The 139,207-nt window shown below is 48.1% G+C and overlaps 7 protein-coding genes and 2 non-coding genes across 15 annotated transcripts in view; 5 read left to right on the forward strand and 4 right to left on the reverse strand.

Annotated features, from left to right (window-relative positions):
- Positions 1-16,157: 16,157 nt before the first annotated feature.
- Positions 16,158-41,282, forward strand: CHD3 (chromodomain helicase DNA binding protein 3). The gene is made up of 40 exons (XM_065897162.1): positions 16,158-16,434; positions 20,965-21,077; positions 21,565-21,735; positions 21,975-22,099; positions 23,370-23,653; positions 23,887-24,017; positions 24,178-24,328; positions 24,506-24,699; positions 25,019-25,252; positions 25,451-25,654; positions 26,195-26,406; positions 27,152-27,283; positions 27,676-27,775; positions 28,189-28,380; positions 28,554-28,754; positions 29,132-29,269; positions 29,550-29,671; positions 29,827-30,000; positions 30,134-30,275; positions 30,502-30,633; positions 31,273-31,390; positions 31,603-31,727; positions 31,906-32,137; positions 32,426-32,592; positions 33,066-33,243; positions 33,646-33,711; positions 34,183-34,268; positions 34,386-34,519; positions 35,077-35,221; positions 35,396-35,558; positions 35,673-35,794; positions 35,901-36,036; positions 36,151-36,252; positions 36,443-36,571; positions 36,950-37,058; positions 37,232-37,364; positions 37,667-37,862; positions 38,971-39,134; positions 39,379-39,505; positions 39,994-41,282. Exons 1-40 carry the CDS (start codon positions 16,158-16,160, stop codon positions 40,113-40,115), a joined length of 6,183 nt encoding a protein of 2,060 aa, XP_065753234.1. The 3' UTR covers positions 40,116-41,282.
- LOC136139602 (small Cajal body-specific RNA 21) lies at positions 34,652-34,791 on the forward strand. The gene has a single exon (XR_010657122.1). It is a non-coding gene; the product is annotated as a small Cajal body-specific RNA 21 (non-coding RNA).
- Positions 41,283-43,260: 1,978 nt separating the features above from the next.
- On the reverse strand, positions 43,261-43,929 carry RNF227 (ring finger protein 227). Its single transcript, XM_065898116.1, is given in 3 exon segments — positions 43,261-43,316; positions 43,415-43,529; positions 43,531-43,929. Coding segments are annotated over 3 exon segments (570 nt in total).
- A 3,051-nt stretch (positions 43,930-46,980) lies between these two features.
- On the reverse strand, positions 46,981-53,880 carry KCNAB3 (potassium voltage-gated channel subfamily A regulatory beta subunit 3). Of its 3 annotated transcripts, XM_065896394.1 has the most exons (15): positions 53,572-53,676; positions 53,435-53,520; positions 52,051-52,094; positions 51,924-51,961; positions 51,605-51,684; positions 50,250-50,294; positions 50,104-50,148; positions 49,852-49,895; positions 49,567-49,653; positions 49,207-49,292; positions 48,939-49,059; positions 48,760-48,854; positions 48,562-48,682; positions 48,302-48,390; positions 47,911-47,988 (listed from the first exon to the last, which is right to left on the reverse strand). In XM_065896394.1, the coding sequence occupies exons 1-15, from the start codon at positions 53,674-53,676 to the stop codon at positions 47,911-47,913; spliced, it is 1,164 nt and encodes a 387-aa protein (XP_065752466.1). The 3 variants fall into 3 exon arrangements, with proteins under 3 accessions (XP_065752465.1, XP_065752466.1, XP_065752467.1); XM_065896393.1 differs by having other exon boundaries at positions 46,981-47,988; positions 53,435-53,880; XM_065896395.1 differs by lacking the exon at positions 49,567-49,653.
- Positions 53,881-54,655: 775 nt separating this feature from the next.
- On the reverse strand, positions 54,656-56,303 carry TRAPPC1 (trafficking protein particle complex subunit 1). The gene is made up of 4 exons (XM_065897681.1): positions 56,076-56,303; positions 55,853-55,923; positions 55,365-55,503; positions 54,656-55,068 (listed from the first exon to the last, which is right to left on the reverse strand). The coding sequence occupies exons 1-4, from the start codon at positions 56,172-56,174 to the stop codon at positions 54,940-54,942; spliced, it is 438 nt and encodes a 145-aa protein (XP_065753753.1). The 5' UTR covers positions 56,175-56,303; the 3' UTR covers positions 54,656-54,939.
- A 1,095-nt stretch (positions 56,304-57,398) lies between these two features.
- Positions 57,399-77,653, forward strand: CNTROB (centrobin, centriole duplication and spindle assembly protein). 3 transcript variants are annotated; one of them, XM_065896861.1, is made up of 19 exons: positions 57,399-57,671; positions 58,461-58,545; positions 58,796-58,877; positions 59,359-59,515; positions 60,409-60,525; positions 60,739-60,855; positions 61,191-61,289; positions 62,660-62,902; positions 63,240-63,374; positions 72,640-72,773; positions 73,350-73,475; positions 73,677-73,839; positions 74,464-74,725; positions 75,649-75,803; positions 76,067-76,130; positions 76,305-76,475; positions 76,626-76,779; positions 77,151-77,268; positions 77,528-77,653. In XM_065896861.1, the coding sequence occupies exons 1-19, from the start codon at positions 57,399-57,401 to the stop codon at positions 77,651-77,653; spliced, it is 2,781 nt and encodes a 926-aa protein (XP_065752933.1). The 3 variants fall into 3 exon arrangements, with proteins under 3 accessions (XP_065752933.1, XP_065752934.1, XP_065752935.1); XM_065896862.1 differs by having other exon boundaries at positions 76,626-76,758; positions 77,196-77,268; XM_065896863.1 differs by lacking the exon at positions 57,399-57,671 and having other exon boundaries at positions 58,462-58,549; positions 76,626-76,758; positions 77,196-77,268.
- Positions 77,654-89,055: 11,402 nt separating this feature from the next.
- TRNAE-UUC (transfer RNA glutamic acid (anticodon UUC)) lies at positions 89,056-89,128 on the reverse strand. Its single transcript has one exon. It is a non-coding gene; the product is annotated as a tRNA-Glu (tRNA).
- Positions 89,129-116,319: 27,191 nt separating this feature from the next.
- On the forward strand, positions 116,320-128,537 carry GUCY2D (guanylate cyclase 2D, retinal). The gene is made up of 18 exons (XM_065897115.1): positions 116,320-117,058; positions 117,141-117,445; positions 119,355-119,706; positions 120,287-120,371; positions 120,636-120,738; positions 121,141-121,242; positions 122,792-122,872; positions 124,245-124,451; positions 124,550-124,706; positions 125,244-125,393; positions 125,999-126,147; positions 126,658-126,821; positions 126,917-127,109; positions 127,345-127,519; positions 127,820-127,918; positions 128,017-128,111; positions 128,225-128,310; positions 128,444-128,537. The coding sequence occupies exons 1-18, from the start codon at positions 116,320-116,322 to the stop codon at positions 128,535-128,537; spliced, it is 3,336 nt and encodes a 1,111-aa protein (XP_065753187.1).
- An 8,989-nt stretch (positions 128,538-137,526) lies between these two features.
- Positions 137,527-139,207, forward strand: part of LOC136139207 (polyunsaturated fatty acid lipoxygenase ALOX15B-like) — a 9,813-nt gene continuing 8,132 nt past the window's right edge. For all 3 annotated transcript variants that reach the window (XM_065898087.1, XM_065898088.1, XM_065898089.1), the window contains exons 1-3: positions 137,527-137,673; positions 137,754-137,976; positions 138,235-138,316. In XM_065898087.1, coding sequence (XP_065754159.1) covers positions 137,527-137,673; positions 137,754-137,976; positions 138,235-138,316 — 452 coding nt within the window. The remainder of the gene's footprint in view (positions 137,674-137,753; positions 137,977-138,234; positions 138,317-139,207) is intronic.

Here is a 139,207-nt window from a genome sequence, read left to right on the forward strand (position 1 = left end):
CTAGATAGTTCATCAACATCACAGGTTGCTCCTGTTTTTGTCTTCATGATTATCTCCTTTTTGGTGGTTCTACTTCCTGTCCGTATTGTGGTCAGGAAGGAGGAAGAGGGGAAGGATGAAAGGGCAGTGCCTAAATCAAAGCAAAAAGTTTTCCCAGACATCCTTAGCAGAACTTTGACTATGTCTCATTGATAGGACATGTATTACACAATGACCCTTAGCTGCAAGGGAGTCTGGGACAGTATTTTGTATTGACATCCACAACAAAAGCAGGGACCACTACTGTGGAATGAGAAGGGATACTGGGTAGGAACTAGTGATGTCTTCCACAAGAAGTATGAAAGTGCTATTCATCCATTCATTAACCAAAAAAGTTATTAATAAGCACTTTGTGCCAGGTACCGTTCCAGGTACTGGAATGAGACAGGCAAGGTTCCTGTGTTACTGGGACTTATACTCTGGTGGGATAAAAAAACATGTAGACAAGATCATTTCAGATAGTGCTAAAAGCTATATATTATGTATGTGTATATACACATATACATATATGAACACATTATATATACATATACACACACACACAAATACCAAAAGTACTATAAAGACAAAGAAACAGAATTACAAGAGACAGTGATGGCTGAATGATCAGAGACTTGCCTGAGATAATCACAAAGACTGATCTGTATTACCTGTAGATCTGCATTTACCTGCATTAATCACTTAATCATCATAACAAACTTAAATACCGTTTTTACTTACACTGAAGAAAGAAGGAGACTGAAGCACAAAGAGGTTAAGTGACTTGCCAAAGGTCATACTAAGCAGCGAAGGTGGGCTTTGAAACAAGACAGTCATGGGCCACCCACTTAACCACTGAGTGGCATCACCTCCCTGCATGACAAACAGGCTGCAGTTCTAGTCACCTACTGCTGCTTAACAAAACCATCTCAAGACGTAAGTGGCTTCAAACCACCACCATCATTTATTTTGCTAATGAGTCTGTAACTTGGGCAGGGTTCAGTGAGGACAGCTCATTTCCATTCCAAAAGGCGTCAACTGGGTGGATTACTAGAAGCTGGAGAATTCACTTTCAAAATGGCTCACTCTCAAATGGCTGGCAAGTTGGTGCTGTCTACAGATTCTTCTCCATGAAGACCCCATTCTCAGGGCAGCTTGGGCTTCCTCACAGCATGGTAGCTGGGTTCCAAGAGCAAGTGTCCCAAGAGAACCAGGAGGAGCCTCAAGCACCTTTTATAACCTCACCTCAAATCCAAGGGGAAAGAACTAGACCTCACTTTTCAGTGGGAAGAGTGTGAAAGTCACACTGTAATAAGAGCATGCCGGATGTGAGTTGTTTTTGTAGCCATTTCTGGAAAATACAATTGACCACAGATGCACTGGAGGCAAAAGGAGGGATATCCAATCAGTCTCGGGTAGGAGCGGAGTGCTGAGTCTCTCTTGAAAACCAAAGTTGGAATCCTGACCCCACCATCCATTTATTCAATTCATTAACCTAATACTGAGCATCTGCTGTGTATCAGGCACAATTCTGGACTCTGTGAATACACTAAATAAGAAGACATAATTTCTGCCCTCAAGGAGCTTACAGATTAGTGGGAGATTCAGAGAAGTTTGTGAGCCTCTTTTCACCTTGCTTCTACTTATATAAAGCAGCCAAGGGAAGTTTTGTTTGCTTTTTTGTTTTTAATTGGAGTATAGTTGATTTACAATGTTGTGTTAGTTTCAGGTGTACAGCAAAGTGGATCAGTTATACATAGACATATATCCACTCTTTTTTAGATTCTTTTCCTATATAGGTCATGAGAGAGTACTGAGTAGAGCTCCCTGTGCTCTACAGTAGGTCCTTAAGGGGAAGCTTTTAAAGTTCCCCTGTTTAAAGTCTTCAAAGGCTTCCAACTCCTCTTAAGAGGACATAGGACACCCTTACTGTTGTCCACAAGGCCCTGCATGATTTGCCTCTTCCAGGCTCTTCTTTTTTTATATTTTTAATTTATTTTATTGAAGTATAGTTGATTGACAATGTTGTGTTAATTTCTACTATACGGTGATTCAGTTATATATGTGTGTGTGTACATGTATGTATATATATATACACACACACACACACACACATACATACACATATACACACACATTCTTTTTCATCCTTTTTTCCATTATCATTTATTACAGGATATTGAATATAGTTCCCTGTGCTATACAGTAGGACCTTGTTTTCTGTCCATTCCACTTATAATAATTTGCATCTGCTAATCCCAAACACCCAATCCATCCTTTCCCCCCTGCCCAAGCCCCTTCTTTATCTCCCTGTTGGCCTTTCAGTTTCTGACACTCCCCCAAGCTCCTTTCTGCCAGGGCCTTCTCACATGCTGTTCCTCTGCATGGGACACTCCACCCTCCACTCATCACCTGGCCAACTCCTGCCCCTTAAAGGCTTTGCTTAAATGTCACTTTCTCAGAGAAATGCCTTGGGAATATCTACACCCAGTCTGGGGAGATGAGGGAAGGCTTTCTGGAGAACATCGTCTCAAGCTGAGACCGGAAGGACGAGGAGGCAGCCAAGCGAAGAAGTGAGAGTGGGTAAGGAGGGAGAGTAAACAGCATGAAGAGCGCAGAGTTTGGCAGTGAGAGTATGTGGAGAGCTCAGACACAGAAGGAAATGCAGAACGGTAAAGCCAAGAGGAGATGGGAGGCCAGAAGAGGGTGGGCAGTAAGAGACATGGAGGCCAGACTAGGTCCTGCAAGACTTTGTAAATCAGGTTTTTTTTTTTTAATTGAGATACAGTTCACATACTATAAAATTCACCCCTTTAAAGTGTACAATTCAAGGTTAAGGGTTTTATAAGGAGAATGTCACAATCAGAATTGCCTTTTTGAATGTCAAGAAAGGATGGATTGGAGGGGAGAAAAAGAGAGGAGAGAGTGGAGACAGGGAGACTGATGCTACTACACAGTCCAGGAAAGACATGAAGGTGGCCAGAATGAGGTTAGTTAGTGGCAGTGGAGATCAGAGGAGATAAACTGAAGTTAAGAGAGAATTACACAACTCAATAATTTATTGGGAGGGGGTCTGAGGCAGAGGGGGGAGTCAAGGATGACACCCAAGTTTCTGGCCTGGGTGGAGGATGATGAATCCACTGACAGAGGAGGGAAATGCTTGGAAGAAGAGTTTCATGGGGAAGGAAGATGATGTGTTTTTAGTTAGCTATCTGAAGTAACTCCAGGACATGGAAACACAGATGTCCAGATCTTACCAGATATGTGGTACGATATCCTGAATAGAGCTCTCGGCTAGAGTTAAAGGTTTGGGAATTACCCGCAGTGAGTAACTGTCAACCAAAGTCAAGGATGAGATCACCTCAAGAATAAAGTGTGATCTACATGCAAGGCCTGGGAGGAACAATACCTAAGGGAGGGGAGGAGAAGAAGACTCAGAAGTACGAGCCAAAGTGGTGAGAGAGACCCTGGAAAATGGTGCCAGGGAAGCCAGAGAGAGAGTATTTGAGAGGAGGGAATGGTAAACAGTGCGCAATGTCACATAGTCAAGTAAGGTGAGGACTTGAGCATCCACAGATTTAGTGAACAGCAAAACAGTGGTGTGTTAGAGAAGTCAGACAGTAGATGGATGAGGTATGAATGAGGTCTTCACAGAAGAAATCCAGCTGCACAGGGAGGAGTTTTCTGGCTTTGTAACTATGGACAGAATACTTTTCTTCTTTTAGATTCCATTTCTTCAATCACAAAATATGAACAATAGAAGTAAGGATTCACTAAGGGCAACAGGCATAAACCAGGACAAGGTCACTTAAAAAGAAGCTACCTTACCCTGTGGTTGAGAAGATTAAATATAAGGTATGGGGAAATGCCCAGCAGTACTAAAGGCCCTTGGGACAGGCGCTCGAAATTTTTCATTTTCTTCCCTCTCCTTGTGCTAGCCATTCTTTATTTAGTAATGAATGCTTCCCTTGGGATTTCCTGAGAGTCCACACTATTCAACATCGAGGGAACATCTGTCATGATTAGGAAATTAGTAGACTGTATCTGTGACTAACATTTGGTTTCTAACCTAACAACAGTGTTTGTGCCTCTACTGGGAGAACTGAGTATAGTAAAATGTGGTTTGTTTCATATCATACCAGAGTTGAGCTTATTTAAATAAAGCAAGGGAAAGCAAGGAAATGGGGCAACTATTGGGAACAAGAATAACTAAAGTCGGCCCTTTGCTCCTTCAGTTTAAGGTGTTATTCATAACCCAGGTTGTCAATCCTCTCACCTTACAAGCATCTTAAGTGAATCTCTCTGAAGTGAGAAATGGCGAATAGTAAACGTGACTGTTTAGAACACTAGCTACCACCTATCAAGTGCCTTACAGCCAGTGCTTTATGTAAGTTAGCTCAAAATCTTCACCACAACCATGTGAGGTAGGCATTAATATCCCTGTTTGACAGATAAGGGAGCTGAGACTTGAGGGATAAGTTGCTTGCCCAGGGTTACTGTTAGTAAGTGGCAGAACTTGGATTCCAGGTGCTACCTGAATCCACAGCTCAAACTCTTCCTCTGAGGGAGGCAGTGAATAACTTCATTACTTGGCTCTGGAATACATTTTAGAAGTTATATAGTTTGGGAATACAGCATCTTTTTAAAAAAATTAGTCAATTTTAATTTACTAATCATATCCAATTTAGTCTGAAATTAACTCTCCCTATCCAGAGAGCTAGGTGGGGAAAGGGCCCAGGAGCAAGCAAAGGGGCAGGAGGATGACAGCTTGGGGCTTGCCAGGAAAGGTGTCAGGGCAGTTCTGCTGAAATAACCAGGGCTTAACAGTAGGTGGAAAGCAAGGCATTCTGGGTGGCCAGTCAGTGAAAACCTATTAAGAAACTGTTAAAAGGCAATGTCAAAGAGGAAAAAAAATGTTTGGTTTTTGCCATTTTGTATAGGACTGTTATATTGTTTCCATCATAGTGGTCAATCAAAGCAGGTCTAAAAGAAACTGGGAGGGAATTCCCTGGAGGTCCAGTGGTTGGGACTCTGTGCTTTCACTGCCGAGGGCGCAGGTTCGATCCCTGGTTGAGGAACTAAGATCCTGCATGCCTCGTAGCCTGGCCAAAAACTGGAAGAAGACAAATATAACAATTTGGGGCTAAATCTTCCTTTTCTTCTTCTTTTTTTTTTTTGGTCACGCTGACCAGACCCTAACCCCTGCATCGGGAGTGCAGAGTCTTAACCACTGGACCGCCGGGGAAATCCCTTCCTTTTCTTCTTAAGGTATCCCCTTTACTCAATGAATAGCAAAGGAAAGGATTTAGCTTAAAGGCAGCAACAGAAGTATGAGCAGATGTGAGATCACAGACTCACACAGATCACAAAGACTATTTCAAGAAGGGGGTGTTCAAGTTAAGAACTCAGAAATTTCCTCTTAATTCAGTAACCAGGTTTTTTGGTCATCTTGTGAAAGCAGTTTCTGTAGAGAGGCTGGGCAGAGGGTTGGAAAATGAGTAGGCAAGTAAAGCAGCCTGAGTGTAAACAATTCTTTCAAGAAGCGTGGCTGTGAGTGGGCACAGTGAGGTAGGGTGGCAGCTTAGGGGTCCAGAGTGTCTCTTTTAAAGTTGGGGAGATTTGAGTACATTTAAATGTGGTTGTGAAGCAGCAAGGAGGATGGGAGATAAAGGAGAGTTAGGGGATCACTGTTAACCATTACACCCTGAGAAGGTGGCAAGGCTGGGAGCCAGAGCCCAAGTGTAGGCATTAGCTTCGGACAGGATAGGAGGGAGGAAAGGACAAATACGAATACAGTTAAATATGTAGTCTTAGTGTCAGTATTTCAAGGGAGTTCTCATCTGATGATCTGTCTCCTAGAGGGAGACGATAAGATGTTCTACTGAAGCATAAGGTGGAGGAGGTTTGAGGAATTTGAGGAAGGTTTGAAAAAGTCACCACGGAGAACCGAAAGGAAGCTGACTAGGCAAAAGAATTTCTGAGCAGGGATACTAATCTGGAGTGGTCATGGTGTTCTGACACCATGTGGTCATGCAAAGTGCTCCTGAGTGTAAACAGACAGCCGAAGTGATCCAAGGTTGGGGGTCTGCAAGAGGTAAATAAAGAGGGTGCTGAGACGCAGGCAGCAGAGTGGCTGAAATGACAGACCATGGAATCTAAGTTGGACAGGGAAGGAGGGGAGAACATGGCAGAGCTGATTAGGAGAAAATGGAAGAATTAAGGGATTACAAGGGTCTCATGGGTCCAAAATAGTGAATAAATGAGAGAGCTGGAAGGATAGAAAGCTGTAGCCAAAGTAGGAGGCTTGAATTTAATATTTCAGAACAGGTAAGAATTTACTATTTCCTAGAGGTGGGAGAGAGAAGTGGAAATGGTGAGAAAGGTCTCTGGTTACAGCGTCGAGGGCAGGACTGAGCCAAGCGTCAGTCTTCGATGAATGAGGGGAATGATCGGGAGGAAAGCAGACGACAGCCAGGGAGAGAAGTGGAGGGGTAAACAGCCAGACTGCTGGAGCCTTAAAGAAATAAGGCCTTTTCACACAAGATGGGAAACAACCTTGCAGAAAAAGAATTAGATTCCTTCAGATATGAGGTCTGTACCTATGTTTATTTTCCATATTACTGTGTTTTAAACTTTTTGGGACTACCAAACTTGATGAACACATGTTAGATACTATCTCCTGTTCTCTCTCTCTCCATATATTTTTAAGATTATTTTTTTAAACTTGAAAAAATTTTTTAATTTTCGTTTTAGAATACGTGTTACTTACAGAAAATTCCAGGTAGAGAAGCATAAAGATGCAAAACAAAAATCACTCTTGTCCCTACCACTCAGCAGAAACCAGTATTAACATTTTAACCACTTCCTTCTAGTACCTACATGGCTGTGATTATACTACATATATGGCTTTATATTGTTTTATGCAATTAACATTAGATCATAAGCATTTGCTCATGTCATTCTGTCAGTGTGGCAGAAGGTCAACAATCAGTGAATCCAGGTGAAGAGTATATGGGTGCTCAATGTACTTCTTCAACTTTTCTGTAGGCTTGAAGTTTTTCAAAATTAAGAAGTTACAGGTGGGGGGAAGGGATAAATTAGGAATTTGGGGTTAACAGATACACTATACATAAAATAGATAAACAGATACTACTATACATAAAATAGATAAACAACAAGGACCTACTGTATAATATAGGGAACTATATTCAGTATCTTGTAATAACCTATAATGGAAAAGAATCTGAAAAAGAATATATATCTAAGTATATAACTGAATCACTTTGCTGTACACCTGAAACATTGTAAATCAACTGTACTTAAATTAAAAAATAAAAGTTACAGGTGGGAAGGGAACTAATCACAAAGAAAAAACAAGTGAATGATAACACAAGATTCAGGATGCTGGTAGGGCAGGGGGCAGGAGAGGAATGTGAAATATGGAAGACCATTACAAGGCTTCAAAGATGTTACTAATGTTATATTTATTAAACCGATACTGAATACATGTGTTCATTTTAATATTCTTTGTGGTTGATGTATGTTATACATACTCTTTTGGACCTGTGAAATAGTTCTCAATAATAGATATAATTTTTTAAATTAAAAACCTCCTTTCTGGGCTTCCCTGGTGGTGCAGGGGTTAAGAATCTGCTTGCCAATGCAGGGTCCATGGTTTCGAGCCCTGGTCCAGGAAGATCCCGCATGCCGTGGAGCAACTAAGCCCGTGTGCCACAACTACTGAGCCTGCGTGCCCTAGAGCCCGCGAGCCACAACTACTGAGCCCGCGCGCCTAGAGCCCATGCTCTGCAACAAGAGAAGCCACTGCAATGAGAAGCCCACGCACTGCAACAAAGAGTAGCCCCCACTCGCCGCAACTAGCCTGTGCGCAGTAACGAAGACCCAGCGCAGCCAAAAATAAAATAAATTTATAAAAACAAAAAAAACCTCCTTTCTATCATGAACTTACCACTCCAGCTGTATGAGGTCCACATACTACTTGCTGAATAGTTTCTTACTCAACCTAAACTGCCCTTCTTCCTCCTCTCTGCTATATAGGTCTTAGTTATGTTTTGGGGCCTACTTCAAGTACAACTACATATGAAAGTCCTTCAGTCCCCCTCCCCTCCCCTCCCTAAGAGCTCTCTTCTCTGAACTCTCAGATTTCTACAGCCCACAGCAATCATCACTACCACATATCCTTAATTAACTTTTTTGTGTGTTTATTTCTGATCTCAAATGTCTCTCCTCCCTCCACCTAACTAATCCCTTGGTCACTAAAACATTTTCAAGTTGCTTTAAAAGATGCACGATGAAAAACAATGAAAAAATATGTTTCCCTTCCCAGTAGTAATGACTACAATTTCTTGTGTATTCTTCCAGGAATATTCTATGGAAATTCACATTTTTTTTCCCTTTCATCAATGGTACCGTATTATACATGCTCTTCTATAACTTTCCTTTTTTCCCTTCATATTTTAATTAGTTTTTAAACTAGAACCTCACTAATGTCCTCTAAAGTCTAACTACATTACACACATTGATTATACTTTGCTTCCGTACTTTTCTCCTCAAAGAATGAGAAATTAGTGAGGAATGATTTCTTTAGAGAAATCACACTACTTTTTGTCTCATTTGGCTTCATTTGTTAATGTAATCATGACACTACATAAATTTGTTTACACAATACTGTAAAAATTCAAAATTATCAATAAAGCTAAATATCCCCCTTGACTATTATTTCCCAAAAGTAACCACTGTGACCAATTTGGTATGTATATGTCCAGAATTTTTAAAAGAAATTTATATACATATAAATGTATCTGTAGAAACACATAGTATTGTTTTTAGTTTCTCTGAACATAAATGATATCATAATGTATATACTGTTTTGCAGCATGCCTTTTTCCATTCAACAATATAGTAAAGAATCTGACTATGTAGATGTAACTCATTTTTCTTGACTGCTGTATAGTTTATTTAGTTATTCATTACTGTTGGAAATTTAGAGTGTTTCCAATTTTTTGCTATTACAAACAACGTTGTAATGAATATCTTTGTATGTGTCACCTCATGCACAAGTGTGATGACTGTTTCTCTAGGGTAGACGATAAGAGGTGGGAACTCTGTAACAGAAAACATGTAAGTTTAATAATGTACTAGATAAATTAACCATTGCCAGTTCTGTAGTACAGCTGTTATAAGTAAGTTATACATGTGACCATCAATTTTACATATTAGTTCCTTTAAAACCCTAGGACATCCATTGACTTATAAGTCACTTAGTATATAGAACAAAGAACAGCAGACTAGAAATTGGAAGATACAGGTTCAAATTCCGGTTCTGTCCCTAACATCTAACTTGATCTTAGGCAATCCTTTCGACATCTGGGCCCCAGTTTCTGTACCTACAAAATTAGATTAAAGTGATGTTTCCTAAAATATGGTACCTATACCACTGGTAGCATGCAAGATGCTTTTATTTTTATTGACTTTTAATAATTATTTGTATTTTAAAATAAATTAGGAAAATTATAATTACCTTATCAAATCAAGGATTTATGGATATTATTTCTTAGTTATATAAAATTTACTTTTTAAAGGACATTTGTTTAAGTTAAAGAAAAGTGAATTGAAAAGGAAAATAGTATGCATATAATAGTATAGGTGGCATGTAAATATGGCAAGTCATGACTATGATATATGAAGGACTGAGGTTTCTTGCTTCACGAAATCTAGAAGAGGTTAGATTAAAGCAGTAGATCCCAGACTTTTAGATTACAGTGACCAGTAAAACATTAAAAAAAAAAAAAGTTAGTGACCAACATGGAGTTCCTGACTTTTTATTGCGCTAATTAATGACAATAAGAACAAAACCAAACCTATATACCCATCACCATTATTTAACAGAAAGATATTAAAAATATTATTTTGTAACTATAAAACAAGTACCTGTATGTTGAAAAATTTTCAAGTTGTACAGAAGTATAAAAACTCATTTTCTGGGCTTCCCTGGTGGCGCAGTGGTTGGGAGTCCGCCTGCCGATGCAGGGGACATGGGTTCGTGCCCCGGTCTGGGAAGATCCCACATGCCGCAGAGCGGCTGGGCCCGTGAGCCATGGCCGCTGAGTCTGTGCTCCGCAATGGGAGAGGCCCGCGTACCGCAAAAAAAAAAAAACAACTCATTTTCTTTCTCCTTCTCTCTCCCTGTAACATCTATCATGGACATCCTTCTAACACAGATCTACCTCATTTTTAGAACATTTTAAATATAATATACTGTTAAATACATTAGCATATATATATTACATATTTGTTTCATATAAATATAGCATATTACACATTTATTTTATATAAAAATATATGAGAAATATATAATGTCAGAACAAAGGACACAGCTCCCCAGGAAAGGACAGGTGGCAACCTTACTTAGCCATCTAAACACTGGTTTAGATGAACTTCTCTCTAAAATTCCATGATTAAGCCTAGAAAATCCTCAGCGTTTACATGCCTTTCATTATAACCACTAACTTCTATATTTCAAAAGATAACTAGGAATCTCTTTAACATCTCCTTCGGTAGTAAATCACAGACTGCAAAGTGCTTTTTCAGTCCTTTGATCTTCTTGTTGCATGAGTTCATGCCTGTGCTCTATCAATCATTCTCATTGGTTCCCTACATCAGGGTTTTAACCTGGGCTCCATAGGTTTCAGGATAACATATGTGGTATTTGTGTAGATACTGTTTTTCTGGGGGAAGGGGTTTATAACTTTCTATGATCCAAAAAACAAAAGGTTAGAAACTATAGCTCTGATGTTTCTAGCTTTTGCTTTCAATAAATAATCTTATTATTGGCTTGGAAGTCCCTTACAATTTTTTCTTGTTCTTTTTTTTTTTTGCAGCAGCAGGGGTTGGCATCTAATTTCTGGTTTGCATTTGACAGCTGTATTCCTGAGTTCCTGTTCTCACTTCCTTAATGGTCTTCTCATTAAAAACAAAAAAATTCTCTCCTACCAATTAGTTATACGGAATTTAATTTTTTATTTTATTTTTATTTTTTGAAGTACAGAAAGATAGAAAAAAGCAGAGTGGTGCCCACTTTGGAACTGACAGGCAGGGACACAAGCAGCTGGAGAGAGCAAGGCACACAGGCACATATAAAAGGCCTCAGGACAGACAGAATAGACAGCTAAAAGAAATAGAGAGGAACCTGGAAACACAGAAGGAGAGACACAAGAACTGAGCACACAGAGAAGAAGCATGGCAAAAAACCCAGACAAGCTGGCAAGGAGAGAAAGGAGAATTATTGACAGAGAGACAGAGAGGCAGGCAAGATCACCAAGAGGGACGCAGACAGACAGACAAACAGAAAGGGGGAGAGAGAGAGAGAAGGAAAGCAGACAGAGAAAGAAAACAATAAACAAAGAAAGAAGACAAAGTGATAATAGCGTTTTATACTACACAGTGCTTTATAATTTATAAAGTGCTATCAAATACATTATTGCAGGCAGACAGGGAGAATCCAGCAGACAGATGGGGTGATGGAGGGATACAGGCCAATCAGACAGAAGAGAGGGAAGGTGGCCAATCAGAAAGAGAGGCTAGAATGGAGCCCAAGACAGACAGTTAAGAGGAAAGACAGAACCAAGAAAAAGAGAAGTGAGAGAGGAAGAGAGGGAAAAAGAGGAGAGAGACAGAGATAGAGGCTGAAACAGTTAAATTCAGGAATACAGGCAGTGAAAAAGCAAAAATGAAAGAACAGTGCATTGTGTGTAAAAGTTTTATCATCATCTTTCTGAAGAGAACTGGATAGAGGCTGTTGTCTGTGCTTCCCCCAAGGAGTTATAACATCTCTAAGGTGGCATGTGAGAAGAACCAGAAGGAAGGATGAAAAAGGGAGAAAGTTTTAGTAAGAAGCAGAGTTTTTTAGACTAGGAGGAAGACAAACTTCTTGGACAGGCCTAGGTCAACAGCCTAAGAGTACTGCTGAACCTAAAAGGATCTAGATTCATATTCCTTTAAAGAATTCATATAGACTGGGAAAAGCAGAGTGGTCTCCTATCTACTCCATGTGCCTATAAGCTCAGCTTACAAACCATCTGTACTTATTAATTGTTCCTATATTTACAAGGTATTTTTCAGTACTACCAGTGCTTTCATGGCTTTTCTCAATTAATACATAGTTCAGTGATGAAGAGACCAGCAATGGTGTGTGGTCATCAAGACGCAGAGCAGAAAAGGATATTAGGACAGAGCAAGCCCTTCCTAAGCACACCTCAGGTCCTGGTAGTAAAAGCGTGTAACTAGCAAGCAGTCAATCAAAAAGACAAGTACCATAAAATAGAGTCAAAAAAACAAGAAGCAAGAAATAACAAGCCCAGTGAAATGGGAAGGAGTACTGACAGACTGACAGAGGAAGAAGCATCCAGCAAAACTGGGACAGAATTTGTTAGGAGTGCAGCAAAAAGCAATTAGACGTATATGTGTAGACTCTTCCCTCGAACAAGATCCAAGAAATGTGTAGTGACTACCTCAGGGGAGAGGAAGTGGGGGGTAAGGGGGAGGCTTACTCTCATACTGGATACTTTTAGTACTTTAAAAATTTTGTACCATGTGTATGCACTATCTATGTAAAAGCTGATAGAAAAAGGAGGAGAAAAAAAGCAAGCCGAGATGTGGACAGCAGGGGCCAGCCAGGAAGACAGCAAAAAAGCAGAAAGACAAGGAGAGACTGGGAAAACAGCAAAAAGATTGAGGCAGGCAGACTGTGTGAGGGGCCAGAAAGATAAAAAGAAAAAGAAAGAACTGAAACAAAGGCAAGCAGTGAGAGAAGGCAGGGTAGGGGATATGGCAAAAAGGCAGGTAAGACTTTGGGGCAAGGGGGTCACTGACAGGTCTGCGGTAGCGAGACTATCACCATTGATGGGATGCTGGAACAGCGGAAGCCGAGGGAGAAAATGCTGATAAGCAGACACACTAAAAAGATACAAGCATTAAACAGTGGGACAGCAGCAAGCAAGCAGAGTAGACAGGCAAGAAGACATACATAGAGGGAGGCCAGGAAAAAGCATGAACTAAATAGACATAAAGAACAGAAGGAACAAGTAGAAGGCAAGATAAGAGGCAAACCAAGACAGGGAACCATGGTAGGGCCTGGAAGGTAGACAAACCAAGAGACGGAGACTAAAAAAGTGATAGAGACAGGCAGGCGGGGAGACAGATGGCTAGAGAGAGAGTGGTGGGCAAACAGCCAGAGAAGCAGACAGACAACCAGAGAGAGAAAGAGGCTGCCAGCCAGTCCGGGAGGAGCAGACAGGCAGGCAGACACCATGCTAGGAGCAAGCAGGTAGAGGGGCAGGTGGAAACAAGGAGAGAAGAAAAATCAAGAGATCAGTAGGGAGAGAAGAGAGAACGGGAGATGCAGGCAGGCAGAGGGGGAAATGGACAAGAGGGAGAATCAGGCAAATTAACAGATCCATATGCAAAGCGCACTCGAGAGAACGATGAATGTTTGTACAGGGTTGCACACAGCCACCTTTCGCCCCCCACACCTGCAGCTCATGGCACATGTGGCAGGCAGGCAGGCAGAGGCGCTCAGAACAGAGGGAGAGGGCGCACCATGATGCGCAGGGCTGCCCACATGCACGTGGGGACACTCTTCCCAGACACACACCGAGAGGCCAGAAAGAGGGGGAGTCAGGCACACATGAGGAAGAGGCACACGCAGTCAGAGCCCGGAAGACAGAAGTAAACAGAAAGAAGACAGAGATGGAAAGTCACTTAGAGGTGACAGAGCCTGAGAGTCAAGGGATGAGAAAGGACAGTCTCGGTAAAAAATAAAGACACACGTACACAGAAGCCCATGTACAGAAAGAGGAGGATACCCAGAAGGACTAGTACACAAGGACGGAGAAAGAGGACATAACAAAATCAAATGGAAGAGAATAGGAGTTACACTCAGTACACGAATGATATGGGAGCAGAAACAAGAGAACTCCGAAGTCCAGGTTAAGAAGAAGATGGAAATCAATGCTCAATAAAAAGCATTAGCTGGGGTTGGGGGGTGGCACATCAATAAAGAATATTTAAACCTTGTCAGCAAAAATATGCCCTGTCACTATTACTTTCTGGTTGCTGCCTACCTATCCCTCCTTCTTCAGGTACTCCCAAACCCTGCAGGGGCTGCTAGGTGGCTGGCAGCTATACTCAAGAGACAGAGAAATAACCCAGGAGAGAAATGATTCCACAGGCATGGGATGGGAAGCAAGGAAAAGGTCAAAGTGAGATCAAAAGAATGGGAGGAAACTGTAGTAAGAAAAGGGTGACAAGAACAAAATAGGGTTGAACTGAGCTATTTGCCCTTCTTCCTCTGCTAGCATTGCTCATCTGGCAAGTTTTATTTTATGACTTCTCTGACCAAATCTCTGGATGAGAACGCTACTTTTGGACTCCTTTTCAACCTTCCATCTGATTCCTGATACCACTTTAAAGATAAACATTGGAGTACAGTGGGAAACCATGGGTCAGAAAGTCAGATGAAAATCTGAGTGTAACCCCCTACCTCTTTCCTTTTCTCAGTCCCAGTTACTTTTCTTTTTCATGGTACCTCAGTTTCTTCCACTCTATCAGTGTTGGAGATCATGGAGGAAGGGAAATATACTGAAAACAGGAGAAAAGAGAAAATAATTTCACAAACTTCAGACTTAAAAGAGAAAATAATTTCACAATCTTCAGACTTAACTCTTTCCCCTTTATTCTAAAAATCTGTTCTATTTACCCCCTAAATCAATTTCCCACGTCAGATGAATTTTATATTCAAGTAATTGGGGGGAGGGGAAGGCGAGGTAAAGGAGAAAAGAGTGAGGATAAAATTTACAATTATAAATCACTGAAAAGGCTGGGCAAAGGGGAGAATCAAACATGGACTCCTTTGAAAAAAACTCAATCATCGTATCTATTCATATCTCTCCCCCAAAAGTCACTAGGATTTCTATCACTTTTTTAAAGAAAGAAAAAAAAATCCAGTACCCCTTCTCACTTAAAAGATACATAGACAATTAAATGCGTTTTGACTTCAATGAGGTATGTAGAAACAGAGTTATATATAAACATATATTTCATCTTTTTCCTTTTCAATGCCTGAAGGGGAAAAAAAAAACCTTCACATCAAACCACTCCCTTCTGAAGTATTCAGAAAAAAAAAAAAAAGCTTTTCTTTAAGAGAAGGGAGGTGGGGAGGAAGAGACTAGTAAAGAAAAAAAAATTTAAATCTAGTTGGACTAGTATCTAACTAGTTAACCTTTAACAATTTATGCTGATGTCAGACTGAGCATGAGTACTGATTAATGCCCCCCCTCAAATATTTTTTTATAAGGGGGGAGTTAGTCACAGCAGCCATTTTTGTTTTATGCAGAAATCCTTCATGCCCCCCCCCGACGCGCACACACACTCACACACACACACTCAGTACACAAGGAAAATATCTCTATTAATCTGTGCACTAATCAGTTATAAAAAAGGGAGAAATTTGTGGGTTTCTGGGTAGAGGCTAGGAGATGGGGGTATAACAGGGAGGAGAATGGGGGGGGGTGAAAAATGAAATATTAAGCCAGCCATTTTGTTTTAAAAGGGGATTTTTCCCCCCTCTCCCTTTCTTCACGGAGGGGGTGGCGGTGCTGCAGGGGGGGTTGTTTTAAAAATAATTTCCAGGCGGCCATCTTAGTGCCTCAGCTCTGAGAAATATTTCTGAGCGCCCCCCTCAGAATTTAAATATATTTAAAGCAACGGAGAGGGGGGTAGAGAGAAGTCGAAAACTTTTATATATATATATATTTTTTTAATCCTCTTCTCTTGTTCTCTCGGGAGGAAGGAGAGAAGAAAAAAAAAGTCCTCAATTCTCCCCAAGAAAATTTTTGGGGGTGGTTTGGCCCCCCTCGTCAGACGGCGGCCCCGAGGGGGGGGTTTCGGAGGGGGGTGGCCCGGGGGTTTTGGGGGCTGGGGGAGGCGGTGAGGAGGAGGAGGACGCCGCCGCCGAGGAGGAGGAGGAGGAGGAGGAGGAGGAGGAGGAGGTGGTGGTGGTAGCGGTGGGGGAGGCGGGCGGGCGGTGGGTGGGGGGGTGGTGGGGGGGCCAGAGCCACAGGATGGCTTCCCCTCTGAGGGACGAGGAGGAGGAGGAGGAGGAGATGGTGGTGTCGGAGGAGGAAGAAGAGGAGGAAGAAGAGGGCGACGAGGAGGAGGAGGAGGTGGAGGCGGCCGACGAGGACTACGAGGAGGACGACGACGAGGGAGTACTCGGGCGCGGGCCGGGCCACGACCGGGGCCGCGACCGCCACAGCCCCCCCGGCTGCCACCTCTTCCCGCCGCCGCCGCCGCCGCCGCCGCTGCCCCCGCCGCCGCCGCCGCCACCCCCGCCGCCAGGTAAGCGGCCGCTGACTCCCCCCCCCCCCGCGCCCCCCCTCCCGCCCCAGACCGAGCCGGAGCCGCGGGCGAGCGAGGCCCGGGCGGGGGCGAGGCACCCACCGCGCGGCCGAGCCGAGGCGAATCCGGGGCGCGGGGCGCCGTCTCGGGCCCGTCGCCCCGCGGCGGTCCGGGCGGTCCAGGCGGGCGGCGGCGGCGGCGGCCGCCGGGCCAGGCCTCCTCCCCTCCCCCGCCGCACCCCTCCCCCGTCGCCACCGCCGCCGCCGCCGCCGCCGCCCGGGTTGGAGAGCGCTGGGCGCGAGCTGCATGCGCGGACCGGGCCACTCGGTCGCGGCTTTCGGGGGAGGAGGAGGAGGAGATTTTTTTTTTAACCCTCGGCGGGGAGGGGGTAGGCAGGAAACGGCCGAGGCGAAGCCAGGGCCCCCTCCCTGGCCGCGCGAGGGACCGCGGAGACCCTGGCGGCCGGACGGCGGCGTGGGGGAGGGGCGCGTGGGGGAGGGGCGGCCGAGCGGGCGCCCCTGGGGCTTCGGCCCCGGTGGGGTTGGACCGAGGCGAAGTGGGGTTTGCCTGCGAGGAGCGGACCGCGGCCCTCACCCCCCTCCCCCCCGTCAGGAGTTGGGAAGGCCGGGGGGAGCGGGTGACCATCGGACCCCCCCGCACCTGCGGGGACTTCGGTGCCCGCCAACTCTGGAGCGTGCGGTGGCACGTGGGGGAGGGGTCGGGTGAATGTTTGCGGGCGGCTGACGACTAGGGGCAGGTGGTGGCCACACTCCACGCGGACCACTTCCTGGAATGAGACTGGTTCCTGCCCCCTCTCTCTGGCTCGTACTACGGAGAGCAGTCATTGAAAATTGGGGACAGAGAGGAGAGTGTCTGGAAGACCAGATGCCCCCAACCCCACCCCCTTTATCTCTCCTCTGCTCTGGGCTCTTTTGTGTCAAGTGCGCCCCCCCCACCATGACCCCGTCAGTCTGGGGTGGCCGAGCTGCCCAGCTGTGACTCTCACGTGGCTGCCATTCACTGTCACTCACTCTCCCGCTGAAACCACCCACACCCTGACCACGTTGGGGGGCGTGAACTGCCCACCCAGCTGTTCTGCAGCTTGACCGTCACTCAGCACCCCTCCCCGGGGATGACAAGTCACCCGCACTGTCTGGGCAGTTCCGTCCGCGGTGGAGGGGCCTGACCGCTGCCTCGCGCGGGGGGCCCAGCAGTGGTCCCAGTCCGGCCACTCTGCAGAGTGTTCAGCTAGTGTTTTTCAGAATAGACTCTAAGTGAGCATCTTTCGGGTGTCTTGGTGCGGTGCAGCACAAATGCACCAAACTTCAAAACGTCTAACAACATACTCTTTGTAAAACTGTCGTATTGATCTGTGTGGCTTCAGTGGCAAATGTTCCTGTCTAGTTGAGACAGCCTTTGAGGGACTGTGGGGTGCTTTCTTGGGCCGGGGGAGGGGGGGTATGTGTATCTAATGGAAACAAGATAAAATCCACCTCCCCTCCCATCAGGCTGGTCCGAAAACCGGAAAAGTTTTTTAAAAGTTATCCCAGAGAGCCCACTGATTTTGCAGAAGGGAAAAGGAATAAAGAATTGTGGGTAGGGGATTGCCTGGAAGACAGCAGAGGTGCTAAAAAGAGAGGAAGAAAGGATGTCAGGTTAAGTTAGGGCATTAGCAGCTCTCGCCTATGTGTATTCCGAACTTGGAATGCGGTATTTGGGGGTTTTTGATCCCGGATTTGGGTCTGTGAAGGGGAGGGCATGAAAGAATCTGAGGTCGAGATGGGTCTTTGTGTCAGTACTCCCTCCCCTTTTCCCTTTGCTTTCTAAGCATCGTCAAATGTTTTTAAAATGGTATATTTGAAATGAAAACCCACCTACTCTCTCTCCCTGGGCAATTTTATCTCCCTTTCAGCCCTCCAAGTCAAACGAGTGACCCAGATACACCCTCTCAGATGACTTTCTGAGGTAAAACTTTAGGAAAATATTTTTAGTCTGCCCATTATTTCTGTCTACCTAAGTGTGGGCAAAATAACCCTCCTCTGAGGCAATATGTTCAGGCTGCCCTCCCTCATCCTCCTCTACAAGATGAGTTTATACGTGTTAGAGGTTTCTATTGTTTTTCATTCTGACGGCTTTGATTCTCACCATTTTGTTTTACATTCTTACCCAAGACCAATTTTATCCCTTCCCCCCTCTCCAGTCTCCGTACATTGTTAAACGTTTAAAATAATAGCACTCGTGCTGATGGGGGAAGGGAGCAGGAAGCCAAAAACTCATTTCTTCTCCCTCCCCCTTCTGGCAAGTCTAGAGAAATAATATAACATAATATATAGATGTGATTTCTTGGGGGTGGGGGTGGGGAATGGTTGTGGGTGGTGCGGAAAATTCTGGTAGTTTCTTTGCAAAAGGTCTGAAAATACAAACCCACCCCCTGCATGCAATACGCATGTGCAGCAGACCTATTATGGTGGTTCGTTGTGGGGGAGGGAGGGGAATTTGAGAAAAAATAAATATATGTGTGAGAGATTGATGGTGAGATTAGAAGAAGAGAGGGGCGGGCGGGAGGCGAGGCTCGCTGCGAGGCTCCTCCTGCGTCCTCTGGCTCGCCAGGCTCCACCCACCCTCCTCGCCGCCCTCCTCCCTCGCCGTCTTCCCGAGATCTGAGCCGGGATGTGGGAGAGTCTGGGCTCCAGGCCAGCATTGAGTGGCTGGTGAGACAGAGGTTGGGACTTAGATTTGCTTTCTTGCCCTCCCTTTCCTTTCCTCGCTGTCTACTTTGCCTCTCCACACCACGGCCGTCTTCCCAAGTTCGGGAACCTCCCGCTGGGGTGGGGAGTGGAGTTAACTGGCTGCGAGGTCCCAGGGCTTGTGTCCCACCCCCCAGCTGGTGGAGACCGAGGCCATTTCCCTGATCCTTAGCCAGTTGGCCTGCCCTTGCCTCTGCCCCGGCGGCCTCCGTTTCCATGTTCATATTAGCCGCGGTCCCTGGGGTGAGGGAGCGCGGGCTGCTGGGGCATGGCGTCTTACTGACTTCCTGTCAGGGTCCCCACTCTGTTTCCACACCTGGGGCTGCCACAATCCCCCAGTCCTAGAGTGTCTTCCTGCGCAAGAGGGCACAGGATGCTGGAGCTGTGAGAAGTAGCAATGAAGGAAGGAGGTGCCCAGATTCTGAGGCAGTGGAAACCAAGGCCTCCAGTGTTAATTGTGGCTAATTTTCCCTTGGCTGTTGTGGGAAGAAGGATTGTGTGTCCTAGAGCAAGGGGCTGGGCCAGGCCCAGACTTTCCTCTCCTGCACAGCTGCCTCTGCCTGAGCAAGACAGGTCTGGCGGGTTAATCTAGTGCTTGCTGGGGGAGGGAGGCCAAACAGGGCCTCATGTCTGTGTGGCATTGGTGTCTTCCTCCTCGCGGAGTTACTTTCTGTCCCCTAAGCCTCCACAGTCCGACAGGGGTCATGGAGAATGGGGAGAGGGGACATCTGGGAAGAACCAGCCCCGTTCTCTCTGACAGAGACATCTGGAGAGAAAGCCAGGGAACCTAGCCCTGCTGAAAGCAGGTACAGGCTGTCCTCTGGGCTTGTGCTCATGAGTATGCGATGCTTGTGCATTTGGGAATGCATATGCGGGTTGTGTCTGTGCCCGTGTCTTTGTGTGGGTCTCCCATACTGCTTATATATGAATGGGTTAGGATGTCTGGGACTAAATTTGGAGACAAGGGGTGAGACCAGGGGACAAAGGGGCAGGGTCCCTGAGTTCTCAAAGGGAACAGAGAGGAGTATATAGATTTGAAGGCACATTTCCAGTCTCCTTGGGAGGAGGAGGAATGTTTAGGTGATTGTGGAGACCTTCTTGGATGGGGTTAGGGTGTGACAAAGGAGCTAGACACTGTGATCCTGTGGGCAAGAAGTGAACATGCCTGACTGAGGATTTCTTTTCCTCCAGGGCTGTGCTGGGGTGACAGGAGGCTTGGTGATTATCTGAGGAAATATAAATAGAGGCCTCCCTCCTCACAAAAAGGATGTCAGGGCCCCAGGGTGTTAGTGTGAGAACCCAGGTGTCCACCTTTGGCTCTGCCGTCTCAGCATCTGGCTTAGGGAGCTGCCAGCTTGTGTCTCCCCACTCCAAGTGCTGGGGTCAGGCCAGGCCAGCAGCTGGGCATGGCTTCCCCAGTTCCTGGGCAGTATGCCAGCTGGCTAAGTGAGGGGGAAGGCAGGAGGAGCCCTGGCGGCGACTAAAAGGACCTGCCACAGTCAGAGCCCATGGCCTAGAGCCTGGTCCCTTGTTAGTAGGAGGGGAGAGACGGGAGTGGTTTGGCCGCTCTTCCCTTCTGACCCCTGACCTCCCATTCAGAACCCGAGCATCCCAGAGTACTCGAAACACTCTCTGTTTGCATCCAGCGGAGGGAGGCAAGGTTTGGAAGAGTTAATGCTGGAGTTCCTAGAGAGCAGTGGGAACTGAGGAGGTGAGGAAGGGAAGGGGCTGCAGAGACTGGGAACCTAGAGGCTTAGGTTTTCTGGTGCTCTCTGCCCCAAAGATAAGGATGACATTCGGCTGCTGCCTTCAGCACTGGGTGTGAAGAAGAGAAAAAGAGGACCCAAGAAGCAGAAGGAGAACAAGCCAGGAAAAGCCCGAAAACGCAAGAAGCTTGTAAGTGTTCAGGACTCCTATCTCTACAGCTAGGCTTGGAGACCCAGCCCTAGAGACCTACATTTTCTCTGGTCTTGATTACTGTGGGGATCCTGAAGTCAGGGAGGCCTGATCCCCTCTACCTGACCCCACCCCCGCTTGCTAGCCTGTATCTCCCAGGTCTGGGACCCTAACCTCACTCACCACAGCCTAGTGAAGAGCCCAGTTGTCGACTTGACTTGCCCTGCAGCACAGAGAAGCGGTTGAAAGCACAGGCTCTGGAGGTAGACTACATGAATTTAGAGCCTAGCAGTCTTCTGTCTTCTTGGACAATTTATTTAGGTCTCTGTGCCTCAGTTTCCTCACCTACAAAAGAGTGGATAAAGATAGATGTTACTATCATAGGATTGTTGTGAAGATCAAAAGAGATGATAAATGTTACGTGCTGAGAACAGTTTCTGGCACAAGGAAGGGCTGAAGAAATAGTGTTTTTATTTCTTTCCCTTAGGACAGCGAGGAGGAATTTGGCTCTGAGCGAGATGAGTACCGGGAGAAGTCAGAGAGTGGAGGCAGTGAATATGGAACTGGACCAGGTCGGAAACGGAGACGGAAGCACAGAGAAAAAAAGGAGAAGAAGACGAAGCGGCGGAAAAAAGGGGAGGGAGATGGGGGGCAAAAGGTGAGTAGAATTAGGGAGTGAGGGGAGAAATCAGTATTAATGACAGGCATGAGGAGTGGAGGAGGGAGAGCCCTGGGCAAGCAGGGTGCTAAGTGGAAAGGCTGTGGTTTGTGAGGAGTGGGATTGGGCTGGGAATGGAGCAGGAAGCAGAAAGCCCAGGGAACCTGGTGGGTGGGTAGAGAGGCGTGTGGGGGGCCCAGGACTGGACCCCTGCGTCACTGAAGCCTGGTCTCGCCCAGCAGGTGGAACAGAAGTCGTCGGCAACTCTGCTTCTGACTTGGGGCCTGGAGGACGTGGAACATGTGTTCTCTGAGGAGGATTACCACACACTCACCAACTACAAAGCCTTTAGCCAGTTCATGAGGTGCGGTAGGGCTGAGAAGCCCTCTCGAGCAGACGCTTTTAATTTGGGGGAGGCCCTGGACCCTTCTGGAATCTGATGAAAGCTAAGAAACTGCTCTCCAGAGAAATTCACAGCATATACACATAAAATTCCCCATGTCATCTTAGGGAATTCCTGCACTCCTAGGATCCAAGGACTCCAGTCAAGAACCCTTCACTGGGGGGTCACAGTACCACTGCTAGGTTAGAAACCTCTGTGGTGACAGACTATCAGGAGGACAGATGGCCCTCCTTGGTCTAACAGTTCCAGTTTCCCCTGCCTGACTTCTCTCTAGACTGGAGCGGGGAGGTGGTATCCGTGTTCCCCAGTTTCCTTTGCTCAGTTATCAAGTCCTCTGTCCCTTCGTTAGACACCAGTAATAACGGAGGATGCATTGCTGACAGTGGGACCTGAGCTTCAGTGGCTCCCGCAGTAGAGTACAGAACAGTAGAGATGCCTTTTGGGGAGCAGGCACTGGAGCAGAGCCGTTCAGCGCTCTGGAGGCAGCCTGCTGAGGTTTAGGTCCCGGTGTCACGTTGGGCAGCTCACTTCTGTGGTCTTCAGTTTCCGCATCTGTGAAATAGGCACATAGTACGTACCTCACGGGGCCTTGTGGGGATTTGATGGGATGATGGATGGAAAGCTCAGCACACTCAGTGCCTGGCCCCTAGTGGTGTTCAATCCCTGGTAGCTGTCCTTAGTCCCGTTGTCTCACTGCTTCACTACTAAAGACAGTGCTTCTGTCAGCACCGGGGTCACTCACGTCCTCACGAGAGCTTAACACCTCACCGCAGAGCAGAACCAGTGTGGCCCATCAGACTCCACCTGATGGGACCCTTCATCAGGGCCCCTGGAACTCTTTAGAAAAGCACAGAGAATCATAGCAACTCCTAGTAGTATTGCGAGGAAGAAATAAGGTATTATGTGTGTGGAAGTGTTTTAGGAACTGTAAAGTAGTTGTCCAAAGTAGAGCTTTTTTATTAATCTCATATTTTTTTATCCTTTTTAATCTGCATTTAAATTTTATTTTGCCTTTTTTTTTCTTCTTCATACTTTTTTCTTGTTTTTTTAAACTTTTTTTCCATTCTTAAACTTTTTATTTCTTTATTTCAAAATTGATGTTATTCTTCATAGGATGTATTTTCACCACCTAGGAATCCTACCTGGTACATAGACTTAATTGGTGAGGGCAAATGACAGTATTCCCAGACCATCTGTGAGGGGTCCGAGCGCCTTGCTTCTATATTTTCAGGCCCCTGATTGCTAAGAAGAATCCTAAGATCCCAATGTCTAAGATGATGACCATCCTTGGGGCCAAGTGGAGAGAGTTCAGCGCCAACAACCCCTTCAAGGGGTCGGCAGCTGCTGTGGCGGCAGCGGCGGCAGCGGCGGCCGCAGCTGTAGCTGAGCAGGTGTCAGCAGCTGTCTCATCGGCCACCCCCATAGCACCTTCCGGACCCCCCGCCCTTCCACCACCCCCTGCTGCTGATATCCAGCCCCCACCCATCCGAAGAGCCAAAACCAAAGAGGGCAAAGGTAAGAAACCCTCTAGTTGGAACAACTGTCACCTCACCCTCTAAACTGCATGTTCTCAAATTATAGTCCAGAGCTCTTGTCTTCTCAGCCCTGATTGTTGTAGAAGAAATGCTGTCCAGGAAGGGGTCTCAGTGAGACCATAGCCCACAGAGAGGTCCAGAAACCCTACGGCCTGCATTGTTCCTGGCTTTCATGACCTCGGCTTTTTCTCTGTCACCCCACTCCTCACTCAGGTCCAGGCCACAAGAGGCGGAGTAAGAGTCCCCGAGTGCCTGATGGACGCAAGAAGCTTCGGGGAAAGAAGATGGCACCACTCAAAATCAAACTAGGGCTGCTGGGTGGCAAGAGGAAGAAGGGAGGCTCGGTGGGTGGCCCCTCCCTGTCCATTATACTTCTGGGGTGTGGTCAGGGGCTGGGAGTCCAGACACAAGGGTCCGTGAGGGCAGCTGGAGCGGGAGCCCAAGGCCTGGGGAGGGGAGTGGAGTCCATTTGGCCTCTCTGACAGCCACGGGGGCTATGGGCAGTATGTCTTCCAGAGTGACGAGGGCCCTGAACCAGAGGCTGAGGAGTCAGACCTGGACAGTGGCAGTGTCCACAGTGCCTCAGGCCGCCCTGATGGCCCTGTCCGCACCAAGAAACTAAAGAGAGGCCGGCCAGGAAGGAAGAAGAAGAAGGGTAAGCGGTGTCAGCTGTGTGCAGCCCTGTCACTCAGCCTTCCTTTCATTCCTTCGTTGTCTTTCTTATTTGTAGTGTTGACCTCTTTACTGAACGCTTTTCTCTTTCTCTCCCCTCCCGCATTCCGCTCTCCTTCTCTCTCTCTGTTTCCTTTGCCTCCACTGGGGTGTATGACAGTCCTGGGCTGTCCTGCAGTGGCCGGGGAGGAGGAGGTTGATGGCTACGAGACGGATCACCAGGATTACTGTGAGGTGTGCCAGCAGGGTGGGGAAATTATTCTGTGTGACACCTGCCCTCGTGCCTACCACCTCGTCTGCCTCGATCCTGAGCTTGACCGGGCTCCTGAGGGCAAATGGAGCTGCCCCCACTGTGTGAGTACTGGTGCCACCTCTTACGGCCCTCAGGGACCCACCCACCTCTTTCCTCCTTGCTTTCTCTTGTCCTCTCCCTACCTCCAGATGCCTGGGCTTCTCAGTAACAGATGTTGGAAGTGTCCAAGATCCTAGTTTGATCCTCTCCCCCATTCCTTTGCCCCCAAAATTAGCATTTTGGGGACCTGAGATGTCCTGTTACTTTGTTCCCAGCAATCTTCTCTGCACTTCTAGGATCTAGCTGTCCTGGTTTGCCTCTGTCTTCCAGCCTCACTCCTTATCCTCTTTCTTGTGTCTGTGTCTGTCCTTGGCCTCCCAGGAGAAGGAGGGGGTACAGTGGGAGGCCAAGGAAGAGGAGGAAGACTATGAAGAGGAGGGGGAAGAGGAGGGGGAGAAGGAGGAAGAGGACGACCACATGGAGTACTGCCGTGTGTGCAAGGATGGCGGGGAGCTCCTGTGCTGTGACGCCTGCATCTCCTCCTACCACATTCACTGCCTGAACCCCCCACTGCCTGACATCCCCAATGGCGAGTGGCTGTGTCCCCGATGCACAGTGAGTGTGCCCATCTCTCAGGCTTTATTGTCAGCCCCGACTCCTTCTCCATCTCCAGGGCCCAAAGGTTGGGCTCGCTCTTTCTCTACTCTCCCCCACACCTAGCCTTTGATTCCCGTGTGGGACCCCCATCCTCCTACTCTAATGATGGGCTCTTTCTGCCTCTTTCTTTCCTCTTTGTGTGCGTCCATCCCGAAGTGTCCCGTGCTGAAAGGCCGTGTGCAGAAGATCCTACACTGGCGGTGGGGGGAGCCCCCTGTGGCAGTGCCAGCCCCCCAACAGGCAGACGGGAATCCAGATGCCCCACCCGCACGTCCTCTTCAAGGCAGATCGGAGAGAGAGTTCTTTGTCAAGTGGGTAGGCCTGTCCTACTGGCACTGCTCCTGGGCCAAGGAGCTTCAGGTACAAGGGCCTCTCCTTCCCCGCCTCCTGGGGCCCCATTCACTGCCATTCTCTCTCTTGGCCCGCTGTTCTCTCGTCTTCCATCCCCTCTGCTTTCCCTCACATTAGGCCTCTGGCCGCACACACCCTACCAACTCCCTTAGTTTCCACACTTGGTTCTCTTGGACTCCAGTTCTCTTTCCCTCAGTCTCCGTTAGATTCCTTCCCTTAGGTATGACATAGGCTTTCCTTAGCCTGCCTCAACTCCATCTCTTTGCTTATCCGTCTTAACCATGTTTTACTGATAGCCCCAATCTTAACAACCCTATTCCCTTCCTCCTTTTGCTTATTAATACCTCCCCACCCAGGTCCTGTCTCTGACTCTGTTCTCTGGCGTGCTATTCGTTCTCCTGCTTTGGCTTTAACTCACTATGTCCCTCATCCCACCTCTTTCATTGCTTGCTTTCCCATGCCATTCCCCCTGCCGGCCTCTGCCCTGTCTCCTTTTGTCCTCTCGGGATGTTGGGACTATCTATCCCCTCCTCCTCTGTGCCCCATCAGCTGGAAATTTTCCACTTGGTAATGTACCGAAACTATCAACGGAAGAATGACATGGACGAGCCCCCACCCCTCGACTACGGCTCTGGTGAGGATGATGGGAAGAGTGACAAACGCAAGGTGAAGGACCCGCACTATGCCGAGATGGAGGAGAAGTACTATCGTTTCGGCATCAAGCCAGAGTGGATGACCGTCCACCGGATCATCAACCACAGGTGAGTCCTTGGTCCGTGCGAAGGCCTACCTGGGTTTTGCCACTATTCTTGTTGCGCTGTGGCTCCATGTTAGTATTTGTTGATTAACCAGATAATTGATCTAACTGGATAATTCCCACTGTGGCCCCAGCCCTTCTGGCTTTGTTTCCTCTATGGAGATGGGAGGAACCAGGAGGAAAGTCTAGCCCAGCACTGACTGCTTTGTCCTTGCTTCTTTTAATTTCTAACAGCTTAAGAAATGACACATGAGTCTGGGGATCTGGTTGTGAAAAAAGCAAAACGTGAAACACATGGTTCATATAGACCAGTGTTTCTAGTACTTCTTTCTTCACAGTACTTATTACTAACTAATGTTACATTGTCTTTTATTTTCCTATTTCATCACTGCCTCCCCCAATAGAATTTGAGCTCCATGGGAATAGGTCATTGGTCTGCTTAGTTCTGCTCAATCACCCGTGCCTGGGACAGTGCCTGGCATGTAGTAGATGCTTAGTAAATACTGATTGGATGAACGAACGATGTTGAAGCCAGGGATGTTTTGTGATCGTTGATTTTTAGGAAGCCATCCTGAAAAAGTTAGGGTAGAACTTCAGCCATTCCAAACTGCCTTTCAGAGGCCCACCATTGAGGATTAGGTGACAACGTCTGCATGTTTGCTGATAATTGTGTTGATTATGACTTTTTCTACTTGTGACACATATTACTTTTCTCCTCCTGCTCCTTCTCCTGGCTTCTCTTCCCACAGTGTGGATAAGAAGGGAAATTACCACTATCTAGTGAAATGGAGGGACTTGCCATATGACCAGTCCACGTGGGAGGAAGATGAAATGAACATCCCTGAATATGAAGACCATAAACAAAGCTACTGGAGACACCGGTGAGGGAGCCAGGTCGTGGGTTAGAGGGAGTCTGAGGACAGAGGCATGAAAGCTAAACCTCCAGCATTAAATGAGATGCAGTAGGGACAGACCCAATCTAGAATTTAGGGCAGTGGGAGCCTGGGCTGGGTTGTTTGCGGTGGGGTCGGGAAGGAGGTGGTGTGAGGAACAGAAAGGAGATCTAGCCTGAGTAATGGGGATGAGGATGCTGAGGAGTGGGGAGGGTTGGCTTTAGAGCTGAACTCCATAGGGGTGAGGGTAAAGAACCTGGGAGAAAGGAAATGTGAGAAAATCTTGGTTATGGAAAGTGGGAGCTAGGTCTGGAGTGGGTTCAGAAGGACAGGGGGTGGGTCCAAGGACCAGGTCTCACTCAGACCCGCTGTTTTCCCAGAGAACTAATTATGGGGGAGGACCCCGCCCAGCCCCGCAAGTATAAGAAGAAGAAGAAGGAGCTGCAGGGTGATGGGCCTCCCAGCTCTCCTACTAATGATGTAAGTCCTCCCACTTGGCCTGTCTCCCGTTTCTGGAGCCATGCTGATCGAAGATTTCCTGGGGGCTTCTGACAGAACTTCCCAGAGTTTCAACAACTTCTTTGAACAGTAGCTCTTCCTTCAGTGTTCAGCTTTGCCCCAAGAGTGCTAGGAATTTTGGCACAGGAGTGAGAGCTGCTAGAGACAGCAGCACACAGGGCTCTTCTACCAGTTTCCTTCCCCACAGTGCTTCTGGGTATTGTTTTAAGGAATGAGGGGGAGGCACTGCAGACTCAAACTTTCATAAGCTCAGGCCATAGGAGAGGGACTTGTAATCCCATTTGATATCAGTGCCGGGGAGAGGGGAGGAGGAGGCCAAGACCGGAGGAGCAGCTGATGGCTCCCCTGAGCTTTCTGACTTCTTGATTCTACAGCCTACAGTGAAATACGAGACTCAGCCACGGTTCATCACAGCCACTGGAGGCACGCTGCACATGTATCAGCTGGAGGGGTTGAACTGGCTACGATTCTCGTGGGCCCAGGGCACTGACACCATTCTGGCTGATGAGATGGGACTGGGCAAGACCATACAAACCATCGTCTTCCTCTACTCACTGTATAAGGAGGTGCTAGACTCTCGGGCCCTGAGGGGGACAGCCGTGCTGAGGCCTAGCCTGGACTGGGGAAGGTGGGAGTGGAGGGTGAGGGCAGAGAACTGGCGGGGAGGGGTGCGGCAGGCAGTGGACTGGGTTGTATAACCGTGAGCCTAGACTAATGGTCCCCCACCCTCGACTCCCAGGGCCACACAAAGGGTCCCTTCCTGGTGAGCGCCCCGCTCTCCACCATCATTAACTGGGAGCGGGAGTTCCAGATGTGGGCACCCAAGTTCTATGTGGTGACATACACGGGTGACAAGGACAGCCGAGCCATCATTCGTGAGAATGAGTTTTCCTTTGAAGACAATGCCATCAAAGGTGGCAAGAAAGCTTTTAAGATGAAGGTAAGCCCCTCTATCTCATGTCCTCTAAAGTGCTCAGATCTGTCGTTTCGTTGCCCCAACCAGGACTTCAGTTCCTTTATTCCCCGTTCAGCTTTCTCCCTCCTTTACTCCACCTCCCCTCACGCCTCTGCACTCCAGTCCTGGAGATGTAGTGGGTACTCCTAGGGGTGTACATGGATCTGTTCATCCTGGACGGGTGGTGGGAGATTGGGGGCCACATTCAGAAGTCCCTGCATGGAGTCAAAGTTGGAGGACAGGACAACGGGCTCCCTTTGGGAGTCTCAGTTAGGCCTGGGTGTCTGCGTGGAGAATGGGGGTGGAGGCCTAGATGCTTGGGTGTGGGGTGGCAGCCGAGTGGACAATGGTTGTGTTGGCAGAGGGAGGCGCAGGTGAAGTTCCATGTTCTCCTGACATCATATGAGCTGATCACCATTGATCAGGCAGCTCTTGGCTCCATCCGCTGGGCCTGTCTCGTGGTGGATGAGGCCCATCGGCTCAAGAACAACCAGTCCAAGGTGAGTGAGATACCCAGGCCTCAGAAACTTGAGGCTGTGGACTCCTACTTGCCCTAGTCCTAAAAAATAAAGTTTCAGGCACTTTCTGTCATCAGGGAGGCAGGAAGCCTGGGAATAAGTCTGGGGAGAAGTCCAGGTTGGAAGAGGGAGAGGACTAGGGATGTGAGGGCCTCTGATCCTGAAGAAAATAGGAGCTAGAGGCAGGGAAAGGTGATACTGTGGGCCAGCCACTGGCCACTGATGGGCCCTTTCCTCTGCCTTTCCTTGCCCCATTTTCTAGTTTTTCAGGGTCCTCAATGGCTACAAGATAGATCATAAGTTGCTGCTGACAGGGACTCCACTGCAGAATAACCTGGAGGAGCTCTTCCATCTGCTGAACTTCCTCACCCCAGAGAGGTTTAAGTAAGTGGCTCAGTAGGGTGGTCTGCAGAGAGGAGAGGTGGAGGAACTGAGAAGATGAGTGGGAAGAGGATTCATCTGGAGTGAAGAATAGAGCCTGAGGTCAGGGGCAAAGAACCTGATGCCTGTTCATTTCCTTTTCTCCTTCTGGCTACTAGCAATCTGGAAGGCTTCCTGGAGGAGTTTGCCGACATATCCAAAGAAGACCAGATTAAGAAACTTCATGACTTGCTGGGGCCACATATGCTGAGGAGGCTCAAGGCTGATGTCTTTAAGAATATGCCGGCCAAGACAGAGCTCATCGTCCGCGTGGAGCTGAGCCCCATGCAGAAGTGAGATGCAAGGCGGGTTACCTGGCCCAGGGTTGAGGATTTGGTGGCAGCTTTCCAAGAGTTGGTGACCAAATGCAACATCATAATTGCTTCCTTTATTGTGTCTCTTCTATGCCCCTGCCCTGGGCTTTAGGAAATACTACAAGTATATCCTGACCCGAAATTTTGAGGCCTTGAACTCACGAGGAGGTGGGAACCAAGTGTCATTGCTTAACATCATGATGGATCTTAAGAAGTGCTGCAACCATCCATATCTCTTTCCTGTGGCTGCTATGGTAGATACGGGAGCTGGGGGACTGTGAAATGCCTGGCTCTTTGGAAACGTGGGCAGTTGAGCACAGGGCTGGAGTTGGGCTGGGAGGCCAGAGACTAGATTTCTGAGATGAGTAGGAATTGTAAAGGTGTGGAGCCTGGATTTGGGCCTCCAGCTTTCTAGGCATAGTCAGAATACGGGGGCGTGTTCACTGACCCTCTCCTCCTTTCTTCCTGCCTTCTTTTCAGGAGTCCCCCAAACTTCCCAGTGGGGCGTATGAGGGTGGGGCACTTATTAAGGCATCCGGGAAGCTCATGCTGTTACAGAAGATGCTGCGGAAGCTGAAGGAGCAAGGACACAGAGTGCTCATCTTCTCGCAGGTGACCCATCCCTGTAGCTCTTTCTCACCATCAGATAATCGCTGACCTCATTCCTGTGGTTGCCACGGGGTGCGAGGTTAGGCAGTTACACCCCTAAGGGTTTCTGGTGTAGCTAAGTTCATCTTGGTCTCTGATCCCTGTTCTTAATTAAGGCTGTTGGAAGTTGTAGTCCAGTTTCTGTACGCCAAAAGGGGCGAAGGGGAAGGGTGAGCCATCTGCCTCCTACAGGTCGTCTCTGGGACTGGTACTGTTTCTTAACCTTATTGGGGAAGGGAGGAGAGCACAGACCTCTTGGAAATCGGATGAAAGCTGTGGGTCTGTTCTCCAGAAAACTGCACACACAACTAGACAATTTTGTACAGATTTTCAGGGGATTCATAGATTTGCCTGAAACTTTGTCGTGGGTGTCAGAGGAGAACCTCTGCCTTAGGAGAAATGGTCTTAAATCAGGAGAGAGAGAATGACAAGAATGTCCCAGGAGGAGCTGGGGGTGGAGGAAGCAGCTCCGGGGGGTGTATGACAGGGCAGGGGTACAAGTGTAAGGACTGGGGTTGAGAGAGAATAAAGAGGTAGTCAGACCAGACAGGGCGCATCCCACTGCCTCGTCGTTCTAGACTCCTGCCTTTTCTCTTGCTCTAGATGACCAAAATGTTAGACTTGCTAGAGGACTTCTTAGACTACGAAGGCTACAAGTATGAGCGCATTGACGGCGGCATCACTGGTGCCCTGAGGCAGGAGGCCATCGATCGCTTCAATGGTGAGGGGGGCCTTGGTCCCTGCTGGGTGTGGGAGGCCTGAGAAACCTGTGCCTAGGTCCCTGGGATGGGAGGGTGCTGGCCTGGGAGGATATTAGCCACCTGGGCTTTTGAGTTGAGGGCATCGTTGTTTGTAGCCAGGGAACAACTAGGAGCAGGTGGACAGACCTGCTGGGTACAAGAAAGGCCTGATTTCCTAATTCTTGCCTCCTAGCTCCTGGAGCCCAACAATTCTGCTTCCTCCTGTCCACCCGGGCTGGAGGGCTGGGCATCAATCTGGCCACTGCCGACACTGTCATCATCTTTGATTCAGACTGGAACCCGCATAATGATATCCAGGTGAGAGCATGCCTCCTGGAGCCCCTCTGAGCAAGGAGATGTGTCTGTCTGTTCTGGGGTCAGAAATAAACCTCTTGGTGGGTAGAAGACCCTTCCTTGTCAGCCTCTTTTCCAGAGCATGTAGGGGGTGTCTCCCCTGCCACTCCCCCGGCCCATCCCCACTTTCCGGCCCCTGCAGGCCTTCAGCCGTGCTCATCGGATCGGCCAGGCCAACAAAGTGATGATTTACCGGTTTGTGACTCGCGCATCAGTGGAAGAGCGAATCACACAGGTGGCCAAGAGAAAGATGATGCTCACGCATCTGGTGGTGCGGCCTGGGCTGGGCTCCAAGGCGGGCTCCATGTCCAAGCAGGAGCTGGATGACATCCTCAAATTTGGCACCGAGGAGCTATTTAAGGATGAAAATGAGGGTGAGAGCCTTTTCTGCAGCTCCCTGTAAGCAGGTCTTTGCTGTCTATGAGCACTTCTCTTCTGAAACCCCCTGAAGAAAATCTCTTCTCTGCATCCTTGGAGGAAGGTTGGCTTACAGGTTGAAAACAACAGCAAATCTCTGTGTAGACGTCCAGGGAAAGGGCCTTCTCCTCCAGAGCTCCCGTGAAAAGGAAGCAGAGGGGAAGGCTTTCCTCTGATCTCTCTAAAGTTCTGCCTGAGGTTCTGGTTAGAGCTCAGAGTCCCCTCTCATTCCCCAACTCCACCAGGGGAGAACAAGGAGGAGGACAGCAGTGTGATTCACTATGACAACGAGGCCATCGCTCGGCTCCTGGACCGGAACCAGGATGCAACTGAGGACACTGACGTGCAGAACATGAATGAGTATCTCAGCTCCTTCAAGGTGGCCCAGTACGTGGTGAGGGAAGAAGACAAGGTGAGAGGCTTGGGGCCAGACACTGTGCATCCCGGGCCACCTCTGAGGGGTGGTGTCCGACGTTCTTGACCAGACCTTGAAGTTGGAGGATCCCCCTTCGCTCTTGGTTTTTGTCTGATCTCTTACCCCAGTGCCCATCAGAGAGCGGTAGTGGACCTCAAACGACTTCTTGGTCTAAAGGATGAGACTGGACTTTGGAGAAAACTTAGGCAGAGAAAGCGGTGATAAACTCGGGAGGGAACCTTCTGAGTCAGAGTGGGAGGGACACAGAGGGCACTAGAGGAGAGGTTTGGAAAAAAGGGAAATCACGAGGAGGAGAAGCATATTGCAGGTAAGAGGTAAGGAAAACTCACACAGAGGACTTACACACAGTGACGAGGTCTAGGGCTGGGTGGAGGCAGGCGAGTAGGGATTTTGTCATGGTGGAAGGATTGGAAGGGGAGGCCTTCAGCGTTCGTCCTGCTGCCCTTCAGATTGAGGAAATTGAACGAGAGATCATCAAGCAGGAGGAGAACGTGGATCCTGACTACTGGGAGAAGCTGCTGAGACACCACTACGAGCAGCAGCAGGAAGACCTGGCCCGCAACCTCGGCAAAGGCAAGAGGGTCCGCAAGCAGGTTAACTACAACGATGCTGCTCAGGAGGACCAAGGTGAGGACCGCCCCTGACGGAGGGACCGAGAAGGGGAGAGTGCGCTTAGGAGTCAGGGCCTTCCCTGCCAAGTGGAAAGAGATTAGGAAGGGACACTGGGAGCTACCCGGAGGCCAGGTGGATTTGCAGGTGATCTCAGCTATCTAGCAGTTGCAGAGGGCTCAGATGGACACCCAGGGGTCCCTGTTTAGAGTGGGTTATGCAGGAGTCAGGAGGTAGGTGGGTGAGTGGACATGGTGTGTGGTCCTCAGTCAGACGGCAGGCAGTCATCCGGCATCCCTAGGAGGGCCAAGGCCAGAGCGAAGGTGCAGAAGTCTCCGAGGGGAGGCGTCCAGACAGAAGGGCCCCAGCCTGGGCTTATCCAGGGAGCCATCACTGACCACTGAGCCCTTCTCCTCGCAGATAACCAGTCAGAATACTCAGTGGGATCAGAGGAGGAGGATGAAGACTTTGATGAGCGTCCTGAAGGTGGCATCTGTTTTCTTGTTTTTCTACCACACCTCTTCCCATTTCACTTCCCATTGTCTATTAAGCCCACTATTTTTATACAAAATGCTCATTTGTAGAAAAAGTAAAGATTGCAGGTAAGCAAAAAGGAAGAAATATCTATAATCTCGCCACTGTTAAAATTGGGAGTATATAACCATGCAGGCTTAGATACCTAGATGAAAGATCGAGAAAGGTAACATCCTTTTACATTCCTACCATTAATCTTGCTTGCATCGTGTGGGTGCTACTGATTTTTTAGTATGACTCGATTCTTTTGGACCTATTGGGTTAGTAGTTCTGAATGCGCTGGGAAGAAAATTAGAAGCGCCTCAGAGCTGACACAGGCCTTTCCTGTGTTCTGTATCTTGTGAGAATGGAGGGCTAGGAAAGAGTGAGCGGGGGGAAGGAGGTGGCAGCTCTACTAACCGGGGTCACCATCTCCCCACCCAGGGCGTCGACAGTCCAAGAGGCAGCTCCGGAACGAAAAGGATAAGCCACTGCCTCCACTGCTGGCTCGAGTTGGGGGCAACATTGAGGTGAGAGCTGGCCTAGGCCCCTCTAGGAAATTGAAGCTGAGTCACTGAGGGTAGAACAGACCAAGAAATGAGATCCTGGACATTCACTGCCCACTCCCTCCTTGCCCCCATCATCAGGTGTTGGGATTCAACACCCGTCAGCGGAAGGCCTTCCTCAATGCTGTGATGCGCTGGGGCATGCCACCACAGGACGCCTTCACCACCCAGTGGCTGGTGCGGGACCTCAGGGGCAAGACTGAAAAAGAGTTCAAGTGAGTGGGGGTGATTCAGGGCTGAGCTGGATGGAAGGGTAAAAACTTTGGGTGTTACTGCCTTCCTCTTGGCCACCATATGATGTGACCTTACTCAACTGATCACCGTACTCCCTGCCAGACAGCCTTTCCTGGCTCAGTTTCCTGGGGGGTGGGCTCAGCCTGCCCCACCTCCCCTCAGATGAGCCTAGAGCAGGGAGGCCAGGCTTCCTCCCCAATGGGAGAGGCAGTTGAGACAGGAGCCTCGCCTGGGCTGTCCTTGCCTCACATTTATTTGACCATGATAACCTGGCAGGGGGGCTGGTGGGAAGGATGAAGAGCTGACTGATGGGGCCTAGGAATGAAGTAACCAAGACCAAGGGGACTGTGGAAATGCAAGGGGAGGGGCAGATGGGGGAGTTAGGATTTGGAGGACAGGTGATGGTGAGATTGAGAGGCCCAGGGGAGGACCCCTGGAGGCACCCGGGAGTTTCAGGTTCAGTAATCCCTGTGCCCCCTTTACTGCCCTGCCCCCCCTAAGGCTCTTCTAACACACCTCCCACCCCCGTGCTCCTTAGGGCCTATGTGTCTTTGTTCATGCGCCATCTCTGTGAGCCCGGGGCAGACGGCTCTGAAACCTTTGCTGATGGGGTCCCTCGGGAGGGACTGAGTCGCCAGCAAGTGTTGACCCGCATTGGAGTCATGTCTCTCGTCAAGAAGAAGGTATCCGTCTTCCCCTCAGCCAAAGAGGCTGGCCGCCTAGGCCCTGTGCTCCTCTGCCTCTCGTCCCTGAGTTCCGGACTCACGCTGGTGCGAGAAAGGGAGAAGCGCTGGAGCTTGCTGTGTGTCCGGTGCCCGAGCTGATCTCTGTCCCTACGACTCCCCCGCACCCTTCAGGTTCAGGAGTTTGAGCACATCAATGGGCGCTGGTCTATGCCGGAGCTGATGCCCGACCCCAGTGCTGACTCCAAGCGTTCCTCCAGAGCCTCCTCTCCTACCAAAACGTCTCCCACCACTCCTGAGGCTTCTGCTGCAAACAGTCCTTGCACCTCAAAACCTGGTAATCAGCTCAGGATGGCAGGAGAGACAGATGGGGCCAGTGTCTGTTAGACGCCGAGGGTCTGGAGTTGGGGTGGGGAGTTTCTGCCTGCCTCACTCCGCCTTACCCCCGCAGCTACTCCAGCTCCCAGTGAGAAAGGAGATGGCGTAAGGACACCTCTGGAGAAGGATGAAGCAGAAAACCAGGAGGAGAAGCCAGAGAAGAATAGCAAAATTGGGGAGAAGATGGAAACAGAGGTGTGTGTGTGGCTACCCAGCTTCCTTTGAGGGGAGGGAGTGGCAGAGTCGTGGCGGCAGGTGCCTAGGAGCCGCCACTTCAGCCTGACTCCGTTGTCCTCTTTAGGCTGATACCCCCAGCCCAGCCCCATCACTTGGGGAGCGGCTGGAGCCAAGGAAGATTCCTCTAGAGGATGAGGTGCCAGGGGTACCTGGAGAGATGGAGCCTGAACCTGGGTACCGTGGGGACAGAGAGAAGTCAGGTGGGTGCATGGCCTTAGGGGTGATGGGGGGCTTAGAATTTGGGGGTTCCCTCTTCCTGGGGTCAGGGGCTGAGGGTGACATCCTCCCTTCCTGTCCCCTACCCCCTCCCACAGCCACGGAGTCGACGCCAGGAGAGAGGGGGGAGGAGAAGCCGATGGATGGACAGGAACACAGGGAGAGGCCGGAGGGGGAGACGGGGGATTTGGGCAAGAGAGGTAATGGGTGGAAGGACCGGACACCTGGGTCCCTGAGGGAATCAGGGGAGGGGACGTGGAGTCTTGGGAACCAAATGCCTGGGTCCTGGGTGGGTAGCTGTTCCAGGGGCCAGCACACTACAGAGAGTAGTCTTGGGACCTGGGAGGAGACTCTCCTGAGGTGTGAGCTCTGCCCCGTCTGCCGTAGCAGAAGATGTAAAAGGGGACCGGGAGCTTCGACCTGGGCCTCCTCGAGATGAGCCGCGGTCCAACGGGCGACGTGAGGAGAAGGCAGAGAAGCCGCGGTTCATGTTCAATATCGCAGACGGTGGCTTCACAGGTGGGGGGGTCCTCACTGCCCTCTGCTCCTCACTGGGGTTAGCTCATCCTCATGGGGTTTCTCTTTGGGCCTGAGGCCTCCTTCCGCCTTTAATTCCAAGTAACTGTCAATGAAATGGTGCATGCTGTCTCTGATCCTTGCCCTTGGTCCTCCTTAAGTGTACTCCTAACTCCAAAGCTGCCTTAATCCCACCTGTACTCTTAATCCTAACTTGAACCTTGTTTGTAACTAGTTTTATTCCTAACCCCTCACCTAACCTTGCCCTGTTCCTCCTAAAAAGCCCTTAGTCCTGTCCCACTGTTCATTTCCCTCCTCTGTACCAGTCTGTTGGGCTTCACAAACTCCTGATGCCTCATCTGTCTTCTGTCCTCTTTTCAGAGCTCCACACGCTGTGGCAGAATGAGGAACGGGCAGCTGTTTCCTCGGGGAAACTCAATGAGATCTGGCACCGAAGACATGACTATTGGCTTCTGGCTGGGATTGTCCTGTATCCTTGGCTACAAATGCAAGAAAAAAATGTTCTCTCAGCCTGGAGAGAGGGGAACTACACTTAGGGAAGGGGGCCTAGTGCCACACTTTGGGGCGACCAGGCCAAAAGGAAGGCGTGTTCACAGCCCAGCCCTGTTAAATTCCTTGATGATCCACTTCCTTTATTGGCAGCCATGGCTACGCACGGTGGCAGGACATCCAGAATGATGCTCAGTTTGCCATTATCAACGAGCCATTTAAAACTGAAGCCAATAAGGGGAACTTTCTGGAGATGAAAAATAAGTTCCTGGCCCGGAGATTCAAGGTGAGGATGAGGGAGGAAAGGAACAGTGTTGAAGAGGGGCTTGGGTGAGAAGTGGGACCAGATCTGGTTGGAATGTAGGCAGGGTTAACACCTTGAGGGTTGAGGCGATGCTTGAGGCAAAGACCAGAGGGTCACCTTGTGTTTGGCACTGTGGTCTGGATCGGGGTCACAGTCAGTATTGGTGTGGAGCTGGGGGTCTGGGCCGCTGGTGAGGGCAGTGTGAGGGCAGTGTGGGTCTCCAGCCCCGAGCTGCGTGCTTGCTGCTGGCAGCTCCCGCACTCACCCCCTCCCCACACCCTTAGCTCCTGGAGCAGGCGCTGGTGATTGAGGAGCAGCTGCGGCGGGCGGCCTACCTGAACCTATCACAGGAGCCGGCGCACCCCGCCATGGCCCTCCACGCCCGCTTCGCCGAGGCCGAGTGCCTGGCCGAGAGCCACCAGCACCTCTCCAAGGAGTCGTTGGCGGGGAACAAGCCGGCCAACGCCGTGCTGCACAAGGGTAAGGGCCGCGGCGGCCCCGCGCGGGGGAGGGCCCACAACGCTGCGTAAGTCTTCACCCCGCACCCCTCAAAATCTTCCCACCCCTCTGACCCCTTTACCCTCTGAACCACCCCCCTCTGACCTCTGACCCCACCCCGACCCACCTGGTACCCCCTTGGTTTTTAGCCTCTAGGATTCGTGCGGCCAGCCCTCATCCGTGCCTAGTAGCATTCACATCAGTGCCTAAGGGAGGGACCTTCCCCCCAACCCCCCAATCTCCATGAGACTGTGCCACGTCCCCTCCACAGGGCGGAACTTCTTCGCTGACCCACACACCTGCCATATTGCTAATAGCACTCTCTCTGGGGCCCTGGCCTGTGTATAGTCCACAAAAGTCCTTACCCCCAGTCCCACAAACCACGTTCCTCACGTCTCATTCACCCCATGAAGCAGAAAGCACCTTCGTCCCACCCTCTGACCCTACCCCATGAAACTTCCCTTTGACCTTCAACCCTTCCTCCCAAACCCTCTTACCTTGATAATAATAGATTAAGTTCTAAAGCCCTCTAACCATCTAATCCTGTCTGATGTAGTGACTGATTCCTGGCCCCTTTGACTCCTGTTCTAATTCCTTGAATCTGTAATGCTGACCCTCTAACCTCCCTCCCCCCCTTACATATTAAAACTTTGATTCCTTACGTCTTTGACACCACTTACCACCTCCCACGCCTCCTGACTATTTCCTCCCCGTCATCCCCAACCCCAAAACCTCACTCTTTCAGTATGGGATGTTCTGACAACTCCCCGCCCCCATGTCTTCCGATGTCCTCCCTCCCCTATCTCCCTTTTCTCCATATTCCCTTTTCCTTTCTTCTTTCTCTCCATCTGTCCTCTGTGGTGATCTGGTCTCTCTGCCTCTTTACCTGACACTTTTTCTTTGTCCCCGAGTTGCTCTTTTTTTCTACTTCTGTCATTTCCTTGGTCTCTGATTCTTCGACATCTGTGCCCTCCTCTCTCTCCTTCTCTGACTGTATCTGTCCATCTGACTCCTCATCTCTTTTCTTGGCTCCATCTCTCCCTTTCCCTGTCTTTCTCTTGCCCTTCTTTCTCCGTGGCCCGGGCCCCAGTTCTGAACCAGCTGGAGGAGTTGCTGAGCGACATGAAGGCGGACGTGACCCGCCTGCCAGCCACGCTGTCCCGAATACCCCCCATCGCAGCCCGCCTTCAGATGTCCGAGCGCAGCATCCTCAGCCGGCTGGCCAGCAAGGGCACGGAGCCTCACCCCACACCGGTAACCCTCTTTCCCCCCACTCCAGTTTTCCCTGTTGGTACTCCTCCTGCACACGTAGGAACACCTCCTTCAGAGCCCCGTGCAGTGTGGAACAACGACCTGCTCCAGCACGCTCGTCAGCCTTGAGCCTCCCTGCCTGTGTGATACCCCTCAGTAGTTCTGGAGTTGGCCCATGATGTCTCCCCGACAGCTTCTTTCCTCTCAGACTGTGGACCCTCTAATGTGGGCTCGCTCTCTCTTCCAGGCCTTCCCCCCGGGTCCGTACGCTACACCTCCGGGGTACGGGGCGGCCTTCAGCGCCGCACCCGTAGGGGCCCTGGCCGCCGCAGGCGCCAATTACAGCCAGATGCCTGCAGGGTCCTTCATCACAGGTCAGCTGGTGACTTCCTGCCTCCTGCTCCTTGCATTCTTCCTTTTCCAAGCTTCATCCCTGCTCAGCTACCCTTTTACTTGTCCAGCCCATCTCATTTCCTTGGAAGTATCCAGTGTTTTATGGAATGGAGTGGTTCTGGACTTTGTTTTTCCCATCCCTTTCTCAGCTTCTCTTCCATTCCCATTGTCAAAAACCTCATCTAGGGTTTTAGTGGTTCTGTGGCTTGGTACTATGAGCCTCCTCCAGCTGTTTACTTCAGAGGAAGAGAATATGAAATTGGAAGGGGCTTCCGGGGAAAGTTGGAGCGTGTGTTCCATCATGCGTACAGTGGGGAATCTCAGAGAGAGAGATTTTTTCCCATCCCTACCTTAGAAAATTGGATGTGGCATGAGGTGACCTAGAAGTAAGAACATACTGTCGTCAGGAAGCAGTCGACAATGGGAAGTGAAGGAGGGATTGACCCTTCCTTACCCCCTTCCCAAACAGCCGCCACCAACGGCCCTCCAGTGCTGGTGAAGAAGGAGAAGGAAATGGTGGGGGCATTGGTGTCAGACGGGCTGGATCGGAAGGAGCCCCGAGCCGGGGAGGTGATCTGTATAGACGACTGACCGGATCCCAGGCCTGCCCTTCACCCAGGCCCCGTCCCCGAGGCCGACCCCCAGCTCAGGCTCTGGGGCCTGCTGCCAGTCCTCCGCCTTCCCCACCCCTTGGGCCCCCGCTGGGCTAGGAGCCCCTTTGCCCCTCTCTACAGCTCTCTTCAAGAAGGGCCCTTTGTCCTTCTCCACCCCGTGCACCTTTCCCACCGTGCTTTGAAGACTGTGCTGGTGAGAAGAGGTCTGGGTGGGAGGTGGTCAGCAGGGTCTTCCAAGTACCTGTACCCCCCACTGCCCAGCACACACAGCTTCCCAGTGAGCAGCTGTGGGGCGGGGCGGGGGGGAAGAGGTGGAGCCGCCCCAGTTCTTATTCCTGCAGCGTAAGCTCCATCTCTTGCAGAAGTGGGGGGTTAGCCTTGCCCGGCCTTTAGGGACTTTGGTGGGGAAAAGAGCTTTCAAGAGAGGAGGGTGACTTTAGAGAGGGGTGACAGTGAGCCCTGGGAGGGTGGAAGGGAAGAGGAGGGGCGGCTGCATGTTTCCTTCCCCTACCTCCCCCCAAATGGAGGGCGGAGCAGTTAACAAGGGAGGGAGTCCATTGCTGTTCAGCCTCAGAATAAAGGCGCCGTTCACTGGCTCAGTTACCTCCTGCGTACCGGCATCTTGTGTTGGGAATCTTCCCCCCTCCCTAGGGACCAAGGACCACCCCTACAAAGAGAGTAATATTTGGGTGATACTCCCTTAAGCCAAAGAGGAGCTCCCCAGTCTGTCCTAGGGACCCAGGTAACCTAGAAAGGGTGGCGGAGAACACAATGGGCCAGATGTGGGGGGAGCCCCCAGTTTTGGGGCTCAGGTTCTTGGAGGACTTCTACCCTCCCTCCTGAAGACCTGGATATGAACTAAACTTGAGTGGGTCAGGCAGGGGGTCTAGTCAGGGGACTACCTTGCCTTTGGGACCAGAGCAAAATAGTGGAGGGCAGGCTGGGGAGACATGGGCACATCCTCCTCCCCAGGAGGGGCTGGGGAGAGTGGCAGTTTGCATGGCGAACCCCCCACTTGCTCTTCGCTCCCCTTCACTTTCTTGCTGCTCCTTTCCCGGTCTCTTCACACCCACTCCTGGTCTGTCCCAGTCCCCTCTTCTGTATCAGGTTTATTGGTTGTACATATAAATTATACTTTCCTTTCTGTGTGCTCTGTTATTTTTGAGTGGGGGAGTTCTTTGGTTTCGGGGAGGGATGAGGAAAGAAAGGGTGTTGCCTCCTGCCATTTCCTATTACCCATTTCTCTCTTTTTTTAAATCTTGTGACTTTTCCTTTTTCTCATTTTTATTTGTTGGATCATCAGCTACGACTCCAAGGCTCTTTTTCCAACCCTCACCCCAGTGTGATGAGCTCAGCGGAGATGGAGGGTGACAGCAGGACACCTCCACAGGCCTCAGGTTGAGATCAGAGAGATAGCAGGAATTACTGGACAGAAGTTTAGTGGGAGGGGTGCCTGATAAGTTTCAGAACTGCCTTCCATTCATCCTTTTGATCATCCTTTCCACCTTCAGCTTGTTTAGTTCTGCCAAGAGTCAGTAGAGGTCACTACAGCTTCATAGGTTCAGTTCCCAGTTGCAGAAGCACACTTTTATTTTAAAGGAGCTGGGGGGTGGGGGGTCAGACCTGCATAGCTTGCCAAAGATTTGAACCGCTGGACACTACAGCTTGACATGTATTCACTACCAGAGCTTCTCAGAGGCTGAGAGACCAGACAGTTTTTGAGGCTATTGTATTAAAAAACGTAATTCCAACAAGCATTTATTGAGTACATGTTAAAAACACTGCTGTTGCCCTTGGAGATACAACAGTCACAAGTTAGTCACTGCTGTCATGGAGCTTACACTGTAGTGCAGGACACCAACAAAACACATATCAGAAAATAAAAGTAGTGAAAAAACAAGGCATTGTATTACAGAGGATGAGGGAGGGGGCTACACCAGATTGAAAGCCGAGAAAAACCTCCCCAAAGAGGGAATATTTAAGCTGAGACTTAACGAAAGGAAAAAGGTAAAAACAGTTAGAAAAATTGAGGTTTATTCTTAATAAGTTCTCCTTTTTAACTCAGGGGAAAATGTAACATCGTCTAGGACCTGGACCAGTGCTTCTTAAATTTTTATGTAAATGGATCACCTGGGATTCTTGTTAAAATGCAGAGTCTAATTCAGTAAGTCAGAAGTGAAATCCTGAGATTTTGCACTTCCAACAAGCTCCCAGTCATGCTGATGCTGCTGGTCCTTGACTGTAACTCTACGATCACAAGATACGAACAGGACTTTTAAACTGAACCCCTGCCCTGAAATACGTGATGTCTAAATATGGGACACAAGTTAAAATTGTATGATGAGCATCTTTTTTCAGTAGTGACAGTGTTTCCTTGTGGCTGTAAAAATAATATCAAAAGTTTACAATTCACTGCCATAGCCAAATGGCTCTCCCTCCTATCCTTGATAGGCCCTAATGAGGTGACTCGGATAAATGCCCTTTGGACGTCGTCATACCTGCCCTAACAGGTTGAAGGGAGATTCTGAAATGAAGGGAGGCTCCTAATCTCATAGGTGGGGATGCGTGTTGACAATTTTAGGAACACAGTACTGGGAAGGGGGAAACTAGTAGGCATACCAGCGGAGGGAGTAGGGTGGGTACGGTTTATTTTTCTCAGTTCTCTTAGGTGCTAGAGAAGTGAGATTAATATGACATGGAAATCAGCCTCTTCTCTCCCATTTCGTCTTTTTTAAACTTTCAAATCATTGACACAGAATTGCTAAAATGGGACCTGTTGCTCCCACACATCAGAGCTGCCCTGGACAAAAGCCAAAGTCACAGCTAGGGAAATTGTCTGCTTCCCACGGGAACGTAGACTTTGTTTCTATCCTCCCTGGGCCATTCCATCCTGAATATGCAAGGCTGGCACAGTCGGTAGATGGGGGCGATTCGTCTAGGAGCCTCCCCAGCGCAGCATCAACACCTCCCAGGGCGTTCCCTTCTGCCCTTGGCTCACCTCCCTCAACCGTGACACTCCGGGACATGACAGGGGGTGGGCTTGGCACCAGTTCCTTGTAGTACAGCGCGCCCCGAGAATGCAGCTCCCACCTTTCTTCTGCCGTAGCTTCAGGGTTCCGCGGTTACAGCGTGCAGCAGGTCATGTGGGCCGAGTCCTTGATCTCTGGACCGTACAGCACTGGGGGGAAGAAGGAGGATTAGTGGCAGCGGAAGGGCGCAGCCGAACCGGCGTTCCGGGGCGCTCTCCCTCCACTGCCTACCCGGGCGGCCCCTCACCGTTGCTAGGCAGCGGGCGCCGCCACCTGCGCGCGGGTGCCAGCACCCGGGCCCAGGGCCGCAGGAGCTCACGCCATCGCGCGCTCCTAGGCCCCGCCCCCTTCTCTCCTTTTCCTAGTCATCGGCCTCTCGGCCGCATCACCGCTTTCGCGAACCGGACCACCCGCCCCATTAGATTCGTGCGCGGCCCGCTCTGTTGCCTCCAAGCGTGACCACAAGTCCGGGTTGACAGCGACTTCAGTGACCCTGCCGCGCGGGAGCAGGGTGGGCGTGCGACAGAAGGGGCACATGACGACGTGGCGCAGACTCACTGCGCGCGCGGCCGCCCCGCCGCCGTCGCCACGCGCCGCCAACTCGCGCAGACAGGCGGTGCAGAGCGTGTGGCCGCAGCGCGCGCGCGCCGTTCCGGGGAGGCGGCGGGGCTCGCGGTCCCCGAGGTTGAAGGGCCGGTAGCAGATGTTGCAGTCCAGCTCGCCCTGCTCCGGAAGAGACGGCACCCGCACCAGGAGCTGCATCGTGCCCGCCGCGGACTCGAGGGCGTCGCTAACGGAGCGGGCCTGTTCTGGGGCCCGCGCCGAGGCCTGTTGCCCCTTTTAATAGTGAGACCCCCGCCCCTCTTGAGGCGTCAAGCGGCGGTCAGGCCGCTCCCCGCGGCAGCACGCGTGGGGGCGGTGGAGGTGCGAGACCCCGAATGCCAGCCATGGCGAAGCGAGGGGAGCGGGCCAGGCGGTGCGAGGGCTGGGGAGGGGAAGTCGCGGCACGACCCCCACACACACTCCCTTCATGGCTTCCTTTATCCCCCGCGCAGAGCCAGCGTTCCTTAATTCTACTGTGTGCAAATCCCCAGTTCCCTCCCTGGGCCCGGGCCCTCAGCCACTGACACAGGGTTTCTCACACTTTCACAAACCACCCAAACGTACTTCCGTAAGCCAGTGACACCGCCCATTCTGCCCAATCTTTAGTGGGCTTCTGGGCGTTTGAGCAGATGTTGCCCTCAATTTTCCTTGTTATATACGACCTCCCTGTGTTCTTGTAAGGGGGGCTTCCCAAATTTTATTCTCAAACTGCTCAACTCCCAGGTGAAATCTCAGCCTAAGGAGGGCCCTAGATTCCAGGACCACGGCCTTAGGAATGCTGGGAATCCTATCCTTACTGAGTAGCCAGGCCTGGAGACCCACACACCATGATGGCTCCAGCAACGGAGCCCAGCCTGAGCTCTGACTCAGGGGTGTGACTTCTGCTACAGGTAAACAGGACTCACAGCCCACATTCCCTCACGGTGCCACACCCATCCCCCAGCCGCAGCCTCACCCTCCTCTCCTGGACCTGCGGTCCAGATTCTGTTGTGGAGGTTCATAGCACGGACTCTAGAGCCCGCTTACCAGTTGTGACACTTTGAGCAAGTTACTTAACTTCTCCGGGACTTGGTTTCCTCATCTATGACATGTGGATGATAATAGGATTGAATCAGCTTATATACTGATTCTAAGGTGCCTAGAATGATACTTGGCACACAGTAAACACACCATATATTAGCTGTTGTTAGTATCCTGTGACCCAGCCTATGTTGTGTTTACTTTAACTTCTTGGCACCCAACGTTTCCAGCACCCATTTCTTTTCTTTTTTTTTTAAACCCTGTTGCTTTCACCTTCGTAACACCCACTCAACCTTCAGCTCTCCATGCAGCCTCACTGTGTGAAATACCCACTGTAGACTCTGGTAACACCACGTGCTTTCCTCTGGACTTTGGACAACCAAAGTTTGTGTGTGTTTGGGGGTTACTTGTTACTTCTTTGCCTTTCCCATCTGTAAACTTCACAATGGTGGTTCTGAGTCTGGTTTTGTTTACCACTGTGTCCCTGTGCTGTACCATAGTAGGACTCAATAGATAAATACTTGTTAAATTAATGAACGAGGTGAGTGATAAATATGGTAAACGAGGGAATTCCCTGGCTGTCCAGTGGTTAGGACTCTTTCCCTGCCAGGGGGAACTAAAATCCTGCAAGCCATGCAGCACGGCCAAAAAAAAAAAAAATAATAAATTATATATATATATATATATATATATACATATATATATATATAGTAAACGAGGTGTGACAGTAAAGGAAGGTTCCTTACAAGGGGTTTCTAACTGCCTCTGAAGGTAATTCTAAGAGGACTTTTTAAAATGTTTTGAGCAATGGGGTAGGCATCATTAAAATAAGTGCACAACCCTCCAAGGTAACTGTTTAAGGAGAGTACTATTTTGAATTTATAAATTCTTGTATGTTTGTTACAGAATAACTAACAATAGTCACACATTTTTACCTCTTTGTTTCCTCCACAGTCTTCCAAAATGAGTGGGAGATGATAGGAGTGGATGTAAGTATTCATTAGTTGATGCGGTTGGCTGCTAATCCAGTAAATGGCACGCTGCTGACTTCTCTCTTTTGAAAATTGGTTTTATTCTGCTCTCCCAGCTTCGGGATCAAGGAAGGGTGAGGATGGGAAGAAGGGAGATGGTGAGGTTTTATATATATATATATATATATATATTTTTTTTTTTTTTTTTTTTTTTTTTTTTTTCAGTACACGGGCCTCTCACTGTTGTGGCCTCTCCCGTTGCAGAGCACAGGCTCTGGACACGCAGGCTCAGCGGCCATGGCTCACGAGCCTAGCCACTCCACGGCATGTGGGATCTTCCCAGACCGGGGCATGAACCTGCATCCCCTGCATCGGCAGGCGGACTCTCAACCACTGCGCCACCAGGGAAGCCCGGTGAGGTTATATTTTAAGGGAGGCAGAGCTCATCCTACCCTGCCTTGTGATCTTTAAAGATTATAACTTTCCACCCACTTTGTGTCCCAGGGAAATCAGAGTTCTTTGGGGAAGAATAAGGGTAAGGCTCTGACATAATCCCATTTGCTTCTGCTTTTGCACCACTCTCACACCTGAACTTTGACTTGTTTTCTTTTTTTTCTTTATAATATTTCTTTTCCCTGTCTCTGTATCATTTCAACCATAGACCGGTTTTCATTTTACCTCTCCTTCCCCAAATCCCAAAGCCTCAACCTCAGAACAGCCCCTCCCCCTCAGCCACAGGAAAACCACCTAGATAGTTCATTGGCGTATGTGTGGGTATCAGGCAAGAGGGAAACAAGACGAATGGCTAATATAACTTTCAAAACAAAACAAGGGGGCTTCCCTGGTGGCGCAGTGGTTGAGAGCCCGCCTGCCCATGCAGGGGACACGGGTTCGTGCCACAACAGTGAGAGGCCCGCGTACCACAAAAAAAAAAACACAAAAAAACAAAACAAGGGTAAGAGTGAGCATCAGAGGGAGGAGCAACAAAGCTATGAAGTCAGGCCTGTGGGTTCTAAGGAAGAAAGCTGTGGCCCGGAGGATCAGGTGCCTGGGTCCTTGATGGGAGCAATGACTAGGAGCATGACGCCTGGGTCACTGAGGTAAAGGAGCAGTGGAAAGGTAGTGCTGGACCTTTCTAACGGCAGGGTGCTAGAGGCCCAGATACGTGAGACTGAGATCCTAACCTCTCAGCCCCCAGCAATTTCAGACGTGGTAAGTGATGATCAAGCTGAGATTTTATTTACAGTCCCCTGGGAAGTCTTACACAAGAGGGGCCATCATTATTGCTTTAAGATTATTGCCAGGAGGAAGACTACAGTCCTCCACTCCCGGGTAGGAGTCCTGCTCAAGGCTCAAAAGTTTATCCCCAGACCTTTTTATGTCAGCCCCATTTCTCTGCCGTGACCTAAAGGCTGTCACCTTTTCCTGCGAATTGCGGCCCAACCGTACTTTCCAAGGGCTTCCCTGGCCACTTGTGCCAGGACAGGCTATATACATCGGCCGTCAATTTTCCCTCGTCAGTGCTTTGTCACTGCACTCCCCACCCTACCCCTCTCTGACAAGAACAAAGCATCAACACTTTTTGTGGTTTTAAGCCCTCCTCCACCTCCTGGCTGAGGCAGGGTCCTAGTTTCCCAAAGATTATCATTTACTTCCTGCCAGGACCAGCCTGGCTTCCTTTGTAACGAATGTAAGAGCCCCATCTCCTTTGTCCCAGATGACATCAAAACTCACTTCATATTAGGTTGTTACCCCTTGATGACATTTCAAGGGCCACTTTTGAGGTACTCTGCATGGGTCTTGTATCTGCCTTTTTTTTCCCCCTGGGCCTCGGCGATTAGGGGAAGAGAGAAGGGAGCGAGGCCAAGTGGCAGAGAGGGGACAGCCCAGTAGCTCATGCCCAGGATTAGCAGGGAGGCCTAGGAGGACGCAATAGGGGGCGGCGGACTACTTTCCCTCTCAAGCCCCACTGCGGGAGGATATGGCTTTGTTCATGCTTTCGCTACTGTGACCGGAACTCGTTAGTGGGCGGGGCCTCCCTGGCTCCGGCCGCTGCGTGGAGGGATCCGGAGCGGGAGGGAGGCGGGGGCGGGAAGCGGTTCTGGGAGGGTGCAGCGGCTCCGGTTTGGGTCCCTGCGCCCCCGACGGACTATTTCTTGAGATGCGGTTTGTGGCCCAGGAGCCCTTCTATCTCCATCACCGTCTGCGGGGTCAGCTGACTCAGCACCTGGAATTGAATGGGGTGGTGGAGAGGGCAGTGCATGCAGGGTTGCTGAACAAGGGAATGAGGTTCGAAAACCCGGGGAGCCGCACAGCGAAGCCAGGTGGCAGGGAAAGAGTCGCAGCTGTGCCCCTGCCTCACCGTCTCACCCTGGGACCTCTCATTTGCCAAGCGAGGACACTGTAGTGGGTGACCTCACAGGTCCATTCTGGGCTGGACACCAAGGCCTTGCTTGAGTGCTGGGGCAGGGGACAGAGATGGGCTCTGGCTCTGACACACACCCCCCCCCCCGCTGCCCCCCACACCCCTCCCCCCTCACCTGCAGGGCGCCCAGGTGTTCAATCAGCTGCTCTGCACTGGACACCCCCAGCAAGACCGAGCTGACACCCTCACTGCGGAGACACCACGCTGGGCCAGAGAAGGAAATAAAAAAAGAACTGGTGGGAAACAGTGAGCACGCAGACTTCAGAGGTGTCTCCGAGGAAGACGGTCCTCCCCAGAGACAAACCAGTCTGCGGTTTGGTAGCATCTCAGGAGGAGACAAGGCCTCTGCAGGGTCCAGGGCTGGCAGTGTCTCACCAATAGCAAGCTGCGCCACGGTGCAGCCCAGCTGGTGAGCGATGGGTAGAAGGTCCATGACTTTGGCTTGTTGCTTCTTGCCATCCTCACTCTGCACTTTGTCTTTGTGCCACTGGTAGCCCTGGAGGCCAAGGAGAATCAGCAAAAGACGACTCCTCAGATAGTCCACTCCTGCCGTCCTGAGCCCCCAGATCTCACCTTGATGTTGACCCTGCAGGTATCTGGGACTCGCCCATCATACTTGCTAGTGATGAGGCCACAGGCCAGAGGGGACCAGGTGACTGAGCCAACACCTAAGAGGAAGAGGATTGGATGTGGGAAAGGGATCTAGGTGATGGTGAGGCCGAGGGAAAGGTAGGGATGAGGGGACTTCGAACCAATCTTGTGGTAGAGCTCTGGCAGCTGCATCTCCACCTTCTCTCTCTGAAACAGATGGTGCTCAGCTTGTTCACACACTGGAGGAATCAGGTTGAACTGTCTGGCCATGGAGTAGGCCTCCTGGGTTGGGGTGGGGAAAAGATGGGGGTCAGAGCACTCCTTCCATTTTCTTCCACTCCCCCCCCCTCTCCAGTAGAGTGGGGTTTGGAGTGGCCATGTGAAAAGTGGGAACAAGTTGTAGGACGGCGAGGTGGGTGGCACACTCACCATGATTTCTGCAGCCCCCCATCGGGATGTCCCCCAGTATAGGGCCAGGCCCTGGTTGATGACATAGGTCATGGCTCGCACAATCTCTAGGCACATAGGAGAGGGAGAGCCTCACTGTCAGACCCCTGGCATCCTGGGTTCCAGATTTGCAGACCTCTGCCTGCCCCACCAAGGCCCCACTCATCCCTGTGGAGTCAGAGAGGTTGGTATCTGCTTTTCACCTCCCTCCCTGTCCAAGTTCTGGGGTCTGAGCCTCTACTGTGGAGCTTGGGAGGCCTCCTGAGCAGGGGCTGGCTTCCGCTGAGGGTTTTAGAAGTGCTCAATTTTGAAGGGCTATCAGGGTTGGGGTGCTGCTTTTACCCTCCATGGGACTGTTGGGGTCTGAGCGATTGGCGAAGATGATGTCCACATATCCCAGCTGGAGGCGTTCCAGGGATCCTCGCAAGCCTGGGGTAAAAGCATGGGGCGAGGAAGGTAAGCTCTTCAGCTTCAGTTTCCTAAGAATTTAGACCTTATCCTTTTGCCATGGCCACCTAAATCCCAGCTTCCCTATTCAAAGCCTCAGACTCAGAGCTTCAGAGAATGTTCCCAACTCCTCTGGCTTCCATACCCAGCCACCTCCAGTTCCCAGCCCCTAACTCTTACCCTCAATGATGTGTTTGCGGCTCAAGCCTCGCTCAGTTTCTGCCCTGTAGGAAAAGGTAAGTCAGAGATGAGGTGTGTCAAAGATAAGGGACCAGGGCTGGCCTGGAATCATGAGGAACTGGTATTTCAGGGGTCCTCACAGGCAGGATGCAGACCTGGGGAAGCAGCAGGGACTGCTGTCCCCACCCCCATCCCATGCACCTTCACACAGTCTCTGCAGATCTCCCCAATTACTGTGAGGCAGCCACTTACTGTCCTCCCCCAAAAATCTTGGTGGTGATGACATAGCTTGATCTCCTGGAAAGAAGAGAAATGGTAGAACGGGCAAGAAAAGGATTTTTGGATGATCATGTCCCCAGCAACCTCCCGGCCCTCCCCACCCACCCAACATGTCTCACCTCCAACCTTTGCTCTTGAGGATGTTGCCTAGGGTTCTTTCAGCCCTGGAAGGAAGACAGTGTAGAAGCACTGACCCCTCCAAAGTGGATCAGTTTCTTTCCTTCCTCCCCACCTTTCCCTTCAACTAATTTCCTCTCCTGTAAAATGGAGCATAAACGAGGAGCCCATTGGGCTGTCAGCCCCATCCTAGACTAAGTAAGAGGGGCTCCCAATCTAGGGTTATAGTCGTATCATTTTCACTCATTCATTCAACAAATGTCAGCTGTGCATCACTGTGTACCAAGCTCTGTTCTGGGTGCTGAAGGGATAGAATAGGATGAGAGAAGAGGGACCAACTACAGTGGAGCCAGGGGGGACACTGCCTCGTCTGGTTCCAACCATTTGTATTGCCCTCCCCCTTCTTTTAGTCTTTGCAAAGTTCTACCCATCCTCCAAAATTTAGCTTGGTCCTCCAAAATTTAGCTTGGATTCTGCCTCATTCTATGGAAAATGTTCTCTGATTGCTGTAGTCTATGGTCAGTCCTTGTCAGCTTCCATAGCTCTTATTGGCTACACAATTTTTTGACACTTAATCATGAGTTAATGTGTGACAAGTCTTAAGTTATGGTGGGCTCTTACTGAAGTGTTACTGTTATTTAATCTTTCGTATCTCCTTGTCTTTTGGTTTGTTTGTTTAACCACTTAGACTGTGAGCTTTTTGAGGGCATATTGATGTCATCCTTCAATCAGATACCTGCTCTGTGACAGGCTCTGCATAGGTACTTAGGTGACGTGGGAAAGAGCAAGACAAGTTCTGTGGAGGGAGGAGCCTCCCAGGTGAGCAGTGAATATGGCCTTGTAAACGAGTAATTGATGAACTCTGTGTCAGAGGGTGGTGTAAAGTGCTTTGGGAGCTGACGGGGATAGTGACCAACTCTGGGGAGTTGGGCAAAGGCTTCTTGGAAGAGCTGACATCTGGGACAAGTCTTAAAGATAAGCAGAAGAGTTTGCCAGAAGAAGAGGCAGGAGTAGTCATCCTAGGTTTTTACTATTTGCAGCGTGAAGCCATGTGTGCTGTGGTATAGTATGTTTGAAATTTTTCTTTGTCATCCTCACATAGTTGCACATAAATGATGTCCAGGAAATAGTTGTTTGTTTTATTTCATTTTGACTGCACAGTATGCCCCATTGCCCTCAAAGCTGGAGAGAGACAGATGTTGGGACTACACTTCCCATAATGCTTTGGGGCCCCATTGGCTGAAAGGTTGGAACTTAGTGATGCAGAATTCCCAGGGTTCTTTAGGGGGGAAACCAAAAAGCCCTGATATTCTCTCAGCCTTCCCAGTGTAACTTAGTCTTTCACCCCAGTCCTTACTTTCCCGCTGCATACACTTCGGTGGTGTCAAACAGGTTTACGCCATGCTCATAGGCTACTGTCAGCACATCCTCTGCTGTCTAGGATGGTGAGAGAAAAAGTTGAAGACCAGCAACCAGCCTCTCAGTTACCTTCCTTACGGCATTCTAGCCCATCAGACCTCAACCTTGGTTTCCACATTCACTCCCCTTTCCCCATCCTCCAACCTCAGGTCCACCGTTCCCCATGCTTGTTGTCCAAACCCCTATGCAAGTCCATTTCCCCCCTTTTTGGTTCTCTCATACCCCCTCACCCTGCTTCTAGGTCCCATCACTTATACCTCATCTGAGATCTGAGAACCAAATGTGACCCAGGTACCTGCAAGAGAGAAGCCAGGCAGGTGAGACCTGTGGGGGCAAGCCATGAAAGAACTCCCCTTCCCTTAATTCTTCTTCTTTCTAACTCACCTAGGCCAAGGCAGGATACCCGAAGACCAGACTTTCCTAGGTTCCTGCAGGACACAGAGGCAGAAGGAAGGGGTAGAGCCTCCATTAGGAACATAGATTATCAGCCTCCAGTTCGTCTCCTTCCAGACTGAGATGCCCTCAGGGTGTCTCAGTCCAAAGAAGCTAGACTCAGTGAGCCCACTGAATTGGGCAGTGCTATGGCCATAGCATAAGTGAACAAATAATGACCGTTCCTCTGGAGCCACTGTCCAGTGCCTCTGTTCCCTCCTATCACATTGAAGATGCACTGCCTGCTTAGCGTTTCTGCTGGTGGGTCTTGTGTTTATTTGAGTCATCTCTGGGATGTGTAGAGTCGAGGGTGGGGGTTGGCTGGGAGGAATGCGACTGGCTAATTGTGATGAGTTTGTGAAAACAGATCATCAGAGAGTGCTGTGCTAAAGGGCAGACACTGGGGTGGAAGGGGTAAACCAAGTCAAGTTCAGGCACTCAGGCAGGCAAGGATCCTTGGATAGGCTAGGCAGGGGGGCCTCCAACAAAAGCAGGTAGGACACCTGGGTGGAGAGTATGAGAGGTAAGACCAGTTCCCCCTCTTCCCATCTCTACTCCCTCTGCTCCTGTTGGCTTGTGAAGTCTGTCTTCAAACCAGAGAGCCCCTCCTCCCAAGGACCCCCCACCCAGGCCGTCCAATCAGGGCCACCACATGGGGGGGATCAAATTCCTCAAGTGACAAAGCCAGGTCAGATCAGTGACCTCTGCTCACTCTCAAGCAGGAGCCCCTCCCCTCCCCCCTACTGGTAGTCCTGAGAGCCCAGCGGTTCTCTGAGATAAAGTCGGTTACATTTCCGTCCACCTTACCCACATGGCCCCTGTCCTTCAGCAGGGGGTTGAGAGATGTGGTCCATCCTTCCAAGGGCCCCACTTCCCTCCCCACCAAGAAGGGTTGCAGGAGACCTTGGGGCATGTGGGGGCAGTATCTGGGTCAGGCACACTGAGCAGGCCACAGTGAGAAGCCGTTTCCTTCCCCCATCTTCCCAGGACACGACCCAAGGACACTTCATCCCGGGGGGTGGGGGTGGGGGTGGGGGTGTGCAGCCTGGAGATCCGTGCATCCCTCGCCTTCCTGAGGGTAAGGAGGGAAGCTTAGGAGTATCCCCTGGGTCTGACAGGCCTGGTCAACCTTGGTAAACTTGATTTTCTACTAGTCGGGGGTATGGACGGAGAGCAAGAGAGGGCCCAAGTAAGGGAATGCCAATGATGGGAAGAGGAGATGGAGTGAGCCGGGACCTTCTTAGCGAAGTTTGAGGGGGTTCTGGAAGCATCCCAGGAAGCCTCAGGGGTCAGGAAAGGGGAGCAGATGTGGCGGGCTGCCCGGCCACCCCCATACCTGTATTTCATGCCAGTGCCTCGGCCGGTGCTCTCTCGGAGGACCCCAGCGGACGCTGGGGGTCGGGGGACCACTGCGGCCCGGGCCTTGGGGCCCGACCCTCCTCCCCCCGGAGGATTCCCATGCCCCCCGCCGACCGGCCCGCCATTACCGCCCCCGGGGCCCGGCCGGGGTCCACACAGACGGTCCTCACTGCTCCGGCTGCGAAGGTTCTGCTCGGTACATGCGATAGACACCTGCATGCCGGCTGGCCAAGGCGAGGGAGGGGGCTCCGAGGGGGCGGGAGGAGGAGGGAACCGGGAAGCCCGAGGGGAGACACCCGGGGGTGTAGTGGCGCGAGCCCTAGAGAGCGGGAAGGCTGAGGAGGTTGCGGCGGGAGCAGCCAGGCAGGATCCGGCTCGCGGGGGCGGGCTGCTGGAGGTCGCGGGGTTTGCGGCGGAGAGGAGAAACGCGGGGGGGCGCCACGAGTGGAGCGATTAGGATTCGGGGGTACTGGCGCAGGGAGGAGAGGGGGAAATGGACGAGGGTAAAGGTCGAGGGCTATCCTCAGAGGGTAGGAACTTAGGGACGGGGGGGGGGGCGGAAGAGAGATGCCACCTCAGCCCGAACCGCAGCGGGACCCGATAAGACTCCCAGCCGCGTCGGCTGCGGGCCCAGCTTATCAACATGCAGACACCGCCCCCTCATCTGCATAAAGACGCCCGCCTCCCAGCCAAAACCTGCCGCTCATCTGCATAAGCCCCACCTTCCGGAGCTCCGCAGCTTGGGTGTTCTGTGGGCTCACAGGAACCGGAGAGCAGAACCGGGAGGGTGGTTCTACTCTCTGCACCCCGAGGCCAGTCGGCCTTCCCCCAACCCAGTGGTTTTCAATCAGTGAGCTATTTTCTCCCCTAGGGGACGTTTGGCAAGATCTGGAGACATTGTTGACTGTCACGATCTGGGTGCGCGCGCGCGCGTGTGAGAGAAAAAGAGAAAGACATGGAGACGTGCTACCATCATCTAGTGAGTGGCGGCCAGAACAAAGTACACGACAGCACACACCCCCCCCCCCCCCCCCACACACACCAAGATATTATCCAGCCCCAAACGTCAATAGTGCCGCTGTTGAGAAACCCGTGGACAAAGCCTCTTTGCTGGCTCAGGGGATGTGAACACCCTGGTTCACGCCTTCATGAGAGGGGCAGGCCCCGATCGACCACTGAAACTAACACACTCAGGTCGCAGAGGGTGATAAAAAGTTTATTCTGTACTTCTCCCAGCGTCAGGTAGGGGATAAAACTGGAGCGAGGGCCTGGTTTGGAGGTGTAGACTCCAGTAGGCTTCCTTCCTGTGATGGGAAGGGCACCATGGAGGGCTTTTTAGGCTGTTCCACTGGGAGGGCTGCCAAGGGGCCTGACGGGGATGGAGGAGCTGGGGCCGTGGGGCTGCCAGTAGGGGCCCTCAGGTGAAACAAAGGGCCCCAGACAGACAGGGATTCTTCTGAGGGGTGAGGTAGAGTGCTTCCTTCAGCCAGCCCGGGCGGAGAAGAAGGGCAGAGAGCGGACGTAGGAGTCCAGTCGGGAGCGGAAGAGCTCACTTTGCACAGTTTGGCCCAGCGGGCACAGGGGATTCTTCACCACCAGCTCCACGTACAGCTGTGGAGGGGGAGGGTGTTAGAGCCAGGCTTTGAACACTTCTTGTTTTCAACCCCAAACCTACTATAACCTCAAGGGTGTGTGAATGCACAGCGATCAAGGGCTGGAAGGCAAACCCTCCTTGGGGAGAAACTGGTGGTGGGAGTGTATAAGGACCTAAAGGGCCCCAAGAAGTCTGACTTCAATAGAGATACAATACAGTAGGATTAGGGCAGGGAAGCTGAAGGAGTCTTGGGTCTCTAAGTGGCCATGGCTGTTGAAGCTTTGGCGGAAGGGTCCGAGGGGCTGGCACTGACCGCACTGTAGATGTGGTGCAACACATCTCGGATGGGTCCCACGCCCAAGTCAGTGTTCATGACAACCTTGATCCCAGTGGGCGTCTCATAGTAATGGAGTTTGTAACGGCTAGTTTGGAAGGCCAGGAAGCCGTCCTTCCTGCAGAGATGAGGAGGATGTTAAGGAATAGAAGCGAAATCTCTCCCAAAGAGATTCTTCTGATCTCCTCTAGATTGACTCCCTCTTCTCTAAACATGTCGTTTGTAGGAGCCTGGTTGACTAAAGACACCTCCCATCTTCACCCCTCAATTTAGCCCCGTTGCCCAACCTCTCTACCTTCAGATCTTCCCCACCGCCGCTCCTGCCAGCTACTGCACTCTCGCCCCGGACTCAGCCTCTCTCTCTGTCTCCTTACCCTCTCTGGGGGCCAAAGCCCCTTCCACTCCAGAAAGTTTCCCCCACCCCCAAATTCCCTCCCTCCCTCAACAACCCCTCTGACTACGCGTACATGTCTAGCGGGGACATCTTGCTGACAAACGAGCGGATAGAGAAGAGCATCCCGTACATCAGCTTGTACTCCTGGAGGGAGAGGGGCAGAGTTAGCTCTCGGTTTTTAAAGGAGCCAGGGTTGGGGTGGGAAGGAGCCAGGGTTTGGAGAGAAGAAGCTGGACTGGGACAATGTGCATTTGGAGATGTGAGGTCACCCGGGTTGCGCGGGGCCCTCTCGTCACCTCCTCCTTGGGGATCCCCGCTTGCTTCTTGCGGTGCCACTCGCTGTAATGCAGACACACTCCATTCCGGTCAAACAGGTACAGGTTGTGGACAGTCATCTGCAGGGCAGAGAATGTGAGCCTCACTCCGGGACCGCCCACACCCCGTAGGCTCCAGTTCTTAGCCCGGGATCCCTCCAACCAGACGGGGACCCCTCCCGCGAACTCACCGGAACTTCTCCGAGTGCCCGTCACTCGATACTTCCGGTTTCCGCGGAGCCCCGCCCCACCGGGTCTACACACTCTAGAGGCAGAGAAATAACCCCGCCCCTATACCTCTCTCAGCCAATCCGTGGCCGTCGGATACGCGCACGCGCGTCCAGGCTCTCCGGCTCCAGAAGCTGTGAGAGCGGCTGAAAACAAGGTGTCCTGGCCTGGTGACGTCATCGAGGCGAGCGAGGCGGGGCTGCGGACTGTGGGCGGGAGGCTGCCAACGGTTTTGATTGTAGGGAAGGGCGCGAGAAGGGGGTTGTCTTGGTGTTGCCGAACTGGGGCTTAGGGGAGGGGGCAGACCCTTGTCCCCACCTTGGCCGACTGCGTGGCCGAGGACTGGAGGTGTGGAGAGTAGTTGGAACGGGGTGGTCGGGGTAGGGGATCTCAGGCTAGGCTTGAGCGCGGCGTACTTTTTAGGGACGTCTGAGGGCGTGACTGAGTGTTCACCAAGTTTCTTTGGGGATAGTAGGGAGGGAGGGATTCTAGGGACCTTGCTATGGCTTTCTTGACAGGAGGGATCGGAGGGGATATACTAGAGAGTTGACCCTGGGTAGAACGAGTGCAGTGGGAGGAGAGGGGAGGTGGGGAGCATGAGGTTCCTGCCCCTCTGAGACCACAGCCAGTTGAGGGGCAAATAAGGCAGCTGGACGGAAATTAGGCCTCTGTTGGATTTGGGTCCGTTTCAGTTTGCACGTTCTGGGTGTGAAAACTTAAGAGCTCAGTTGACCAGTGATATCCTGTGCCAGAAGTTGATCTGCAGCTTTCAGTGCTCCAGAGGAACTGCAGCAGGTCTTCTGTCCCCACCCTCTCCTTGCTGCACCCTCCTTTTCCACTGTTACCAGGAACTGTGGAAAGAAATCCTTTTGCCCTCTCGCATGGCCTCTGGAACTGTTGGAAACCTTTCTTCTAACCAGAAAGGCTCCATACCCTCATTCAACAAGAATCCTTCACTTGGAGTCTTCCTCCTTTCTCCCAAATCTTCCTTCTCGGGGTACTTTCCCCCTGTGCTCTCCTAAAGCAGAACCAGGAGTTCCCAGCTCTGCTGTCTCCAGTTGTCTCTTCCCTGTACTCATGGCAACATCAGCTACCAGCCCCAGTTCACCTCTCCGGCCCAAGGATCTCCTGAGTGATTCATTAGAAGCCCCTGGGCTGAACCAAGCATCCTCTGAGGTGACCTCCCAGCTGTATACTTCTTTGCACCTCAGTCGTCAGGCAGAGAGCACAGCCCGAGCCCAGCTGTTTTTGCCCGCCACCTTCCCACCTCCTCATGAGGTGTTAGATGGCTTGGCCCAAGAACTGAGTCACAGCTTGTCGGTTGGATTGGAGAACAACTTGAAGAAGAAGGTGAGGGAGGTGTGTCTTGGAAACCTCTAGGGTCTTGGGATTGGGAGTGGTAAAAAAAAAAAATAGCTTTACTGAGACTTGAACTCCTATTGTTGGATTCCAAATTCCTTTTAACTACACAGTCAGTCATGCTTGTTCCTGGGAACAAATGTTTATGAGGGAGAGAGTGACCTGGGCCACCATAATTTGGAAAGTTGTGAAACTACTAGCTCTTTTTTCTTTTTTTTCCTTCAGAGACACCTGTGGGATAGGTTGCTGTGCTTTAACTGGGATGTGGGTGCTGGGAGTGAGGATAACGTTTCTTCATCCCAAGAGGGAACTAGGGACTTAAGGAAAATATGCTGAGATCCTTCCAGCTCAAAACTATTTTGATCATATGGTTCAAAATTTGGCATGCAAATCATTAAAACACAGTTTAATCAATTATACATGTTATAGATAGATAGTGTCAGATAGAGCAAGTATCATAACCAATCTGCAGACTGGTTAGGCCGCCCAGAGTTTGAAAAACTGATAGCCATGGACTACAGAGTCTTTAGACAGGATATTTGCTCTCTAGTTGGCAAGAATCCTCACTACTCTTGTCTTAAGGTGCCCAATTAATTCATTTACGTTACCTCTCTGGCTTCTGTAGACATTTGAGTTTCTTACTAGGTCAGTCCTATTTTTCTTGTTTTCCCAGGTGTGAGAGTAAAAGTTCTTGGGCCTTAGGGGCTACTGGATGCTGTCTACCCTGACAGTAGGTAGATTATGGATTATTGCATCTGATTTCCATGTTGCTTTTTCTAGGATGGTTCCAAGCATATCTTTGAGATGGAAAGTGTTCGGGGTCAACTCCAGAGCATGCTCCAAACCTCACGAGATACGGCCTATCGTGAGTAAACCCCTTCCCTATAAAGGAGAACCTAGATTTAAGGGGTGGGAAAAAGTGGAGAAAGGAAGCAGGGTGTGTGGGGGGTGGTGACCTAGACCTCGGAGATAAGAGATTTCTGGAGGAAAGGTTCCCGTTCTTTGGGAGAGGGCAGGAGGAGTGGGTGAAGTAGAAAGGAAGGACCTCTTCTTCAAGTGGTCCCTGTTCCTGTCCTTACCTGACCCTGGCTGTGGGCCTCTCTGGCTGCCCACAGAGGAGTCCACTACTACAGGTGCCGGCTCAGAGAGACGGGAAGAGGACTCCTTTGACAGTGACAGCACGGCCACCTTACTTAAGTGAGTTTTCCTTGGGGTTCTCCTAGCTGACTTCCTTTCTTGGAAAGCCAAGTGTTCTAGTGTTTAGTTCTCCCTTTACTGCTTTTGTATCTCTTAAGGACCTAAGATGCTTGTCACTTAGCTTTCAGTTTTCATCCTTTCTCTCCTTTCTTCTACCCCCTTTCCTCCTTTGGGAACGTGGGCATCTGCTGCTTAGTACCTGGCTCTCTCCCAACTTCTAGTCCTTCTTCCTGCAGAAGAGCTGGTTTGTTTCTGCTGAAACTTGTACTGCAGGGAGTGTGGAATAGAGGAAGGAGCACTATAGAGTGAATCACAGAACCTGCGTGCTATCTATGGCTCTGTTGCTTATCTACCTAGCTTTGTAACTTTGGGCAAGTCTCCTGCCCTGAGTTTCAGTTTCCTCATTTGTAAAATGTCACAGTTGGACTAGTGGATCTCAAAAGCTTTCCCAACCCTAATATTCTCTACCTGATTTGCTCAGCACCCAGCCCCTGCGCGACTTATCTCCATCTAGCTCAGCCCAAGCCCTGGAGGAGTTGTTTCCCCGCTACACCAGCCTTCGGTCAGGGCCCCCACTCAATCCCCCGGATTTTCAGGGGCTGAGAGATGCACTGGATTCAGAACATACCCGTCGCAAGGTGAGACATAAAGGCTTCCTTTTGACAGCAGCAAAGATTAGAAAAGGGGCTGAAGGTTAAGGGCCTGCAGGCTGGGACTTTGCTCAAATGGCTCTGCTGGAAGGCAGGCCTTCTTTGACCATCCTAGCTAGAATGGCACACCTCCCCTCCAGGTATTATTCCCTCAGATCATTCTGTTATTTCCTTCATGTAGTTTGTCAAAGTCTGATATATCTCGTTTGTTTTCCCCCTCTAAAACCTAAGCTCCATGCAGGTCATGCCTTATCTTGTTCAGCACTTTCTTCCTAAAGCCTAGAATATACCGAACACATAGAAATACCCTGTGCATGTTTGGTGAATGAACAACAAACTTTGTTGGCTTGTGCAAAGCTACCAGTGATATAATGAGCTTTGTTTCTGTGAGCCTCAGCCTATCTGAAGGGGGCAGAGAGAGGGACAAGGCAGAGGAAGAGTCAGAATTATTGGTTGTGTTGTCATTTTTGGAACTTTCTCTTCCTCCATTTTAAACTGCCTGGCCATGAATGAAAGGCTTTCCCCTTTATCCTTGCCCTGTTGAATCGTTGTGTCCAATATGCTTCTTAGGGCAGGAGTAACTTCTCACTCTTTGCAGCATGGGCTGCTGCACCCCTGCCAAAAGGTTCATGGAAATTTTTCCCAGGAGATCTGGAAAAGGGAAGAGGCTGGAAACTAAGCCCCTGCTTCCTGAGGTGGTAGAGGAAGGTGTTGGAGGTCTTAGGCTCCAGCATTGCTGATTCTCCTTCCCCAAACCTGTTCTGTTTTTGGGACCCAGGCTCCCTGTCTCCAGCCCATTTCCCCTGTAGAGGAGCTGGAAAGTTTGGAGCTTTGGTCAAACTAAGGATGGCAACATCCAGACTCCTCATCCTTCTTCCCAGCATTGTGAGCGCCATATTCAGAGCCTGCAGACCCGCGTGCTAGAGCTTCAGCAACAGTTAGCTGTGGCTGTGACTGCCGACCGCAAGAAAGACATCATGATTGAACAACTGGACAAGGTGCCAGGGTAGCGGAATGCGGGTGGGTCTCTCCATGGGGGGCACCAAGGAATAGTGAATAGGGGGAGGCCAACCAACATTTCTTTGTTCATGTTAGGAGCTGGGGTAAGTGGTGGGTTAACTGACCACTGGGAGAAGATGGCTGTTGACCCTGCTCCTGTGGGCAGAAAGAGGGCAAAAAAATTATTTGAAATTCTATCTGACTTTCCTGAGACCCTGGCCCGCGTGGTGGAGGGCTGGAACCGGCATGAAGCTGAGCGGACAGAGGTGCTTCGGGGACTCCAGGAGGAGCGCCAGGCAGCTGAACTCACTAGAAGCAAGCAGCAGGAGGTGTGCAACCTGGGTCATGGGGCTTTAGAACGTAGGTCAGCGACGGCTGGATGGGAGAGGGTAGAAACAGCCCTGGAGTCAGGGTTCCTGATAGATTGACCTCAATCTTGCCATAGCAGGCCTGACAGTTCTCCTCGCTTCCTCTCCCTTCAGTGTTTCTGCTGTCAAACTTGCATGGTTGATGTCTGCTCAGCTTTCCTCACGCCATGTGGTCTTCTCTCTGGCCCTCAAGTCATTTAGTTAACTCTTGCTTTTAGAGTTTACGTTGTTAATGATTTTCGAAGTACAGGGATTCCCCTCAGTTCCTCCGTCCTATGTTCCTCTCTCCTTGAAAGACAGTAACCCGCCTGGAACAAAGCCTTTCTGAGGCCATGGAGGCCCTGAATCGTGAGCAGGAAGGTGCCAGACTGCAGCAACGGGAAAGAGAGACACTGGTGAGAATGCTTCCTGGGTTAATTCCAGTAGAGGCTGTTAATTACTTCTAGAGGGTTACGGGCTTTTGATGGATTGTGGGAGTTCATAATTTGAGTTTCACCAGGGCAAAGTGTGTTCTTTAAAACACAACTTCTGGGGGCTTCCCTGGCGGTCTAATGGTTGAGACTCTGTGCTTCCACTGCAGGGGACACAGGTTCAATCCCTCCTCAGGGAACTAAGATCCCACATGCCTTGGTGGCATGGCCAAATAGATAAATAAATACATACATAAAAGAAGATTTTTTTAAAAAACAAAAACACTAGTTCTGCTAGATACTCTACAGAAAGTAAGCTCTGCCACCAAGTAAGTGTTAGAGACTCAGCAAATTGTATCCTCATTAAAATCATTTGGATAATTTTGTTTGTTTGTTTTGTTTTGTTTTTTTGTGTTTTTTTTGTGGTACGCGGGCCTCTCACTGTTGTGGCCTCTCCCGTTGCGGAGCACAGGCTCCGGACGCGCAGGCTCAGCGGCTATGGCTCATGGGCTCAGCCGCTCCGCGGCCTGTGGGATCTTCCCGGACCGGGGCACGAACCCGTGTCCCCTGCATCGGCAGGTGGACTCTCAACCACTGCGCCACCAGGGAAGCCCTGGATAATTATTTTTAAATACAGATTTCTGACCCTTTCCCAGAGGTTTTGATATATGGGGGGTTGGGGAGCCTAAATATTTTCAGAAATTTCCTAGGTGATTTCGTTCAGCCAGGTTTGAGAACCCTGGTCTATGGCAGACCAGAAAAGGTATGGGATGAGACTTACTCAAGTTTTTAATTGCTGAAATGATAAGATTACCCATATGAATTAGTAGCCAGGTTTAGAATTTCTTGCATGCATGACACATGCTTGCTACATGCATGCTGGTACTTATATTCCTAACAGGCTACATCCAAGAGCACTGATGGTGGCTTCTGGTTGGCTAGTACATGATTGTAGGCTGGATTTTCTAGTCTTTGTGGAATTTCTTTTGATGACGATGGTGATAGCTATTGTATATTGAGTACTTACTACATGCCAGACACTGTGCTAAATTCTTTACATACGCTTTTAACTTTAATCCTCACAAGGTAGACTGTAATATGCCCACTTTACAGATAAGGATGTGTGCCTCAGAACACAAAGTAAATGCAGAGCTGGGATTCAAACTGAGATTTGAACGCAAATCTACCTAACTCTGGAACAGAAGCTCTTATTTACCATATAATCTTGTGGGCTTGTTAACTATGGTATTTTAACGGATATAATTCTCAGCAGGCACATTGTATGGGGGTAAGGGGGCAGATTGCTGGTCTTTTGAGGGCATGCTAAGGATCTTGGTTTTCTCCTGGGTCTATAGGAAGAGGAAAGGCAAGCTCTGACCCTGAGCTTGGAGCTGGAACAGCAGCGGTGCCGGGCCCTGCAGGAAGAACGGGATGCGGCTCGGGCTGGGCAACTCAGTGAGCATCAACAGTTGGAGACACTTCAGGTGGCCCTAGAAGAAGAACGGCAGACCTGGGCCCAGAAGGAGCATAAGCTTAAGGAATGCTACCAGGCACTGCAGGAGGAGAGCCAGGCTCAGTTGGAAAGGGAGAAGGTAAAAGTGGCACTTGAGGAATGGGGGAACAGATGAAGGACAAAATAATTGAATGAGACGGATGTCAGAAAACGCGATGTGGTGGACTGGGATGGAGAGTGAAGAACTATATGTGGGAGAGAAGATTGAGAGTGTAGGGCCTGCAGGAAGGGGTGGGGGCATCAAATACATGGAAGGTCGAAGAGTGAGATTCAACAGAGATGAGGAAATAGGTCACATATGAGGAGAGAGGAAGCTTGGTTTTTAGGGTACGGGAGGATGAATTGGGGAATAGAGGTAACCGGGAGACAGGCAATGAGGTACAAACTTAAGTTTGATTTCTCTTTCTTTTGGGAACACCCAGAGGGAGGCCCAGGCAGCCCGGGAGGCCCAGCAGCAGCTGGCTTTGGTGCAGTCTGAGGTGCGGCGGTTGGAAGGAGAGCTGGACACAGCTCGGAGAGAGAGAGACGCCTTGCAGCTGGAGATGAGCCTGGTGCAGGTCAGGAGGCAGAGGTTCTTGAGGAGGGTTCCTGGTGAGAAGACGTAGGTCCGAGGCAGAGTGACTTTTCAGGAGTCAGGCAAACACTCCCATTTCTAACTAGAATTTTGACCTTTATGGGCCTCTGTTTTTATGCATAAAATGTGTGCTAAGCGCACATTAATGAGCTTCTGAGAGACTATTTTCCTTATTATAATGGTTGACTTAAGGAGACACCCAGTTTCTGGGTTAGTGAGGCCAGTGTTTGAGAGAACACACTTTTACTTTTCACGTGGCCCTTTGAGTTGGAGGGCTGACCACATGGAAACTAATTTATCATGGAGGACCAAGGGTGAAGACGTTAGTAAAAACTTCAGTAGCAACTTATACGCTGCTGTACCCCCTGAACTGATGCTAGCTGTGCGTGTCTACGTGGGCATTCAGTAAACCTATCGAATGATCCCTCTATGTAAGCTCTGTGCTGGGATAGTCCTAACACAATAGCCCCAGCCAACAAGGAGCTCACCAGATAGATGGGGAGTTTGTCTAGCACACACATTTTCGAAGGAGTATGATAAATAAGAATTTAGAGTAAGGAGAACTACTCTTTACTCAGACGTCATCTTCCTAGTGAGTTCTTCCCCAACCACACTGAGTAAAATCTGCAACCTCTGACAATCCCTGTTCCCTTCCCTGTTTAATTTTTCTCCTACTGTACTACATAATATACCTTTTTATTTATTTTACTTAGTATTTAATTTTTTTTAAATTGAAGTATAGTTGACTTACAATATTATATTAGTTTCAGGTGTACAACACAGTGATTTGATATTTTTATATATGTTACAAAGTGATTACCGTGATAAGTCTAGTTACCATTTATCACCATTCAAAGTTATTACAACATCATTGAATATTCCCTGTGCTGTGCATTATATTCCTGTGACTTATTTATTTTATAGGTGGAGGTTTGTACCTCTTGATCCCCTTCACCAATTTCACCCATTTCCCCACTCCACCTCCCCCATAGTGTATCTTGTTTATTTTCTGTAAGGTGCATGAGGGCAATGATTTTTGTCTATTTACTGTTAAATCCCAGAGTAGCGCCTGGCTTTAGTGTTGTTCATGTCCTCCATTTCGTTATTGTTCCATCGATTATTGAAAGTGGGGTATTAAAGTCTCCAGCTGTGGTTGTAGAACTGTCTGTTTTCTCCCTTCAATTCTGTCATTTTTTTTTTTTTTTCGATTCTGTCATTTTTTTTCTTCATATATTTTGGGGCTCTATTAGGTACACATATATTTATAACTGCTGTATCTTCTTAATATAACCTTTTTGCTTAAAATCTATTTTGTCTGATATTAATATAGCCCCCACCCCATTTTTTGTTTACTATTTGCATGGACTATCTTTTTTCATCCTTTTACTTTCAACCTTTTTGTGTCTTTGTAAAGTGAGTCTCTGGTGGACAATGTATAGGTGCATCATGTTTTTTTTAATCCATTATGTCAATTCCTGCCTATTAATTGGAACATTTAATCCGTTTACATTTAAAGTAATTATTGATAAGGAAGGACTTCTGCCATTTAGCTGTTTGGTTTTTTATGTCTTAAATGTTTTTGTTCCTCAGTTCCTCCATTACTGCCTTTTTTTTTTTTGATAGTTTGTTGATGTTTTTGTAGTATACTGTTATCTTTTCCTCTTTCCTTTTCTGTATATTTTTAAAGTTATTTTCTGAATGGTTACCTTGGGATTACAATTAACATCTTAAAGTAATAATAACCTAGTTTGGATAATACCTACTTTAGTTTCAGTAGCGTATACTCTGTTCCTATATGTCTCTGTCCCTCCCCCTTCATATTGTTATTGTTACAGATTTGTAATTATTGTTTTATGCCTTTGCCTTTTAAATAATATTGGAAAAAAGGAGTTACAAACCAAAAGTACAATAATATAGGTTTATATTTGCCTACGTAGCAACCTTTATCAGTTGCTTCACATGGCTTTATTTCTTCATATGGCTTCAAGTTACTGTCTCATTTCATTTCATTTCAGCCTGAAGGACTCCCTTTAGAATTTCTTGTAGGTCAGGTCCACTAGTAACGATCACATCAGGGAATGTTTTAATTTCTCCTTCATTGTTGAAGGATTTTCCTCACATTCCCCTCGCCCTCCCCGTATAGAATTCTTAGTTGACAGTCGTTTTTCTTTAAAACATGTTGGGACTTCCCTGGTGGTGCAGTGGTTAAGAATCCGCCTGCCAATACAGAGGACACGGGTCCGAGCCCTGGTTCGGGAAGATCGCACATGCTGCGGAGCAACTAAGCCCGTGCGCCACAACTACTGAGCCTGTGCTCTAGAGCCTGTGAGCCACAACTACTGAGCCCACATGCCCCAACTACTGAAGCCCATGCGTCTAGAGCCCATGCTCCGCAACAAGAGAAGCCACCGCAATGAGAAGCCCCTGCACGGCAACGAAGAGTAACCCCCACTGGCCACAACTAGAGAAAGCCCGTGCACAGCAACGAAGACCCAACACAGCCATAAATTAATTAATTAATTTAAAAAGTTAAAATAGATTTTATTTTTTAGAGCAGTTTCAGGTTCACAGCAAAACTGAGTGGAAGGTACAGAGATTTCCCATATACTTCCTAACTGCAGCCCCCCACAGCTTCCCCTATTAGCAGCGTCTCCAACCAGAGCAGTACGTTTGTTACAGTTGACACATCATTATCACCTAGAGTCCATAGTTTACATTAAGGTTCACTCTTGCTGTTGTACATTATATGAGTTTGGACAAATTTATAATGACATGTATCCACCTTTATAGTATCATACTTAGTTTCACTGTTCATCGCTTCCTCCCTTTAACCCCTGACAACCACTGATCTTTTTACTTTCTCCATAGTTTTGCCTTTTCTGGAATGTAATATAGTTGGAATCATATAGTATGTAGCCTTTTCAGATTGGCTTCTTTCACTTAGTGATATGATTTTTTTCCATGTCTTTTCATGGTTTGATAGCTCACTTCTTTTTAGTGGTAAATAATATTCCATTGTCAGTTTATCTTTTCACCTACACATCTTTGTTGCTTGTAAGTGTTGGCAGTTTTGTTGGGTTTTTTAAAAATGTTTATTTATTTGGCTGTGCCGGGTTTTAGTTGCGGCATGTGGGATCTTCGTTGCCACCTGCGGGATCTTTAGTTGCAGCATGTGGGATCTTTTAGTTGCAGCATGCAAACTCTGAATTGCGGCATGTGGGGTCTATTTCCCTGCAGGGATCGAACCAGGGCCGCCTGCATTGGGAGTGCAGAGTCTTAGCCACTGGACCACCAGGGAGGTCCCAGTGTTGGCAATTATGAGTAAAACTTCTGTAAACATTCATGTGCAGGTTTTTTGTGTGAACTCCTTTGGGTAAATACCAAGGAGTGTGGTTGCTGGGTCATATGGTAAGGGCGTGTTTAGTTTTGTAAGAAACCACTATAGTGTCTTCCAAAGCGAGTGTACCATTTTGCATTCCCATCAGCAATGAATGAGCGTTTCTGTTGTTCCACATCCTCACCAACATTTGGCATGTCAGTGTTCTGGATTTTGGCCATTCTAGTAGATGTATAGTGGTATCTAGTGAATTTTTCATATCATCAGTTGTACTTTTCAGCTCCAGAATTTCTGTTTGGTTCCTGTTTATAATTTCAATCTCTTTAAATCTCTTTATTGACACCCCCTATTTGTTCATACTTTGTTCTGATTTCCTTTAGTTTATTGTCTAAATAGCTCATTGAGCATATTTAAGACTGTTGATTTTACATCTTTGACTAGTAATCCCAATGTCTGGGCTTCCACAGGAAGAGTTCCTGTTATATTCTCTTTTTCCTTTGAATGAGTCATATTTTCATGGGTTTTTTTGGTATGTTTTGTAATCTTTTGTTGAGAGCTGTATATTTTGAGTATTATAATGTAGTAACTCTGGAAATCATATTTTCTCCCTCCTCAAGGATTTCTTTTGACAGCTGCAGCCATCTATTTGTATAGTGACTTTTCCAAATGGTTTTTGCAAATGGTATTTCTTGTGTGTGGTAATTGACATTTCTGTTCCATTATCTCTGTGATTAGCCTGTGATCTAACAGATTTTCTTAAATGTCTGGACTCCCTCCTGTCAAAAAAAGTGTACATGTCTCTTTATTTATTTGTTTGTTTATTTATTTATTTTTTAGATTTCTTTTTTTTTTTTTTAATCTACCGTGCTTGCTAGCCTGGCTAGGCTCCCATTTTTCCTTTACTTTGACCTAGTAATTCCATACTGTTTCATTACCTCTTTGATACTTTTTAGGAAGAGATATACATGTATATACATATATTTTAAAAATATCTTATTCAACTTGTTTGGTTTTGTTCAGCACAACAGTTACTCTGAATAACCATCTGCCAGTACTAGAAACATGATGTACTCCCTCTCTTCTTATACTTTGAAATAGTTTGTAAGGTTGGATTTAATATGTATTTCTTGAATACTTGGTATTTGACTTGATTTTGCTTCTTGAATGTTTCTAGAAATATTTAGGGGGACTTCCCTGGACGTCCAGTGGTTAAGACTTCGCCTTCCAATGCAGGGGGTGTGGGTTCATTCCCTGGTCAGGGAACTAAGATCCCACATGCCTCATGGCCCAAATCATAAAACAGAAGCAACATTGTAACAAATTCAATAAAGACTTTAAGAATGGTCCACATTAAAAAAAAAAAAAAAAAGAAAAGCAATCCTTTAAAAAAAAATGAAAGAAATATTTAGGCTTTCTATTTCTTCTTGAATTATTTTTGGTGTTCTCTTATCCATATATATCTATTCAGTCTAAATTTTCTAATCTATTGACTTAACAGTTGTTCATAATTTTATCTTAATGTCCCTGGCATCTTTTCTACTTTTTCATTCCAGATATTGTTCATTTGTGTCATTTCTGTCATCATCTCTTTTTAAAACCATCTTACTCATGATTTAATTAAATATATTTTCAGAAAATTACCTTTTGGCTTTGTTGATTTTTTTTTCTATTTTATTAATGTCTGTACCTTATTTCATTTCTTATATTTTCTTTGATTTTATTCTGTTGTTCTTTTAAAAATCTTCGTAAGATGAATGCTTGCTTTTTCTAAGTTCCTCCATAAGTATTAACTTAAGTGCATCCTACAACTTGTCCCATGTGATATTTGCCTTATTGTTTGGTTCTGAATAATATTCCTTTAAAAAAATATTTATTTATTTGGTTGTGCCAGGTCTTAGTTGTGGCAGGCGGGCTCCTTAGTTGCGGCATGCATGTAGAATCTAGTTCCCTGAGCAGGGATCCAACCCAGGCCCCCTGCACTGGGAGCGAGGAGTCTTAACCACTGCGCCACCAGGGAAGTCCCCTGAATAATATTCTTTTTTTATATTATTACTTTCTGATCTCCTGGGTTATTTCCAAACATATAGGGTTTTCTAATTATCTTTTTATTATTGATTTATAGCTTAAATATTTGTGATTAGAGAGCATGGTCTTTTAAAAAATTACTTATTTATGTACATTCCACCCAACTTTTTGTGTTGAAATATTTCTGTCTTAAATGTCGCTTGAATAGTAAGTATAATGAATACACTTAGATTCATCAATTGACATTTTGCTACATTTGTCTGTTGTCTGTCTGCACCTCTCTCTCTCTCTGCCCCTTCCCACCCCGCTTCCTCTCTTTTCTTGTCCCCACCCCCATCATTGGAGAGTTTCTTGTGGATATCATGAGAGAATATACTATTTTTATTATTTAAATTCTTTGAAAATTGTTGAGACTTATCCCTTAATATATGGTCAAGTTTTCTAAATATTTCATGTGTGCTTAAAAACATGTATTTTATAGTTGTTTGGTGAAGTTTTATATGTCTATTTGTATATGTGTCTAGTTTGTTAACTGCTGTTTAAGTCATTATATCCCTTTTTATTTTTTTTCTATTAAAAATCTCAGTGTGGATTTGTCTGTTTCTCCTGTAGTCTGTCAATTTTTGCTTTATACATTTTGAGTCTCTGTTATGATTAGATACATATAATTTTTTAAATTGCTATATCTTTCCTGGTAAATTGAGTGTTTTATCCTTATGAGATGACTCTATCCTTACAAAGCTTTTTGCCTTAGAGTCTAATCTTGCCTAATATTAATAGATCTATATTGGTCTTTAAAAAAAAATAAGAGTTTCCCTGAGAAATATTTTTCTAGCTTTTTTACTTTAAACATTTATATATTTGCCTTTTGGCTGGAGCATTAAATTCATTTAATTTAATTAGTTTATTCATAGCTGAATCCATGTCTTAACTTTATATCTTATTTTGTCCTGCATATTCAGTGTTTATTTTCCTCTCCTTTCTTGTCACCTTTTAGATTCATTATTTTTTCCTCATTTCATGTTTGTTTGTTTTTTTTGTCAGCTAGTTTTAAAGTCAAACTCAGTTTCTGTCTAAATTCTCAAAGTTAACTTATCAGAGGTAAATATCAAAGACAGAGAAAGGAGTCGTCAATTCTACATGGATGGCTCAAGGTAGTCTCCCCAGAGAACTCTAAAAAATATTTTTAAGATGTAAAAGTTATCTGTAATACAAGTTCAAATATTACAGAAGTAAACAGTTGCCTTCCCTTCCCGCATCACTTTGTGTCCTTTTAGAACCTTTTCATATGGGTTTCTAGGCTGGTGCTTTAAAAAAATGTGTATGCATTCGCTGCAACTTGTTGTTTTTACCTCATAATATATCTTAGACATCTTTCCATGTCAATACATATAGATGTATTGTATGTTATTTTTAAGAATTAAATTAAGATGTATAGATGTTATTTTTAAGAATTACATAATATTGCTATAAATGGATGAATCATAGTTTATTTAAGCATTTTCCTTTTGATGAGAAATTTACACTGATGCCAGTTTTTTTCACTATTAAAAATAGTGCTGCAGGGAATTCCCTCGTGGTCCAGTGGTTAGGACTCTGTGCTTCCACTGCATGGGGCATGGGTTTGATCCCTGGTTGGGGAACTAAGATCCCGCAAGCCACACGTTGCGGCCAAAAAAAAAAAAATAGTGCTGCAGTGAACATCATTGTACATAAATCTTTGGCACCCCTTCTGTAGGATAGATTCTTTAAAGTGGAATTGCTGGCTCAGATGGAGTATATATTAAGTTTTTTCATTAAAAAAATTTAGGGTAGTGATTATTTTATAATGTATAAAAATATTGAATCACTATGTTGTACACGTGAAACTAAAAAAAAGAATTTAGGTAACAAGGCATCTAGAGTAGTCAAAATCGTGGAAACAAAAACAGTGGTGATGTTAGGGGCTGGGGAGGGAGAAATGGGGAGTTATTGTTCAGTGAGTATAGAGTTTCAGGTTTTTTTTTTTTTTAATTTTATTTATTTGTTTATTTTTTGGCTGTGTTAGGTCTTCGTTGCTACACACAGGCTTTCTCTAGCGGGTCCTACTCTTTGTTGCAGTGCACGGGCTTCTCATTGTGGTGGCTTCTCTTGTTGCAGAGCATGGACTCTAGGCGTGTGGGCTTCAGTAGTTGTGTCTCGCAGGTTCTAGAGCGCAGGCTTAGTAGTTGTGGTGCACAGGCTTAGTTGCTCCGCAGCATGTGGGATCTTCCGAGACCAAGGTTCGAACTCATGTCCCCTGCATTGGCAGGCGTATTCTTAACCACTGCGCCACCAGGGAAACCCTAGAGTTGCAGTTTTACAAGATGAAACATTTCTACAGATCTGTACAACACCATGAATATAGTTAATACTACCTAACTGTACACTTAAAAATGGTTAAGAAGGTAAGTTTGTATTATGCATTTCTTACCACAATTTTTTTAAGTTAAAAAAAAGAATTTAGGTAACTCTAAGGAGTTTGGTATGATTGGAACCTATTTGGGAGAGCTGAGATAGATGAGTGGGATCATAAAGGGCCCTATAAGCCAGTTTCAGCAGCCAGAACTTTATTCCTTAGATAGTAGGGACATTTGAAGGATTTCAAACAAGGAAACAAATTGAGTGTCTTTGTGCTTTAGAATATTCACTCAGGCACAAAGTGGAGGATCCACTAGGGCCAGAATGAGAGAGGGTGGAGGGTAGAATAGAGGCAGGGAGATCAGTTAGACTTGAAGTAATATTGGACTAACGTATTAGTGAGCAGAAGGGTAAATTAGAGAGCTGTTAGTATTGAATAGAATGAAATGACCAGTGGGAGGGGCAAAGATGTGGGAGGAGTCAAGAATAACTCCAGGTTTCAAATAGGTTGGGTGTTTCAGTGGAGAGTGGTGCCATTAACTAAGGCAAGAAATACAATAGGAAAAGGTTTGAGGGTAGAAAAACAAATGAGCTCAATTTTGGATGTGTTCTATTTGAGGCATATACAGTAGGTTTCTTGGTATATGGGCTTAAAGCTTAGAAGAAAGGTCCAGGATAAAGAGAGAGATTTAGAAAGTGTTTTAAGGTATAAACGGTAGCAAAAAACATGGCCTAAATGCTAGACATTTGCTCTACACAGGTAAAAGCATCAGTGACCCAGAATGGTAGCATGTGGTCAAAAAGAAAACTGAAGACAGAACTCAAGGAAGCATTGTGCCTTGATGGGCAGTTGGAGGAGGAGCAGTTTTAGCTGAGACTGAAGAGCAGTCGGGTAGAATGTGATCGCGTGGCTGGTGGTATCACAGGAGTGAAGGGGAAAGTGGTTTTAGAAGGAAAAACTGATGTAGGCGGCAGGTGTTGCAATGAGATCACGTAAGATAAAGACTGAGAAATAACCACTGCGGGATTTAGAAATTAAGTTATTTGCCATGAAGGACTGTGAGTGGAAGTCAGATTTCAGTGAGTTGAAGAAGGATTATGAGGTGAGAAAATAGAGACAATGATTCTGCTTTAGGAGGAGGGAACACGGACATTTTTTGAATGCTCCCTGGGTTTCAGTGGTACACCAGGAATATTGCATGTGTTACCTCAGACACGTGTAACACATTTGCTTGTTCTACCTAACTTTTCTTTTGTCCAAAAAAAAGATATTTCTATTGTCCAAAGTCATTTTTACTTTTGTGTACATAAAGGTGTGCGCACCTCATGGTTTAATAAGGAAAGGAATCCTCTTTCACTCCTTGTGGCAAAATTCTTGTTTCTTTATCTCTTAAGCATATGAGGTAACGTTGGTACGTGGATTTTTTTGTCTACCTTATATCCTCCATCCTCTTCTAAGCCCAGATAGAACCGAGCTGACAATGACCCTGCCTTCCCTTACTCCCAGGCCCGGTTTGAAAGCCAGCGGATCCAGATGGAGTCGGAGCTGGCCGTGCAGCTGGAGCAGCGGGTGACAGAGAGGCTGGCACAGGCTCAGGAGAGCAACCTGCGTCAAGCAGCCTCCCTGAGGGAGCATCACAGGTACATGGAGCTTACTGGCTGCTGCCTCTCCCCAGCCGCAGCAGGTGGTGTCGGGGCCCGGTCCAGACCCTCTCAGATCCCTTTACCATCTTCCAACGCACTGGCTGCTGTCAGTCTCTCGGTGGGAGAGCTGCCTTCAAGTTCACAGGGAGAGCCAGCCGTGCTTGGGGATTTTCCATTTTCACCCCATAGGAAGTAGCACTTAACCAATAACTGATGGCCACAGGAATGTACGTTTCCAGCTCCCTTGCCCCTGGTGGGCACAGTGGTGAGCTTCGACCTGCAACATTTCCAGAGCCGCCCTGGGGGATTGAGCCTCCTCCCCACCTCAGCCCTAGTCCCCTACCAGTTTTTTTCTAGAAATGCTTCTTAAATGAACCACTTTCCCATAAATCCTCATCTCAGTCCCTGCTTCTGGGGAACCCATCCTAAGATACCAGCTGTCCTCTTTCCTGAATGCACCTGTGCCACGGCTGGGCTGGCTGGCTCTCACGTGCACACGTTCTGGCTTTTTCTTATTTGATTAGTTCTTCTGTCTCAAGATTCAGTCCTCTTTTCTCACCTGTGTCCTCCCAGGAAGCAGCTGCAGGAGCTAAATGGACAGCACCAGCAGGAATTGTCCACTCAGTTGACTCAGTTCAAGGTGGAAATGGCAGAACGGGAGGAGAGGCAGCAGCAGGTGGCCCAGGACTATGAGCTCAGGTGCCGGCCCCTGGTCTCCCTGTTAGGCCGCAGTCCCAGAGGGAGTGGTGAAGGGCCGCTTCCTCTAGCCCTGGCCTCTCCCGCACTGGCCCCAGCGCCTTTCACAATTTCACGTGTTCCATATTCCCTTCTGGCTCTTCCTATTCTCCGAGTCCCTGCTTTTGTAAAGGGCCGACATGGCCTCTCGCGTCTTGCCTTCAGACTGGCCCGGGAGCAGGCGCGAGCGCGGGAGCTGCAGAGTGGGAGGCAGCGGCTGCAGGAGCAGCGGGCGGAGCTGCTGGAGCGGCTGCAGGCCATGCTGCAGGCCCACTGGGAGGAGGCAAGCCACCTGCTCAGCACCGCCGCCCTGCCGCCCAGTCCCCCGGTACGCTGCGCAGAATTGTGTTTCGACCCCTTCTTTGGAAATCTAGCTCCCTCCCAAGGGCGGTCCATAGTTCACCCCTATGTTGGCATCTCCTACTTCCTTCTTTTAATTATTAAATGTTTATTATTAGCTAAAATCTTTTTTGGAATAGACGATGACATGCACATGGTAAAAAAAAAAAAAATCCATACTGTTCAAAAAGATATACGGTGAAAAGTAATCTCCATCCCATCCCTGCACCTCAGTCTCCCGGTTCCACCCCCGAGGAGCAGCGGCTGTTACTGGTGTCTCGAGTGCCGCCCCCAAACAGTAGCCTTCTGTACACAGTTTTGTGACTTTTTACTTAACCAAGTGCTTATTGGTGGACATTAAAGTTGTTTCCTATATTTTGCTTCTACAAACAGTGCTGCAAAAAATATCATTAATATATTTCTTTGTGCAAGTATATCTATAAAATTTCTAAAAATGGAATTGTAAGTTCAAAAATAAGCATTTTAAAATTTGATAGTAATTTGATAAATGTTCCCCAACCTCCTTTTAAGGACATTCTACTAATTTGTAATCTTGTTAAAAAGTGTCTGTGCCATGTCTCATCTCTTTAAATGCACCCTCTCTTGTGCCCAGGTTCCTCCTGCCAGCCCCTCCAGCCCTGGGCCACAGGAACCGGAGAAGGGGGAGAGGAGCATCTGGACTGTGCCCCCCGTGGCTGTGGCCCTAAAGCCCGTATTGCAGCAGAGCCGGGAAGCACAGGAAGAGCCACCTGGGGTGCTGCCACCTGTTCTCTGCAGCCCCTCCCCAGATCTTAGCCTCCTGCTGGGCCCCACTTTCCAGAGCCAGCATTCCTTCCAGCCCCTGGAGCCAAAGCCGGATCTCACTTCATCCTCAGGTGACTGGGGACAGGAGTCACTGGGGTTCTCCTTACCCACACGGATTGGCTCCCTCTTAACCTAGCTTGCTTTCTGTCCGGGACTTGAGCATTTAGTTTCCCAGATGACTTAGTGACCATAAATTGCAAGGAGCAGAAATCCACTCAAGTTTGTTCAAATAAAGGGAGTGAGGCTTATGGAAATGTGATGTGTCTGTGCTTAATGAGAACTGGGGTTGGTTCAGGGGCGCTGCCAGGAGCTGGGCAGCTGTTCCTCGTCTCTTGGGGCCTGTGTGGGCTCTGGACTCTGCGTCCCCGGCATCTGCTCCTTCCTCTTGGTCGACCAGCCCTCTCTCTCCCTCAGGTTCTTGCTCTCACAAGTTTGGTTTGCACGTGAGTTGAGCAGCCATGACACTGACTCCAGAAAGACTCTAGACAACCTTACAGAGACATTGGTGCCTCTGTTTCTTAGGTCCAGTTTAAAGAGAGGCGATCTGATGAGTTGGTAACCATCCCTTGGATCGGCTGACCTTGAGTGGTGGCCACGCCTGGTTCAGTCAGCTGTGACTTGTGGGGATGAGGGTGCTCTGTGTGGTGTAAATGTGACAACCCAGGCAGAATTAAGAATGAGGGCATGTTCTGGTGAAGGAGCTGGAACACGTCTATTGATCTTAAACCATTCTGTGCTGCGGTGGTATTTATTTATTCAGCAGCCGAGTACCGTAGCTTTCCCCTTCTGGCTACACTTCTGTCTTAGAATTCAGCTGTGCCGACTCTCAGTTGCCTTCAGTTCTTCCCTCTCCAGCTGTTTTCCACCGTGACCAGCTTCTCCTGGCTGTGCTGCCCCTGTTATATTGAATAGGCCCTTTCCTCCCAGGCCTGTGGTGAGCTGATTTGTGGAGAACCCCCCGCTACAGCACACGCGCCCCTGTCTCACTTTACAGCTGAGGCCTTCTCTGCAGCTGGGACCTTCCATCCTGATCACAGGGCAGAGCGGCCATTCCCTGAGGAAGATCCTGGGTCCGACGGGGATGGCTTCCTGAAGCAAGGGCTGCCGCCCCCTTCCCAGCTGCAGGGCCTCAAGCATTTTTTGCACCAGGTAAGAGGGCCCACCCGTCCCACCTTGTTTTCTCCTCTCCCTCCTCAGTTTCTCTTTCTACTCTGGGAGACTAGGATGCTGACTTCATCCGCCTTTTAGGACTAAGACTTCGTCCCAGCTTCTGCCTCTCCCAGTTGCAGTAGTTCCTTCTGGAACTTAGGTGACCAGCCCCAGCTCTTACTTCCCCAGTTGCTGCTTCCCTCAGACACTGAGGTCTCTTTCTTCAGCGGTCCTCAGGGAACCTTACTGTCTTGTCCCCACAGCTGCTGGAGACAGCGCCCCAGAGCAACGAGAACCCCTCCAACGACCTGCTGCCCCCTAAGTCTGGTGAGCACCACCCCTGAAGAAGGTTGGGGCCAGGCCTGGAAGAGGTGGGAGATCCGGTTACCAGGCATGGGTCTTTAGGAGCTGGCAAAAGTGACGAAGCCCCACGAAGGCTAAGGTGGCAGGATTCCTTGGATTTTGCCCCATTTCCTGATTTGAATCTCTTTCCTTTGCTAGGTCCTCTGACTGCCCCATCTTGGGAGGAAGCCCCTCAGGCGCCACGCCTCCCACCCCCGGTCCATAAAACTAAAGTGCCCTTAGCCATGGCGTCCAGTCTTTTCCGGGTCCATGAGCTTCCCTCAGCCCATTCACAGAGCGGCGGTTCCAGCGATGGCTGCCCAGAGAGAGGTAAGCAGGTCATGGTTTACCGGCAGATAAAAAGGGTAGGTCTCGGGTGTGGAGCTGGTACCTGGAACTGAAGGCCTGTCTGGACTCCGAGAGTTGGGATAGGGTTGGGGGAGGGCCTGGGATGACAACCATTACTGATGTGTCTCTCAGGTGGAGATGGGCTCGCACCCTCGAGGCAGCTGATGGACGTGTCTCAGCTGTTACGACTGTACCAAGCTCGGGGCTGGGGGGCACTGCCTGCCGAGGATCTGCTGCTTTACCTGAAGAGGCTAGAACACAGCGGGTACCAGCCTGGGAGGGAAGGGTGGAGGGACTTAGGTGGACTTCCCCGTCCTTTTCTGGGGAAGAAGTGAGGGTGAGATGTAGATCGGAGTCTCCTCCAGCTCTCACTCCTCCGCACCTGTCTTTTGTCTCTACTTTTCTGTTTGTCTGGTTTTTGTTTTTTTTTTTCACTTCTTAAAAAAAAAAATCTCTTCTCCATGTTTTTCTACCTTAGTTTTTTCCTCTTTACCCTGCAGCTCAGAACTGAGAGTCCTAGGATTGTGACAATCTAGTATAACTCAGTATTTGATTCCACCAGTGTTTCCTCCTGTTTGATCCCCGGGTCTGTCTTGTTTGTTCTTATTCTTAAGAGACAGAATTGGGGAGTAGTTCTTCCACCCCGTGTGGGGAGAGTCGGGGGAACAGCTGCCCATCCTCATCCCTTGATTTGTATGGCAGGACTGACAGCCGAGGGGATAATGCCCCCAGAAGGAACACAGACCCCCGCTTGGGTGACATGCCCCGGAAAGAGGTGAGGGAAGGTCGGGCGGGGGCGGGGGGCTGGGGGCTCTCACTGGCTCGTCCCTCGCCCTCTGCACACCCGCCAGCTGGCTCTGTCCTTTGTCGCCCGACCCCTCAGATCCTGGGTCCCGTTTTCTGTAGCATGGCCCTTCCCCTTTGCTGACTGACGCTGGCCCACCCCACGCACGATGCTGTTCCTCAGTGGCAGGGGGGGGTGGTTGAGAGGACACGACACTGACTTTTTTTTTCTCTTTTCCCTCAATTCTCAGATCCCCTCCCAGGCTCTGCCTCGCCGCCTCGCTACAGCCCCTAAGACTGAAAGACCTCCAGCTCGGAAGAAGAGTGGGCACCCTGCCCCTGGTAGCGTGAGGAGTCGAGGGGGGATCTGGAGATAAGTCCCTGGCCTTTCTCTTCTTTGGTCTCTCATTTTTATTATTATTATTTTAATAAATCTCAGTAGTCTGTATTAGAGTCTCTGACTCATAGGAATTTGGAAAATGGAGGATTTATAGGAAACCACTGTGTGAAGAAACCTCATTGTTCTATTTGAGTATGTTTTTTATATGTTTCTATTTTATATTCTGTGGAAAAAGACACGAGCGCTTTGAACGAAAACAGTCTGTGGCTAGGTTTCAGAAGCATTAGTGAGCTACAGCCTGGTGTTACAAGAGTAAAACCCGCAGAGTGATTAGCTGTGGTCAGTAGTGGAATTATGGATGATTCTTATTTTCTTCTTTGTACATTTCTGTATTTTCCAGCTGTTCTAAAACAAGTTTATATTACTTAGCAATCAGAAAAACACTTTCAATAAAAGAATAATTTATTGTATAGAGAGTTTCAGTAAAAATTTGATTTTGGGGGAGACAGTTTTGTGTTTAAGGAGCAGATAATTTAATTCTTTCAGATGGCGCTAGTAGGTTTCTGATGGACAGATTCTGCTCCAGCCAGGCCACATGTCATGGCTGTAATCGTCACTCTTATGGCTTTGAAACGTGTATAAAAGACTAGAGTGCTGGCAAGGAAAAACAGCCATGATTGTGAAAACTTTCATCCTAATACTCACCAAAATGAACAAAGAGAAACAATATTAGAGAAGAAAATGACAATAGTGTGAAAGACCCCAACTTCGTAGTACAAATGCAGAAAACCCCGTAGTACACTTTAGATTAAACTGAAGGATGGTACCTTGGGACCCACACACAGCTTTCCCGCTCTGGAGCACAGTGCGGGGCAGGGATGATGGTAGATGTGATTCTTAGGGCCTGGTCCTAGGTGGGTGTTTGAGGGACAGTTTACTAGATTCTGTGAGGAGGGTGGGGTCCTTCTATGTGCCCTGAATGATTTGGTTAGCGCCAGAATAGACTTGACAGGATATAGATTCACACGGTGTTTCATATTAAGAAATGTTTAGATCTTGTAGTCAACCCTCCATACCCACGGGTTCTGCATCTGTGCACTCAACCACCTGTGGATCAAAAATATTCGAGAAAAAAAAATTCCAGACAGTTTCAAAAAGCAAAACTTGAATTTACTGCACACCAGCAACTAATATTTACATAGCATTTACATTGTTTTTATAACTAGATACACAGTATTTACATTGTATGAGGTATTATAAGTAATCTAGAGATGATTTAAAGTGTTCGGGAGGATGGGGACTTCCCTTGGTGGTCCAGTGGCTAAAACTCCGCACTCCAGTGCAGGGGGCCCGGGTTTGATCCCTGGTCGGGGAACTAGACCCCACATGCCACAAGTAAGAGTTCGCAAGCCGCAACTAAAGATCCCGCCTGCCACAACAAGGACCGAAGATCCCGTATGCCGCAACTAAGACCCAGCACAGCCAAGTAAATAAATAAATAATAAATATTTTAAAAATAAAGTGTACGGAAGGATATGCATAGATTATATGCAAATACTTCGTTGGTTTATATAGGACTTGAGGATCTGTGGATGTTGATATCTGCAGGGGTCCTGGAACCAACCTCCTACCCCAGATATCAAGAGAGCACTGTATTTCCTTCCACCTAAAAGTCACTTTCTAGCTCCTGGGGGAGGGAAAAGGAGGAGAAGATTAAAAAAAAACATGAGTAGCAGGTGTGCAGGCTCTCCTGTCTGGCTCTGGGGACAGCTTGTCATCAGTCCTGCTCAGGACTCCTGGCAAAGAAACAGGAGTTGCACCAGCTCAGGGGACTTTTCAAGGCCAGTCTCTTTACCCACCTATGGAAACGTTTGCTTTTCTATTTTTCGTCTCAAGTGCCTAGAATTATTTGACCAAACTCTGTGATTGATGGCATACTACCGTCTTTGGGAGGAAACGGTTTCATACAATTTTTAAAAACTGGTAAAATGAACGCCCAGTCTTACCTCATTATCTTTCGGATTCCAACCTGCCACCCTCAGTCAACATGCCCTACGTTTTTCTTGACGTGAAGGACAGTGTGGAGAATATTTCCCAGCTCTCCAGAACAAAATCAGAAAAGGGCACAGTTGCTGACTTAACTATTTTGTGAGCTAGTTACAGTAAGACAACTCTGATTTTTTAAAAAAGGTACCCACATTAAAAGTCTGTTTCTTCACCGAAAAGCAGCAAGGAGTCTGGGGAACAGGAGAAAACCCAGTCAAGCAGCCCCCACTTTCTTCCTCCATAATCATCTTGGGAATGTTCTGAGAGGGGAAGAAACAAAAATGAAAGATTTGGGGAGCTCCATAAAAGCCCACATGCAGAGAAGGTGGGTACAGCCTTTAAGCCCCGGCCTCACTTGGTGCAGACAGGGTGTGCTGTGGAATCTTGTCTCCTGAGAACTCCTGCAGCTGCTGCGGGTAGGGCTGCGGGTGGTTCTAGTGGTGGAATATGGGAGGGTGGAGGCTAAGCTGCCGTAACAGAGAACCCAGTGCCTTCTGTACAAGATTTACTTCCCTGCTGGTGGTCCAGAGCCATCTCAGGTGCCTTCCATCTTGCTCTGCTGTCCCTAGATCACTGTCGTTATGTGTGCAGTTGAAGCAAGATCATTGCCATGTGGGACTCTCAGCTGGCAAGAAGGGGAAAGAGCCAAGTGCAATGTCTTAAGACCCATGCTTGGAAATGCCACACGTCAATTTTGCTCATATATCGTTGGTAAGGCCTTGGTCACATGGCCACATCTGACTGCAAGAAAGACTTGGAAAGGTAGCCTGGCTGGCTGCCATGTATACATAGATTACTCCCTTGCTATGTAAGGACTAAGAAAGAAGGAGAGAATGGATTTTGGTGAACAACTTGCAGTCTGCTCTACAGAGAGTGGGACCTCATTTAGAGAAACTGAAGAGTAATTGCTGGGACAACCCAGGGTCATCAGTATTGACTGTGCAGATAATGAAAAAAACCACACTGGACATATGTAAAGTAGTCCAAGTTGCACAGCTGGTCTAAATAGCCCCTACAAAACAGAATCAATGAAGGAAAAAGGAGAGAACTTAAATTCTAACCATTATTCTTTTTGAGAAAAAAAATATACTATGGAAAAAAAGTCAGAGAACAAGAGATTTGGGTTAAGAAAAAAAAAAAAACACAAATAAGCAGAAGAGAATCTACTGGGAACCATTTATATTAATTAGAAGAAAAACGGAAATCTCCAAGCTTACAAAAAAGAGAAAAAATTTTAAGTTATGAGACAAAAGATTTAAAAAGCAAATAATAGATCCAGGAGACCAAATATCTAGAAGGAGAAAATATAGTAATGGAGAAGTAGTGATAGGTAATAGAAAGTTCTGATTCCAAAAGTGTGGTCGACTAAATGATTCAGAGGGCTCTCTTTCTAAAATACAACTAGATCCCTTTATGACAAACACTTCTTAACGCATTTCTGGGTTTGCTGGAAAGTAAGGGAAATTGACCTCGTATTTCTAACAGTAAGGTACATCTAGATAACTGACCTTGCTGCTAAAATACCTAAAAAAAAATATTAGATTAAAAAATGTTTTTTAATAGGGATATATTTGGCATACGACATCGTGTAAGTTTAAGGTGTACAACATGTTGGTTTGATACATGTATGATTGCCATTATAGTGTGACCCTCTATGGGGTCACATAATTATAACTTCTAGTGTTGGGATCAATTAAGCTCTAACCTTTTAGCAAGTTTAATGTTTATAATACAGTTTTGTTGTATATAATCACTATACTGTGTATTAGTCTCCAAGACTTATTTATCTACTAGTTGCAAGTTTTATCTTAACATCTCTCCCATTCCTCCACCCCTGGCCCCCTTGGTAACCACCATTTTACTCTGCTTTTCCGATTTCCAATACCATACAGTATTTGTCTTTGTCTGACTTATCTCACTGAGCATTTCCTCAACGTCCATCCAGGTTGTTGTTGCAAATGGCAGAATTTCCTTTCTTCTCATGGCTGAATTCCATTGTGTGTGTGTGTGTGTGTACACACCCCACATCTTTTCTCATTCACCTGTTGGTGGGCGCTTAGGTTGTTTACATATCTTGGCTATTGTGGATAGTGCTGCAGTAAACATGGGAGTGCGTATGTCTCATCAATAACCTATTTTCATTTCCTTTGGGTATATACATATTTAAATTTATTTTATTGAAGTATAGTTGATTTACAATGTTGTGTTAATTTTTGCTGTACAGCAAAGTGATTCAGTTATATATACATTCTTTTTCATATTCTTCTCCATTAGGGTTTATCACAGGATACTAAATATAGTTCCCTGTGCTATGCAGTAGGACCTTGTTGTTTATCCATTCTATATGTAATAGTTTGCATCTGCTAATCCCAAACTCCCAATCCGTCCCTTCCCCACCACCTGCCTTGGCTGCCACAAGTCTGTTCTCTGTGTGAATCTGTTTTGTAGATAAGTTCATTTGTGTCATATTTTAGATTCCACATATAAGTGATATCACATGGTATTTGTCTTTCTCTTTCTGACTTCACTTAATATGATAATCTCTAGGTCCATCCATGTTGCTGCACATGGCGTTATTTCATTCTTTTTTATGGCTGAGTAGTATTCCACAGTATATATGTACCACATCTTCTTTATCTGTTCATCTGTCGATGGACATTTAGCTTGTTTCCATGTCTTGACTGTTGTGAATAGTGCTGCTGTGCACATAGGGGTGCATGATATTTTTGAATTATAGTTTTGTCTGGATATATACCCAGGAGTGGGATTGCTGGATCATATGGGAACACTATTTTTAGTTTTTTGAGGAAACGCCGTACTATTTTCCATAGTGGCTGCACCAATTTACATTCTCACCAACAGTGTACAGGGTTCCCATTTCTCCACACCCTCTCTAGCATTTGTTATTTGTAGACTTTTTAATCATGACCATTCTGACTGGTGTGAGGTGGTACCTCATTGTAATAATTAGCGATGTTGAGCGTCTTTTCATGTGCCTGTTGGCCATCTGTATGTCTTTCTAAAGAAATGTCTATTCAGGTCTTCTGCCCATTTTTCAATTGGGTTTTTTTTGTTGTTGTTGTTATTGAGTTGTATGAGCTGTTGGTATATTTTGGAAATTAAGCCCTTGTCAGTCACATTATTTGCAAATATTTTCTCCCCGTCCGTAAGTTGTCTTTTGGTTTTGTTTATGATCTCCTTTGCTCTGCAAAAGCTTGTAAGTTTGATTAGGCCCCACTTGTTTGTTTTTGCTTTTATTTCTATTGCCTTGAGAGACTGACCTAAGAAAACATTGGTACGATTTATGTCAGAGAATGTTTTGCCTATGTTCTAAGAGTTTTATGGTGTCATGTCTTATATTTACGTCTTTAAGCCATTTTGAGTTTATTTCTGTGTATGGTGTGAAGGTGTGTTCTAACTTCATTGATTTACATGCAGCTGTCCAACTTTCTCAATACCACTGGCTGAAAAGACTGTTTTTTCTCCATTGTATATTCTTGCCTCCTTTGTCAAAGATTAATTGACTGAAGGTGTGTGGGGATAAAATATATTTTTTTAAAAATCTTAAATGCATTGATGAACTGGCAAGGAAGAAAGGAATAATCAATCTGAAATTGAAGGCAGGAACACAGAGTTTAAGTGGGGCACTTAAATTGCTTTTCAGTCCAAGTGTATTTGTAGAACTGGATCCACAGTGTGGTGTGTGTGGGGGGGGTGTGGGTGTGTAAATCAGGTTTATACTAGGAATATGAGGGTAGCTTAACAATAGAAAGTCTGTAGATGTAATTATTTACCACGTTAACAGCACTAACAGGTTAAAGGGAAAATCCATACAATCATGTCAGTTGCAGAAAAAGCATTTGATAAAACTCAGCAACCATTTAGGATTATAAAAACAAACACATTAAAAAACCTAGGAAACTATGATAGCAGGAAACTTCTTTAACCTGGTAAAGGATCTCTACCAAAAACTCACAACAAACAGCATTGTTAATGGGGAATGTTGGAATCATTAAAGTCAGGAAAAAGACAAGGATGTTCTTTCCGTTCCTGCCTCTATTAATATTGTAGTGAGATTCTAGCTTGTGCAGTACAACATAAGAATTGGAAAAGATAGTACTAATATTCATAGATTATACAATTGTCTTCATAGATAAATGAAAAGAACCCGAACACTATTAAAATAGAAGTAATGAATTTAGCAATATACAAAAGTCAATTACATTTTAATATATCAGCAACAACCAGAAAAAGTAATTTAAAAACCATAAGTTACCTAAGAACAAATCCAGAAAGTTATAAAATTTGATTTAAAGACATTAATGAAGAGATGCATAAATGGAGGGGTAGTCCATAGTCATGGATGAGAAGATTCACTACCGTATAGATGCGCTTTCTCTCCAAATTGAACTATAGATTTAAAGCATGTCCAACTAAAATCCTAAAGAGATTTTATGTCATGGAACTTGAAAAGAAACATGAATGTTAAGCTTAAAAGATACAGCCTTTGAAACAAATCTGCAAAACAATTGTCCATCAACAGTGGAAGATTCCTATAATGAAATGCCACACGGCAGCACAAATGGGTGGACTAAACTATGGATGAATTTTACAAATATAAGGTTGAGTGGGAAAAGCAGATTGCCAAAGAAAATACACAGCATACTATTTATGTAAAGTTTGAAAACAAGCACAGGGCAATCCAGTCCAGCGTGGGGTGTTGGAGCCCTAGCGGGGTAAGGAGGGGGCCCTCACAGGGAGCGGCCGGGCTCCCGATGGAGGTGAGGAGCGAGTCCATTTGGCAGGTGTCAACATCTGTGTGAGGGGGGTGTGGCGGGAAATTGTTACACGTAGGGGATGGATCAAATACATAAATGTATCACGCATAAAGGGAGCCAGGATTCTTACTGTTGGAGAAAGGATTTACAAACATGGAAAGGGAGAAAACTAGAATAAATTCTGTGGTGCAGGATTAGAATTGAATGCATCAGTGTAGATTTGTAGCCTTCAATATATATAGACAGATAGAGAAATACATACATTTGTAAATTGGTGTATGTATGTACATTCACATAATCCCCCCAAACACCCGTACATTAGATTCCTAGAACTGAACTAACAAATTACCACAAGCTGGGTGGCTTAAAATGACAGAAATTTATTCTCTCACGTTCTGGAGGCTAATCAGCAGGGCCGTGCTCGCTGAGGAAAGCTCTAGGGAGGATCCTTCTCTGCCTCTTCCTAGATTCCACCTGTGGTCGGCAGCGGTTCTTGACATTCCTTGGCTGTAGAGGCATCGCTTCAGTCTCTGCTTCCGTCATCGCATGGTGTTCTCTTCGTGTGTCTGTCCCCCTGTGTCTTCACATGGCCTCCTTATAAGGGTGCCAATCGTTGGATTTACCATACCTTAATCCAGCATGATTCATTTTGACTTGATTACATCTGCAAAGACTCTATTTCCAAATAAGGTGACATTCAGAGGTAACCAGGTGTTAGGACTTTAACATATCTTTTAGCGGGGGTGGGGGGGGCCCAGTTCAACTCAAAATAACCTCATTAACCACGACCACACCTGGCATCCAGCTCTTGCCTTCTAAATACCATTTTCTACTAAAAAGGAACCAGGGCTCCTTGGAGAAATGGCTGATTCCAGGTCTTGATCAGGGAAAGTGCAAGGTAAGCCTGGAAAATCTTGTGAGAAAAAGTAAGGCTGTGCCCTAAGAATTATGGGGACATGGCAACAGAACACAGAAGCTGGCTTGAGGGTCTCACCTGGCTCTAGAATTTGAGCATCGATAAATAATGATAGTAAAGGATTATAACCCATTGAATAAAATAAGAAATCATGGGCCCACACAGATATAAGTAAACTAATAAATTAAGTTTGATGAGGTACAGGATATTTACACAGTTTCAAAGTACATCCCCAAAATACTTAATAATTACAATGGGGAAAAGGGTACATTTACAGTGGAGAACTCTGGCTGAACCACCATCATCAAGTGATTAAAGTGAACATCACCAGTAATGGGTCAAATCTAAATCTTGTGCAGCCTGAGAGGATGCCAGGAGAAGAGAGCATTTGTGAGATTCCTGCTGAAGATCACAGCCTGAATTTAACCACAAAGAAATGTCAGACAAACCCAAACCGAGGGATACCCTTCAAAAATCATCAACCTGTAATTTTCAAAATCATCAAGGTCATGAAAATTAAGAAAAGACAGAGGAAACATTCCAGACCAAAGCAGCTGCCACAGACCTGAAAGCCAAACGCTGCCTGTGATTCTGAACTAGACCATTTCATCATCGAGAACTTCTTTAGGACAACTGGTGAAACTTGAAAAAAAATCTGAGGATTAGATGGCAGTGACGGATCAACGTTAGCTTCCTGATTTTGATATTTGACTTGTGGTCATGTAGGAGAATCTCCTCGTGTGCACGAAACAAGACTCCAGAGCATTTGGAGGTGATGAGGCTTCCTGTTGGCAACTTGCTGTCACATGATTTGGGGGAAAGAAAGTTATTTGTTTGTACTTGCAACTTTTCTGTACAGTTTGAAAATTTTTTTAAAAAACCAACAACTTTTAAAAATACCACTTATGTAGCATCATATACTTAGCAAGAAGTCTAACAAAACATAGTCAAAACTTCTATAAAGGAAAAACTAACAGAGGCAAAAATAAACCTTACACTATTTAAGAATACTTATGGGCTTCCCTGGTGGCGCAGTCGTTGAGAGTCCACCTGCCGATGCAGGGGACACGGGTTCGTGCCCCGGTCCGGGAAGATCCCACATGCTGCGGAGCGGCTGGGCCCGTGAGCCATGGCCGCTGAGCTTGCGCGTCCAGAGCCTGTGCTCCGCAATGGGAGAGGCCACAACAGTGAGAGGCCCGCGTACCGCAGAAAAAAAAAAACAAAAAACTTACATCATAAGGTAAGGCTAAAAAAAAAAAAAAAAATCAAAGAACAATGTACACCAGATTCAGGATAGTGGTAACCCCTGGCGTTGGGGAGAAGGTGATGTCACAGAGAGGACACACAGGGGCTTCAGGGTGTAAGTGATATTCCATTTTTTTTCCAAACTAAGGTGTTATTATGCATTATAATTCATACACACATAGTACATATATTTTTCTTGTATATCAAGTATTTCATAGTAAGGAAGAAAATACATGATGTTATTGCATTTATAATAGAAAAATAAACTGTGTATGTATATATAACCATATATGTAAAACTATGTGTGTGCATCCATATTTATAAAATGTATAGAAAAAGGACTAGAAAGACCCACTAACAAAAACAAAACGCCTTACAAATTTATGTTGAGCACATGTCAAATTTTTTATTTATTTTTTAATTATTGTTCATACTCGTGGAGGTCTATTTCTTGTTTTTTTCTTAATTAATTTATTTATTTTTGGCTGTGTTGGGTCTTCGTTGCTGTGTGTGGACTTTCTCTAGTTTTGTCGAGCAGGGGCTACTCTTCGTTCCGGTGCGCGGGCTTCTCATTGCCCTGGCTTCTCTTGTTGCGGAGCACGGGATCTAGGCGTGGGGGCTTCAGTAGTTGTGGCTAAGTTGTGGATCCTTAACCACTGCGCCACCAGGGAAGTCCCACATGTCAAATTTTATTAAGTTGCTGACAAGAGAAAACAGGAAGGAAAAAAGTATGCCAGCTTGGTGGAAAGTTGCCGCTGTGGGATGATAGGAAATACACCAATGGCTGGGGTTGGGGACCTTTTGCCATTCAAGTAAGAGAGGGCAGGCTTTGGAATGAAGAAAGATTAAGACAGTTGAAAAACACCTGTAATGCTCTATAATTCCTGTTCTCTATAAATCTTCAAATGATCTCACTAGTAGCATCTTAATGTGTATGGTTCTTTTTATTTTGATACAAAGAAAACGTTACGTTTTAAATGTAAGTGTTTGGGGACTTCCCTGGTGGTCCAGCGGTTAAGATTCCGCGCTCCCAATGCAGGGGGCCCGGGTTTGATCCCTGCTTCAGGGAACTAGATCCCACAAGCTGCAACTAAAAGATCCTGCAATTAAGACCCGGCACAGCCAAATAAATAAATAAATAAATAAATAAAAATAATAAAATGTAAATGTTTGAAATATACCACAATGTTTGTGATTCTTTTTGGCATTTCTTTTTTTGCTATATCAGGAGCCTCAAGAAAGAAAAAAAAAAAAGGAATTGGCCCGGGCCTCCCTTGTCTTCTGAGCAGCTCTCACTGGATCTTGGTACCACTTCTTACTGTTTGAAAATTATTTTTTAGCATATACATGGATTTTTCTTTTAAAATTCTAATGTAACAGTCATATCTAACTGTCAAGGGCTGGTGAACAAAACGTCTCGCTGTATCTGTGCTGAGATGACTTAGGGCTGGTTCTGGGCTCTGAAGCCAGGATTTTGAACCACATGGTTTGGCTTCAGCACTGGTGGTTGTAGTTGTACCACAGCAGAGAAGGACATGGCGCCGCAGATGTTGATAATCATTCATCACCCCTGCCTTTTCGGTTGACTGAGGAAGAACGACCACAACCACGAATTGAATGTCTGTGGGCAGCATGATATTAAGGCATCTTTTGCACTGGGGGGGCTTTGGTGAGGGTAAATATGGGACATGAATATTTATTAGAGTTCTCCAGAGAAAAAAGACAGGGTGTGTGTGTGTGTGTGTGTGTGTGTGTGTGTGTGTGTGTGTGTGTGTGTGGTGAGATTGAGAGAGAAAGAGGCTTATTTTAAGGAATTGGCTCACGTGATTGCAGAGGCTTGGTTAGTCCAAAGTCTGCAGGGTAGGACCGCAGGCTGGAGACTCTGGGCAAAGCAGATGCTGGCAGAATTCCTTCTTGCTTGGAGAGATCAGCCTTTCTATTCAGGCCTTGAGCTGATTGGATGAGCCCACCCACATTCTAGAGAGCAATCTGCTTTACCCAAAGTGTGCCGATTTAAATGTTAATTTCATCTTAAAAACACCTTCGCAGTGACATCTAGAATAATGTTTGACCAAATAGCTGGGTTCCATGGCCATAAAATTAGCCATCACATAGATTCTAGACCAAAAGATGCTTTTCATTCTCGATCAGCTGATCATAGAAAATCTCCCATAAGCCATATTGGGTGGCACAGCGGGTGGCAGCATGACAGATTCAGGTTCAGTCCTAGTTATAAGTCATCCTTGACTTTTTAATGTATATCTTTTATAGAGATTATTTATAATTTATACACTGATACCCCAAAACTGCCTTATTAGCCTGGATTTGGCTTTTGTGCATCAGCAAATGGGCCAACATATCAAGGTGTCTCATGGTGGTCATATAGTGGTGTTAATTTGTTTTTTTCTTGTCTTTTTTTTTTTTGCCCGAGCCTCACAGCTTTTGGGATCTTAGTTCCCCAACCAGGGATTGAACCCGGGCCCTCGGCAGTGAAAGTGCAGAGTCCTAACCACTGGACCACCAGGGAATTCCCTGGTGGTGTTAATTTGTATATAGGTACATTTGAATAATGTATCCAATTATTAAATTTATTTTTTAAAAGAGTAGAAAACACCTGCCATTTTTATCAGGAAAACAGTCGAGACAAATATGGAAAATATTATGTGGGACCAAAGGAGCAAATCTTTAGCTGTAATGGGCTTCCATTGGGCTTCAGCTTAAGACTGTGTGTTTATCACTTATTCTCAGAATTCAGCTGCTTGTTTTTATGTCTCTTGCTCCCACTAGATTGTAATCAGCTTGAGAATAGGGCATGTGTTACTTAGCTTTATAGTCCAGGATTTAAGCACATGACCTGGCAAAGAATATTTGCTCAATTGGTGTTTGTTGACTGGAGTTTTTAAAACTTGATTTTCTCTTCTAAAGCTTGCTCATGGTAGCAGGTTTAGAAAACAAACACAATTATAAATAAGAAAATAGAAATCACCTGAAATTCTGTCACCCAGAGAATCACATTTTCATCCACTTTTCAAAGCACATCCCAGAGACCTCTTTGGAGCTTCTGTTTCTTTATGGAAACTCCGTGTCCTCTGGGGTCCGGGAATCCAGTCCGCTGCTCCTGTGTCCCCCAAAGCTGGGCACCCCACCCCACCATTTCTGCTCTGGGGTCTTCCTCCACCTTGGGGTCCACCCCAAGCACCCCAGCTTATCTGGGATTTCTGATTCTGTCCCTCAACCTCATGGTTCAGCCTCGGGTTGGGGGGAAGCGGGCAGTGCATTCAGCACACACTCACCCCCTCCATTTCTCCCCTCAGTCTTTTCCTGTCTCAGGAATGAAGAGTCCAGCTCCATCCCATTTAACCACCATCCTTCTCATTCCCCACAGGGCCTACCTAAACTTTGGAAGTTTAAAAGCCAGGAAAATACTTTCTTTTTCTTGTGTTCAAGTAGTGCCACCCTTTTGCTGAGGCAGTGAAGGCAGAACACTTGGAAGGGTAAATGAGAAAAGGTTTAATAAGAAAAATGGGGGAAAGGTGGATTGTATCTCAAATTATTATTATTATTTCTATGCAATTATTTTATATGTTTTTATTTAATTATTATCTAAATTATTTCTATGCAAGTAAAGGGATCCAAATTATACCACAGTGGCATAAAAAACGATTTTGAGCTGAAGACATTTGAGAATCAACAGATGCAGAAAGAGGCTTTGTCTGAACCCTCCCTTATCTGACTAAAGCAGAAACTTCTGGGATTGAAACTACCATATATCCCCTCTCCAGGCAGTTTCATGGCCTTGAAGAAAACCCACTTCACTTACATAAACAAACATTATCACAAACAATCTTATCTCCCATAAAAGCCCATTTGTCTTTCCTAAAGAAACCCTTTTGTTCTTCTCATAGAAACTTTTCTCCCCACTTCCTCTCCCCTCTTAGGTTAGGTATATAAACTCCTATCTTTATTTACTGAGCCAAGTTACTTTCTTTGTGAGCTCCTGCCTGCATATGTGAATAAACTTCGTCTTTTCTAATCCATCTTTCGTCAGTTTAATTTGCAGGCCCCCATCATAAAACTTAAGAGGGTGGAGGAAAAGTTTTTTCTCCCCTACACAAGCAATAATTTTAGCATCTTCTTAAAGTTTTAGGTAGAACCTAGGGACTCCAACTCCTACAGAGGAGTTGTAGTCTTAACCAACCTACTGTAGTAGAGCAGCTTCTATCAAACCTCCCAATGATTTTCACAGCATAATCTGTTTGCTTGAAGCTGAGGAGCAAGTCACAAAGGAGACCTGAGGTTTCTGGGAGTGCTGAGGTCAGCTCCCCCCAGGTCTCAATTCTAACTCTAGAAAAAGAGAACACTAGTGAGAAACGTTTGCACACATACTCTGTATTTCTAGGGCCAATAACAATGCGATATTTTGTCTGCTTTTCCTGTTTTTTCCTTTGCTTATTCACTTTTGTTTTCTACATAGTTGGTCTCACACTTGTGCAAACTTTTGCATCTTCCTAACATATTATTTATTAGTTAAATATTAGTTTATATTGTGAATATGAACATTTTTAAGGCCATAAGCATTCTCAAACATCTTAAAATCTGATGGCTACAGAAGATTACATCACATGGATGTGTATTGATACCATAATTGTCTGTAATCAATCCCCTAGGTTTGGACAGTAAGGTTTTCTCTAAAGGTTCTGATATATTATTGTTGTATTGAACATCTCCGTACAGAAATCTTTGTGCTAGGATCCCAGATTATTTCTTTAGAGTGATTTCCTAGAGGTAGAATTAAAGTAGGCTAAAGATCATGCACGGTTTTTACTTTTCTTTTTATCGAGGTGTAACTTACATAAAGTGCATACATCACAAGCTTGATGGAATCATACATATGCGAACACCCAAGGAGCCTCTGTGCAGACCACAACAGAACATTTCCATTTCCATCACCCAGAAAGCCCCCTTGGGCCCCCTCCCAATCAATGCTCACCTGCTCCCCAGCGATAGCCACTATTCCTGTCACCAATGAGTATTTTTGCCTGTTCTTGGACTTCATATGAGCAGAATCATCAATACGTACTCTCTGTGTCCGACTTCTTTGTCTCAACATCATGTCTATGAGATTCAACCATATTGTACATATCAGTAATTATTTATTTTTTAATTTTTTGCAGTATAGTATTTTGTTGTTTGAATATACCAAATTTATCTGTTCTCCTTTGGTAGACATTTAGGTTGTTTCCAGTTTGGGGATATTATAAATAAAGCTGTGGTGAACATTCTGGTACTTTTTTGGTGGACAAGTACACTTATTTCTGTTGGGTACATAACTAGGAATGGAACTGCTGGTGCATCTGTTTAGTAGACAGTTGTCAAGTGGTTTTCCAAAGTGGTTGAACCAGTTTATACACCTACTAGTCATGTATGAGAGTCCCAGTTACTCTCTATCCTTACCAACATTTGATATTTTCAATCTTTTTCATTTTAGCCATTCTAGTGGATGTGTACTGCTGTCTCACCGTGGTTTTAATTTGAAAATGCACGTTTTCATTATTAAAGTAATACATTTGTATATATAGAAAATTTCAAAAGTACAAGAAAGAAATAACTAAAAATCATTTCTATCTTACCATCCTCTTCTCCCCCCACACCCTGCCCCCGACAACTTTATTGGATTTGGGGTGTGTACATGCAATTTTAAGGTTGTACTGATTTACATTCCCACCAGCAATGCATGAAAATTACCCCCTTTTTTTCTGAACTGGGATTATTTTTAAATTGTCAACTTGTTATTTTGATGTCTCATTGTGGTTTTATTTAGCATTTCTTTTTTTCCTAGTGAGGTTGGAGTTAAAATTATTGCTATTAATTTTATCTTTTATGTAAATTGTTTCATTTCCTTTGATGAAACAGACTTTTGATCACCACATCTAACAAGAATAACATCAAAAAAGAAGTTGATAATGGTAATCTCATGAATTAACAGATATGCAAAAATTCTAGATAAAATTTTAGCAGTCAGAATATGATATAACTTTAAAAGGAACATATACTTTAACCATTTCTGGGTTTTTTCCCACTAAAGCTCAAGCCAGCATAACCAATAATATTATTGGAAAAATTGTAAAAATTCATATAATTATTTCCATAAATGTCAAAAGGGAATTCTTTATTGGAACTCTTCCTAAAAGCAATAAAGCGTTGCCTCTTTAACATGACAAAAAGGCTCTATTGAAAACCAAAACTCAAAATTACACTTAATGGAGAAACATGAATTATTCCTCTTTGAAACAGGAACACGACAAGGATACATTATCAGCACTATTTAACTTAGCTCTAAAAATTCTGACAAAGCTATTTGAGAAGAGAAAGAAAGATATACATAAGGAAAGGGAAGAAAATAAAACTATCATGTTTCATAAATGAGATGAAAATCTCAAAATCTCTAGTAATCTCAAAATTACTAGAGATAGCAAATGAAAGCATAAAAAAAAACAAGATATAACACAAGTTAATTTAGGAGAATTTTCATCTTTACAATAGTACATCTCTCTGATTTGTCATTGCTTTCCATTTATCCATCTCTTTGTTTATTCTTTAGTAAAACTTTATAATTTTATTCCTATAGGTCCAGCATATTTCTTACTAAAATTTTCACAGACATTTAAAAGTTTTTATTGCTATTTTGAATGAATCTTTTTTCTGTCATTGCATTTACTTTCTTATTCTTAAATATTTTAAATAAGGTATTTATCATATGTGCTGATGATAACATTTGAACTTATTTGGAATTGTCTTTCACTTCTATTTTTTCTGTCACTTACAAGCATCAGTTATTCCCAATCACCAATGATACAGGTGTGTCACATGAATCTAGTGATAAAGTCTCCTTTCAGAAGGTATAAAAGGGACTTCCCTGTGGTCCCATGGCTAAGACTCTGTGCTCCCAATGTAGGGGCCCCAGGTTTGATCCCTGGTCAGGGAACTAAATCCCACAGTGCAGAAAAAAAAAAAAAAAAGGTATAGAAGTTTATTTTCCTGGCTTTCGTGTTAAGCTGCTCCCATTTTTCTATTGTTCTTTTCCTCTCCTCATTTTCTTCTGTGATTTCTTGAACGAGGTAAATGCCTGGGAGGCATATTAAGGAATTTTGATTTGGTTACAGAATTTTTACTCACCATGACCTCCGATTTTAGGCAGCTGACAGGCAACTAATCTAAGGGTAGCACATTGTTCTGGTCATATATTGCTATGTCATAAACCATCCCGAAACTTAGTGGCTTAAAACAAAAATGTACTACTGTTGTTCACCGTGCTGCTGTGAGTTGACCAACTTACCTGAGCGGTTCTTGCCTGGGATTTGCAGTCAGGCAGTGGCAAACCTAGAGCCTCAACTAGTCTGGACCCCCAAGATGGAGCACTTACATGGCTGGTAATTGATGCTGGCTGTTGGCTGGGAGCTCGGCAGGACTTGGACTTCTCCTGGTGGCTGGGACCTGAGACATGCCAAGAGTGAGCGGGTCCAAGAGGCCTATACAGAAGCCGTAAGGTGTCTCATGACCTGGTCTTAGAAGTCCCAGAGCATTGCTTCTGCCACACCAAATTGGTCAAGCAAGTTGGAAAGACCAGCCCTGGTTAGAGGGGAAGAGAGCTGGCTCCACCCCTTGGCGTGAAGTGCAGTTTGCAGGTGTAGGAGGGGAACGAACTGAGGGCTCCTCTATTCTGAGGTTATCTACTGCACTGGTACATGTTGTGAAAACATTTGAGACAGAGTAGGCTGGTGAGGAGTAGTTTTTTATTTCCACTTTAGAGTGTTGTCTAGTTCAGCGCTTCTCAAACTTGAGTGTGAATACGGACTGTCCACGGATCTTGTTCAAATGCGGATTCTGATTCAGAGGGTCCGCGAGGGGCCTGAGATTCTGCATTTCTAACATGTGCCCAGGTGGTGCCCTCTCTGCTGGTCGGCAGACCACACGTTGAGTAAAGAGCAGCTACTTGAGCAGCAGCAAGACCATTTACAGCGGACAGTTATGTGTGATTCCATGTAGTCTAGGGAGCTTTTGGTCCCTGATAGATTGGTGCCCGGCAAAGCCCATTTTCAAATCGATTCCTCCAAGTTCCCAGAAAAACAATTGATTTGTGTGTATTTATCTTGGTTCTGACCTCCTTTTTAATATTTTCTTGTATCCAACCAGCTTTTCAAGTGATTCTCTTGGATTTTCTAGGTAGGGAGTTTTATCGTTGCTTCTTGCATTCAGTATTATAACTTTTATCTACTTTTCCGGCCTTTTTTTAAAAAAAATTTATTTATTTATTTATTTGGCTGCCTAGGGTCTTCGTTGCGGATGTGGAACCAGCAGGTACGGAGGACCAAGTTTACCACGTTTTGTTTATCTACTCATTAGCAATGGGCACTTGGGTTGTTTCCACTTTTTGGCTATTATGAATAATACTGCTATGAATATTCGTGTATAAGTTTTTGTGTGGACATATGTTTTCACTTCTCTTGGGGTATATACCTAGGATTGAAATTGCTGGGTCATACAGTAACTCAGTGTTTAACCTTTTGAGGAATTGTCAGACTGTCCCCAAAGCAGCTGCACCATTTTACATTCCCACCAGTAGTACATGAGATTTCCAATTTCTAAGCAGCCATCCCAACATTTGTTATTTACCTTTTTGATTATAGCCATTCTAGTGGGTGTAGAGCGATATCTCACTGTGATATTTTGTGGGGACAGTGCAGCGCGGCTTGTGGGACCTTAGTTCCCTGACCAGGGATCCAACCTGGGCCCTCGGCAGTCCTAACCACTGGACCTCCAGGGAATTCCCCTCATTGTGATTTTTGACTTCATCTCCCTGATGGCCAATAATGTTGAACATCTTTTCATGCACTTATTGGCCTTTTGTATATCTTCTTTAGAGAAATATCTACTCAGATCCTTTACCCATTTAAAAAAAATTTTTGTTTTTGGTTATCCTGGGTCTAAGTTGTGACATGTGAACTCTTAGTTGTGGCATGCATGTGGGCTCTAGGTCCCTGACCAGGGATCAAACCCCGGCCCCCTGCATTGGGAGTGAGGAGTCTTAACCACTGCGCCACCAGGGAAGTCCCGGGTTATTTGTCTTTGTATTATTGCGTCATATCACGAAAATTTTAAGAAGAACAAACTGCTAATTTCCGGAACCACCTAGAAGCTGACTTCTTACTCATTTCCAAACCTGCTTTTGAACCAGACTTTCTTCCTCAGAATTGCATTTTAGCATTCATGTGAAGAGAACACAAGCAAGTTTAAAAACAGAAATTTCCTCTGCTCTCAGCTGGCGAAGACGGGGGACGGCAAAGACAGGCAACGTCCCAAGGATCATTTGAAGAAATGGTACTTAAAAGGTGTCAGTTGGTTCTTGACTTTTAAAACAAAAACAGTGGAAGTCTTATAGCCTCAGCTCAGAGAGCCCCAGGCAGAGACAGGAACTAGATGAATGGCAGGGAGAGTTGATCTTTGACTCAATTAGGCTAAATCAATCTTGTCATTGAGTTCCCAGGGAAATTCAATTACAGGTCAAGTGCAGGAAGCCCAGTAATTGTGGCTTAAGCAGCAGAAATGACAGGTGATCAATAGCAGCCTGGGGATGAGTTTGACTTCAAAGCCCCTGAATCTCTAGTGGGAAGAAAAGGCAGGAGAGTTGGAGAGAGGAAGAGGTTCCCAGAGATGAAGAACCAACCACTGAGAGGTTTGCCCCGAGACACTGGATGTTGCACTGCCATGCATTGCTGCCCACCCAGGTACTTACCTGACTGCAGAGACTCTCCAGTCAGAGGGGCTCATGGGTGGGACCATCAGGCCAGGTTAGGAGCCTCCAGCACCAGTGTCAGCAGCTGAGTGCAGCTGCATGTAGCCAGAAACTGTCCTCCCCGGGTTCGACATTAGAGGCTGGGGCCTGCAAGAAGTGGGCTCTTTGGGGAGAGCAAAAGTCAATGTGGGGCAAGCAACAACTCCCAGGGAAAAGAGCATCTCCCTGCTGAGGGAAGTATGAAAGATTCATAGAAGCAACTGCTCTCTCTAGTGGTGACACAGATATTGCAAGAGGGGCTTTGCGACTGAGTCAAAATCCAGAAGCTATAAATATTGATAAATTCCACCACCTTACACACACACACACACACACACACACACACACGCACACTTTGCGTGGCAAAAAAAAAATCAGAAATATACTGCACTATAGTTTTGCAAGATATTACCATTAGGGGAAGCTTGGTAAAGGGTAGTCAAGATGGCTCTGTATTATTTTTTACTACTGCATGTGAATCTATACTTAACCTCAAAATAAAAAGTATAATTAAAAAATTACAGGGACTTCCCTGGTGGTCCAGTGGGTAAGACTCTGCGGTCCCAATGCAGGGGGCCTGGGTCTGATCCCTGGTCGGGGAACTAGATCCCTCATGCGTGCTGCAACCAAGAGTCTGCATGCCGCAACTAAGACCCGGTGCAGCCTAAATGAATTAAAAAAAATTTTTTTTTACAATTACAGATGGGACTTCCCTGGTGGTGCAGTAGTTAAGAATCCACCTGCCAATGCAGGGGACACGGGTTCGAGCCTGGTCCGGGAAGATCCCACATGCCACGGAACAACTAAGCCCGTGTGCCACAACTACTGAGCCTGCGCTCTAGAGACCACGAGCCACAACTACTGAACCCACGTGCTGCAACTACTGAAGCCTGTGCCCCTAAAGCCCGTGCTCTGCAACAAGAGAAGCCACCAAAAAAAAAAAAAAAAAAAAAAGAGAAGCCACCGCAGTAAGAAGCCTGTGTACCACAACAAAGAGTAGCCCCCACTCAACGCAACTAGAGAAAGCCCATGCACAGCAACGAAGACCCAACGCAGCCAAAAATAAATAAATTTTTAAAAATTACAGATAAAGTCAAAAGATATACAAAAAGCTGTGGTAAACAGTTGCAACTCATATTATGGACCAAAGGCTAACTCTGATATACAAAGAGCTTCTAGAAATTGAGAAGAAAAAAACCACCAATCCAATAGAAAAAATGAAAACCAACCAGTCAACCAAAAAAAAATGAGCAAGGACATTAAGAGATAGTTCACAAAAAAGAGATATACAAAGTCTTCAAATCCATGAAAAGAAGCTCCAAGTTCCTCAGAAGAGAAATTCAGATGAAAACCATAGGGAGACACCATTTTTTTCTAATACTTTGGCAAAAATCCCCAGATCCAAAAGGTGGGCAACACAGGCTGTTGGTAAAGCTTTAGGGAAACAGTACTCTTTGTATTTGCTTTTTAACCAGCAATGCCATGTCTGGGATATATATATAAGGTGTGTGCATTAGGTACAGATCCATGCACAAAAATGAAATGATACTAGCACAGGATACTCATTGAGACGCTCTCATAGCCAAAGACTGGAAGCAATCAAAATGCCCCATAATGGGTAGCTGGTTGAATAAGTTATAGTCCAGCTACCTAATAGACTACATATAATATAAACCGTAAGAGAGAAGGAGAAAGCTCTCTCTGTACTTATACAGACAATTCCTGGTTTATTGCTAAGTGAAGAAAGAAATGTTCAGTCTAAAGTGTATGCTACCTCTTCGGGAAGGAGGTGGAATCAGAACACATATTTGTAAAAATGGTGCCTCTAGGGGTTGGAGGGAGGGGAAAGGTGAAGCAGACGGGTGGAAGTAAGGCTTCTTGGTGATGCCTTTTTGTATAGTTGTGGCTTTTAATTCTGTAAATATATTACCCATTAACAACAACAACAACAAAATTCCCAAGACTTAGAGATGTTCAGCAGAGCAGGGTAGAATGGAACTCGTCATCCATTCCTTGGAACGACACACGTGTGCAGGAGCTCAGGGATCCGTGGTTAGATGTTAGGGAAGTACACAACCTTAAAAATCATCTAGTTCCGAGCTTCCCTGGTGGCGCAGTGGTTGAGAGTCCGCCTGCCGATGCAGGGGACACGGGTTCATGCCCCGGTCCCGGAAGATCCCCCATGCCGCAGAGCGGCTGGGCCCGTGAGTCATGGCGGCTGAGCCTGCACGTCCGCGAGCCTGTGCTCCGCAACGGGAGAGGCCACAACAGTGAGAGGCCCGCGTACCAAAGGAAAAAAAAAAATTGAAGTATAGTTGATGTACAACATTATGTAAAGTTACAGGTGTGTAATAGTGATTCACAATTTTTAAAGGTTATACTCCATTTATAGTTATTATAAAATATTGGTTATATTCCCTGTGTTGTATAATATATCATTGTAGCTTATTTTATACCTAATAGTTTGTACCGCTTAATCTCCTACCCCTATATTGCCCCTCCCCCCTTCCCTCTCCCCACTGGTAATCACTAGCTTGTTCTCTGTATCTGTGAGTCTGCTTATTTTTTGTTATATTCACTAGTTTGTTGTATTTTTCAGATTTCACACGTAAGTGATATCATACAGTATTTGTTTTTCTCTGCCTGACTCATTTCACTTAGCATAATGCCTTCCAAGTCCGTCCACATTGCTACAAATGGCAAAATTTCATTCTTTTTTATGGATGAGTAGTATTCCTGTGTGTGTGTGTGTGTGTGTGTGTGTGTGTGTGTGTGTATATCCATTCATGTGTTGATGAAAAAACAAAGGTATTAATTCGTTTGGAATTTGGGTGGACCAATGGGAGCCCCTGCTGGTCCACCAACAATGAGGGACCCTAAATAGATCTGCTTTAGTCACCATAGTTTGGAGGAATTTAAAAAGCCAGAAGGCAAAGATGACAATGAGAAACCTTACTTCAGATGCCTGAGACCCTCACAGTCCAATAAGGACTTCTGGAAAAGCCTGAGTCCCTCCGCCCCACCCCTGGCTGGGGACTCACAGCCACGTGCATGGGGAAAATGGTCAGCAGCTAGAGAAGAGACTTTTCTGGGACTCCTTGACATCAAGGCCCCATAAACTGTGGTTCCAAAACCTGTTGGTGAGTCATAACGGGGGCTACAGTTAGATTGGGAGGATATGGCAATGTAATTCCAGTTGATGGAATTAAGGTGAAAATTTGGATAAAAATTGTAAGGTTTGAACAGACTTTATGTGAAGTGGTTTTGTCCCCTTTACCTGAATGTATTTGGGGGATGGATATTGCGTCTTCCCTTATCTAGCATTGTAAAACCGAAGGCACGAAATTCTGCCCTTCTGCCAATATGACTGGCCGTGCTAAAGGAGAACCAACAAATCTGCCTTAGTCCACACAGGTTGTTAATTTGAAACAGTGTGGAATACCTGGTGGACAGAAGGAGATTACCACTTTAATTAATGCCCCAGTAGAAGCTACAGTCCTGGTGTGGACAGTTGTCTGTACAACAGCCTTGTGTACAGTGCAGACTTGGGCTATAGCAAAATACCACCCAACAATGACCACTGGGATTTGGGACCAGAAAATTTCCATTTGAGAGACAATTACTGGCTTGCTATTGGACATTAATTGAAACTGTGCCTATGACTAAAGGATATAAAATAATCTCAAACCTGAAATACCCACAATGTCCTGGGTAATGTTAAAGAAACACTCCAGCGGGGAGGGCAGAGCCCAGAAGAGTTTCATAACAAAATGGAAATGGTTTATATGGGAACATGCTACCAGGGGGGTGCAAGAAGATACTCACCAGCAGGTAGTCTCTTTCCCCGCAGGGCCAAATACGGAAGTACCCCAAGAGCTGCTGGATCCTATAGCCACTTGGGCCATGTGGGCAGGCCCTTGCGCAGCTCTCTATTGGCCAGCAAAGAGCTTCCAAGATGACAAGTGGCAGTTTCAAGATGAACAGATATCATCCTGTTTGGAAGACCACCACGCTGACTGAAGAAAGTAAAATCAATCCAGGTCAGTAGGCTGAACTTGTGATGTTTGACCCTGTGTTTGAGTTTTTACCAACTCATGAGTGGTGTTTAACGACCTGGCCATTGGGTCATGCAGAAGGGCAATTGTCTGCTCATCACAACGTCTGTCCGAGGAGTCTCTCCTCTTGTCTGCAGCTGATCCTGCAAGCTATGCTCTGTACCCCTCGTGCCCCACCTCCGCAGGACCTCATTCCATCTCCCTGTGGCTTCACCGTGCTTTCTGAGGGCTGCCCAGCACCCATTCACCCAGCTGCTAGTAGCAGAGCCTGATTTTGTCTGTAGACCCCTCTGCCCTCACCCTCCGTCCACGTCATCTAGGTTAGGCTGACTCTACCCTCAGCCCCAGGTGACCCAGGCCTCGCCAGTCCACCACATTGCCAGGTGAGATGGGCTCAGGAGTGGACACTCAACAAAAGTCAGGCCAATCTGAATCAAGAGACTCAGTTCTCAGACTTTTGTTGAAGCCATTAGGTAAGTGAGGTCATTGTTTGTTGGAATTAAGCCTGGGAGAATGGGAGGCCAGAATTGCTGCAGCCACGTTGCCACTAGGAGAGGAGGGCCTTTTGGACAATAAAGCCAATCACAGAGGCCAGAGAGCAAAGCCTGAGGCCTGGGGTTGTTTACGCCTGAATCCAGCTATACCTGAAGTAAGCCCTATCCCTCAAGTTTTCAGTTACAAGAAGCCATTAAAGCTTTCTGGCTTAGTCTCTTTGGCCTCCGAGCCCTTACAGAATCCGTCAGGAGAATCATATTTTAAAGTGACACATGAGGGACTTCCCTGGTGGTCCAGTGGTAAAGAATCCACCTTACAACGTAGGGGATGAGGGTTCGATCCCTGGTAAGGAACTAAGATCCCACATGCCTCGGTGCAACTGAGCTGTGTGCCACAACTACTGAGCTCTCACACCTCAGCTAGAGCCCAAGTGCCACAAACTACAGAGCCCACGCTCCCTGCAGCCCGTGCACCACTAGAGAAGAGAAACTTCTCAACTGGAGAAGAGGAAAAAACCTGCACGCCACAGCTAGAGAGAAGCTCGCGCACCACCGTGAAAGATCCCGCATGCCTCAACGAAGATCCCGCATGCCTCAACGAAGATCCCGCCTACTGAGACCCGACGCAGCCAAAAATAATAAATAAATCTTTTTAAAAATAAAGTGACACATGAAAGACACAAAGAAACATTTCTCTTTAAAAAAAAAAATCTTCAGCCATAGCCTACAGCTCCCCCTAGTGGATACCATTGTTTTTCAGCGTCTGGATGATACGCCACCAGGTTTCCCAAAAGTCTGTATATATCTAAGTTAATTTAGAACATCTTTCCTAGTTCAAAAAATATATAATTGCTGCTATTGATAATCCTGATCACAGCACTTTCCCATAATACTTTGTAGTTCAGAACTATAATCCTGATCGAAACATGTCCCAAAATCGTACAGTGAATTTAGAATGTGCTAGACCATTAGGAATCGTATTTTATAACTATTGAAAAAAGAGAAAAATAAGAAGACAGGATAAAAGTAGCAGAAAACTATAATGCGGTAGAATTTTAATATCCATACAAGGGTAACTTCATCGGCTTCTGCTTTCAAGGACTGTCTCACATCCCACCTCTCTTTTTGCTCCATATCCCATGGAAATGATCAAAGAGAGAACATTACAAGAAAAAATTAAAAATCTGTTCCAGCAAACAAAAGACTGGGAGAATGCCATCAACCAAACTGAAGATTTGAGGGGTTTGAGGTCCACCGCTGAGGCTCCCAGTGGCTGGTCCAGTCCCTGCAGGGAAATGTGCCCTTTGCCTCTTCTGCACTCACACAGCATCCAGCCGACAGCCCTCCGCTGTGCTAAGATGGTCCTGCAGAGGGGAGAGGGTCCCACAGGGGAAGCACAAGATGATTTGTGCAAATACCCGGGGAGCCTCTATCCCTGCCCACTTCCACCCAAGCGTTAAGTGTGAACAGCCAACAGAGAACCACCGCATGAGTAAGAGCCATCAGCATCCTGGTAAAGGTGGGACAGTCTGGAAGATAACGGTCCCCAGGAGAACAGAGGAAATACAAAAGTACTTAAAATATTCAAATTAATGTCCTCAAAATTATGTATGACAGAATATCGCAGTCATAAAAAAAAAACCTGGTACACGAAATGTGGTATAAACATACAGTGGGATATTATTCAGCCATAAGAAGGAATGAATTTTCTTTCTTTTTTTTTTTTCTTGCGGTACGTGGGCCTCTCACTGTTGTGGCCTCTCCCGTTGCGGAGCACAGGCTCCGGACGCGCAGGATCAGCGGCCATGGCTCACGGGCCCAGCCGCTCCGCGGCATGTGGGATCTTCCCGGACCGGGGCACGAAGCCGTGTCCCCTGCATCGGCAGGTGGACTCTCAACCACTGCGCCACCAGGGAAGCCCTGAAATTTCAATATATGCTATAACATGGGTGGGCCTTGAAAACATTATGCTAGCAGAAATAAGCCAGATACAGAAGGACAGATATTGTATGATTCTACCCATATGAGATACTAGAACAGGCAAATATACAGAGACAGAAAGTAGAATGGAGGTTACCAAGGGATAGAGGAAGGGGAGAGGGGAAATTAGTGTTTAATGGGTACAGAATTTTTGTTGGCGATCATGAAAAAATTTTGAGTATAGATAGTGGTGACGGGTATACAAAATTGTAAATCTACTTAATGTCACTGAACTATACATTTAAAAAATGGTTAGGGACTTCCCTGGTGGCGCAGTGGTCAAGAATCTGCCTGCCAATGCAGGGCACACGGGTTCAAGTCCTGGTCTAGGAAGATCCCACATGCCGCGGAGCAACTAGGCCCATGAACCACAACTACTGAGCCCACATGCTGCAACTACTGAAGCCCACGGACTCTAGGGCCTGTGTGCTGCAACTACTGAAGCCTACGCGCCTAGAGCCGGTGCTCCGCAACACAAGAAGCCACTGCCACGAGAAACCTGTGCACTACAACCAAGAGTAACCCTGACTCGCCACAACTAGAGAAAGCCCACCCGCAGCAACGAAGACCCAACACAGCCCCAAATAAATAAATATTTTTTTAATGGTTAAAATAGTAAATTTAGGTTATATATATTTCACTACGATAAATAATACCCTCCCCAAACCAACCTGTTATAGAAAAAGGAGCAATCAGGGACTACCCTGGTGGTCCAGTGGTCAGGACTCTGCGCTTCCACTGTAGGGGGCACGGGTTCCATCCCTGGTCAGAAACTAGGATTCTGCATGCCACATGACATGGCCCGAAAAAAAAAAGAAAAAAGATCAATCAGAGAAAAAGTGTTCTTAGAAATTTAGAATATAATGGCAAAAATAAAAAACTCAGTAGAAGCAGAAAATAATGGAATGGCCACTGCTTTAAAAATTTTGTCATTTAGAAGGCAGGCTAAGGAACTCTCAGAATATTTTTGAGAACTCTGGCTTTATAATTATTTCCATCCTTAGTAAGTCCTATTTCCAAAGAAGTCTGTGGTGCAAATGTAAAAACTCAGGCCTGTCAATGCAAAAGCTGTGTTCACTCCACAGTGCAATGCAAACAGCCCTCACACCTCACCTCAAGACTGAGTCGCAAGGTTTAGTGTCCCAAGGAGGAGAAAGGGAAGGCATAGGGGCAAACCTGGCTAAGAGAGAGCGCTTAATTTTTCCTCTTAAGGAAGCAAAGCCCAACTCTTCAGGCCTTGGAGGATATGAAAGGGGAAGAGAAAAAAGAAGTCAGGCCCACATGTTCTTGTTTTCCCTTTTTGGTTTGGAATTGGGGAGTGCTGGAATGGTGGAACCATCCAGGTGGGTATGGGGGCAGCTCATGGAACAGACTGGGAGATATTTCAAACCAGAAGAAGACCCTTAGGTAGCTGCACCCAACAGGGATTTGCGTAAGAGTGCAGAAGACGCAGAGGAAGGAGGGAAGAGAGAAGAGCCTTGAGATGCAGTGTGATGCAAGGGATCCAGGGCTCCCAGCTCGGCACAGTGAGGGGATGCCAATCTGCTGAGAGGCCACCGCGCCAGCTGAGGGCTTGGGTGGAAGAGAGGAGTCATTGGTGGCCACGGGCATGGAGGGTCAGAAGCAGTGGATGCCATGACATGCCCGAGGCCAGGTGGGACCTGTTGCCCCAAGCCTACACCAGCCCGGAGGCCAGCCCAGCCCAGCTTGGGTCAGAAACCAGCTGAGAACGGCACAAGGATAGCCCCCCTCTCCCACCATGCCTGGATGCCACCTGATGAGATGAGAAGGGGAAGGACAGCCCTGTTGAGAAGATGAACTTGGAAATGACTGTGTACCTACTTCAAAGACAGCATCTAATCTGGAGGAGACAGAGATTCCGTTAACTATCAGGTTAATGTCTTTTCTCCTGCTGCCGGCAGGGGAAAGGAAGGAAGAGCAGTCACAGACATGAAGCGTTTCCATCATGTGCACATCTGAGTGTGTGTGTAAATTTACAACCCTGCTACGTAAACATGAATCAGAGTTGAGAACACAGTAAATGATAAAACACTATAAACAAGAAACAATGGTGAGAAAGGAAACCAGCAAAACATGTGGCTAAATCTTAAGTACTGTTGCAAATTTTTGAGAAACTTAATGCAACTGATTAGAAAGAATCATAAAAACAGAAAAGACATTAAAAAAATAAAAGACAGTATTTTTAAAAATCTGGAACTAAAATTCTAGAATCTAGATTCTTTTCAAGTTTCTGACTGAGTGGGGCGGATGGTGGTGAGTAGAGAGGAAGAAGAAAAGTTTCCAAAGCAAGCCAAATGAAAAAGCAAAATAAAACATCACCTCACGCCTGTTAGAATGGCGCTTATTTAAAAAAGACAAGAAATAACAAGTGTTGGTAAGGCTGTGGAGAAAAGGGAACGCTTGTGCGCTATTGGCGGGAATGTAAATTGGTGCAGTCACTGTGGAAAACAGTAAGGAGGTTCCTCAAAAAATGAAAAATAGAACTACAAAAAATCCAGTAATCCACTTATAGGTATCTAGCTGAAAGAAATGAAATCACTATCCAAAATGATGCCTACACCCCCATGTTCATAGCAGCATTGTTTACAATAACCAAGACACGGAAGCAACCTAAGTGTCCATCGACAGATGAATGGATAAAGAAGATGTGGCACATATATACAATGGAATATTACTCAGCTGTAAAATTTGAAGGAAATTCTGCCATTTGCAGTAACATAGATGAACCTTGAGGGCATTATGCTAAGTGAAATAAATCAAAGACAAATACTTTCATGATCTCATATGTGGAATTTTTTAAAAACCTGAACTGGGGCGGTGGGGGGGGTATTTTAAAAAAACAAACAAACATGAACTTATAAATACAAAGAACAGATTGGTGGTTGCCAGAGGTTGGGGGGTGGGGAGTGGGAAAACTGGGTGAAGGTGATCAAAAGGTATAAACTTCCAGTTATAAGATAAATAAGTCCTGGGGGTGTAATGCACAACATGGTGACTAAAGTTAACAATACTCTATTGTATATCTGAAAGTTTCTAAGAGAGTAAAAATTCTCACCACAAGAAAAAAATTTGTTATTATGTGTGTTGATGGATGTTAACTAAACTTATTGTGGTAATCATTTTTCAGTATGTACATATATCAAATCACTATGTTGTACACCTAAAGCTAATAAAATGTTATATGTTGATTATATCTTAATTTTTTTAAAAAAAGCCAATCCGGTCTATGGTGAGAGGAACAAGTGCTTCCCCGGGGCCAGGGGTGGGAGAGAACTGACTGGAAACAGCCACAAGAGAACCTTTTTTTAAAAAAATTTATTTTATTGAAGAATAGTTGATTTACAATGTTATGTTTATTTTCTCCCGTTGCGGAGCACAGGCTCCGGACGCGCAGGCTCAGCGGCCACGGCTCACGGGCACAGCAGCTCCGCAGCATGTGGGATCTTCCCGGACCGGGGCACGAACCGGGGCAGGCAGACTCTCAACCACTGCGCCACCAGGGAAGCCCGAGGTGGGCCATTTTTAAAGTCTTTATTGAATTTGTTGCCATATTGCTTTTGTTTTATGTTTTGGTTTTTTGGCCCCGAGGCATGTGGGATCTTAGCTCCCCAACCAGGGGTCGAACCCACACCCCCCTGCACTGGAAGGCGAAGTCCAGGGAAGTCCCTACCACAGGGTATTGAATATAGTTCCCTGTCCTCTGCTGCCCGGTCGGACCTTGTTGTTTATCCATTCTATGTATAATGGTTTGCATCTGCTAATCCCAAACTCCCAATCCATCCCTCCCCGACTCCCACAAGAGAACTTTTTGAGGTGATGAAAGGTTCTATATCTTGATTGGGGTGGTGGTTACAGGGGTATACACGTTTGTCATAATCCTATCACACTGTACATTTAATATGGGTGCATTTATCGTTTGTGAATTATACCTCTTTCCCAGCCTTTTCCAGCTTCTAGAGCTGCACTCCTCGGGTTCCTTAACTCACAGCATCTTCATCCATCTTCAAAGTCAGCAGCTAGTGTCTTGCTTCAGTCCACCATTGCCTTCTTCTGTCTCAAATTTCCCTCTGCCTCCCTCTTATAAGGACATTTGTGATGGGATTTAGGGCCCACTCAGATAATCCAGAATAATCTCCCCATCACAAGATCCTTACCTTTATATACATTCAAACAGAAGAACACTATTTAAGGAAATGAGGTAAGTCTATATGGAAAAACATGGGAAAATGAGGTAAATCTATATCTAAGAACATGAGAAATGCCCAAGGTATATTATAAAGAGAAAAATAGACATTAACAAGTAGCAACAAGTTAGAAGATATAAAAGACCCTACAAAAGCAATTAAAAGACAAAATACCTTCTAATAAACTTAGCAAAAACAATATCATACCTACATTAAAGAGAAGTTTAAAACACTCCAGGACGCAAAAGTACACTTGAACAAATCAACATATATGTCATATTCTTGCACAGAGAGTTTCAACATCATAAAATATGAATGTTCCATAAATTAATTTATAAATTTAACACGGTAACAATGAAAGTACTAATTCTTTGGGGAAAAAACTTAGACGAAGTGATTATAAAGACTATATGAAAAATAAATGCATAAGAATAGCCAGGAAAATTCTGGAAAAGAAGAGCAATGAGACGGGGGTGGAAGCTCTCTTCGTTATTTAAAAATATTATAATATTTCAGTAATGAAAACAGTATGGTGCTGGTTCATATTAGGCAGACTGACCAATGGAAGAGAAGAGAAAGCCCAGAAATAGATGCAAATACATTCAGGAATGTTCTTTATGATTAATATGGGGGAAAACTGAATTATTCAATGAATAATAATAAGGCAATGAGAGCCAGCCAGAAGGAAAGTTGGATCCATTACTGATGCCTAACATCAGGATAAATTCCAAATGGGTCATCAAAGGTGAAACTATAAGTCCTTAAAGAAAACATTGGAGAATTCATTTATAACCTTGGCAAGGCAAAGACTTTTAAGACAATGACTTAGTATCCAAACAGCATTAACAAAAAAACACACTTAAAAAGATGCTTGGCAGGGCTTTCCTGGTGGCGCAATGGTTGAGAATCCACCTGCCGATGCAGGGGACACGGGTTCGTGCCCCGGTCGGGGAAGATCCCACATGCCGCGGAGCGGCTGGGCCCGTGAGCCATGGCCGCTGAGCCTGCGCGTCCGGAGCCTGTGCTCCGAAATGGGAGAGGCCACAACAGTGAGAGGCCCGCGCACCGCAAAAAAAAAAAAAAAAAAAAAAAAGGTGCTTGGCAAAAGCACACCCAGGTTATAAGCAGCCACTAAACATATAAACTGGGAAAAATATTTCTTTTGCAAATTGTATCACAAATGTGTAATTAACCCAACATTTAAAGAACTCTAAAAAATTATGAGAAAAAGACCAATAACACAATAGAAAAGTGAGCAAAGGATATAAACTATCAATTCACAGAAAGTGATATTCAAATGGCTTACAAACATGAAAATATATTCAGCCTCACTCATACGAGAAATGCCAATTTAAACCACACTGAGATATTTTTATGCTTTTTTTTTTCAAATAGCAGATTGAAAAATTTTTTAATGTACTCTGTATCCAGGCTGTGGGCAAAAAGACACTCTAGTTATTGCTAGTAAATTGCTATAATCCCTGTAGGGGACAATTTGGCAACACCTATCCAATTCACAGTGCATAGACCCTTTGATTTTGCAATTTACCCTACCAGTGTGCTTGCACACACAGCAGAATGAGGTCTGGATAGGGTTATTTTTTGGAGCAGTGCTAGTAATAGCAAGATTAACTGGTCAGCCAAGTTACAGTATCTTCATTCAATGGAATATTGTGCAGCTATAATCAGCTCTCTATGAAACAAAAAATGGAAAGTCCTCCAAGATCTATCATTAAAATAAAATATCAAGGTACAGAACAGTAATATCTTTTATGAAAATAAGGGAACTATACGAAAATATGTTTTTATTTGCTTGTGTATGCAGAAGGGCCTCCAGAGGATACACAAGAATCTAACAATGGTTGCCTCTTTGGGGCAGTGAGATTCCAGGAGACAAGGGTGAGAGGGAGACTTTCATTGTACTCTTTTTTATTTATTTTATGTTTTAAATTTTTAATTTTATTTATTATTATTATTTTTGGCCATGCCTTGTGGCCCGTGGGATCCTATTTCCCGGACCAGGAACCAAACCCGGGCCCTCCCCAGTGAAAGCACGGAGTCCCAACCACTGGACCGCCAGGGAATTCCTTATTTTATTTTTTAAACAGGGAAGTGTATTATCTTTTATCAAAAATATAAAATAAAATATTTTTAAGGAGTGAAGCAGATTGTAAAGCAGTACGTAGAATGATTTGTTTTCTCATATGTGCATTTTTAAAAGCTATTAACATTGGTTATCATTGCAAGACTTTCATTTTTTACTTACACATTTTTTAAATTTTTATTTATTATTATTATTAATTTATTATTTATTTATTTACTTTTGGCTGTGTTGGGTCTTCGTTTCTGTGCGAGGGCTTTCTCTAGTTGCAGCGAGCCGGGGCCACTCTTCATCGCGGTGCGCGGGCCTCTCACTATCGCAGCCTCTCTCGTTGCGGAGCACGGGCTCCAGACGCGCAGGCTCAGTAGTTGTGGCGCACGAGCTTAGTTGCTCCGTGGCATGTGGGATCCTCCCAGACCAGGGCTCAAACCTGTGTCCCCTGCATTGGCAGGCAGATTCTCAACCACTGCGCCACCAGGGAAGCCCTTACTTACACATTTTTGTATGCTTTCACTTGTACAAGAAACATGTATTATCAGAAATAACAAAAGTGGGGATTTTAAATTTATCTTCTAATTGAATAGGGAAAAATGATATATTTGTATGTTCCCTCCTCTCTATTCTTTAACTGTTACAACTGCAGTTGAATGGAATCCTGGCTTTCACCTTCTGTTTTTTTAGATTCAGTGTTCTTTTCAAACTCAACTGGAATTATGTTTTAAGACTTAGACTCCCCCAGGCTACTCTGAGATTCAGGCCAGATTGGTTTCAAAAGTCCTTTTGCCTCATTTAAATTTAAGGAACTTTTTTTTTTTTTTTTTTGTCTGCTGCTGCAGTGACTCCACAAACAGAGGCTTCTAATTCCTTCTGTCAGCCCCAAATTTAATGACTTTGTGGGAGGCGGGGGAAGGACTAAAAATCCCAGAAGAAAGACATTTTACCTTGCCCTCTAACGAAGGAGAACCAAGACCTGCCAGAGGGGCACTCCACCTGTAGCTGCGGTTATTTATAGAGTTGGATTTAAATGTAATTCTGCCCTCTGGTAACTCCAGCAGAACAGCTACTTTAAGAGCTGGCCCCGCCCCTTTGTGTAAGAGGATATTTTGCTTCGGTACTTTACAGATTGAATACAAATTTAGCTGGCAAGAGACGAGAAACATAGACAAGCTCTGGTATGGGTCTGGAAGGGAGGGTGAAGTCTGGCTGTGTGATCCTGGCATGAGGACCAGCACAGATTTAAAATATTCTGTCCCCCTTCCCAAATATAAATTGGTGCAGACTCTGGGGAAAACAGTGTGGCAATTCCAAATGAAAAATAAAAAAATTAAACATAAAATTATCACCTGGGGCTTCCCAGGTGGCGCGGTGGTTGAGAGTCCGCCTGCCGATGCAGGGGACACGAGTTCGTGCCCCGGTCTGGGAAGATCCCACATGCTGTGGAGCGGCTGGGCCCGTGAGCCATGGCCGCTGAGCCTGCGCGTCCGGAGCCTGTGCTCCGCAACGGGAGAGGCCACAACAGTGAGAGGCCCGCGTACCGCAAAAAAAAAAAAAATCACCTGATCCAGCAATTCCACTTCTAGATATATACCCAAAAGAATTGAAAGCAGGGACTGGAACAGGTATTTGTACACCCATGTTCATAGCAGGATTATTTACAATAGCCAAAAGGTGGAAGTAAACCAAATGTCCGGGGAGGGATGAATGGATAAACAAAATGTGGTCTATGCATATAATGAAATATTATTCAGCCATAAAAAGGAAGGAAATTTTGATACACGCTATAACATGGTTAAAATATGAGTACATTATGCTAAGGGAAATAAGCCGGTCACAAAAGGACAAATACTGTATGATTCCACTTACATGAGGCACCCAGAGTAGTCAAGTTCATAGAGACAAAAAGTAGAAGTGTGGTTACCAGGGGCTAGAGGGAGGGGAAATGGGAAATATCGTTTGCTGGATATGGATTTTCAGTTTGGGATGATGAAAAAGTTTTAGAGATGTATAGTGGTGATGGTGGTCCAAGTGAATATATTTAATGCCATTGAATGATACACTTAAAAATGGCTCAAATGGTAAATTTTATGTTATGCATATTTCCCACAATTTTTAAAAGTAAAGAAGAAAATTCGCTCCTCATCATTATCTACATTAGTTGTCACTTCACGGATCCTAGGAGAATCCAAGATATACAAACAGCTCATGCAGATCAATATCAAAAAATCAAACAACCCAATCAAAAAATGGGCGGAAGACCTAAATAGAAATTTCTCCACAGAAGACATACAGGTGGCCAAGAGGCACATGAAAAGATGCTCAGCATCACTAATTATTAGAGAAATGCAGATCAAAACTACAATGAGGTGTCACCTCACACTGGTCAGAATGGCCATCATCAGAAAATCTACAAACAATAAATGCTGGAGAGGGTGTGGAGAAAAGGGAACCCTCTTGCACAGTTGGGGGGAATGTAAATTGAGTCAGCCACTATGGAGAACAGTATGGAGGCTCCTTAAAAAACTAAAAATAGAACTACCATATGACCCAGCAATCCCACTACTGGACATATACCCAGAGAAAACCATAATTCAAAAAGACACATGCACCCCCATGTTCATTGCAGCACTATTTACAATAGCCAGGTCATGGAAGCAACCTAAATGTCCATCAACAGGTGAATGGATAAAGAAGATGTGGTACATATATACAATGGAATATTACTCAGCCATAAAAAGGAATGAAATTGGGTCATTTGTAGAGTCGTGGATGGACCTAGAGACTGTCATACAGAGTGAGGTAAGTCAGAAAGAGAAAAACAAGTATATATTAACACATATATGTGCAATCTAGATAAATGGTACAGATGAACTGGTTTGCAAGGCAGAAATAGAGACACAGACATAGAGAACAAATGTATGGATACCAAGGGGGAAAAGCCGGGGTGGGGGGGTGGGGGTGAGATGAATTGGGAGATTGGGATTGACATATATACGCTAATATGTATAAAATAGATAACTAATGAGAACCTGCTATATAGCACAGGGAACTTTACTTCACTTTGCTGTATAGTAGAAACTAACATAACATTGTAAAACAACTATACCCCAATAAAAAAAAAAAAAAGGAGATTATGGAGTAAGCCAAATCACTCTCCAGGCCTCAGTCTTACCATCTGTGAAATGGAAGGGTTGGGTGGAGAATCCATGATTCCTAGAGTTGTTGTGTTAGAAGAAGAGAGACTTGGGGGAAATAACCCCTACGGAAAATAAGAAGCCCAGGACTATATAAATAAACATTGATACCTACTAGGTTTTGAGACTCTACTACAGGTCAGACATAAACATTTTTTATTAACATTTTTTAAAAATTTAAATTATCAAATATTTTAAACATACAGAAAAATCCCTAAATATAGTGATTGTGTCCACCTCCATGAGATCTTAACTCTTTATTCACTGCTGTATCCCCAGAGCCTAGAACAGTGCCTGGGACACGGTAGAAACTCAGTGAGTTTTTTTTTGAATGAATAAATGACTCCTTATGTCTCTTCATATACAAATAAATGTTGGTTCCTCTAGGGTAATTCCTACAAGTGGAATTGCTTCAACTCTAATAAGTTAATTGCCAAGCAGCCCACCAATTTACACCCTCGTCACAAATATGTAGGTTTTGTGTTTGCTCAGATTCATACCAACATTTGAAATTATCACGCTTTCTTATTTTTGCCAATCTGATGGATGTTAATGGTATCTCACTGTTTTATTTTGCATTTCCTTGATTATTAGTGAGGTTGGGCATTTTTCCTTAGGCTTTTCTTATGACTTGCCTGTTCCTTTCCTATGCCCATTTTTCTACTGGGTTATCTTTTATAGTATCCAATATATATTTTGGATACTAACTCTTTGTTAATGTTTTGCAAATATCTTCTTCTTGTTGGTGGCTCATGTTTTCTCTTTGTGATATGATTTTTTGACCAGAAATTTTAATTTGAATATTTTCAAATTTATGAATATTTTCCTTTACGGTTTGTACTTTATGTGTTTTGTTTAAGAAATTCTTTCCTACTCTGAGTTGATAAAGACATTCTCTTTTTATCTAAAAATTTTTTATTAACTCTTATTGGGAAATAATTTCAAATTTACAAAATGCTGCAAAGATAAAAACAGTACAATGAATATTCATATACCCTTTACCCAGATAGTGTTAACATTTAATCACATTTGTTTATCATTTGATAAGTATAATATACAACATATAGTATGTAATACATATGATATAAAACATGTACATATATTTTTTTCTGATCTATTTGAGGGTAAGTTACATACATTATGGTGCTTTACAGCTAAATACTTCAGTGTGTACTTCCTACACATAGGGATAGCACAGTTCAAAATTTACACTGATAAAATACTTTTATCAAATCTCCTGTTCATATCCCAGTTTCATCAGTTGACAAATTTGATGTTGATACACTTTATAGCATTTTTATAATCCTATGAACTCTATAACCATATAGCAGTTATAAAAACCCTTTGTACAGGCTCCAAACTAGAGGCAGGTATTGCATTTAATTGTCATATCTTTTTAGCTTCCTTTAATCTGGAACATTTCCTCAACCTTTATTTGTCTTTTATGATATTGACATTTTTGAAGAATACAGGCCCCTCCCCTCTTTTCAGTAGAATGTTCCTTGTTTTGTGTTTATCTGCTGTTTCCTTGAGATTAGACTGATGAAATGCACTCTCGGCGGGAACACACATAGATGAATATTGTGGAGTATTACATCTGTGCAGTATTACAAAGATGTAGTATTGTATCTTTCTCAGGTTATGATGTCTGGAGGTACACAATGTCTATCTGCCCCTCATTGGTTGACCAATGCTAGTCAAAGTGTTGTCCAATTTCTCCACTGTATAATCACTGCTTTTTTTTATTGTTATTAATTTATTTTTGCTGTGCTGGGTCTTCGTTTCTGTGCGAGGGCTTTCTCTAGTTGTGGCAAGCGGGGGCTACTCTTCATCGCGGTGCGCAGGCCTCTCACTATCGCGGCCTCTCTTGTTGCGGAGCACAGGTTCCAGACGCGCAGGCTCGGTAGTTGTGGCTCACGGGCTCTAGAGTGCAGGCTCAGTAGTTGTGGCGCACGGGCCTAGCTGCTCTGTGGCATGTGGGATACTCCCAGACCAGGGCTTGAACCGGTGTCCCCTGCATTAGCAGGCAGATTCTCAACCACTGCACCACCAGGGAAGCCCTAATAACTGCTTTTTATTTTTTTGCTCCCCCAAACTCATAAGCAATCGGTAGGGAGACACCTTAAGACATGCAAATACGCTGGGGACTTCCCTGGTGGTCCAGTGGTTAAGATTCGAGGCTCCCAGTGCAGGGGGTCCAGGTTCGATCCCTGGTCAGGGAACTAGATGCCGCTGGCAGCAATGCAGGCAATGAAGATCCCTGTGCCGCAACGAAGACCCCACACAGCCAAACAAATAAATACATATTAAAAAAAAAAAAGATATGCAAATATCCTGCTCCTCATCAAAATTTCTTCCTAGCTTTAGCATCCACTGATGATTCTTTCCTGATCCAATCTTTGCCATGATAGTTGGAAAATGATTCATTTAAAGTTTAAAATTGTGTTTTTATGTATGTTTTTAACCTGGAATTGATTTTGTAGTGTGAGATAGGGATCAAATTCTACCTCCTCCCTCCCCCTCCTGTATGGCTAAGTAATCAGCTCCATTTGTGGAAAAGCTGATAAGAAATGTCGACTCCTTCATACATCAGATTTCTATTTTTGCTGGGTTTGTTTCAGTAGTCTCTATTCTGTCCAATTGGTTTATTTGTTTATCCCTGCACCGATACTACAGTGTTTTAATTATTGTAGTTTTGTAATAAATTTTGATATATAGTAAGGCAAGTTTCCCATTATATTCTTCTTTAAAATTGTCTTCTCCATTTTTGTCTTCCTGGCAATTATATTCATTGTCACAGATAATTTCCACAACAATCTTGAGAGAGATTAAGAAAGTTTCCCAAGGTCACAAGGCCAATAAGGAGGAATTTGAACCCAGGCCTGCCCAAGGTCAGAGTTCTTTCCATTTCTTCCTGGGGTTCTGCCTACCCAAAGCCAAAGGGATGCTTACCTAGGCATGGAGAAGTGGAGGTCAGAGAATCAAGTGTGGGCAGGTGAGAGAAGGCAGGTATCAGACTGGGTTTGGGTTTGGTCTCTGGGTGTAGACTTTGCCAGCCAAGGGACTTGGTTCTGACTTGGCTGGCAGAACTGGAAACAAGATTGGAGGAAATGGGACCCCAGGACTGGTCCCCCCCAGGTCTCCATGGGCACATAGTGGTGCTTCCCAGGCTGGGCAGGGTAATGTGGCAGCAGCCTGACAGGGGGACCTGCGGCTGCTTCTATGCTGGGGGTTATGGTGGGGGGCTTGGGACGCAGGCAGGGGAAAGAATCTGGCTGGCTGCCTGGAAGCTAGGACAGAACCCACCCCAGGGCGCCCCATCCTCCACCGGCCCCTCCCTGCCTGCTTAAGAGACCCTAATCAGCTTGGGGAGATTAAGGGCTCTGGCCGGCTCTTCCCACACCCCCGCCCTGGGCCCTGGCAAAGGAGACCCGTGGGAGGGCGTCAGAAGGATCGGCCCTGTGACCCCGAGCCCCGGCCCTGGCCCGAGCCCCGGACTTTCCGGTGAGTGGCAGAGCCCCCTCCACACGGACTCCAGGTCTTTCCTGCCGGAAAGAGACCATGGAAGGGAATGGGAGTGTCCCCACTGACCCCTGACAGCTCTAAGAGAGGGAGAGGGGCAGACAAGGAGGAGCGGGAAGCAGAGCAAAGCGGGGGGGAAAGGGGGTGCTTCCAGGCTATGCCCCTGACCCCATATAGTCGTCCAAGCCCGCGGAGGGGGGTGTGGAAGCATAGACAAGCCGTGGGTTAATTGGGCTTTGAGAACCTTGGGGGTTGCGGAGAGCCCTAAGAGAGCCCTAAGAGAGCCCTGGGGGTCGCGTCCTCTCATGCTGCTCTGTTTATGCTCCCAGAAGCCGGCAATGACCGCCCGCGCCCTCCTCGCGGGTGGGCTTCGGGACCCCGGGCTCTGCGCCCCCACGCGGGAGGCTCCGTCTCCGCCCGGCCTTCCCCGGACGCCGTCCCGGCCCCGGCCTCTGCTGCGCCCCTTGCTGCTGCTGCCGCTGCTGCTCCTGCCGCGCCCCGCCCTCTCCGCTGTGTTCACAGTTGGGGTGCTGGGCCCCTGGGCCTGCGACCCCATCTTCGCCCGTGCCCGCCCGGACCTGGCCGCCCGCCTGGCCGCCGCCCGCCTGAACCACGAAGCTGCCCTGGAGGACGGCCCCCGCTTCGAGGTCGCGCTGCTGCCCGAGCCGTGCCGGACGCCGGGCTCGCTGGGGGCGGTGTCCTCCGCGCTCACCCGCGTCTCGGGCCTCGTGGGGCCGGTGAACCCCGCAGCCTGCCGGCCGGCGGAGCTACTAGCTCAAGAGGCGGGGATCGCCCTGGTTCCCTGGGGCTGCCCCGGAATGCGGGCGGCGGGCACCTCGGCTCCCGCTGTGACGCCCGCGGCGGATGCGCTCTACGCCCTCCTGCGCGCGTTCCGCTGGGCGCACGTGGCCGTGGTCACCGCCCCCCAGGACCTGTGGGTGGAGGCGGGACGCGCACTTTCTACTGCGCTCAGGGCCCGGGGTCTGCCCGTTGCCCTGGTGACCTCTATGGAGCCCTCGGACCTGTCTGGAGCCCGGGAGGCCCTGAGGAGGGTCCAAGGTGGACCCAGAGTCAGAGGTAGGCTCCCCTGCAGGATGCGGGGGGTCGGCCGTCCAGCGAGCAAAGGACAGAGCACCGAGCGGAGCCTCTGTGTCCGCAGCAGTGATCATGGTGATGCACTCGGTCCTGCTGGGCGGTGAGGAGCAGCGCTGCCTGCTGGAGGCTGCAGAGGAGCTGGGCTTGGCTGATGGTTCCCTGGTCTTCCTGCCCTTCGACACGCTGCACTACGCCTTGTCTCCGGGCCCGGACGCCTTGGCCGTGCTCGCCAACAGCTCACAGCTTCGCAAGGCCCACGATGCGGTGCTCACCCTCACGCGTCACTGTCCCACGGGAGGCAGCGTGCTGGACAGTCTGCGCAGGGCCCAAGAGCATCAGGAGCTGCCCCCTGACCTCAATCTGCAGCAGGTAGAGGGACCAGGGAGGAGGGAAGAGGGGAAGAGAGCAGAGAATAGCCAAAAAGGGGAGATGGAGGCTGGAGGCAATGGAAAGAGAAGTGGATAGAGTCGATGGAATGAGAGGAGGATGCAGTCAATAGGAGGGAGTAGGAGGCCAGTAGGGAGAGAATAACCAGCAGCTCTGCATGTCCTGGGTGATGTAAAGGCTCTGGCCTTGCTTGGAGTATCTTTGTGTATTGGAATTGCTTCCAGAGAGTTGGCAATGAGACCTCTCAAGGTCAGCTCCAAAGAGCAAACGCTAACAAACTCTGCACTGCAGCATCTTTTGCAGTCTACTTTAAAGTAAACCCACTTCCAACACGGCCATGACATACAGTCTGTATTAAACAACCGGTGTTCTTAAGAGAGCAGGAAGGAGGGAGAATACAGATCCAGCCTCCATGCCCAGTTCGGAGGTGTTTCCTCTGGGGCTTCACCTAGTGGTCTTAACTTTTTGAGAGCCTTACATCTTGTGAGAAGTAGAAAGGTCCCTAGGTGGAGCAAGGGCTTCTATAACCATCTAGATTCACAGCTTATTCCCATCAAGCAGCTAATATCCAGGATTCCCTGAGAACAGTGGTGAGATGGGATGGAGGACAGGTGGGGAAATAGAGGTGGGGGAAATGGTGGGGAAAACCCTCTTCAGTTCTCAGTAAGTAGCATAGCCTTTCACCTAGCTGCCCAAGTGAGACCCCTGGGAGTCACCCTTGATTCCTCTAACCCTTCCCCCAACATCCAGACACCAAGTTCTGTCACTTATGCTTCCCAAAGGTCATTTGAATCCATCTACTCTCTCCATCCTCACTGTCACACCCCTGGTTCAGGCCACAGCACCTCTGGTCCAAATCCCCAAATAAAATCTCCCAAGTGGTCTCTGCTTCAACACTTACCTACCCCAGGCCTTTCTCCACCCAGCAGAGTGAACTTCAGAAATCTGACACATCTGACTGTGTCACTCCCCCATCCAAAGTCTCCCAGTGGCTTCTCTTGCCCTGGATAGATACAGGTCTCTTCACTTGGTTTATCAGGTCTCATGTCTTCCTCTCTCTTCCTTCTTTCTTGAACTTCAGCCAGACCGAGCTACTTTGGGTTCCCCAGATGTGACCTTCTCTTTTGCTTCTGTGCTACTGGGTGTACTGTTCCCTCTCTCCTGTCCCTACACTCCCCCAGATATTTCGGATTCGTCCCCTGAGGGATGGTCACTTCTGGAAGCGTCTTCCTCCTCCCCCAGCCTGGGCTGGGCATCTTTTCTGTCTCCTCAGCTCCCTCAGTTACCCCTCCCCTCACTCATTACACTGCATTAACATCCCTGTCTGTCTCCCCCCACTAAAGGAAAGATTCCTCGAGATAGGGACTCTGTCTTGTACCCTGATATATCCCTAGTGCTCTACAACAGTGCCTGGCGCTGTGAGAGATGGGAACTGGGAATAATAGAGAAGCTCCGGGAGATCAGGTGGTTGCCTTGGGGAAAAGAAAAGACCTAAAGATAGAAAATAGAAGCCAACCAAAAGACGAGAAAGAAGGCTTTCAATGAATGGTAGGTAATGATTTTCAAAATATATGCAGGGCAACCAAAAGGAGAGGGAAGAGAGGAGATGTAGGTATTGGAGTTAGAAGTAACAGGTGATAAGAAGAGCGTAAGAATACTGAAAAGAGGAAAGGGCAGTGGCAAAAAGGGGTGGGATAGACAATTGGGGAGAGAGGAAGAGAGAGCCAATGAGGAGGGATATGGAACCACTAACTAGGAGATGCGAACAGTCAAAACACACAGGGCTTGAAGGACTCGAAGGGCCCAGTGAAAGGATAAGCGGAGACAGTAAGTCCCCATCTATTTACGGGCCGTGACCCCGAAACCTGAACCCCCTACCCTTCCTCCCCAGGTATCCCCTCTCTTCGGCACCATCTATGACTCGGTCTTCTTGTTGGCCGGGGGCGTGGCGCGAGCGCGGGCGGCCGCAGGTGGCGGCTGGGTGTCCGGAGCAGCCGTGGCCCGCCACGTCCGGGATGCCCAGGTCCCCGGCTTCTGTGGGGCCCTGGGAGGAGCCGAGGAACCCTCCTTTGTGCTGCTGGACACGGATGCAGCCGGGGACCGGCTGTTCACCACATACGTGCTGAACCCCACCCGGGGCTTCTTCCGCTCCGCCGGAACCCCGGTGCATTTTCCTAGAGGGGGACGGGGGCCTGGGCCCGACCCCTCGTGTTGGTTCGACCCAGACGTCATCTGCAACGGAGGTGAGGGCGAACATCCCAGCCCACGCTGGGACAGTGACCATGAACCCTCCACAAAGTGGTGAACTCTCATCCTGTAACTCCTGTTGGAGGCCCTTCCAGGTCCTCCTCAGAGACCCCTGGCTTGTGCAGGACCCCTGTCTTGCTGAGCCCCTGGAACCCTCTTGGAACCTTTCTAGCATTCCCAGACCACCCCCCACCCCGCCCTTTGCAGGACCCCATGACCTTTCCCTAGATCCTGTTATGGGCTCCCATCCCCCTTTTCTGGAGCCTCCAAGATTTGACGTGACTGCATTCTTCCCTAGAGAGCAGCGGTCTCCAACCTTTTTGGCAGCAGGGACCTGTTTCGTGGACGACAGTTTTTCCACGGACTGGGGCGGGGCGGGGGGGTGATGCCAGCTATGGGCAGCGGCAGATGAAGCTTCGCTCACTCACGCCGCTCACCTCCTGCTGTGCGGCCGGGTTCCTGACAGGCTGCGCGGACAAGTAGCGGTCTGCGGCCCGGGGGCTGGGGACCTCTGCTAGAGAGGATGCCTCCCCTCTGCTACAGTCCTCAGCATCTCTCCTCTCACTGCCCCTCCAGGAGTGGAGCCCGGCGTCGTCTTTATCGGTTTCCTCCTGGTGGTTTTGATGGGGCTGACAGGGGCCTTCCTGGCCCATTATTTTAGGTGAGTAGGGTAAGTAGGAGAGGAGCTTGGCTCTCCACCTGCCAGAAATGCAACTGTGCAGCAGGCTGGGCCCACTCAAGAGTAGAAGGAGGGAGGATGTCTTTTGGAGAGGGGGAGAAGGAAGGAGTCCTGGAGGGCTGGCAGAGTCCCAGGGGGGGTCTGGTTTGCGGATGACTGCCCTCCCCTGAGCCAGCATTTCCCCCCACTGGCCTCCTCTCATGGACCTTGGTCCCCTTTGCAAAGATGCCCTCCTTTCTCTACCAGGCACCGGCTACTTCACATCCAAATGGTCTCCGGCCCCAACAAGATCATCCTGACTCTGGATGACGTCACCTTCCTCCCCCCGCAGAGGGGCAGCTCTCGGAAGGTGGGGGAGGAGGGGAGCCAGAACCCAGCTGTCCTCCCCTATGTGTTCGGTCCCCTGCCTGGGCCAGCCCTCACCCCAGCCCCCACCTGGGAAGGCCTGGTTTCTGCCTTTGCTCCGTCCCAGGTCTGAGTGCTGGGATCAACGCCCTCATGTGTGCAATGAGGATAACAGCCCCAGTCCTGACCGCTTTCCTTGGATAGGGTGAAGCTCCAACAGAAAATGAATATGTTTGTTTTGTAAGCTCTGAAGTGTCGTGTACTTGGGAAGTAATGTCATTATCACCTTCCCGAACTAAGATTTCTTCCCTTCCCCTCTTTAATCCCCAGATTTAAGCCTGACCTCAACCCAGGACCCTGACCCCATAGTATATTTTGACCGCATGCACTGACCTCTACCCTCCAGGTGGCCCAGGGGAGTCGATGGAGTCTGGCCGCCCGCAGCTTGTCAGACGTTCGCAGCATCCACAGCCAGATCCCGGATTACACCAATGTTGGCCTCTATGAGGTGAGCCTGAGACCCAGGCAGGCCGAGCTACGTTCCTGGAGTCGCGTCGTATCTTGCAGAGTCCAGGAAATGGGGATAGGAGCCCAGAATGGGAACTAGGGAGACTTCATGGATTCCTCCTCAAAGGGGAGCATCTGGGAATCCTTCCTGCTGGGGGATTTTCCCTTAGCCATTATCCGGGTGAGGGCTCTTCAAAGGCTAATCACAGTGGCCTAAAGACTAGAGGCCTGACGGTGGGGAGTTTGATGGGACCAGCATGTAGCCTGAAGAGGCCACTGAGGTCGTCGTCCTCCCCCTCAGTGCTCCAAGCCTTTGGGTTACTGAAGGGCACAGGCCTCCCTGGAAAGATTGAGACAGAGGTTCATCTGGGAAGTGATCTCATGGTCACAAAGAGGACTTTTCCAGGATTGGATTGTTCAGGAAGGGGCTTCCAGACTGAGCTAATCTCTGACTCAAGCCAGACCCATGTCTTGGCCCCACCCAGCACTTCTACCCCAATCAGATTACACTCTGGAGCAGCAAGACTTAGAGGGGAAAAAGAAAGTCACAAAAGGGCATTAGGACATTAACCACGGGGTCAGCAGATCTGAATGTGGTGGGATGGGTGGGAGATAATGAGAACAGATTCAGAGAGCGCTGGGAGAGAGCTCCACTAATGAAGAGGGAGTGGAGATTTAGAGCTCTTGGGTGTCATGTTGTGGAGAGAACGCAGAGACTCCTAGTATGTCACCTAGAGGCCATTGCAGCCATTTCCCAGTAGAACACTATTGTCGTTTGGGGCAGGACCCTATGCCTTGAAGGATGTTTAGCCCCACTTGTCTCTGACTCTGTCCACTGATCACAGCCCCCAGTTTTTGTGACAATTAAAAATGTCTCCACATTTATTTCCAAATCTTCTTTAGGGGTCAGTACCAAACCCCCAGAATTCCCTCCTAGTCCAACTCCTTTATCAACAGGCAAGGCCAACTACATAATCTGCAAGGTCTAGGGCAAAATAAAAATGAAGTGCCCTTGTTCATTCAGGATGACAGCAGCAGATCACTGAACCAAGCTCGGGCCCTTCTGAGCACGGGGCCCTGGGGGACTGCATGGGCCGCACTCCCATGAACTGGCCCTGCGGACAGCTGAGGACAGCGAGGCCCAGAGCCTGCAGGGGAGCTGTCTATCCTTCACCGTTAGTCTGTAATAACGCGTGACCTACCCAGACTCCTCGACGCCCACCACAGTGCTCTCTTATGGCAGCGGGTGGTGATGAGGGCTGTGATTTCAATGACACTTGTGGTGGTGTTGGCTCACTTAATAGGGCTGTTGGTGAGCGCATCTGGCGTGGTGAGGACAGCCTCTGCACCTCTCTTTCCCACGGGCGGGCTCTCATGCAGCTGGCTGTGAAGTGGGCTGGCAGACGTTATACCCCTTGCTCCTGAAGCTCTTTGTCACATGGAAGATGGGTTCTGGGGCAGGGGGCCAAGGGAAACATGGGGGCTCTCTACGGCTCCTCACATCATGGGGTTTTGAGAAACCGAGTTCCCTACTCCTGTCTCTGCTCCAGGGAGACTGGGTTTGGCTGAAGAAATTCCCGGGGGAACAGCACATAGCTATCCGCCCAGCGACCAAGATGGCCTTCTCCAAGGTGAGAGTGGGCCTGTGATGGGGTGTGAGGTGGCCATCGTTTCCTCCCTCCTTGCCTTCTCTTTGCAGCTGAGTCCAAGTAGACCCCACTGTGGCAGGGACGACGAAGAGCTCTCAGTGAAGTGTCCCCTCCTCTCTAAAGCAGGTTTCTTATCATGCTCTCCTATAACACTAGTCCTTTCCTTGGAGGTGTTGATCGTAATTTGTAGTTGTTCACCTGTGTGTGCTTGCTTATTTCTTATCTGCCTCCCTCCCTGAACTGTAAGCTGAGTGAGGGCTTTTCCCCTTCCCCCTCCATTGTATTAATATTTCCAGCACCCAGCACAGTGTCTGGAACATTAGAGACATCCAGTGAATGTTTGTTGAGTGAATGCTAGAAAATAAATGGGTTTCCAGTTCTGTCAGGCTGCTTGCACAGAATGGCCTAGTTGGTGCATACTGAGTGACGTGGAAAGTTGGCAAGGAGGCTATAAACTGGCTTATTCTGGTCATTCCAACCTTAGTGCCCCCCTTAGCCCTAACACCATACAGCCTTGGCCTGGCCTCCTTCCCGGATGCCTCCACAGAAGCTCTTGGTCACAGCTGCAGAATGACTTAAGTCATTAAGTGGACTACCAGTTGTTAATGGACTAAATCACCGTTTAACAACAGGCATTAAGATGAAAAGAAGCCCCTTGTTGGACCAAAGAAAAACTAGAAAGGGCACCAGTCACCACCCACTAGCCCTCATTTCCCCAGCCAGACTGTGAGGGCCTCTGTCCCACCGAGTGGGTGTGGCCTTGTTGCTGGCTCCTCTGGGACACAGCTCAACTAGTTAGTCCTTCTTCCTTAACGTGGTGGGGGGCGGGGCGGGGGGTGCCTCTATCTGGCACAATGATGCAACAAGCAAAGCAGCCCTGGGCTGGGTCACCAGCATAAGCCACTTCTGGTGATTTTTGAAAGCACTGCAGTGTCTGCCTGATTGTCCCCTCAAGGGACGGTTATATCAGAAGTTGGGGGCGGGGGGGGGGGCGGTGAGTACCAGGAGCTTTTCCTTCATGAGGTGTTTTCCCTTAAGACCCAGGAAGTTCAAAGTCTTATGGTTAATAAATCAGAAACTGCCTGGGTCCTGATTTGCCAGCGCAAAATTGTCTTTTCATTCATAACTTTAAGTTAACACCACGTTCAGTGTCTGCACGGTGGCCTTTGACTGTGTCGTCTTTCCTAGAGAGAGAAGGTATCTGTAGAAGGAAGCCCCTACATGCCCTATAGACCTCTCCGCTCACCATTTTTACCCCATCCTCCAATCAAAAACAGACCTGAAGAACAGCCTCCTCCCCACCTCGCTCCCAAATTAACAGGCGGGGCCTGTTAATTCCCGCCCCCTCCCCCAGATCCGGGAGCTCCGGCATGAGAACGTGGCCCTCTACCTGGGGCTCTTCCTGGCGGGGGGAGCTGGCGGTGCCTCGGCCCCCGGGGAAGGGATGCTGGCTGTGGTCTCAGAGCACTGTGCCCGTGGCTCCCTCCAAGACCTCCTCGCTCAGAGAGACATAAAGCTGGACTGGATGTTCAAGTCCTCCCTCCTACTGGACCTCATCAAGGTGTGCGTGTCGGGGTGGGACCGGGTGGGCTGCGGCGGGGAGGAGCTGGCGGGGGGAACCGCGTGGGCTGAGGCTGCCCCTGACGCCACTCCTTCCAGGGAATAAGGTATCTGCACCATCGAGGCGTGGCCCACGGGCGGCTGAAGTCACGGAACTGCGTGGTGGACGGGAGGTTCGTGCTTAAAGTCACCGACCACGGTCATGGGCGACTGCTGGAAGCGCAGAGGGTGTTACCGGAGCCTCCCAGCGCGGAGGGTAGGATTCCCCGGCTGCCTCTCGGGCGGCCGAGCAGCCCCCGCATCCCCGTTGTTTCAAGGCCCTCTCCTTTCCTCCTTCCCTCGCACTCTGTCCATCCCACACCCACCGGACGGGACTCCTGCCGCGGAGGTCTTGTGACCTCTGAGATGAAGGGGGTCTGGCTCCGTGACTGGGGAGGCGGGGAGTCGTTAGGGGGCGGGACTTGTGCCTGAGGGGCGGAGCTCCTGCCCTTGCAGGGGGTGTCTGCTTCTTGTGGGGCTTTGCCTAAGGGCGGGGCTTGTGCCCAAGGGACCCAGTCTGCTCTCGGCACCGCTTTGTCTAAAGGGCGGGTCCTATTTGTGAGGGCCCGGCTTTCTGAGACCTGCTCTGGGTTCCTCGTAGTTTCTCCTGGGGATCGCTGCGGGCAGCAGGGCCAGACTGAGGCTGGGGAGTTGAGCGGGTGCGAGCCTGGGCTTTCTGGTGAGGGTGTGGGAGGGTCTGTCCCTAGCGCCTCTATGGCCCTCCGCGTGCCCACGCCCCCTTCCCCGACCCCAGATCAGCTATGGACAGCCCCGGAGCTGCTTCGGGACCCGGCCCTGGAGCGCCGGGGAACGCTGGCCGGCGACGTCTTCAGTCTGGGCATCATCATGCAAGAGGTCGTGTGCCGCAGCGCCCCTTACGCCATGCTGGAGCTGACTCCCGAGGGTACGGCCGCCCTCGCCTGGCCTTTGGACTAGAAAGACACCCTGCTGTTAGGCAGAGACCCAGCCTCACTCGGTGCTGAGACTTACTTATGTGGGACTCCCTAGAGCTGAGTTCTGAAGGGTCAGGGCTGTGGAGAGCCAAGCATCAGGATGGGAGGGGGCGGCCTTTCAGCACCCAGACATCAGTGGTTTCCTCTGTCCCGACCCTGGACCCAGCCTGCTGCCCCAACGGTGGTAGCAAGCTCCTCTCTGGTTCTTAGGGGCCCCAGGGAGGCAGCACCATAGGGGGAAGGGGGAAACAGAGCAGATGGATCTGGTTCAGATCTATATTATCATGTATAGGATACAGCATGCTACTTGATCACTCTAACCGTCACTTGTCTTACGTGCAATAAATGTCAGTCTCTTTGCCTGGCCCCTCGCACTGCCCCTGGCCCCCAGAGTTCAGGGTCCTGTTGCTCCCAGCAACACCTCCCACACTACACTTCCCCACCTACTGAAGCTTCCCCTTCCAGCCCCCTCCTCTTGAGCTTCAACAATCAGGCCAGAGTCAGAGGTGGCTTCTGTTCTGGCACACCCCCTCTCTTGTTCCCTTCATGCCTCCAGAAGTGGTGAAGAGGGTACAGAGCCCCCCTCCGCTGTGTCGGCCCTCGGTGTCCATGGACCAGGCGCCCATGGAGTGCATCCAGCTGATGAAACAGTGCTGGGCAGAGCAGCCGGAACTTCGGCCCTCCATGGACCGCACCTTCGACCTGGTCAGGGGCTGGGCTGGGCAAGGACTGGGCTGGCCGTTTGCCAACAACTTGGGGTGGGGGAGGGGAGGCTGCAGGAAGGCAAGCTGGCAGGATCTCTGACCTTCCAGGCTACTTCCTAAGGGGTCATCTGAGGATTAAGGGTTTGGTGGGGACAGAATTAGAATGGGGGCTGTGGAGGCCTTTGGAGTGGAAGATGGATCTCTGGGTGGGAGAAATATTTAATTCAATTCAAATGACATTTATTGAGTATGTGTTTGGCCTAGTGAGGGAGAAGGACCCTTGGCCTGGGAGTCCAAAGACTGGGCTGGTTCCAGCGCCTTGTCAGTTGCTAACAGAACAGGTGACCTCCTAATAACTTGTGAAAACACAGTGCCCAGCACGGGGCAGCACGGGCTTGATGGGTATAGATGAAAGGGGGTGGGGGCAGAGGATCAGGCATAATACAGCCCCATGAGAGGGGCATGGCCGGCCAGGTCCTCAGCGGCCCCACCAGCTTCCTCCTCCTACTAGTTCAAGAGCATCAACAAGGGCCGGAAGATGAACATCATTGACTCGATGCTGCGGATGCTGGAGCAGTACTCCAGCAACCTGGAGGACCTGATCCGGGAGCGCACCGAGGAGCTGGAGCTGGAAAAGCAGAAGACAGACCGGCTGCTCACACAGATGCTGCCTCCGTGGGTGCCTACGGGGAGAGGTGGGTGGGGAGGACAGCTGGAATCCAGCCAGACTGGGGTGGCCTCCAGGTGAGCTCACCACCTGCCATCCCCAGGTCTGTGGCTGAGGCGCTGAAGATGGGGACACCCGTGGAGCCCGAGTATTTCGAGGAGGTGACACTGTACTTCAGTGACATTGTGGGTTTCACCACCATCTCAGCCATGAGTGAGCCCATCGAAGTGGTGGACCTGCTCAATGACCTCTACACGCTCTTTGACGCCATCATCGGCTCCCATGATGTCTACAAGGTGGGGTGTGTAGGGGGCAAGCCCTCCTTCAGCTTCTCCGGCCCCCACCCCCCTGCCCGAGGTCACCAGCACGATCCTCTTTCCCAGCCCTCCTGTCCCTTTTCTCCTCTGCCGGTCCCCAGCTCAGTCCCCCAGCTGGAAGGCTCCCCAGGATCTCTGCACTCACCCCAGTTTAGGCCTCCCGACAAGGGACATTGGCATTGGCCGGGTGCTCAGTGCTGAATTCTCTCCTCAGGTGGAGACAATTGGGGACGCCTATATGGTGGCCTCAGGGCTGCCCCAACGGAACGGGCAGCGGCACGCAGCAGAGATCGCCAACATGGCTCTGGACATCCTCAGTGCCGTGGGCACCTTCCGCATGCGGCACATGCCCGAGGTGCCCGTGCGCATCCGCATCGGCCTGCACTCGGGTAACTCCGCGCCTTCCCGGGCTCTGCAGCCCATCTCCCTCGTTAGGGCCGGGCTCCAGGTTTCCTAGACAGGAGGCAAACTCGTGGAGTGGGTGGGGGCGGGGACTTGTCTTGAAGCCACCTTTTCACAGCAGGCACCGCATTGTAATTGGGAGGGTACGCTTGAGAGGGTTTCTTTGGGAAGCCAGTGGAGATTATGCGGTGCTAAAGGCCCCCCCCGAGCCCTAGGTGCCACCCAGCCGCCAGCAGGCCAGCTTCAGCGCGGGCCAACCAGCCCACCGACGCCGCGTGTCTCCACAGGCCCGTGCGTGGCGGGCGTGGTGGGCCTCACCATGCCGCGGTACTGCCTGTTTGGGGACACGGTCAACACAGCCTCGCGCATGGAGTCCACCGGGCTGCGTGAGTGTGACGGGGCGGGAGGGGCAGGGAGGGGGCGCGGGAGGGGTGTCCTGAGCTCACGGTGTCCTCTGAGCTCGCGGTGTCCCCTGCTGTCCCAGCTTACCGCATCCACGTGAACCGGAGCACCGTGGAGATTCTCTGCGCCCTAGACGAGGGCTTCCAGACCGAGGTGCGGGGTCGCACGGAGCTGAAGGTGAGGCCGGGCTGGAAGACACAACTCGCCACGCCCGGTTCCACTGAGGCCTCGAGATCCACCAGCCCTCACCTCAGTCTGCCTGAGTCCTCCCCTCCCCCGTGTCTCCCCAGGGCAAGGGCTGCGAGGAAACATACTGGCTGGTGGGCAGACGCGGCTTCGACAAGCCCATCCCCAAACCGCCTGACCTGCAACCAGGGTGAGGATCCGGCCCTCACGCGCCATATCCGAGTTGGTCCCTCCATGCCCTCCCTCCCCTCCTGCCCTGCACTGGACCCCGCCCTCCTACTGCCTATCCTCCCTCCATGAGGCCGCCCCTCCCTTCGCCACAGGGCCAGCAACCACGGCATCAGCTTGCAGAGTATCCCGCCTGAGCGGCGCCAGAAGCTGGAGAAGGCGAGGCCTGGCCAGTTTTCCGGAAAGTGAGGCTGGGCCTGGGACAAGGTACTGCCTCCTTGGCTCCCACGCCCCATAGACCCCGGGGGCTACACACATGCTTCCTGAAGGACGGGCACCTCTTCCCCAGCCTGAGGACCTAGCCCTGCCTGCCTGCAGAACGTCCCACTCAAGCCAGGTGTCCCCGTCCTTCTCTGACTTGGTGAGCCCAGGCTGGTTCCTAAACCCAGGGATTTCCCAGCCACAGGGACCCTGGTTCGGTAGGTCTGGAGTGAGCCAGGAGTCCAGACTCGAGAATGACTCTCCCCTACTGAGGTGAACCCCCATGACCCCTTTCCATGGTTTCCCTCTGAAACACTCCTCTCTCCCTCAGGATTATTCCAGAAGGTCCTTTTCCTGAAAGTTGCTGCTGTAGATGACCAAAGTCTGGCTAATACCAGTGGCTTCCGTCCAGCTCTGCCTCAAAGGATTCTGAGCCTTTGCAAGAGCTGGTTGCAAACCAGCTATGTGACCCTGGGAAAGTCTCATGCACTCTCTGGGCTTGGTTTCCCCTCCGTGGTAAAATGAAGAGTGGCCTGCCTAGGTGGTTTCCATACCCTCCAGCCCTGACAGCTGGCCTTCAGAATGGTTGGCCTTGGGGTACAGGGCACTGGGCACGTGGCCTCCAGCCCCAGTGACCCTGAGCCCATCAGAAAGGCCCCAGGAAGGAGGATCTGGGATTGGATGTCCCAACCCCAGAGGAGGTAGAGACCACCTATTCCACCAGAGCAGGGGTGTCGTGTGGCCTGAGGATTTGAGGGCTTCTCCACCCCCCTCCTTCTTCTGTGGCATAACCACATACTTTGCCCAAGTGCAGAGAAAAGCTTGTTTCAAAGCTTTGGGGAAACGAAGGTAAACAAACCCCATGAAACCTTTCCTAACCAGAACACCCAGGAATAGTAGTATTCTCTGTTTAACTGGGCGCCACTGAGCAGGCAGTTGAACAGAAAATCCTCCCAGCTTAGATCTTTGCGACAAGTATCAACCCCTCCCATCCCAGTAAGTCCCCAGGTAAAGCTTCTTTTGTGGAACTCTGATGTCCCAGAGCCTGAGCCTTGGCATATTGGACTCTGGGTGGCCTTCGCCATTGCTGCAGAACCTGGCAGAAGTTAGCAGCAGCTGTAGCCACGCAGCCTGTCACTAGGTGGTGAGCCTCCAGTCCCTGGAGATGTGCAAGCAGAACTGGAGACCTCTTTGAGCAGGGAGAGAACGGTCAGAGGGACTTCCTAGGCGGAAGGATGAACTAAATCCTCGCCACACAGTGTGGTAGGTAGGCCAGCAGCAGCGACATCGCCTGGGAGCTTGTTAGCAATGCAGAATCTCAGGCCCAGGCGTATTGCAACAGAATCTACACCCTAACAGAGTTCCTTCAGAGTATTTCTATGCACATTAAAGTTTCTGAGTCAGAGAACTAAAGGATCCTAGGATCCCTAAAATCTCAGAACTGCTAAGATTTCATAAAAACCAGCCTAGAAACTAGCCCTGAGACTTGTTTCGTTTGATCAATGACGTGGTTTTGTTTTTGTTTTGAGCTAACATTTAGAAATCAAGAGATACCACATGGTAAAAATGGCTGCCAAATTTCCCTCTTCTCTGAAATCAAAAGCCCCACACAGGGGAATTGTTGACTTCCTGCCGGAGCGAAAGGGCAGCCATCCCCTTGTCCCGTCTCTCCAGGGTTGCGCTTTTCTGTTCTCACCACGGGGAGTGCAGTGCCCACCACTCCCCGTGGACTCCGAGACACCAAGATTTTCTGAACACCTCTTATGTACCTGTCCAGAGCCTGTAGACGTTAGACCTCAGCACTCTGGAGTAGCTGATGTTAGGATTACAGGCACTGCTGGAGATCGCTCTGCCTGGCTCGTAAAGTCCACAAGTTCAGTGGTCTGCCCCTCCTTCCTAAAGGTAGGGGAAGAACAGACAAGATACCTACAATCCAGCACTTGTAGGTTCTGGTTACTAAGGTGGTGCTGCTATAGTGAGTAATTAGTATAATTTAAAGAACATTTTTAACCGAGTTCAGAGATGATGAATTCAAGATTTTTTTTAAAACCCTGATGCACACACACACAAGATATTTTTTAAATTATGTACATTCTTAAACATCTCTCTTCAGATTTTCTCTGTACTTAGGCCCCAGGACTCAAGGGCAGGCTCGGAGATTTGGGAAAGAATTGGCCTGGGATTAGGTGCAGGAGGATTAGTGTGGACAGGCTGGGGCAAGGCACCCCCAGAGTGGGAGGAGTATGACCTGGGGCCCAAACCCAGTTTGGGGCAGAGGCGGGGCGGGCAGGGCTGAGCGGATCCCTTCCCACCCTCAACTCAGCCTTGTTCCTGGGACTCAGTCTCAAAGGCGAGTGACAGGGGGGAGGAGCTGGTAAAGGAGAGGCCTGTCCTCCTCCCCAGCCAGGAGAACGCAGGACCACCCGCCCCAGAGAGCTGGTGAGAGAAGAGGAGGGAAACAGCTAAGCCCCAGTCTCCTCTCTGCCCCTAGTCTCCTCTCTCTGCCGGGAAGTTTCTCCTTGCCTTTCTCCTCCATTTCTGTGGAACCTTTTCTCCTGGGCCCAGTCAGTCTCCTAGAGCCCAGCTGCCCTCAGACCCAAGTCCTCTCCATCTGGTCACCCCTCTTGTTCCGGGGACCCGGGCAATTCCCAGCCCAGAGAGCACCCGGCTTGGCCACTAGGCACCCCTCACCCTCAGACGTGTTTACACTACCTCGGCCAGCTGGCCTGTGCCAGGAGCCCACGCTCGGGGTGGCCTTGCCTTCGGGATGGCTCTGTCGCCAGGAGCAGCGCTGGCCGAAGCAGGGACCTCCCGCAGCTCTGCTGCTGCTTCCATCCCATAGCCGGGACGCCGCACCCTGACCCAGGGCTCACCTGGCGCCTTTGTCTGTGCTGCTCCTCAGGGTCGGGGCCCTGCTCCCCATCCCCACCTGCAGTGGACCCCCGACACCCCCCTTTGGGGGACCTGTGACACTGCGTTGTGGGACCGCGTTCACCGAGATCTGGACTGTGCGCTGTGGACACCAGGCTGTGTGCCGTGGTGCTGGGTCCTGGCAGGGTGGGGGCTGGAATAAAGGTGTGCTTTCTTCCATTCCACGGTGTGTGGTCCTTTTGGCCTGGGTGGCCCGAACACCCCCATCCCCGGAGTGCTGGCATTGCCATGGAGGGCTTCAGATAAGGGGTGAACCTTAGAGATGACCCAGGCAGGGGGAGATGAACTGGGGTCAGCAACCCCCCGCCCAGAAACCCCTCTGCTCAGGGGATCTACTGATTCCCTGCAGGGAACCAAGCAGGGAAGCTACAGGCCTTTCAGGCTTCTAGAAAAGACCAGGGTCTCTGAGGCTCTGGAAATGGATGGTGTGGCCTCATCCCTTGGTCATAGGCAGGAGAGAGGAAGGAAAAGAAGAGCAGAGCTTGTCTACGGCCAGGACCCAGGAACCATGGAGGCCAGAGTCTGATTCTGAGGGAAGGGGGCCCCCAAATGGGGAAGTTGAGGTCCACTGATCTCTGGACAAGACCTCACCAAAACCCACACTCTACTTCCAACCCTTCCAGAGCCTACCACTGGCACATTAGAACAGGAGAGAACATCCCAAAGCCACCCATGGGTGACCAGCCCATTGGTCATCTATTTCCTTTGAGCCCAGCTATCCCGGCCCCAGGCTCAATGTTTCTGACGTGATGACTCGTGATGGACGTCGGATGTTCTGCCTTCCTAACAACCGTCTGCTCCATGATGGGCAACCATCCCTGCCCCACTCTCAGTCCCTGTGGAACTGACCCCAGACCTCCCTCCAGTCCTGCCCAGTCGCTCCATCCCTCTGGCCACAAGGATTGCTTCAAGGACAGGCAGGTGACCCAGTCGAAGCAAACAAGGCTTCGTGTTGAGACATTGCTAGAAGCCAAGGGCAGAAGTTGCATCTCTTCTCTGGGGTTGCTGAGAGGATGTGACTCTGAGTGGTTTTGCCACCACAGAGAAGGAGCAGAACCGACAGCTGGGCAGTGACTAAGTCCTGCTGCCACTTGTTTGAGCCTCTACCCTTCACTAGGCTTAACCAGTTCCTGCTAGTCCAGTACGATGGGAGAGCAAGTTGTTTTCTTTGCTTAAACCAGATTGAATCAGGTATTCCGTTCTTTGCAGTCAAAAGTGTCTCAAAAGGATTGTGGGAAGCAGTGGGGGTTGGACTGGTTTAAGAGGAAAGAAAAGGAGATAAACACTGAATTTGGAGGGAGGAGGGAGTGAGGGATGAATGACAAGAGATGATGTCTCTCTCTAAGCCTCAACTCCACCGAGAGTCAGCCCGGGCCCTTCCCTGCAGTATGACTGTTCCCGAAATTCCATTTACGGGGGAACCTAACCCAGGCAGAGGTTAGGACCTTGTGAGAGAAAAGGCGCACAGCCTGGTAGCCTTGTCGGGACTCTCGTACTGACTCAGCATTTAGAAGGTGGAGGAATCTTTCAGGTCCTGCCCCAGGGGAGACGCAAAGGAGAGTGAAGTGAGGTCTCTACGATCAGCGGCATCTTGCTTGTCAACATCCTCGTGAGTTAGTGACTAGACTTTGACAAGGAGATTAGGGTGGGACAGGCGGCTTGCCCTGCTCCCAGAGGGGGAAGGGAGCGGAGAAACTGGGGAGAAGGACAACTGCGATGTCTGGGAAACCCAGGTTCCCACAGAGAGGAGCTTGTTTGTCACAGTCTAGAGACTCGTCCATCCAAACTAAAGCCATTTTGTCACCTCCACCAGGGACATTGCACTTTACCACCCACCCCTGAGTCTTGGTCTCTGGTCCTGGACCCAGAGAAGGGCATGCCACACTGGCGCTTACCCATGCTGTCACAGGGAACATCGATCCCATGACCTAAAAAGCACGACCCCTAATCCTCACACGACCCATTTTACACACATGGAAACTGAGGCTCCCAGTGGTGAAAAGCCTTGTCAATCACCGCAGTTCCAGCAAATCTTGGGATCAGGAAGCACACCCGGGAGTTCAGGCTCTGGGCCTCGGGGTGCCTCTCAGCGATGCTCTGGAGATGTTTCTCTCACAGGCAGCCCTGCTTTGTGACCCCTTGATTCTTTTCTGCAAGAGCACGACTTAAACTCCAAGCCAATGTCTGTGTAATCAGATTCTTAAAGACTTTTGACTTGGTGGGATATGAACATGAACCCATTTTACATTTCTCCAACCAAAAGTCCAGTCCAGTTGAAAACTCCCATTTCCTAATCTGCTCTGAAAGTCTGTTCCTCACCACGCAGGTCAGGGCCCTGGTGGGGAGAGGGGTGGGTGGGTGGTGTAGTGGGGGAGGAGGGAAGGAGCAGGTCTGCTCCTTCCCTCCTCCCCCAACTCTGGCTTCTCCATCAGGAGAGGAGGGACATAGGGGCATCATTTGATCCTGGGACCCCCACCCCCTCATTCTTCAAAGGAGGAATACAGCGGAAGCTTAACTGGTTGCCGGATCAGGAAGATTCCCCTGGTCTCACTTTGGCTCAGCAGCTGCTGGAGCTGGCTGGAGATGCCGTCCTCTCTACCTGTGCAGAGGTGATTTCACTGCAAAGCTGATGAAGGTGAAACTTCACAATCTCTCACCCGCACAAGTCCCTTCCAAGCCTCACTACCCAATTTTGTATTCTTTTTCTTAAAGAGGGCCTTCAAAGTTGGATAAGCTTGGGAATTCCCTGGTGGTCCAGTGGTTAGGACTCTGTGCTTTCACTGCCGGGGGCCCAGGTTCGATCCCTGGTCGGAGAACTAAGATCCCACGAGCCGCGCAGCCCGGCCAAAAACAAACAAACAAAAAAAGGTTGGATGAGCTGAGGGTCCCCACAACATTTGGATCCATCCTGGGTATAGTCCCCTGGGGGTTGGGGAGTAGCTTCCCCAGCCTTCTTCATCACTGAAGGCAGAAAGCAGCAGCTGGGACTTCTCTGGTGGTGCAGTGGTTAAGACTTCGCTTTCTAATGCAGGGGATGCGGGTTCCATCCCTGGTCGGGGAGCTAAGATCCCACTATGCCTTGGCCAAAAAACCAAAACATAAAACAGAAGCAATGCTGTAACAAATTCAATAAAGACGAGGCTACCCTGGTGGAGCAGTGGTTAAGAATCTGCCTGCCAGTGCAGGGGACACGGGTTCGAGCCCTGGTCCGGGAAGATCCCACAGGCCATGGAGCGCCACAACCACTGAAGCCCATGCGCCTAGAGCCCGTGCTCCACAACAAGAGAAGCCACCGCAATGAAAAGCCGGCGCACCTCAACAAAGAATAGCCCCCACTCACCTCCACTAGAGAAAGCCCGCACGCAGCAACGAAGACCCAATGCAGCCAAAACTAAATAAACAAATACAGTTTTTAAAAAGAGAGAGAGTTTTAGTGTAGTTTATCATGCAGCAATGGATAACCAGAACAAGCTCTCCATTTCAGAAGACCTCTAAACCTTGGCTGAGAGTTTTGAAAAACTCAGGTCAGCAATCCACTGACAGATGGTTTCTGAGAGGGACTTCTCCCAGAAAAGGTAGAATAAACACTTTTTTTTTTTTTTTTTTGCCTATTTCTTCCCACATCTAAAATTCCTTTGGGTATCCACCCATCTCCACCCTCAATCCATATAGTTTGTATGGGACTAATTCCAGCCCCAGCTTCAGAGTCTGTGACCAAGGCCAGTTCAGTGAGGGTCAGCCCCAGAACATCTGCAGTAAGAGGGTGACATCGTCTTTGTGCTAGGGTTGCTAAGCTGGAAGGATAGAAGCCCAGAGCTGCTGGTCATCATTTCTGCCACCACTTGGGAGAAGTCTGCCTGAGAATGAGCTAACACAGTTCAACACAGAAGAAAGCAGAAATGAAATACTGAGGAAGCACAATTCCTGACGCATGTTCTGGGCACCTGGATCCATCCAGGCCTGAAGCCATTACTCCTGAATTTTCCAGTTACATAAACCAATATGTTCCCATATTTTATCGGGCTGGTTTGAGTTTAGATTATCCTGTTTGTTCATCTCTGCCTATTAAAATTGTGTCAGTTTTTCATCACTAGTTTAAAACTCACTTCCTACGAGAAGCTTTCCTTGAATTATTTAGGGGATATTTATTGTTTGGGCTTTTCTATTGCCCAGAAAAGACCTCCCCACATACTTCCGAAAAATCCCCACAGCCCTCACAGCTCATCATCATCACCAACGTGGCTACGATGGACACAGCCACCCTGATATCTTTTTTTTTTTTTTGTGGTACGCGGGCCTCTCACTGCTGTGGCCTCTCCCGTCGTGGAGCACAGGCTTCAGACGTGCAGGCTCAGCGGCCATGGCTCACGGGCCCAGCCGCTCCGCGGCATGTGGGATCTTCCGAGTCTGGGGCACGAACCCGTGTCCCCTGCATCGGCAGGCGGACTCTCAACCACTGTGCCACCAGGGAAGCCCCTATGTTATGTGTATTTTACCACAATTTATAAAATGGGTGATCTATAAAATCCAAACTTTTTCCCCAGAAACGATAGGTAAAATTGGGTATATTTTTATACAAACAATGGGTATATTTTCTAGAGCCGCATGATTTCCTCTCTCTGAGGATCCAAATGACGATTTCCTTGAAGTCTTCTGTTCCCTAAATTATCTGCCCCTTCAGTTTTGTTCTTGTCCTTGTCTTTTAGATGGAAGCCTTCCTTGAAGATCGGGTGATCCTTGGCCATTCATTCATTTTTAAGAATGAGGCAAGAAAAACTGATTGGAAACTGTGTGAACAGGACTTATCAACTGGCGGGCTTAATTGGCAGAGCCATTTCATTGGGGAACCCCACATAACACTTGGGCTGGTCCGTTCCTCTAGAGGGACACCTTCCAGTCTTACCAGAGGGTGAGGGTCGAGGCGGGGCGGCGGAGGGGGCGGGTACTTGACTGCCAACATACTTGGGGCCATCCAGGGAATGGGGCCAGAGCCTCCACCGTCACCTCATCCTCCAATTTTTTTTAAATAAATTTATTTATTTATCTTTAGCTGCATTGGGTCTTCGTTGCTGTGCACGGGCTTTCTCTCATTGCGGCGAGCAGCGGCTACTCTTCATTGCGGTGGCTTCTCTTGTTGCGGAGCACAGGCTCTAGGCATTCGGGCTTCAGTAGTTGTGGTTCACGGGCTCTAAAGCGCAGGCTCAGTAGCTGTGGTGCACGGGCTTAGTTGCTCAGTAGCTGTGGTGCACGGGCTTCTCATTGCGGTGGCTTCTCTTGTTGCGGAACACGGGCCATGGGCTCTAGGCACGCGGGCTTCAGTAGTTGTGGCACGCGGGCTCAGTAGTTGTGGCTCACGGGCTCTAGAGCGCAGGTTCAGTAGCTGTGGCGCACGGGCTTAGTTGCTCCGCGGCATGTGGGATCTTCCCGGACCAGGGCACGAACCCGTGACCCCTGCATCGGCAGGCGGACTCCCAACCACTGCGCCACCAGGGAAGCCCTCCACACTTGAGTTTTAACCTGCAAAAGGGCAAAGATTGGGCCTTGCCTGGGGCCATACTCACAGCACCCAACATAATACCTGGCACAGAGCAGGTTCTCAAAATTATTCATGAATCAAATAAAATAATGAAGGCAGGCCAAGAAGACTTGTAAAAAGTGGGGAGTTGGTCCTGCCTAGGCTTTTAAAGGCTAAGGAGGCAAAGAAACTAAGAGGGGGACAAACGAACCCGTGAACTCCACTGGATCCCAACTCCCTCTGGCCCCACCCATCACTGAAATGTTCTGTTTCCCAAACCTCAGGACGCCCAGTCCCTCCCGTCTCAGAGCACCCCAACCCCCATCTGCATCCCTCCCTTCCTGCCTCTCAGCCACGCCCTCTCTGCCCCGAGCCAGCGCTTGCTTTTGGGGGTGGTGATGGGCCCCGTGGGAACTGAGTTGCCTCCACAAGGCCTGGCCAGGGTGGGGCGGTGCCTGTCCCTGGGGGTGAGCCTCTGGGCTGTGCAGTTGCGTCGGATGAGCCGGAGAGAGACAGACTCCAGCTGTCACCATGGCTGAGTTCAGGGTGAGGGTATCCACTGGGGAGGCCTTCGGGGCTGGCACGTGGGACGAAATGTCTGTCATCATCGTGGGGACCGAAGGAGAGACCCTGCCACTGCCCCTGGACCATTTCGGCAAAGAGTTCAGCGCGGGCGCTGTGAGTGTCGGGTGGGGGTGGGGGCGGCGGCGGAGGGAGCAGGAGAGGCGGTGCTCTAGGGTACTAAACTTGCCCCCCAGGAGGAGGACTTCGAGGTGACGTGCCCCCAGGACGTGGGCCGGGTGCTGCTGCTGCGCTTGCACAAGACTCCCCCCGCGCTGCTCCGTCCTTTCTGGCCCCTGGCCTCCGACGCCTGGTTCTGCCGCTGGGTCCAGCTCACGCCGCCCCGGGGCGCCCCCCTCCGCTTCCCCTGCTACCAGTGGCTGGAGGACCAGGGGAGCCTGGTGCTGCGGGAGGGGACAGGTGAGGGGGACACAGGAGGGAGGAGGGGGCTGGTGTGTTGGGGGGAAAGGCAAGGGGAGTGGAGAGGTGAGCCGGTGTGGCCGAGGGGGAGGGACAGGGAGTTTGGGGGAAGAGGGGGGGTGGCAGTCTGGTGTGGGAGAAACTACTTATGGGGGCAGGGGATCTGGTAAGGGGCGGCTGGAGTGGAGGGGAGAGCGGCTGGGGCCGGAGGTCAGGAGGCTTTCTCTGTCCTCCCCACCGGCTCCGCTGCTCCCACAGCGAAGATTTCCTGGGAGGACCGCCACCCCACCCTCCAGCAGCAGCGCCAGGAGGAGCTGCAGGCCAGGCGGGAGATGTACAGGTGAGGAGGGGGTTACTGAGGGGGAGGCGGGTTGCCGAGGGGATGAGGGTCAGCTTCGTTCCGCTGGTGTTGACGCGGCCTGAAGTCCCTGCCTGGTCCTCTGTCCTCTCCAATCACAGCATCTCCAGGAACTCGTTAGAAATACAGTTTCTCAGACCCACCTCACAGCTACTGAATCAGATGTTGAGGGTGAGGGGCAGCAGTGTTGGTGTTTTTAACTGAGGTCTAGTTGATTTACAACGTTGTGTCCATTTCAGGTGTACAGCAGCGTGCTCTGGGTTGCTTATTTGCAGATTATATTCCACTATACGTTATTACAAGATACTGGCATCAGCTTAATAAAAATGTGCAGCATGACAGTTGTGGGTTAAGTTTTATTTGGCGCAAAATGAGGACTACAGCCCAGGAGATGGCATTTCAGAGAGCTCTGAGAAACTGCTCCACAGAGGTAGTGGGGAAAGTCAGTACCTATGTGATTTTGGTGAAGGGGGAGCTCTTGCAATCGAGCACATATTTTGTTTTGCAGAAGGTTTCTGCTAGTCACGAAGAGCAGTCGTCACCATGAAGGATTTTAGTGCTTTTCTGGATATGAGGAGATATAAGAATTGGGTTCATAAAATCATATCTATCTGAAAACCTGTTCTGCCCGTTTCTCCCAGAGCACAGAATGCCTCATTTCTGCTCGCCACCCTGAACTCCTCTGGGAGTTGAAAGTCAGCAACAGCAGCAACCCATGATTTAGTCCTTGTCCTTGTAGAGGAGGATGGCAAGTACCAAATTGTAGTTGGCGCTGGATGTATAATTCCCTGTGCGATAACAGTAAATCCTTGTTGCTAACAATATTGGGGTTTTTTTTTTTTGTTTTTTGGTTGTTTTTTTTGGGGGGCTGCG

This window comes from Phocoena phocoena, chromosome 19 (genome assembly GCF_963924675.1).
Source record: "Phocoena phocoena chromosome 19, mPhoPho1.1, whole genome shotgun sequence".
Classification (NCBI taxonomy): Eukaryota; Metazoa; Chordata; class Mammalia; order Artiodactyla; family Phocoenidae; genus Phocoena; species Phocoena phocoena.

Coding starts and splice junctions, on each gene's coding strand:
- CHD3 (XM_065897162.1), top strand. CDS start 16,158: ATGGCTTCCCCTCTGAGGGACGAGGAGGAGGAGGAGGAGGAGATGGTG. Junction 24,329..24,505: donor AGGAAGGAAGAAGAAGAAGG/GTAAGCGGTGTC, acceptor GGTGTATGACAG/TCCTGGGCTGTCCTGCAGTG. Junction 24,700..25,018: donor AATGGAGCTGCCCCCACTGT/GTGAGTACTGGT, acceptor TTGGCCTCCCAG/GAGAAGGAGGGGGTACAGTG.
- KCNAB3 (XM_065896393.1), bottom strand. CDS start 53,676: ATGCAGGTGTCTATCGCATGTACCGAGCAGAACCTTCGCAGCCGGAGC. Junction 51,685..51,923: donor GTTCTCAGATCTCAGATGAG/GTATAAGTGATG, acceptor TCACCATCCTAG/ACAGCAGAGGATGTGCTGAC. Junction 50,295..51,604: donor GAAGTGTATGCAGCGGGAAA/GTAAGGACTGGG, acceptor TCTTCCTTCCAG/GGCTGAAAGAACCCTAGGCA.
- TRAPPC1 (XM_065897681.1), bottom strand. CDS start 56,174: ATGACTGTCCACAACCTGTACCTGTTTGACCGGAATGGAGTGTGTCTG. Junction 55,504..55,852: donor AAGATGTCCCCGCTAGACAT/GTACGCGTAGTC, acceptor TCATCTCTGCAG/GAAGGACGGCTTCCTGGCCT. Junction 55,069..55,364: donor TGCACCACATCTACAGTGCG/GTCAGTGCCAGC, acceptor CCCCCTCCACAG/CTGTACGTGGAGCTGGTGGT.
- CNTROB (XM_065896861.1), top strand. CDS start 57,399: ATGGCAACATCAGCTACCAGCCCCAGTTCACCTCTCCGGCCCAAGGAT. Junction 73,476..73,676: donor GCCCAGGACTATGAGCTCAG/GTGCCGGCCCCT, acceptor TCTTGCCTTCAG/ACTGGCCCGGGAGCAGGCGC. Junction 76,780..77,150: donor TACCAGCCTGGGAGGGAAGG/GTGGAGGGACTT, acceptor GTGTGGGGAGAG/TCGGGGGAACAGCTGCCCAT.
- GUCY2D (XM_065897115.1), top strand. CDS start 116,320: ATGACCGCCCGCGCCCTCCTCGCGGGTGGGCTTCGGGACCCCGGGCTC. Junction 119,707..120,286: donor AGACGTCATCTGCAACGGAG/GTGAGGGCGAAC, acceptor CTGCCCCTCCAG/GAGTGGAGCCCGGCGTCGTC. Junction 128,112..128,224: donor GGGGTCGCACGGAGCTGAAG/GTGAGGCCGGGC, acceptor GTGTCTCCCCAG/GGCAAGGGCTGCGAGGAAAC.